At 47.9% G+C, this 126341-nt stretch overlaps 10 protein-coding genes, 1 long non-coding RNA gene and 1 pseudogene across 14 annotated transcripts; 6 read left to right on the forward strand and 6 right to left on the reverse strand.

Annotated features, from left to right (window-relative positions):
* Window positions 1-5461: 5461 nt before the first annotated feature.
* LOC139248205 (zinc finger protein 23-like) lies at window positions 5462-120349 on the reverse strand. Of its 4 annotated transcripts, XM_070871954.1 has the most exons (4): window positions 30394-30450; window positions 28671-28757; window positions 12228-12316; window positions 5462-6911 (listed from the first exon to the last, which is right to left on the reverse strand). In XM_070871954.1, exon 4 carries the CDS (start codon window positions 6802-6804, stop codon window positions 5623-5625), a length of 1182 nt encoding a protein of 393 aa, XP_070728055.1. In that variant the 5' UTR covers window positions 6805-6911; window positions 12228-12316; window positions 28671-28757; window positions 30394-30450; the 3' UTR covers window positions 5462-5622. The 4 variants fall into 4 exon arrangements, with proteins under 4 accessions (XP_070728055.1, XP_070728057.1, XP_070728056.1 ...); XM_070871956.1 differs by lacking the exons at window positions 28671-28757; window positions 30394-30450 and adding an exon at window positions 119861-120349; XM_070871955.1 differs by lacking the exon at window positions 28671-28757 and having other exon boundaries at window positions 30394-30438.
* On the forward strand, window positions 17683-23153 carry LOC139248125 (uncharacterized). Its single transcript, XM_070871874.1, has 2 exons — window positions 17683-17942; window positions 22961-23153. Exons 1-2 carry the CDS (start codon window positions 17683-17685, stop codon window positions 23151-23153), a joined length of 453 nt encoding a protein of 150 aa, XP_070727975.1.
* Window positions 59982-60689, forward strand: LOC139248126 (histone H1-like). The gene has a single exon (XM_070871875.1). The coding sequence runs from the start codon at window positions 59982-59984 to the stop codon at window positions 60687-60689; it is 708 nt and encodes a 235-aa protein (XP_070727976.1).
* On the forward strand, window positions 61710-62021 carry LOC139248194 (histone H4). Its single transcript, XM_070871933.1, has one exon. The coding sequence runs from the start codon at window positions 61710-61712 to the stop codon at window positions 62019-62021; it is 312 nt and encodes a 103-aa protein (XP_070728034.1).
* On the reverse strand, window positions 63456-63842 carry LOC139248307 (histone H2A type 2-A-like). The gene has a single exon (XM_070872088.1). It carries the CDS (start codon window positions 63840-63842, stop codon window positions 63456-63458), a length of 387 nt encoding a protein of 128 aa, XP_070728189.1.
* LOC139248127 (histone H2A type 2-A-like) lies at window positions 71083-71469 on the forward strand. The gene has a single exon (XM_070871877.1). It carries the CDS (start codon window positions 71083-71085, stop codon window positions 71467-71469), a length of 387 nt encoding a protein of 128 aa, XP_070727978.1.
* LOC139248189 (histone H3) lies at window positions 72236-72646 on the reverse strand. Its single transcript, XM_070871927.1, has one exon. It carries the CDS (start codon window positions 72644-72646, stop codon window positions 72236-72238), a length of 411 nt encoding a protein of 136 aa, XP_070728028.1.
* LOC139248350 (U2 spliceosomal RNA) lies at window positions 73054-73291 on the reverse strand (annotated as a pseudogene).
* On the reverse strand, window positions 73869-74180 carry LOC139248195 (histone H4). The gene has a single exon (XM_070871934.1). It carries the CDS (start codon window positions 74178-74180, stop codon window positions 73869-73871), a length of 312 nt encoding a protein of 103 aa, XP_070728035.1.
* Window positions 75140-75682, reverse strand: LOC139248128 (histone H1-like). The gene has a single exon (XM_070871878.1). The coding sequence runs from the start codon at window positions 75680-75682 to the stop codon at window positions 75140-75142; it is 543 nt and encodes a 180-aa protein (XP_070727979.1).
* On the forward strand, window positions 86687-93460 carry LOC139248203 (zinc finger protein 84-like). The gene is made up of 3 exons (XM_070871950.1): window positions 86687-86788; window positions 87545-87633; window positions 91909-93460. The coding sequence occupies exon 3, from the start codon at window positions 92016-92018 to the stop codon at window positions 93282-93284; it is 1269 nt and encodes a 422-aa protein (XP_070728051.1). The 5' UTR covers window positions 86687-86788; window positions 87545-87633; window positions 91909-92015; the 3' UTR covers window positions 93285-93460.
* Window positions 99794-118063, forward strand: LOC139248217 (uncharacterized). Its single transcript, XR_011591009.1, has 3 exons — window positions 99794-100009; window positions 105038-105204; window positions 117591-118063. It is a non-coding gene; the product is annotated as an uncharacterized lncRNA (long non-coding RNA).
* Window positions 120350-126341: the final 5992 nt, after the last annotated feature.

The following is a 126341-nucleotide window of genomic DNA, read 5'->3' on the forward strand; positions in this document are numbered from 1 at the left end:
ACGTTTCTGTAATGGCCATCAAATCATACCCATTTGTAACTCATTTATTTTATTTCGAATGCTGCGTGCGTTTAGGTAGAGTGTTTTAATACTAGTTTTTAAACCATGATTTTTAGTTTTGACCCCTCCTGCAGCCCCTTTATATTCATACATATTGTCCCTTCCTATCACTTTGTGGTTTACACTTACCCCAGTGCTACTCTGCTCTGTTGCCTCCTACCTCTTGCATTCTTTCTTGGGGTCCTGTTCATCTGAGCTCTCACCCACTCTAACTAGCTCAGAGCCCTCTCCTGGGTTCCTATCCCCCTGCCAAGCTAGTTTAAAGCCCTCCCAACCGTACTATCAAAACCACCCGCGAGAACATTGGTCCCGTCTCTGTTGAGGTGTAACCTGTCCGAATGGTTCGGAATGGTTCCTTCAGACCGGAAGGAGGCTGATGAAGTCCCCATTTAAAAAAATTGTGGCAAGGCAGACCCGGGTAACTATAGGCCCATCAATTTAATATCAGCAATAGGTAAGATGCTTGAAAGAATCATTAAGGGATGCAATATATGAATACTTAGATAGGGAGGGACATATTAGGGGCACCCAACATGGCTTCATAAAAAAAAAAGAGTTCATGTCTCACAAGTCTAATTGTATTTTTTGAAAAAGTTATAAAGTTGGTGGATGAGGGAAGCCCAGTAGACATTGTCTACTTAGATTTCCAAAAAGTTTTTGAGAGGATACCACACAAGAAGCTTCTCTATAAGATGGGAGCCTCTGGTATTAGTGGAAATATATTGAGCTGGATTCAGATCTGGCTGGCAAGATGCAGGTAAAGAGCAGTTATAGATGGATTTGGATCTGTTTGGAGATCGGTCACCAGTGGTGTCCCGCAGGGAACAGTGCTGGGACCGTTGCTTTTCACTAATTATATTAAGGATCTGGATTTTGGGGTTGGGGGCACAGTTTGCAAATTTGGAAATGATACCAAGATCTGTGCAAGTGCTAGAACTGTAGAAGTGGCTCGTCTGATTCAGGTTCATCTTAAAGTTTTGGGAGTCTGGCCTCATGACTGGAAAATGATATATAACTTAGATAAGTGCAGTGGTATGTATGTGGGCAGGCAAATGCTCAACATTCGTACACGCTCCAGGGAAAGGCATTAAAGATGGTGGAGATAGAAAGAGATTTGGGCATTCTAGTGCATACATCCTTAAAGGTACATGAGCAATGCTGTGCAGCGATAGCTAGAGCAAATAGGGTGTTGGGGTGTATCCATAGGACAATGGAGTATAAGACGAGGCGTACTGTTTTGTCCTGATACAACATCTTAGTCAGGCTGCACTTGGAATACTGTGTCCAGTTTTGGTCTCCTCACATGGTGGATGATATTGAGGCTCTGGAAAAGGTGCAGAAGAGGGCCACTAGACTAATTCCAAGTCGAAAGTATCTTAGTTTTCAAGATAGGTTAAAAGAGTTGGGACTCTTTTCCTTAGAGCAGCGTAGACTTAGGGGGATATGATTGAGGTTTATAAGATAATGAACATGAAAGTGTTCCAGCTGACCGTTTATTTCAATGAAGTAGGTTAGGCAGGACCAGGGGCACAAATTTAAGTTGTATAAGGCTACATCTAGGTTAGATGTCAGGAGGTGGTTCTTTTCCCAGAGAATAGTAGACCTCTGGAACAAGCTGCCCTCTCATGTGGTGGATACAGACTCACTAAATTCCTTCAAGCAAAAGCTGGATTTGTTTGTGGCTGCGGCGGAGATTAACACTTACAGAAGGTAGGTACTGCAGAGAATTTAATGGCCAGAGTGATCTCCTGGACTAGTTTCAATCGCTTAGATGGGTCGGAGAAGAATTTACCATATTTTACTTTTCCAAATTGGCCTGGGTTTTTTTAATGTTTTTTTGCCTCTCCCAGGAGATCACATGGATTCGGGTGGAGTGGAGTGTATATGCTGTGATATATCGCAATTGTGTGGGACAGGCTTGATGGACCAGATGGTCTTTACCTGTCCGTCATTTTTCATATGTATTGAAACACTTCCTCGACAGCTTCCTGTCGAAGACTACCAGAGCAGGTACAGCACTGATTAGATTCAGAGTAAAGCTCTCTCTACACTATCTCATCAAACAATCCCAGGGCAGGTACAGCACAGTTTAGATGCAGATAAATCTCAGAACCCAAATTAGAGCCCTCATGCCCCATGGTGACAGGCTCGGGTGAGCAGGGTCACTGGCCGCCATCTTGCACAGGGCGGGATCAGGGCGCATGCATGGCCACCTTGGTTCAGGAACAGAGAATGGACGGGGCTTCAGGGTCTCTGTTCCCAACTGGGTCCCAGTGCCCGGGAGATGGAGCATCCTGGGTAACAGGTTTTTCTTCATCTTAGAATCAGAGACTGGTTACAACATGGAAGGAGGCCGTTTGGCCCATCGAGCCCATGCCGGCTATCTGCAAGAGCGTCAGCTAATCCCACTCCATCTACTCTGTCCAGACCCTTCATGATTTTGAATACCTCTGTCAAATCTCATCTCAATCTTCTCTGCCCTGAGGAGAACAACCCCAGCTTCTCCAGACTATCCACGTAACTGAAGTCCCTCATCCCTGAATCATTCTCATAACTCTTTTCTGCACCCTCTCCAAAGCCTTTGCATACTTGCTAAAATGCGGTACCCAAAATTGCTCCATCTCAGTCAACAAGCTCCTCGCTGGAGTGGAACTAAACTACAGAACCAGTCGGAACCTGTTCAACTTTCGTCGTCTCCAGGCCAGGTCCAAGACCACCTCAACCTCGGTCGTCGAGCTACCATACGCGGACGATGCCTGTGTCTGCGCACATAGAGGCTGAACTTCCAAATCATAGTCAACGTATTTACTGAGGCGTACGAAAGCATGGGCCTTACGCTAAACATCCGTAAGACAAAGGTCCTCCACAAACCTCCCGCCCCGCCCCCCAGTCATCAAGGATCCACGGCGCGGTCCTGGACAACGTGGACCATACGGGATCCTCTTATCAACAAGAGCAGACATTGACAACGAGATTCAATACTGCCTCCAGTGCACCAGTGCAGCCTTCGGCCGCCTGAGGAAAAGTGTGTTTGAAGACCAGGCCCTCAAATTTGTGACCTAGCTCATGGTCTACAGGGCTGTAGTAATACCTGCCCTCCTGTATGTCACAGAGACATGGCCCATGTACAGTAGACACCTCAAGTTGCTGGAGAAATACTACCAACGATGTCTCCGCAAGATCCTACAAAGCCCCAGGGAGGACATATGCACCAACATTAGCGTCGTCGACCAGGCCAACATTCCGAACACTGAAGCATTGACCACACTTGATCAACTCCGCTGGGCAAGCCACATTGTTCGCATGCCAGGCATGAGACTCCCAAAGCGCGTGCTCTACTCGGAACTCCTTCACGGCAAACGAGCCAAAGGTGGGCAGAGGAAATGTTACATGGACATCCTCAAAGCCTCCCGGAAAAAGTGCAACATCCCCACTGACACCTGGGAATCCCTGGCCAAGGACCACACTAAGTGGAGGAAGTGCATCCGGGAGGGCACTGAGCACCTTGAGTCTCATCGCCGAGAGCACACAGAAATCAAACGCAGGCATGGGAAAGAGCGTGCGGCAAACCTGTCACACCCACCCTTTCCCTCAACGACTATCTGTCCCACCTGTGACAGGGACTGTGGTTCTCATATTGGACTGTTCAGCCACCTAAGGATTCATTTTTAGAGTGGAAGCATGTCTGCCTCGATTCAGAGGGCTGCCTATGATAATGACCCAGAATTGGTCACAATATTCCAGTTGAGGCCGAACCAGTATTTTATGCAGGTTCAACATAATATCCACACTTCTGTACTCTATACTTCTATTCATGAAGCCTAGGATCCCATAAGCCTTTCTAACTGCTTTCTCAACCTGCGCTGCCACCTTCAGCGATTGGTGCACATATACTCCTGGGTCTCTCTGTTCTTGCACCCCTTTAAAATTGTATTCTTTAGTTTATATTTCCACTCCTCTTTCTTCTGACCAAAATGTATCACTTTTGAACTTTTCTATGTTAAATTTCATCTGCCACATGTCCATCCATTCCACCAGCCTGTATATGTCTTTCAAGATCTATCACTATCCTCCTCACTGTTCACTGTACTTCTAAGTTTTGTGTCATCTGCAAATTTGGAAATTGTGCCCTGTACACCCAAGTCTAAGTCATTAATATAGATCAAAAAAAGCAGTGGCCCCAGTACTGACCCCTGGGGAACACCACTTCCTCCAGTCTGAAAAACAACCGTTCACCACTACTCTGTTTGTGTCACTTAGCCACTTTCATATCCATGCTGCACTGTCCCGATTTTGCTGGTATTGGTAACACGCCCAGGCTCACTAAACACAAAACCTAGTCTGTTAATCACTTTCAGCTACTGAAAGTACCTCACAGCATCTCTTCTACCTCCAATATGTGAATAGAGCATCATGCCTGCAAACCTTGTATAAGTTTATATCCACTCAGCAAATCTATTTAAGAAAAGCCTGCCGACCGATGAGACACTGTTAAGGTGCCAGTGTGCTGCTGGTTTGCTCGGCAATTTGCCTGTAATGGACTCTGTATTTTGGTCTCTGTATTTAAGGAAGGATATACTTGCATTAGAGGCTGTTCAGTGAAGGTTCACTAGGTTGATTCCAGAGATGAGGGGGTTGACTCATCAAGAAAGGTTGAGTAGGTTGGGCCTATACAAATTGGAGTTCAGAAGAATGAGAGGTGATCTTATCAAAACATATAAGATGATGAGGGGGCTCAATAAGGTGGATGCAGAGAGGATATTTCCACTCATACGGGAAACTAAAACTAGGGGACATAGTCTTAGAATAAGGGGCCGCCCAATTAAAATTAAGGTGATGAATTTCTTCTCTGATGGGTGTAAATCTATGGAATTCTCTGCCCAAGAGAGCTGTGGAGGCTGGGTCTTTGAATATATTTAAGGCAGAGATAGACAGATTTTTGAGTGATAAGGGAGTAAAAGGTTATGGGGAGCGGGCAGGGAAGTGGAGCTGAGTCCATGATCAGATCAGCCATGGTCTTATTGAATGGCGGAGCAGGCCTGAGGGGCCAAATGGCCTACTCCTGCTCCTATTTCTTATGTTCTAACTGAACATTTCTCCCAGTGTAACCTTGTCTGTAATGAAATGTGTCTTTTAATAAGCCTCAGATCCTTGTTCATGTCTGCTGTAGATTCCGGAGATGAGGGGGGTCGACTTATGACGATAGGTTGGGCCTATACACATTTGAGTTCAGAGGAATGAAGTGATCTTAGTGTGGCCCTGAAGGAGTGTGTCCAGGCTGAAATTCTGTTCCCCCTGTATGATCCTCCCCCCAGATTGTCCTTTCTCAGCTCCAGCCAGGTGATGCTAAACATTCAGGTGGGAAAGACAAAAATCCACAGCAATGTGTTGAAAGCAACATTAATTTATGTGTCTATATATCAAATATTAAATTCCAGTCCAGCTACAGGAGTTATTAATATCAGCGTTACAAGAGATATAAACCCCAACTGTCAGAATGAACACAATTCAGTCCAGGATGTGATTAACAGCAGCAATAACAGCAGAATCCAACCACTGCAGTCACTTGTGAACTCGCTGGTGGCTCAGCAGGTTGGATGATCGAATGAATCCCTTCCCACATTCAGAGCAGCTGAACGGCCTCTCCCCAGTGTGAATTCGCTGGTGTCTCAGCAGGTGGGCTGACCGAGTGAATCCCATCCCACATTCAGAGCAGCTGAACGGCCTCTCCCCTGTGTGAATTCGCTGGTGTCTCAGCAGGTGGTATGACAGAATGAATCCCTTCCCACACTCGGAGCAGGTAAACGGCCTCTCCCCAGCGTGAAGTCGCTGGTGTATCAGCAGGTGCTGTTTGCTTTTAAAACTCTTCTCACAGTCAGAACATTTAAAAGGCCTCTCCCCAGTGTGAACTCGCTGGTGTGTCAGCAGGGCGAATAACTGAGTGAATCCCTTCCCACACTCGGAGCAGGTGAACGGCCTCTCCCCAGTGTGAACTCGCTGGTGTGTCAGGAGTTGCTGTTTGCTTTTAAAACTCTTCTTACAGTTAGAACATTTAAAAGTTCTCTCCTCAGTGTGAACTCGCTGGTGTCTCAGCAGGGCGAATAACTGAGTGAATCCCTTCCCACAGTCGGAGCAGGAGAACGGTCTTTCCCCAGTGTGAACTTGCTGGTGTATCAGCAGGCTGGATGACTGAGTGAATCTCTTCCCACACTCGGAGCAGGTGAACGGCCTCTCCCCAGTGTGAACTCGCTGGTGTGTCAGGAGTTGCTGTTTGCTTTTAAAACTCTTCTCACAGTCAGAACATTTAAAAGGTCTCTCCCCAGTGTGAACTCGCTGCTGTCTCAGCAGGCTGGATGACTGAGTGAATCCCTTCCCACAGTCGGAGCAGATGAATGGCCTCCCCCCAGTGGGAACTTGCTGGTGTGTCAGCAGGTGGGATGATGCAGTGAATCCCTTCCCACAGTCGGAGCAGATGAACAGCCTCTCCCCAGTGGGAACTTGGTGTGTCAGCAGGTGGGATGATGCAGTGAGTCCCTTCCCACAGTCGGAGCAGGTAAACGGCTGGTGCATTTTCAGCTGGGACGGGTAGTTGAATCGTTTCCCACAGTCCTCACATTTACATGGTTTCTCCCCAATGTGACTGCGCTTGTGTCTCTCCAGGTTGGATGATTGGCTGAAGCCTTGTCCACACACAGAGCACGTGTACCGTTTCTCCCCACTGTGAACGGTGCCTTCTGCTTCCATGGTCAAAAGCTGATGATATTCCGGTCCCGATGTATCGAGTGACTGTCAGATCTTGAAGTGATGTTTGGTTTGAGCTTCCAGTCTACAAATCCTCCCCTTTTAATACCCTATAAAGTGAATTTCAAACAGGAAAAAGGGAGTGTGAGAGAGAACCCACAAAAACACAAAGGCAGTTTGTGAAATTGAGCTTGATGAATCTGGTCATTTGTGGGGCCAGCACTAGAAAAACGTGACAATGAAAGCTGCCGGATTGTCATAAAAACACATCTGGGTCACGACTGTCCTTCAGGGAAGGGAACCCACCTCCCATGACAGTCCCACATGGGAAATTGTTGGTCCCACTGGGCCCAGAAGTACTGGGGGTGAAACCCAGCAGCTTCTCCCTCCTCCCCACTCCAGCTCAAACTGATGCAACGAACAGACCCACACAGGAGGTCAGGGAGAGACTTCCACATCCAGCGCCCTCCCTGATAGAGCGACTGGGAATTTCTGGGCCTGCTGCATAAATGCAAGTGGTGTGCGGGTGGCACTGCTCCCGGGGTTTGCTGGTGCCAAGCTTGGCGGCTCTGACTCGGGGCCTGAGAGCTGCACTGGGTGTTACCCGGGGCCTGAGAGCTGCACTGGGTGTTACCTGGGGCCTGAGAGCCGCACTCGGTGAAAAAACAGGCAGACAAAAAGCAGGAAACTGTCGACCAATTAGCCTTACATCTGTTGTTGGGAGTCCATTATTAAAGAAGCAGTAGCAGGACATTTGGAAAAGCAAAATTCGGTCAGGCAGAGTCAGCAAGGATTAATGAAGGGGAAATTAAGTTTGACAAATTTGCTGGAATTCTTTGAGCATGTAATGAACAGGGTGGATAAAGTGGATGTGGTGTAATTGGACATCCAGAAGGTATTTGACAAGGTGCCACATAAAAGGTTACTGCACAAGATAAAAGTTCACGGGGTTGGGGGTACTATATTAGCATGGATTGAGGATTGGCTAACTAACAGAAAACAGAGAGTCGGGATAAATGGTTCATTCTGGGGTTGGCAATCAGTAACTAGTGGGGTGCCACAGGGATCAGTGCTGGGACCCCAACTATTTACAATCTATATTAACGACTTGGAAGAAGGGACTGAGTGTAACGTAGCCAAGTTTGCTGATGATATAAAGATGGGAGGAAAAGCAATGTGTGAGGAGGACACAAAGAATATGCAAAAGGACACAGTTAGGCTCAGTGAGTGGGCAAAAATTTGGCAGATGGAGTATAATGTTGGAAAGTGTGAGGTCATGCACTTTGGCAGAAAAAAAATCAAAGAGCAAGTTATTATTGAAATGGAGAAAGATTGTAAAGTGCTGCAGTACAGCGGGACCTGGGGGTACTTGTGCATGAAACACAAAAGGTTAGTATGCAGGTGAAGCAAGTGATCAGGAAGGCCAATGGAATCTTGAACTTTATTGCAAAGGGGCTGGAGTATAAAAGCAGGGAAGTCTTGCTACAGTTATACAGGTTACAGGTTATTGGTGAGGCCACACCTGGAATACTGCGTGCAGTTTTGGTTTCCATATTTATGAAAGGATATAGTTGCTTTGGAGGCAGTTCAGAGAAGGTTCATTAGGTTGATTCCGGAGATGAAGGGATTGACTTATGAGAAGAGGTTGGGCCTCTACTCATTGGAATTCAGAAGAATGAATGAGAGGTGATTTATCGAAATGTATAAGATTATGAGGGGGCTTGACAAGGTGGATGCAGAGAGAATGTTTTCACTGATAGGGGGGACTAGAACTAGGAGGCATAATCTTAGAATAAGGGGCTACCCATTTAAAACTGAGATGAGGAGGAATTTCTTCTCTCAGAGGGTTGTAAATCTGTGGAATTCGCTGCCTCAGAGAGCTGTGGAAGCCGGGACATTGAATATATTTAAGATCGAGATAGACAGTTTATTAACCGATAAGGGAATAAGAGGTTATGGGGAGCAGGCATGGAATTGGACCTGAGTCCATGATCGGATCAGTCATGATCGTATTAAATGGCGGAGCAGGCTCAAGGGGCCGTATGGCCTACTCCTGCTCCTATTTTTTATGTTCTTATTTTTTTATATTGTGGGTATCTGGTATATGAATGTGGGTTGACTCTGTATCTGCCCATCTCTGGTATGTGGATGAGGGTTTTACTGTGTGTGTCAGTTTCTAATACGAGAGTGTGGGTTTTATCCTGTACCTATCAATTTCTGGTAATTGCCTGTGGGTTTCATTCTGTATCTTTCCATTCCTGGTGTGTGAGTGTGTGTGTTTTGTGCTCTCTGTCCATCTCTGTTATGTGAATGTGAGCTCTCCTTCATACCCGTCATTCTCCAGTATGTTAGTATTGTTTTACTATGTACCACCAATTACTGATAGAGTATTCGTTTTACTTTCTGTCAATTTTTGTTATGGAGGTGAGTGTTTATGCTGAATCTGTCAGTCTCTGGTAAATGAGTCTGAGTTTCACTCTGCATCTATCTGTCTCTGGTATGTGAGTGTGGGCCTTTCTCTGTATCTCTCCATTTCTGTTATGGGAGTCTGGGTTTTACATAGAAACATAGAAAATAGGTGCAGGAGTAGGCCATTCGGCCCTTCTAGCCTGCACCGCCATTCAATGAGTTCATGGCTGAACATGCAACTTCAGTACCCCATTCCTGCTTTCTCACCATACCCCTTGATCCCCCTAGTCGTAAGGACTTCATCTAACTCCTTTTTGAATATATTGAATGAATTGGCCTCAACAACTTTCTGTGGTAGAGAATTCCACAGGTTCACCACTCTCTGGGTGAAGAAATTCCTCCTCATCTCGGTCCTAAATGGCTCAGCCCTTATCCTTAAGACTGTGTCCCCTGGTTGTGGACTTCCCCAACATTGGAAACATTCTTCCTGCATCTAACCTGTCTAACCCCGTCAGAATTTTTAACGTTTCTATGAGGTCCCCTCTCATTCTTCTTAACTCCTGTGAATACAAGCCCAGTTGATCCAGTCTTTCTTGATAGGTCAGTCCCGCCATCCCGGGAATCAGTCTGGTGAACCTTTGCTGCACTCCCGCAATAGCAAGAATGTCCTTCCTCAGGTTAGGAGACCAAAACTGTACACAATACTCCAGGTGTGGCCTCACCAAGGCCCTGTACAAATGTAGCAACACCTCCCTGCCCCTGTACTCAAATCCCCTCGCTATGAAGGCCAACATGCCATTTGCTTTCTTAACCGCCTGCTGTACCTGCATGCCAACCTTCAATGACTGATGTACCATGACACCCAGGTCTCGTTGCACCTCCCCTTTTCCTAATCTGTCACCATTCAGATAATAGTCTGTCTCTCTGTTTTTACCACCAAAGTGGATAACCTCACATTTATCCACATTATACTTCACCTGCCATGCATTTGCCCACTCACCTAACCTATCCAAGTCGCTCTGCAGCCTCATAGCATCCTCCTCGCAGCTCACACTGCCACCCAACTTAGTATCATCCGCAAATTTGGAGATACTACATTTAATCCCCTCGTCTAAATCATTAATGTACAGTGTAAACAGCTGGGGCCCCAGCACAGAACCATGCGGTACCCCACTAGTCACTGCCTGCCATTCTGAAAAGTCCCCATTTACTCCTACTCTTTGCTTCCTGTCTGACAACCAGTTCTCAATCCATGTCAGCACACTACCCCCAATCCCATGTGCTTTAACTTTGCACATTAATTTCTTGTGTGGGACTTTGTCGAACGCCTTCTGAAAGTCCAAATATACAACATCAACTGGTTCTCCCTTGTCCACTCTACTGGAAACATCCTCAAAAAATTCCAGAAGATTTGTCAAGCATGATTTCCCTTTCACAAATCCATGTTGACTTGGACCTATCATGTCACCTCTTTCCAAATGCACTGCTATGACATCCTTAATAATTGATTCCATCATTTTACCCACTACCGATGTCAGGCTGATCGGTCTATAATTCCCTGTTATCTCTCTCCCTCCTTTTTTTAAAAGTGGGGTTACATTGGCTACCCTCCACTCCATAGGAACTGATCCAGAGTCAATGGAATGTTGGAAAATGACTGTCAATGCATCCACTATTTCCAAGGCCACCTCCTTAAGTACTCTGGGATGCAGTCCATCAGGCCCTGGGGATTTATCGGCTTTCAATCCCATCAATTTCCCCAACACAATTTCCCCACTAATAAGGATTTCCCTCGGTTCCTCCTCCTTACTAGACCCTCCGACCCCTTTTATATCCGGAAGGTATTCTGTACCTGTCAAGTTCTGATATGTGATTGTGGGCCTTACTGTATACCTGCCAGTTTCTGCTTAATTGAGAGTGGGCTTTTCTTTGTACCTGTCAGTTTCTGGTATGGAAGAGATGTCTTTACTCTGTACCTGTCAAGTACTGACAAGTGAGTATGGCATTTCACTGTGTCTGTCAATTTATGTTATGGGAATGTGGATTTTAATATGTCAGCCTCTGATATGTGAGTGTGGGTTTTATACTGTATCCTCAGTCTCTGATGTGCGAGTGTGTGTATTATTCTGTACCCGTCAGGTTTTGGTATGTGTGTTGAGGTTTAATCTGTGCCTCTAAGTTTCTGCTATGTTGGTCTGGGTTTAATCTGTACCTATTTGTTTCTGCTACTTGATTGTGTGTTTTAGTCTGTACCTGTCAGTTTCTGCTGTGAGAGTGTGGAATTTACTCTGTATTTGGTATGTGAACGTGAGGATCAATTTTACTTTTTAACCTGTATTTCTGATATGGGAGTGAAGATTTTGCCTTCTACCTGTCATTTTTCTGGTGTGTGCATGTGGGTTTTACTCTGCCCCTATCGGTTTCTGCGATGCAAGTACCAATTTTACTTACTGCCTTTCAGTTTTTGGATATGTGCACATGGGATTTACACTTTACCTGTCACTCTCTGGTGTGCAAGTGCGGATTTTATTCTGTTACTGTCACTTTCATGTATGTGTGTGTGTGTGTGTGTGTGTGTGTGTTGTATACTGTATCTGTCAGTCTATGGTACAGGAATGTGGGTTTTATTCTGCACCTGTCATCTTCTGGTATGTTCTGGGGGTTAAATACTGAATCCGTCAGATTCTGAAACTTGAATATGGCTTTTGCTCTGTACCCATCAGCTTGTGATATGAGAGTACGATTTATACTATCTATTTGTTATTTGTTCCGATAGGGGTTTTATTCTCTACCTACCAGTTTCTGGCAAGTGAGTGTGGGTGTTTAATGTACCTGCCAGTGTGATCGGTTTCAATGGTGAAACAGCATCTGATTCTACTGCTCCATGTGGCTGTAAGATTCACAATGTAACTCTGCCACTTCGGATCACTGTGGGACTGACTGATTCCGCTGCCTGTGATAATAGGATTAGAGGCCAGTTCTGTGTCCCTACGCTCTGTGAGTGATAATGTACTTACTGTGTGGGAGAAGGAGCTGCCTGAACTGTTCCTCGTGTTCCGGGTGGAGGAAAGCTCTCATTTGTTCTGGCTGGTTGAAGAATATTGCTCTGAGAATAATCATACAAGAACAATATTAGTCACAAGATGCAGGTGAAGATTATGATGGATCTGAGAGAGCAACAATGTATCTCTCGATCACCAGCAGTCAATGGAGAAGTCAATGCACCAGACAATATAAACAGTTTTAAAATATTTTCTCCCACACTCCTCTCCTGCAATAGATGCACTTTGTGAAACTCCTCACATCCTCACTGCCAGGTTATGTTTCCACTGTTCACTGTCCAAGAACAACAGACACGGTGAGATTGGAACTGAATCAGGAACATTCACTACTGATTTGGGGAAAGAAAGCAGCAACGATTTGAAAGAGCGAGGTGATTTACGTTCTCTGTTATCTTACACTGTCCACACACAGCCCGAGAATGGCCTCTCCCTTCCCCCACTCACACCACGCACTGACACTGGTTCTTGCTTCACTCCGCCCCTTACACACAGCCCCCGGACTCAGTGCCGGTCTCTGAGCCCATCTGCGGACACGCTCCCAAAGCGCTGCGCTGCGCTGCTGTAAGGAGGCTGCTGCTCGCTGCCTTACCCCGGGGCCGCGGGCTTTCCATTTCCGGCTGTTTGAAACCATCTTCTTCCGCTCACTGAGTGAATGGTGATCACAGGCAGGACTTGGGGAGGGGAGGGCGCATGCGCTCTTCTGCTCACTGGGACTCGACACAGGGGGTGGGGCTGAGCCGCGCATGCGCAGCTCTCTGCAATAATTCAGCCTGTAAAAATCAAAGTGCACTTTTCCCAATTTACTTTTATCAGAATCTGAACAAAGGAACTGGGCCTGGGGGGAAAGGACAGAGAATGATTAAAGCTGGGAGCCTTGTCCCTTGGAAATGCTCAATTTGGGATCATTCCGTGCAGGGTGTTTACATAACAAGAATTAGGAACATGAGTGGGCCATCTAGCCCCTCGAGCCTGTTCCGCCATTCAAAAAGATCATGGCTGATCTGGCCGTGGACTCAGCTCCACTTACCCGCCCGCTCCCCATAACCCTTAATTCCCTTATTGGTTAAAAATCTATCTATCTGTGATTTGAATACATTCAATGAGCTAGTCTCAACTGCTTCCTTCAGAGAATTCCACAGATTCACAACCCTCTGGGAGAAGAAATTCCTTCTCAACTCAGCTTTAAATTGTCTCCCCCATATTTTGATGCTGTGCCCCCTAGATCTAGTCTCCCTGACCAGTGGAAACAACCTCGATCTTGTCTATCCCTTTCATTATTTTAAATGTTTCTATAAGATCACCCCTCATCCTTCTGAACTCCAACGAGTAAAGACCCAGTCTACTCAATCTATCATCATAAGGTAACCCCCTCATCTCCAGAATCAGCCTAGTGAATCATCTCTGTACCCTCTCCAAGGCTAGTATATCCTTCCTTAAGTAAGGTGACCATAACTGCACGCAGTACTCCAGGTGCGGCCTCACCAATACCCTATACAGTTGCAGCAGGACCTCCCTGCTTTTGTATTCCATCCCTCTCGCAATGAAGGCCAACATTCCATTCGCCTTCCTGATTACCTGCTGCACCTCCAAACTAATTTTTGGGATTCATGCACAAGGACCCCCAGGTCCCTCTGCACCGCAGCATGTTGTAATTTCTCCCCATTCAGCCGTCTTCACAAAGCAATCCTGCAAAAACATCGGAGGGATGAGGGAGTGGGAGTTTTTGCTGGGACCGCGCAGGAGTTAATATCTGACAGAAATAGTTCGAGATTAGTTTAGTTAGAGAAACTTCTTCACCCAGAGAGTAGTGAACCTGTGGAATTCTCCACCACAGAAAGTTGTTGAGGCCAATTCACTAAATATATTCAAAAAGGAGTTAGATGAAGTCCTTACTACTAGGGGGATCAAGGGGTATGGCGAGAAAGCAGGAATGGGGTACTGAAGTTGCATGTTCAGCCATGAACTCATTGAATGGCGGTGCAGGCTGGAGGGGCTGAATGGCCTGCTCCTGCACCTATTTTCTATGTTTCTATGTTTCTATTAGAGTCAAACACTCGGTCACTGAGAGTAATATCGAAGTGGATAATTAAGAGGTTATATGTAGGGAGGAACTTATTACAATCACTATCACGAATGAAGTAGTACTCGGTGAAATAATGGGATGAAAGACGGACAAGTCACCTGGAATTGATGGCTTACATCCTGTGGTCTTATGAAATGTGGCTGTAGAGATAGTGGATGCATTGTTTGTAATCTACCAAAATTCCCTGGATTCTGGGGTGGTCCCAGCAGATTGGAAAACTGCAAATGTAACACCCTTATTTAAAAAAGGAGGCAGACAAAAAGCAGGAAACTATCACCCAGTTAACCTAACATCTATCATTGGGAAAATGCTGGAGTCCATTATTAAGGAAGCAGTAGCAGGACATTTGGAAAAGCATGATTCAATCAAGCAGAGTCAGCATGGTTTTATGAAAGGGAAATCATGTTTGACAAATTTGCTGGAGTTCTTTGAGGATGTAACGAGCAGGGTGGATAAGGGGGAACCAGTGGATGTGGTGTATTTGGATTTTCAGAAGGCATTCGATAAAGTGCCACATAAGAGGTTACTGCACAAGATAAAAGCTCACGGGATTGGGAATAATATATGCTTGGATAGAGGATTGACTAACGAACAGAAAACAGAGAGTCGAGATAAATGGGTCATTTTCCGGTTGGCAAACAGTAACTAGTGGGGCGTCGCAGGGATTGGTGCTGGGTACTCAACTATTTACAATCAATATTAATGACCTGGATGACGGGATCGAGTTTAATTTAGCCAAGTTCGCCGATGATACAAAGATGGGTGGGAAAGCAAATTGTGAGGAAGACACAAAAAATCTGCAAAGGAATATAGACAGGCTAAGTGAGTGAACATAAATGTGGCCCATAAGAACATAAGAAATAGGAGCAGGAGTAGGCCATATAGTCCCTCGAGCCTGGTCCGCCATTTAGTGTGATCATGGCTAATCCGATCATGGACTCAGGTCCACTTCCAGATGGAGTATAATGTGGGAAAATGTGAGGTTATCCACTTTGGCAGAAATAATAGAAAAGCAAATTATAATTTAAATAAAGAAAAATTACAAAGTGCAGCAGTACAAAGCGATCTGGGGATCCTTGTGCATGAAACACAAAAAGTTTGCATGCAGGTACAGCAAGTAATCAGGAAGGCAAATGGAATGTTGGCCTTTATTGCAAGGGGGATAGAGTATAAAAACAGAGAAGTCCTGCTACAACTGTACAGGGTATTGGTGAGGCCACATCTGGAGTACTGTGTACAGTTTTGGTCTCCGTATTTAAGGAAGGATACACTTGCATTGGAAGCTGTTCAGAGAAGGTTCACTCAGTTGATTCCGAAGATGAGGCAATTGACTTATGAGGATAGGTTTGAGTAGATTGGGCCTAAAAACATTGGAGTTCAGAAGAATGAGAGGTGATCTTATTGAAACTTATAAGATAATGAGGGGACTTGACAAGGTGGATACAGAGAGGATATTTCCACTCATGGGGGCAACTAAAACTTGAGGACATAATCTTAGAATTAGGGGCTGCCCATTTAAAACTGGGAAGAGGAGGAATTTCTTCTCTCAGAGGGTTGTAAATCTATGGAATTTTCTGTGCCAGAGAGCTGTGGCGCCTGGGTCATTGAATATATTTAAGGCGGAGATAGTCAGATTTTTGAGCGATAATGGAGTAAAGGTGTGTGTGTGGAGAGAGTCAGACTGAACACTGTGAGCTCAAAGTAAAGTGTGACCTTTGTCTTTGATTGCAGGTCTCCAGAGTGCCTCTCCAACCTGGGAAGCCTCCTTAAATACCTGTGCTCCCAAAGAATTATGGGATCCTTGGGACTCCAGGGGATGAGCCCTCTGGTAGCTGTACAGAGTAAATACAAGTATACAGATATCACAAAAGGGTTATGCGGAGCGGGCAGGGAAGTGGAGCTGAGTCCATGATCAGATCAGCCATGATTTTATTGAATGGCAGAGCATGCTTGAGGGATCAAATGGCCTACTCCTGCTCTGATCACAGCCAAGCAAGTGATAAATGTGGGACACTGTTTCTCTCACTCTCTGACACTGTCCCGCAGTGTGGGATTCACAATGTGTCTGTCTCTGGTACAATATAGTGAGAGAGGAGACTTCATCTTCTGCCTCTCCAGAATAAAACGGGACCTCACAGGTCATTCTGGAACTGATACTGTGCATGTCTTTCTGTGTCTCACTGCCCTACCTCGCACTCTCCTGTCTCTCGCTCAGACCTCTCCTCTCTCTCTGCTGATATCCGCTCTCTCTTGTACTGGTTGTGAAGGCGGGATACTGTTATTTAGCGTGATGTGGAAACACTCTTGGAAGTGCAAGACGGATAATGTCTCTGTTTCTCTCTCTGGTGCAATACGTGAAGGTGTGGCACTGTTACTGAGCGTATTATGGAGACACTGATACAAAGTGTAAAACTGATACTGCATCTGTCTGTGTCTGGGCGACCAACATCCTCAAGGTTGTGGCCGATGGCAAGGATTGCAGGGGAATGTCCCTGGCCACGATAAAGAAGGCTCTGGCGGCCAAAAGCGTGGATGTGGAGAAGCGCGGGTCCCAGATCAGATTCAGTATTAAGAAGAATGTGATGAATGGCTCCCTGAAGCAGATCAAGGGCACGGGCGTGTCGAAATCTCGACCTCCGAAAAGAATGACTCCGACACTTACAGCTCCGGTAGAAGTTTCCTTTTTAATTTACTTGCTCGCAAGGGGTAGGTTTCACTCAGTCAAGGGCTAAATGAACACCTCCGAAATGGTTCAGTTTAACAAGATATTTATACAGTAAAACCAAAGTTCTGGCCTCTCCCTGTGTATTGCTCTGTCTCACAGTCAGTGAATACAGATAAAGAGTTAATTACTATATCCTGGTCCTGACATGGTGTCCCGATATTTCCTTTTGTCAGGGTTATCAGAAAGCCAAACGGCCATTACTCCATGAGTCATAGGTAATGGGCTATCACCTGTCTTGTATTGTGTCAGGATTGTTTCAATTTCCTGGTCAGTTTATCTGTTTGCATCAAATGGATGAGGTCTCGGAAAGAGATAATGGCTAGAAGATAAGGGTGGGGTGACATGGAACTCCTGTAGTGTAGACAATAGGAGAGCACCATGGGGGGTTACTTGTCTCAGCATGACTTGTCTCCTAGCTGTCTGATGGCCATCAGCCATCTAACAGCAGGTTTAGCTGTTTATGCAAGCTGACTGCTAAAATGCAGAAAGTTCTGGAAGGGCCAGGACTCCATTTTAATCAAAAGGCACACAAATACCGTATGGTATCAGCTTAGATAAAAATACTTTCCACAGGCGCCTCGGGCTTTTTCAAAATCGCTAAGATGGATCCCCAGGAGAAAGTGGGAAAGAAGGTGAAGAAGCCAGCAGCCAAGAAAGCAGCAGCCAAGAAAGCAGCAGCCAAGAAAACGAGCACCAAGAAGGTGCCAACGGCAAAAAAGACAGCGAAAGGGCCGGCTGGGAAGAAGGTGGCGGTGAAGAAGCCCAAAAGTCCCAAGAAAGTGAAGGCGGCCAAAAAGGTGGAGAACCCGAGGGTCAAGGCCACGCCCAAATCAGCAAAGGCCAAGAAAGCAGCACCCAAAAAGTAAATAAAAAGGCAACTTCTAAACATTTAAACCCAAAGGCTCTTCTCAGAGCCACCCACGCCTCTCAGAAAAGAGCTGATCCCGGAATCAAATAATCCCTGTACCGAGCTCAGATTCCAGATAGAAATCATTGAAAATGACCCGGGGATCCCTCGTGACTCGTTGGCATTGGCTGCACCCAACCCCGCCCCACTCAGTGTCTGTACCCGCCCCTCCCCCAGAAAAAGGTTAGTAAAGACAAACGTAGGTCCGCTGCAGTCAGAATCAGGGGAAGTCATAACGGGGAACAAAGAAATGGCAGACCAATTGAACAAGTACTTTGGTTCGGTATTCACTAAGGAGGACACAAACAACCTTCCGGATATGAAAGGGGTCAGAGGGTCCAGTAAGGAGGATGAACTGAGGGAAATCTTTATTAGTCGGGAAATTGTGTTGGGGAAATTGATGGGATTGAAGGCCGATAAATCCCCAGGGCCTGATGGACTGCATCCCAGAGTACTTAAGGAGGTGGCCTTGGAAATAGCGGATGCATTGACAGTCATTTTCCAACATTCCATTAATTCTGGATCAGTTCCTATCGAGTGGAGGGTAGCCAATGTAACCCCACTTTTTAAAAAAAGGAGGGAGAGAGAAAGCAGGGAATTATAGACCGGTCAGCCTGACCTCAGTAGTGGGTAAAATAATGGAATCAATTATTAAGGATGTCATAGCAGCGCATTTGGAAAATGGTGACATGATTGGTCCAAGTCAGCATGGATTTGTGAAAGGGAAATCATGCTTGACAAATCTTCTGGAATTTTTTGAGGATTTTTCCAGTAAAGTGGACAAAGGAGAACCAGTTGATGTGGTATATTTGGACTTTCCAGAAGGCTTTCGACAAGGTCCCACACAAGAGATTAATGTGCAAAGTTAAAGCACATGGGATTGGGGGTAGTGTGCTGACGTGGATTGAGAACTGGTTGTCAGACAGGAAGCAAAGAGTAGGAGTAAATGAGTACTTTTCAGAATGGCAGGCAGTGACTAGTGGGGTACCGCAAAGTTCTGTGCTGGGGCCCCAACTGTTTACATTGTACATTAATGATTTAGACAAGGGGATTAAATGTAGTATCTCCAAATTTGCGGATGACACTAAGTTAGGTGGCAGTGTGAGCTGGGAGGAGGATGCTATGAGGCTGCAGAGTAACTTGGATAGGTTCGTGAGTGGGCAAATGAATGGCAGATGAAGTATAATGTGAGGTTATCCACTTTGGTGGTAAAAACAGAGAGACAGACTATTATCTGAATGGTGACAGATTAGGAAAAGGGAAGGTGCAACGAGACCTGGGTGTCATGGTACATCAGTCATTGAAGGTTGGCATGCAGGTGCAGCAGGCGGTTAAGAAAGAAAATGGCATGTTGGCCTTCATAGCGAGAGGATTTGAGTACAGGGGCAGGGAGGTATTGCTACAGTTGTACAGGGCCTTGGTGAGGCCACACCTGGAGTATTGTGTACAGTTTTGGTCTCCTAACTTGAGGAAGGACATTCTTGCTATTGAGGGAGTGCAGCGAAGGTTCACCAGACTGATTCCCGGGATGGCGGGACTGACATATCAAGAAAGACTGGATCAACTGGGCTTGTATTCACTGGAGTTCAGAAGAATGAGAGGGGATCTCATAGAAACGTTTAAAATTCTGACGGGTTTAGACAGGTTAGATGCAGGAAGAATGTTCCCAATGTTGGGGAAGTCCAGAACCAGGGGTCACAGTCCAAGGATAAGGGGTAATCCATTTAGGACTGAGATGAGGAGAAACTTCTTCACCCAGAGAGTGGTGAACCTGTGGAATTCTCTACCACAGAAAGTTGTTGAGGCCAATTCACTAAATAGATTCAAAAAGGAGTTAGAGATAGTCCTTACTACTCGGGGGATCAAGGGGTATGGCGAGAAAGCAGGAATGGGGTACTGAGATTGCATGTTCAGCCATGAACTCATTGAATGGCGGTGCAGACTCTAAGGGCTGAATGGCCTACTCCTGCACCTATTTTCTGTGTTTCTGTATATCTGTCTCTGGTGTGTGAGGGTGGGATCTTCCTTGAATATAATTGGTCTCTGGTGTGAGAGGGTGGGATTTTCCCTGTGTTTTTCGGTCTTTGGTGTGTGAGGGTGGGATTTTCATAGAAACATAGAAAATAGGTGCAGGAGTAGGCCATTCGGCCCTTCTAGCCTGCAACGCCATTCAATGAGTTCATGGCTGAACAATCAACTTCAGTACCCCATTCCTGCTTTCTCGCCATACCCCTTGATCCCCCTAGTAGTAAGGACCTCATCTAACTCCTTTTTGAATATATTTAGTGAATTGGCCTCAACAACTTTCTGTGGTAGAGAATTCCACAGGTTCACCACTCTCTGGGTGAAGAAGTTCCTCCGCATCTCGGTCCTAAATGGCTTACCCCTTATCCTTAGACTGTGACCTCTGGTTCTGGACTTCCCCAACATTGGGAACATTCTTCCTGCATCTAACCTGTCTAACCCCGTCAGAATTTTAAATGTTTCTATGAGGTCCCCTCTCATTCTTCTGAACTCCAGTGAATACAAGCCCAGTTGATCCAGTCTTTCTTGATAGGTCAGTCCCGCCATCCCGGGAATCAGTCTGGTGAACCTTCGCTGCACTCCCTCAATACCAAGAATGTCCTTCCTCAGGTTAGGAGACCAAAACTGTACACAATACTCCAGGTGTGGCCTCACCAATGCCCTGTACAACTGTAGCAACACCTCCCTGCCCCTGTACTCAAATCCCCTTGCTATGAAGGCCAACATGCCATTTGCTTTCTTAACCGCCTGCTGCACCTGCATGCCAACCTTCAATGACTGATGTACCATGACACCCAGGTCTCTTTGCACCTCCCCTTTTCCTAATCTGTCACCATTCAGATAATAGTCTGTCTCTCTGTTTTTACCACCAAAGTGGATAACCTCACATTTATCCACATTATACTTAATCTGCCATGCATTTGCCCACTCACCTAACCTATCCAAGTCGCTCTGCAGCCTCACAGCATCCTCCTCGCAGCTCACACTGCCACCCAACTTAGTGTCATCCGCAAATTTGGAGATACTACATTTAATCCCCTCATCTAAATCATTAATGTACAGTGTAAACAGCTGGGGCCCCAGCACAGAACCTTGCGGTACCCCACTAGTCACTGCCTGCCTTTCTGAAAAGTACCCATTTACTCCTACTCTTCGCTTCCTGTCTGACAACCAGTTCTCAATCCATGTCAGTACACTACCCCCAATCCCATGTGCTCTAACTTTGCACATCAATCTCTTGTGTGGGACCTTGTCGAACGCCTTCTGAAAGTCCAAATATACCACATCAACTGGTTCTCCCTTATCCACTCTACTGGAAACATCCTCAAAAAATTCCAGAAGATTTGTCAAGCATGATTTCCCTTTCACAAATCCATGCTGACTTGGACCTATCATGTCACCTCTTTCCAAATGCACTGCTATCACATCCTTAATAATTGATTCCATCATTTTACCCACTACCGATGTCAGGCTGACCGGTCTATAATTCCCTGTTTTCTCTCTCCCTCCTTTTTTAAAAAGTGGGGTTACATTGGCTACCCTCCACTCCATAGGAACTGATCCAGAGTCAATGGAATGTTGGAAAATGACTGTCAACGCATCCACTATTTCCAAGACCACCTCCTTAAGTGTGTGAGGGTGGGATTTTCCCTGTATATATCTGTCTCTGGTGTGTGAGGGTGGGATTTTCTCTGTATATATCTGTCTCCTGTATGTTAGGGTGGGATTTTCCCTGTATATAATCGGTCTCTGCTATGTGAGGGTGGGATTTTCCCTGTCTATATCTGTCTCAGGTATGTGAGGGTGGGAATTTCCCTGTCTATATATGTCTCTGGTGTGTGAGGGTGGGATTTTCTCTGTGTATACCTGTCTCTGGTATGTGAGGGTGGGTCTTCCTCTGTACCTGACAGTTTCTGCTTAATTGAGAATTGATGCCGCCTATCTCATACCGTTAAATTCAACACCTTTCTTGTCTGTCACTGCTGCTGTAACTACATTCGTTGTTTTACTATTACCTTCACTTGGAGTATCCTTGGCACTGTTTGGGACCCGAACTCTGCTCTTCACCCATTTTTTGGACATTTAACTACCATTTTTACTGTAGTTTTTCACTGAGTACTCATTTATTAGTTTGAAGTCCCTTTTAGTTTAATTTTGTTAATTTTAATTTACAAATGGGATTGACAATTGTCTTGTTGTAAAATCCTGCTGCAAGATCCCATAATTCAGTTCTGACCTGCGACGGATATTAAAAGTACCTCGGTTGAGATGGCCAAGAATCGAACCTGGGTCAACTGCTTGAAAGGCAGCTATGCTCAGCACTATACCACCATCGCCCACATATCAGTCATTTTGTATTTGCAGACAAACTGCTTCTTACAGGTCTTCAGCGGGACAAATAAATTGCTGTGCAATCATTTTAATCAGAATGTAAGCACGGTGCTGGGACACCTTCCCTCCAATTACAAATGGTCACTGTCAATAGTAATCTTGCTTGGACCGAGCCCTCACCCCATTTATTAGTTTAAAGTCTGGACTGAGTCCTCACCCCAGTTACTTTTTCTTCAGTCCCCTCTAGATTAAACAATAGTTATCACCAAAAATAAATGAAACCTCAATTTTATGTGATAAATAAATGGATGATGAATGTGCTTTGTAAATGTTAGAGAAATGGCATTTGCTGGAAGGCACTCGTGTTCGGTTCTAAACTGCGACATGGTGACATAAACTGTATTAAATGGAACCTGTTTGTGCTGGCCGAGAATGAAACCTGAGTCAACCCCTGGGAAGGCAGCTATGCTCAGCACTATAGCACCATCACACTAAGTTTAACATGTAAACCTCTGTATTGACAGACACTCACCATGGGTCTTTGGAGCTTTAGTCAGGACTAACTGCAATCATTGTAATCTGAATGTAAACAAGGTGTTCAGGTTATTTGTCTCCAGCTTAAAACAGTTACTGATGGATGGTCATCTTGTTGCACTACTGGCTGGCAGCCAGGAGATGGCACCAGCCTCCAATAGTTTGGCTGTTGTGGATTGTGTCCACACCCAGACCGCTGTGAGTCTGGTGCTGCCCGGGGAGCTGGCCAAGCACGCCGTGTCGGAATGGGACAAAGGCGGTGACCATTGCAAATAAATTCACAACACAGGAAAAAGCATTAAAAAAGGGAACGGCTCTTTTAAGAGGAAACCACAGTGTTAATTTTGTTGATTTATTCATTCTGCTATCGCCTTTTATAAAATAATGGTACAACACAGAGTATGTGAGTTTCACTCTGTATCTATCTGTCTCTGGTATGTGAGTGAGTTTCACTCTGCACCAGTTCTGGTGTGTGAGTGCGCATTTTATTATGTACCAGCTGATTTCAGCTAAGTGGGTGTGTGGCTTACACTGTATGTATCAGTTTCTGTTTGAGAATGTGGGACTTAATCTACCTGTCAGTTTCTGATATGCGAATCTGTGTTTTACTCTAACTGTCAGGTTGTGAAAAGTGAGAGTGGGTTTTACGCTGTAACTGTCAGTTTCTAGTTTGTGAATGTGGGTTCCACTCTGTACCTGTCAGTTTCTGATGTGTGAGTGAGTTTTACTCTGTACCATTCATTTACCACTACATGAGTGTGGGTTTTCCTTTCTACCTGTCAATTTCTGCTGTGGAAGAGAGGGGTTTACGTGAATGTGGGTTTTAGTCTTTATCCATCAGTCCCTGCTTTGTGTGTGTGATTTTTTTTTTCAGTATCTTCTCTTTCTGGTCTGTGAATGTGGGTTTTATTATGTACCTGTCAGTGTCTGAAATGAGAACGTGGGTTTTGCTCTGTCCCTGTCTGTCTCTGGAATTACATTTGTGGGTTTTATTCTGTAACTCTCATTTTCTGGTACGCGAGTGTGGGTATTCCTCTGTATCTGCCAGTTTCTGGTATGAGTGGAGGTTTTACTTTATATGAATAGAAAACCAGAATATTGTTTAAAACCTGAGAGATTAGTAAATGTTGCAATTCAGGGGGACTTGAGTGCCATTGTACGCGAAACATTGAAAGTTAACATGTAGGTACAGCAAGCACTTCGGAAGGTGAAAGGTGTAGTTCTATACACTTGGAGATGAGAAGAATGAGAGGTGATCTTATTGAAACATATAAGACCCTGAGGGGGATTGACAGGGTAAATGCTGAGAGGCTGCTTCCACTGGATGGACAGTCCAGAACTAGGAGTGTTAGACTCACAATAAGGGCTCAGCCATTTAGATCTGAGATGAGGAGAAATGTCTTCACTGAGAGGGTTGTGAATCTTTGGAATGCTCTATCCCAGAGGGATGTGGATGCTCAGGTGATGAGTGTATTCAAGACTGAGATTGACATTTTGTTTGATACTAAGGGAACCAAGGGATATGGGGATAGTGCGGGCAACGGGAGTTGAGGTAGAAGATCAGCCATGATCTAATTCAATGGCGGAGCAGGCTCGAGGGGCAAATCATAGAATCATAGAAATTTACAGCATGGAAGGAGGCCATTTTGGCCCATTGCGTCCGCGCCGGCTGACCAAGAGCTATCCTGCATAATCCCATTTTCCAGCTCTTGGTCCCTAGTCCTGAAGGTTACGGCACTTTAAGTGCATATCCAAGTATTAAATGTCGTGAGGGTTTCTGCCTCTACCACCCTTTCGGGCAGTGTGTTCCAGACCCCCACTACTCGCTGGGTGAAGTCATTTCCCCTCGTATCTCCTCTAAACCTCCCCCCAATTACATTAAATCTATATCCCCTGGCTGTTGACCCATCTGCCAAGGGAAACAAGTCCTTCCTTTCCACTCTATCCAGAACCCTCATAATTTTATACACCTCAATCAGGTCTCTCCTCAGCCTCCTCTCTCCAATCTTTCCTCATTGCCAATATTCTCCAGTCCAGGCAACATTCTTGTAAATCTCCTCTGCACCCTTTCCAGTGCCATCACACCTTAATGTAATGTGGTGACCAGAACTACACACAGTACTCCAGCTGCGGCCTAACCAGTGTTTTATACAGTTCAAGCACAACCTCCTTGGCTCTTGTATTCTATGCCTAGACTAATAAAGGCAAGTATTCCATATGCCTTCTTAACCAACTTATCTACCTGGCCTGCTACCTTCAGGGATCCGTGGACATGTATTCCAAGGTCCCTTTGTTCCTCTACACTTTTCAGTGGCGTACCATTTAATGTGTATTCCCTTTCCTTGTTAGCCCTCCCCAAATGCATGACCTCACACCCCTCTGGATTGAATCCATTTGGCACTGTTCCACCCACCTGACCAGTACATTGATATCTTCCTGCAATCCACAGCTTTCTTCTTCATTATCAACCACACAGCCTATTTTACTGTCAGCTGTAAACTTCTTAATCATACCCACAACATTCCAGTCCAAGTCATTGATATATACCACAAAAAGCAAGGAACCCAGCACTGAGCCCCTCGGAACCCCACTGGATACATCCTTCCAGTCACAAAAACACCTATCAACCATTACCCTTCGCTTTCTGCCTCTGAGCCAATTTGGGATCCAACTTGCCACTTTGTCCTGGATCCCATCGGCTTTTACTTTTGTGACCAGTTGGCCATGTTGGACCTTATCAAATGCTTTGCTAAAATCCATATACACTACATCACATGCACTGCCCTCATCGATCCTCCTGGTTACCTTTTCGAAAAATTCAATCAAGTTAGTCAGACATGACCTTCCCTTAACAAATCCATGCTGACTGTCCTTGATTAATCCCTGTCTTTCCAAATGAAGCTTTATCCTGACCCTCAAATGGCCAACTCCTGCTCCAATTGCTTATGTTCTTATATGAGTGTGAGTTCATTCTGTACCTATCTATCTCTGGTATGTGAGTGGGTGTTCACACTGTATCTATCTGTCTCTGGTATGTGAGTGTGAGTTTCACTCTGTATCTATCTGTCTCTGGTATGTGAGTGTGAGTTCATTCTCTACCTATCTGTCTCTGGTATGTGAGTGTGAGTTCACACTGTATCTATCTGTCTCTGGTATGTGAGTGTGAGTTCATTCTGTACCTATCTGTCTCTGGTATGTGAGTGTGAGTTCATTCTGTATCTATCTGTCTCTGGTACGTGAGTGTGAGTTCATTCTGTACCTATCTGTCCCTGGTATGTGAGTGTGAGTTCACTCTGTACCTATCTGTCTCTGGTATTGAGTGTGAGTTCATTCTGCACCTATCTGTCTCTGGTATGTGAGTGGGAGTTCACACTGTATCTATCTGTCTCTGGTATGTGAGTGTGAGTTCACTCTGTATCTATCTGTCTCTGGTTTGTGAGTGTGAGTTCACTCTGTATCTATCTGTCTCTGATATGTGAGTGTGAGTTCATTCTGTACCTATCTGTCTCTGGTATGTGAGTGTGAGTTCACTCTGTATCTATCTGTCTCTGGTATGTGAGTGTGAGTTCATTCTGTACCTATCTGTCTCTGGTGTGAGTGGGAGTTTCATTATGTATCTATCTGTCTCTGATATGTGAGTGTGAGTTCATTCTGTATCTATCTGTCTCCGGTATGTGAGTGTGAGTTTCACTCTATCTATCTGTCTCTGGTATGTAAGTGTGAGTTCACTCTGTATCGATCTGTCTCTGGTCTGTGAGTGTGAGTTCATTCTGTATCTATCTGTCTCTGGTATGAGAGTGTGAGTTCACACTGTATCTGTCTGTCTCTGGTATGTGCGTATATGCTTTTCTCTGTATCTGTTATGGGAGTCTGGGTTTTATTCTTTCCTTGTTATGTTCTGATATGTTAGTGAGTGTCCTACCCTATAACTGCCAGTTTCTGCTTAATTGGAAGTTGCTTTTCCTTTGTATCTGTCAGTTTCAGGTATGGGCGAGACGTTATAACCCTGTTCCAGTCAATAACTGGAAAGTGAGGATGGTCTTTACTCTATCTGTCAGTATCTGTTATGTGAGTGTGGGTTTTACTTTGTACATGTCACTTTCTGGTATGTGATTGGGTACTTTATTCTGCACCTGTTGATTTCAAGTTAGTGGGTTAGTAATTTACACTGTATGTATCTTTCGCTAGAACACGAATGTGGCATTTACTCTGTATCTGTCAGTATCTAAGTGTAGGTTTTATTTTACCTGTCAGTTTCTGATATGTAAGATTCAATAGATGAGTGTGGTGCTTAATCTCTGCCAGTCAGTTTCTGATATATGAGGATGTGTTTTATTCTGTACTTATCGGTCTATTGTATGTGAATGTGCGTTATGATCTGTACTTGTCAGTTTCTGGTATGTGAGAGTGGGGTTTATTCTGTACCTGTCAGTTTCTTATATCTGAGTGTGTGTTTTAATCTGTTCCTGTCAGTTTCTGGTATTTGAGTATTGTTTTAATCTGTACTGGTCAGTTTCTGGCTTATGAGTGGTAGTTTAACTTGTAACTGTCAGCTTTTATGTATGATACATGAATATGGGCTTTATACTGTATGTGTCTTTCATATGCGAGTCTGTGTATATTTCTGTAACTGTCAGATTTAGGTATGTGTGTGGGGGTTTAATCAGCACCTATTAGCTCCTGCAATTTGGATGTATGTTTTAGACTGTACCTGTCAGTTCCTGCTATATGAGCGGGGATTGACTCTGTATCTGCCCGTCTCTGGTATGTGAACGTGAATATCTGTTTTATGTTCTACCTGAATTTGTCTGATATGTGAGTAAAGGTTTTACCTTTCTGATAGGTGTGTGTGGGTTTCACTCTGCATCTGCCAGTTTATGAGATGGCAATATGTCTTGCATTGCAGAATCTGACAGTTTCTGAGCTAAAGTATCAGTTTTACTTTTTACCTCTGTTTTCTGACATGTGACTCTGGGATTTACACTCTACCTGTCACTCTCTGGTGTGGAGTTTACTCTGTGCATGTCACTTTCATCTATGTGGGTGTGGGTTGTAGATTGTATCTGTCAGTCTATGGTACAGCAGTGTGGGTTTTATTCTGCACCTGTCATTTTCTGGTATATTCGAGATGGCTTAATACTGAATCTCTCCTTTCCTGATACGTGATTATTGCTTTTGCTCTGTACCCGTCAGCTTCTGATATGAGAGTATGGTTTTTACTTTCTAACTTATATATTAAGGTATGTGATTGTGTGTTTTATTCTCTACCTGCCAGTTTCTGGCAAGTGAGTGCGGGTGTTTAATCTACAGGTCAGTTTGATCTGTTTCAATGGTGAAACAGCGTCTGATTCTACTGCTCCTTGTAAGATTCACAATGTAACTCTTGTACTGTGGATTACTGTGGGACTGACTGCTTCTGCTGCCTGTGATAATAGGATTGAGGCCAGTTCTGTGTCTCTGCGCTCTGTGAGTGATAATGTACTTACTGTGTGTGGGAAGGAGCTGCCTGCACTGGTTGACAGTCCGTGTATGCCAGCAGTGTGGATTGACACTGTGTCAGTGTCTATCTGTTCCTGTGTTTGTGAGTAAGTGAGTGAAAATGGATCTGTCTCTCAGTGCGATATGTTTGGACTTTAAAACAACATCTTATTCTACTGCTCCAAGTGACTGTGGGATTCATAATGTAACTCTGGAAATTCAGATCACTGTGGGACTGACAGCTTCTGCTGCCTATGACAATAGGATTGAGACCAGTTTTATGTCTCTGCGCTCTGTAAGTGATAATATACTTACTGTGAGTGAGAAGGTGCTGACAGCACTGTTCCTTGTGTTCCGGGTGGAGGAAAGATCACATTTATTCAGGCTCAGTGAAGTACTTCTCTGAGAATAATAATACGAGAACAATATTAGTTATGATATGGACAGGTGAGTGGGAGAATATAAAAAGTAAAGTTATAATTAACATGTTTGTTTATAATAAAGTAAAGTATCTGGAGAGGGGAAACCACGATACAAACAGCACTGGTCCATGAATAGGACCACCCGATTGGAACAGTTCAGGTTTATATCTCCCACTCCCATGGGACTACTTGTAAAATTCTGAATCTCTTCCTGGAATATAACTATAGTACCTGGGCTGTACAACAATTGTTTTCAGTCTTTTGAAACTGAGTTGAGGGTCTGTGTAGTTAACAGAATGTCACAGGGCCCAGATCCTGATGTATCTGAGGGAGCGACAGGCTCTCGATCACCAGCAACACGGTTCTGGACAACTCAATGCACCAAAACAAAATAACCGATGCTTGAAATGTCTTCTCCCACACTCCTCACCTGGTGTCTGCAATAAATACACTTTGTGAAATTCCTCACATACTCACCTTCAGGGTGTGTTTCCACTGTTCACTGTCCAAGAACAACAAACACGGTGAGATTGGGACTGAATCAGGAACAATCACTACTGATTTGGGGAAAGAAAGCAGCAATGATTTGAAAGAGCGAGGTGATTTACTTTCACTGTTACCCCACACTGTATACACAACTATTTTAGTAAAAGAATAAATCAAGTGCCCCCTTATTAAAGGGGCATTAAAACAGACAAATTTAACTTTGGCATTGAATGGATCAAATTAAAATTTGGTTCCTGGGGGTGATGATGCACTCCAGTCCCTCTGGCGCCCATCTCTCACAGAAGGCCGCGAGCGTACCGGTGAACACCGCATGCTCCATCTCCAGGGAAACCCTGGCTCGAACATAACCGCGGAAGAGAGGCAGGCAGTCGGGCTAAACACCCCCTCGACCGCCCGTGACCTGGACCGGTTAATGGCCACCTTGGCCATGCCCAGGAGCAGTCCGATGAGGAGAACTTTCGATCTGCCCGCTCCCCTCCACACAGGGGGCCCAAAGATCAGGAGCGGGGGACTGAAGTGCAAACGATTAACGAGTGTCATACTTATGCAGGAGCCATCAAGCAAACTCTACCAAGTAACGTTCATTGGTTCATGTGCAACAGCCTGCGGAGAACCATGAGATGCTACTGTAAGTACTACTTACAACCAGAGTCATCAGAGGACCATTTTATCCTCAAGTAGAAAGTAAGAGACTGTCCACACACAGCCCGAGAATGGCCTCTCCCTTCCCCCACTCACTCCATGTTCCGGAACTAGTTCCTGCTCCACTCTGCCTCTGACAAACAAACAGCCCCCGACGGAACTAAACCAGGAACGTTCACTCCTGGTTAGGAGAGAGAAAGCAGCAATGATTGTAAACAGCAGATTCTGCCCATTCTGTCTCCCTTCCCCCTGGACACACACTGTCCACACACAGCCTGAGAATGGCCTCTCCCTCCCCCCACTCACACCACGCACTGACACTGGTTCTTGCTTCACTCCGCCCCTTACACACAGCCCCTGACTCCCCCTGAACTCTCCCCGGACTCAGTGCCGGTCTCTGAGCCCATCTGCGGACACGCTCCCAAAGCGCTGCGCTGCTGTAAGGAGGCTGCTGCTCGCTGCCTTACCCAGGGGCCGCGGTCTCTCCACTCTTGGCTGTTTGAAACCATCTTCTTCCGCTCACTGAGTGAATGGTGATCACAGGCAGGACTGGGGGAGGGGAGGGAGCATGCGCTCTTCTGCTCACTGGGAATCGACACAGGGGGCGGGGCTGAGCCGCGCACGCGCAGCTCTCTGCAATAATTCAGCCTGTAAAAATCAAAGTGCACTTTTCCCAATTCACTTTCATTAGAATCTGACAAAGGAACTGGGCCTGGGGGGAAAGGACAGAGAATGATTAAAGCTGGGAGCCTTGTCCCTTGGAGATGCTCAATTTGGGATCATTCCGTGCAGGGTGTTTCTCTCTCCATGAGCCCGTCTTCACAAAGTAATCCTGCAGAAACATCGGAGGGACAAGGGAGTGGGAGTGTTTGCTGGGACCGTGCAGGAGTTAATATCTGACAGAAAGAGTCCGAGATTAGTTTAAACACTCTCACTGTGAGTAATACCGAAGTGCACAATCAAGAGGTTATAGGTAGGGAGGAACTTATTACAATCACTGTCACTAATGAAGTAGTACTCGGTAAAATAATGGGACTAAAGGCGGACAAGTCCCCTGGACCTGATGACTTACATCCTTTGGTCTTAAGAAATGTGACTAGAGATAGTGGATGCATTGTTTGTAATCTACCAAAATTCCCTGGATTCTGGGGAGGTCCGAGCAGATTGGAAAATTGCAAATGTTTAAAAAAGGAGGCAAACAAAAACCAGGAAACTATGGACCAGTTAGCCGAACATCTGTTGTTGTGAAAATGCTGGAGTCCATTATTAAGGAAGCAGTAGCAGGACATTTGGAAAAGCATGATTCAATCAAACAGAGTCAGCATGGTTTTATGAAAGGGAAATCACGTTTGATAAATTTGCTGGAGGTCATTGAGGATGTAACAAGCACGGTAGATAAGAGGCAGCCTGTGGACGTGGTGTATTTGGATTTCCAGAAGGCATTCGATAAGGTGTCACATAAGAGGTTACTGCATAAGATAAAAGCTCATGGGATTGGGAGCAATATATCAGCATGGATGGAGAATTGGCTAACTAACAGCAAACAGAGAGTCAGGATAAATGGGTCATTTTCTGGTTGGCAAACAGTGATGAGTTGGGTGCCACAGGGATCTGTGCTGCGTCGTCAACTATTTACAATCTATATTAATGACTTGGATGAACGGGCCGAGTTTAATTTAGCCAAGTTTGCTGATGATACAAAGATGGGTGGGAAAGCAAATTGTGATGAGGACACAGTAGATATGCAAAGGGATCTCGACAGGCTAAGTGAGTGTGCAAACATTTGGCACATAAGAACATAAGAAATAGGAGCAGGAGTAGGCCATATGGCCCCTCGAGCCTGCTCCACCATTTAATACAATCATGGCTGATCCGCTCATAGACTCAGGTCCACTTCCAGATGGAGTATAATGTGGGAAAATGAGAGGTTATCCATTTTGGCAGAAATAATAGAAAAGAAAATTATAATTTAAATGGAGAAAAATTGCAATGTGCAGCAGTACAGAGAGCCTTGGGGGTCCTTGTACATGAAACACAAAAAGTTAGTGTGCAGGTATAGCAAGTAATCAGTAACACAAATGGAACATTGGCTTTTATTGCAAGGGAGATATAGTACAAAAGCAGATAAGTCCTGCTACAACTGTACAGGGTATTGGTAAGGCCACACCTGGAGTACTGTGTACAGTTTTGGTCTTCGTATTTAAGGAAGGATATACTTACATTGGAGGCTGTTCAGAGAAGGTTCACTCGGTTGATTCCGGAGATGAGGGGGTTGATTTATGAGGAAAGGTTTGAGTAGGTTGGGTCTGTACACATTGGAGATCAGAAGAATGAGAGGTGATCTTATTGAAACTTATAAGATAATGAGGGGGCTTGACAAGGTGGATGCAGAGAGGATATTTCCACATAGGGGCAACTAAAACTAGGTTACATAGTTTTAGAATAAGGGACCGCCCATTTAAAATTGGGATGAGGAGGAATTTCTTCTCTCAGAGGGTTGTAAATCTATGGAATTATCTGCCCCAGACAACTGTGAAGGTTTTGTCATTGAATATATTTAAGGCGGAGATAGACAGATTTTTGAGTGATAAGGGAGTAAATGGTTATGGGGAGGGGGCAGGGAAGTGGAGCTGAGTCCATGATCAGATCAGCCATGATCTTATTGAATGGCAGAGCAGGCTCGAGGAGCCAAATGGCCTACTCCTGTTCCGATTTGTTATGTTCTTATGGCGCTGAGCTGCAAGATTGCAGAGAGTGCAACAGGCAAGAGAGTGATAAATGTGTGACATTGTTTCTCACTCTCTGACACTGGCCCGCAGTGTGGGATTAATAATGTGTCTGTCTCTGGTACAATATCAGTGAGAGATGAGACTGCATCTTCTGTCTCTCCAATGGGATCTTTCAGAATAAAACGGGACTTCACCGGTCAGTCTGGAACTGATACTGTGCATCTCTTTCTGTGTCTCATCGCCCTACCTCGCACTCTCCTGTCTCTCGCTCAGCCGTCTCCCCTATCTCTTGCTCTCAGTTTCTATCCGCTCTCTCTTACTGTTTGTGAAGGCGGGATACTGTTATTTAGCGTGATGTTGAAACACTGTTGGAAGTGCAAGACTGATCATGTCTCTGTTTCTCTCTGGTGCAATACGTGAAGGTGTGACACTGTTACTGAGCGTATTATGGAGACACTGATACAAAGTGTAAAACTGATACTGTGTCTGTCCCGCTGGTGCTGTGCATGAATGTGCGATAATATGGAGACACAGTTCGGGAGTTTAAGACTGATACTGTGTCTGTCTCTCTGTCGCTCTCTCTGATAGCCATCTCTGGGTGTGGACTATGGGATGGATAAATTCCAGAGAGGGGACGAGCTGCCTGCAATCTGTATCTCACCTTTAACCCAGCTCTTAATGCGGGAACAGGTGGGATACTATTTGGGATATTTTGAATTAACCAAAGCTGGAATTCTGGTTCCCTCCAGAAAATTAAAAGGTTAAAGGTCTGCATGGATCAATGTGTTCAGGATGTATATACTTCTCCCTTTTGAATTATTGCCCGAATAGGAGACGGTGGGCCCATCAACCGCTCATTCTCTTTACACTTAGCTCTTAACATCCGGTTCATATTCGGCTCTCCCAACATGTTCAATGACCAACGGTCTAGTTCAGCTTCCGTCTGTTTTGCATTTCTCGGAAGCCTGACCCCCTCTATATTAAATCGCTGATCAGAATATCGGCTAACAACAAACATGCGACACTGTTTGATGATCCGGACTTCGAGATGGTTATGCTTATAACTGAGAATGTCTGAGGCTCATTTCTGATCAGCAAACTCCCACCTTAATGACAGTATAGTATGTTAAATTAAATCTTGGACAATTATGTTCCACAGAACAGAAAGCAGCCCTTTCACAGATAATGTGGGTTGCTCGGAAAAAAGCCTTTGGGTTATTATATTAAATCCTGTCCGCTTTACTTGGTCTTTTCAGGTCACAGTCTGTTTAGCCCACCAATGGAAGTAGGGCGAAAATTACTGTCTCCATCAGTCAGAATATCGATTTTTAATTCAAAAACCCCGCCAAGAAATTTTAAAATAGCGGATTATGTTAATATAAATTCACCATTAGTCAAAGATTTCCCAACACGTTTTAATTAATTTTGTCTTTTACATATTCCCCTTGCAAGTTCCAGGCTGTTACAATCAGGATTAAATTCGGGTACTATTTCAAACTGTCTAATGGGCGGGAATCAAACCCCACCGATTCTGTAACGGGACACATTCCAACTCAATCTTTGTAAAAGTTGTGTTTCACAGATTATCGATCGATCCCCTGCAAAGGCGGGAGTGAGCCCAGAACAGGGAGTCCTTCTGTGAAAAGAGAAGAGGAACAGAGTATTCAAACTGCCCCGGTTCTGGTCTCTGTAAGAACTCCCATTCTGGGTTGTTACACTGCGGGGAGTGTCGGCTTAATAAACGGACTGACCCGCAACAGGAATTGAAAAATAAACTTGAAAAGGGCTTGCGAGAGAGAATGTGTGACTGAAATCTGAGTCTCAGCCCCAAAACAAACTCTTAATTTGGCAGGCGGTGTAAATGAACGGGTCTGAGAGCAAAAGAAACAGCGACCAGGGACCGTGTTTGTCGTTGGCGGAAAATTCCAGCGACGCTAAGGTGGAACCGGACAGTGAAACTGATATGAGAATTCAAAACTAAATCTACAACTGGAAGTGTAAAGGTTCTCAAATATACTCGTTCAGGAAATAATTACAGTAAACAGAGTGTAAAGGGAGATGCGTTTGTGCAGCTCTTTCAGAGATGTTGTGGGTGGCTCTTAAAAGAGCCGTTGTGTTTGGGGTTTGATCTGTCAGGACAGCGGGCAGTCTCACTTGGAGCTGGTGTACTTGGTCACCGCCTTTGTCCCTTCCGACACGGCGTGCTTGGCCAGCTCCCCAGGCAGCAGCAGGCGTACGGAGGTCTGGATCTCCCGGGAACTGATGGTGCGGCGCTTGTTGTAATGGGCCAGGCGGGAAGCCTCACCAGCGATGCGCTCGAAAATATCCTTCACAAACGAGTTCATGATGCCCATGGCCTTGGAGGAGATGCCGGTGTCGGGGTGAACCTGCTTCATCACTTTGTAGATGTAGATGGCGTAACTCTCCTTCCTCGACCTTCTGCGCCTCTTGCCGCTCTTCGCTGGGGTTTTTTTAACTATTTTCTTGGCGCCTTTCTTGGCGGGACCTGTTTTCTTTTCGTCAGCCATCGTCTCGTTCAGTCAGGCGCAGATTTGGGGAAATTCTGCTCCGAGCTCGCATTATATCGGCAGCCACACACTCCGCCCACAGCCCTATGCTAATGAGGGATGGGCGAAGACAATGGTTGTGATTGGCTTGTCAATATCCAGTGTTCTGTATCTCTCTGATTGGATGTTTAAAGAGACCAATCAAATTTGTTGCTCGCTACAATCTCAAATTCTTGAATGAGGTCATCAGTTACAACACCTCCTGATTTATACTCTGTTCTTTATGTGTTTCTGTTCTGCTATCAGGCAAAAATCTTATGAGCAAGGTTCATAAATCTTTTAGTATATATTCAATAATCTGAACAGCAAACTCGCTGCTCTGCTTGTCGATCTAGATTTTTACATGTTCCACAGACATTGACCGGTTTATAACCGAGATTGACTGAGGGTGACTTCTGGTCAGGAAACTCCCAGTTTATCAACCGTAGGGATTTAATATCAAGTAGAGAAATAGTGACCTGGATTTATATTGCGCCTTTCACGACCATCGGACTTCTGAACGTGCTTCGCAGCCAATGAAGTGCTTTTTGAAGTGTAGACACTGTAGTAATGTAGGAACGGCGGCAGAAATTTCACACACAGCAAGCTCCCATAAACAGCAATGTGATAATGACCGGATAATCTGTTGAGTTGTATTGATCGAGGGATAAGTATTGGCCAGGACACCGGGGATAACTGACCTGCTATTCTTCAAAATAGTGGCCGTGGTATCTATTACAACCACCTGAGAGAACGACGGGCCTCCGTTTAACGTCTCTTCCGACAGATGGCACCTCCGACAGTGCAGCACTCCCTCATCACTGCACTGGCATATCAGCCTAGATTTTTGTGCTCAAGTCCCTGGAGTGGGACTTGAACCCACAACCTTCTGACTCAGAAGTGAGGGTGCTACCAACTGAAGCACAGCTGATAAGATTGTGATCAATAGATCAGTTTCTTCAGACAGTAACCAGCCCTTTCACAGATAGAGTGCGTGGCTCTGAAAAGAACCGACGTGATATTAGATTAAATCTTGTCCACTTTACTTGCTCTTGCTGGGGCCAGCATTGGATTTGGTTGTCAGGAGCACCATGTTGATTTTTGGCTGTTCAGCCATGGTCCTATTGAATTGTGGAGCAGGCTCGAGGGGCCTTATGGCTTTCTCCTATTTCTTACAGCTGTCAGTCTGTGGTATGTGAGTGTTGTTTTTTCTTCAGTTTCTGCTAGGCGAATTTGGGTTTCATTATACACCTGTCAGCTTCGAGTATGTGAGTGTGATTTTCACAGTATCTCACTGTCCCTGGGATGTGTGTGTGGGTTTTATTCTGTACCTGTCAGTTTCTGTTATGCAAATGCGTGTTTTACTCTCTACCTGTAAGTTTCTGTTATGTGAGTGTGGGTTTTATTGTGTATTGTTCAGACTCTGAGGTGTGTGTGTGTGGATTTTATTTTATATGAATGCAACTAATCTTTTTTACAAAGAGAAAGACGAGTAAATGTTATTGAGTGGAATCTGAGTGTCCTTGTACATGAATCACAGAAAGTTAACATGCAGTTACAGCAAACAATTCTGAAGATAAATGGTATGTTAGCCCTTAATGCAAATGGGTTGGAGTAAGGTAGCGTTGGTACAATGATATAGAACTGAGATTGGGAGAAATTTGTTCACTCAGAGGGTTCTGAATCACTGGAGTTGGGATTTTAACCTGCATCTGTCAGTTTCTTGTTTGTGAATTGTGATGTTTTCTGTTTTTTTGTCAGTAATTTGTGGAGATTTACTTCGAGCTGGTGTGCTTGGCCAGCTCCCCGGGTAGTACCAGACTAATGCCCGTCTCGATGTGTGGACACAACCTGCACACTCCAAACTGTTAGAGGTTGCTGCCATCTCCTGGCTGCAACAAGTGACAATCATTCAGCAGAACCCATTTTAAATTCCAGAGATTGCTCAGAACCATGTTTATGTTCAGCTTAAATTATTGCAAAGTATTTTATTGGTCCATCTGAAAACTCCAAACAACCATTAAAAGCAGGTGGAGGCGCTCATCCGATTCTAGTGTGAACAGTGGGGTTAATCACTGAGTGTGGGATAGACATTACTGGGCAATCCATTTCAACCAAACGTGCCTTTGCAGAGCCGTCGACTGTGCTGGGGTTAATCATCGAGTGTGGGACAGGCACTGCCTCTGTCACTCAGGTGCTGTGTGCTATTGTGGGATTCACTGGTCAGTGTAGGATAGATACTGTATCTGTCACTGTCTGGTACAGTGTTTCAGTGTGGGATTGGCTGGGAGTATAGTAAAGAAACTGTATCTCTCACTCTCTGGTACAGTGTGTCAGTGTGGGATTGACTGGGAGTATAGTAAAGGCACTGTATCTGTCACTGTCTGGTACAGTGTGTCAGTATGTGTTTGGCTGGGAGTATAGTAAAGACACTATCTGTTACTGTCTGGTACAGTGTGTCAGTGTGGGATTGACTGGGAGTAAAGACACTATCTGTCACTGTCTGGTACAGTGTGTCGGTGTGTGATTGACTGGGAGTATAGTAAAGACACTGTATCTGTCACTGTCTGGTACAGTGTGTCAGTATGTGTTTGGCTGGGAGTATAGTAAAGACACTATCTGTCACTGTCTGGTACAGTGTGTCAGTGTGGGATTGACTGGGAGTATAGTAAAGACACTGTATCTGTCACTGTCTGGTACAGTGTGTCAGTGTGGGATTGACTGGGAGTATAGTAAAGACACTATCTGTCACTGTCTGGTACAGTGTGTCAGTGTGGGATTGACAGGCACGTGTAAAAACAGAAAGCGATGTTTTCCCGCTTGATGCGTGTGATGGTGGTAGAGTGGTGAGCACAGCTGCCTTCCAAGCTAGTTGATCTGGGTTCAATTCACGGCCGTAGGATCCAGTCAAATTTGAATCCACTTTCTGTTTGGGATATATAAGTGAATGTTTTAATCAATACCTGTGAATTTCTGGTTTGTGAGTGTTGATTTTAATCTTTATACACATTCTCTGATTATTGTGGGGGGTTTCTAGGTACTGTATTGAAACCGGGTTTGTGGTTATGGACTTTATTCTGTATCAGCCCACCTCTGGTATGTGATGATGACTTTTACTCTGTATCTGTCAGTGTTTGATATGACGGTGTGTTTTATTCCGTACCAGTCCTGCTCCTATTTCTTATGTTATGTTTATTATGATAGTCGAGTATAAAAGCAAAATACTGTGAATGCTGGAATCGGAAATAAAAACAGAAAATGCTGGAAATTTCAGCGGGTCAGGCAGCATTTGTGGAGAGAGAGAAAGTTAACGTTTCATTTCGATGACAAAGGCTCATCCACCTGAAACATTAACTCTGTTCCTCTCTCCACTGATGCTGCCTGACCCGCTGAGATTTACCCGCTGATATACCAGTATTCATTTTCCTTTCTACCAGTCAATTATTGATACAGAGTAGAGGAGAGTACTCTGTATCTATCATTTTCAGCTTTGCGATTGTGGGTTTTAGTCTCTTTCTCTCAGTCTCTGGTACGTGGGCGTGAGTTTCGCTCTGTATCTACCTGTGCGTGTGGACTTTACTCTATATCTGGCAGTGTCTGTTATGGGAGTCTGGATTTTATTCTGTACTTGTCATCTTCTGATTTATTAGTCTGGGTCTTATCCATAACTGCCAGTTTCTACCTAATTCAGAGATGGTTTTCCTTTCAATCTGTCAGTCTCTGGTACGGGAGTATGTATCTATCTGTGTGCCTGTCCGGTATGGGAGTATGTATCTATCTGTGTGCTGTCAGTCTCTGGTATGGGAGTTTGTCTCTATCTCTGTGCCTGTCGGTCGTTGGTGTGGGAGTATGTATCCAACTCTGTGTCCGTCAGTCTCTTGTATAGGAGTAGGTATCTATCTCTGTGCCTGTCAGTTTCTGGCATGGGAGTATGTACGATCTGTGCCATTAGTTTCTGGATGGGAGTATGTATATATCTCTGTGCCTATCATTCTCTAGTATGGAAGTATATATCTATATGTGTGCCTATCAATCTCTGTATGGGAGTATGTATCTATTTCTGTCCCCGTCAGTCTCTGGTATAGGAGTATGTATCAATCAGTGCTGTCCGTGTCTGGTCTGGGTGTATGTAGCTATCTGTGTGCTTTCAGTACCTGGTATGAAAGTATGTATCTAATTCTGTGCAAGTCAGTCTCTGGTATTGGATCGTGTATCTATCTCTGTGCCTGCCAGTCTCTGGTATTTGATTGTGTATCTATCTGTGTGCTGTCAGTCTCTGGTATGGGATTATGTATCTATCTCTGTGCCTGTCAGTCTCTGATGTGGGAGTATGCATCTATCTGTGTGCGTGTCAGTCTCTGGTATGGGAGTATGTATCTATCTGTGTGCCTGTCAGTATCTGGTCTGGGTGTATGTATCTATCTCTGTGCCTGTCAGTCTCTGGTATGGGAGTATGTATCTATCTGTGTGCGTGTCAATCTCTGGTATGGGAGTATGTATCTATCTGTGTGCGTGTCAGTGTCTGGTATGGGAGTATGTATCTATCTGTGTGCCTGTCAGTGTCTGGTATGGGAGTATGATTGAGTGTGATTGAGTCTGCCTCCACCACCCTTTCTGGCAATGCATTCCAGATGTTGACCACTCGCAGTTTAAACATGTTTTTTATCATGGTGCCTTTGATTCATTTGTCTATCAGCTTAAATCTGTGTCCTCTGGTTCTCGACCCTTATGCCACTGGGAACAGTTTCCCTCTATCTACTCTGTCCAGATCCCTCATGATTTTGAAGACCTCTATCACATCTTCTCCCAATCTACTCTGCTCCATGGAGAACAACGCCAACTTCTCTAGTCTATCCACGTGACTGAAGTCCCTGATCCCTGGAATCATTCTCGTTAATCTTTGCTGCACCCTCTCCAAGGCCTTCACATCCTTCCTAAATTGTGGTTCCCAGTTGAGGCCGAACCAGTGTTTTATACAGGTTCATCATATGTTCCACGCTTTTGTACTGTATACCTCTATTCATGAAGCTCTGGGTCCCGGAAGCTTTTTTAACCACTTCCTCAACCTGCCCTGCCATGTCCAACAATCTGTGCACATATACCCCCAGGTCTCTGTTCATGCACCCACTTTAGAATTGTACCCTTTCGTTTATATTGCTTCTCCTCATTCTTTCTACCAAAATGTATCATTCACGTGTTTCTGCGTTAAATTTCATCTGCCACGTGTCCGCCCATTCTACCAACCTGCCTATGTCATCCTGAAGTCTATCACTGTGCTCCTCACTGTTCCCTATATTTCCAAGTTTTGTGTCATCTGCAAGTTTTGAAATTGTGCCCTGTACACACACATCCAAGTCATTAATATGTATCAAGCAAAGCACTGGTCCAATACTGACCCTTGGGGAACATCACTGTGTACCTTCCTCCAGTCCAAAATAAAACCCTTCTCACTCCTGTCACTTACCTCATTTCTTATCCATGCTGCCACTGTCCTTTTTATTCCATAGGCTTCAACTTTGCTTGTAAACCTAATATGTGGCACTTTGTCGAACGCCTTTTGGAAATCCATGTACACCACTTCAACTGCATAGTTGTCTCTGGTATGTGGGTGTGAATTTTACTCTGCATCAGTCAGTGTCTGTATTGTGAACGTGGATCCTTCTCTCTACCCGTCGGTCTCTGGTATGCTAATATTGGTTTTACTCTGTATTAGTCAGTTTCTGATACAGGAGTGTGGGGTTTCCTTTCTACCTGTCAATTTCTGCTGAGAAGGGTTTACTCTGAATCTTGAAGTGCATTAGTGTGGGTTTCAATCTTCATCTGTATGTCTCTGATATGTGAATGTTTTTCCCCCACTATCTTCAGTTTGTGGTGTGTTAGTTAGGGTTTTACTCTGTTAGTTCAGGTTTTACTCTGTATTGTGCATCTCTGGTATGAGAGTGTGAGTTTCACTCTGAACCTGTCAGTTTCTGGTATATGTGTTGGGTTTTATTTGCACCTTCCAATCTCTGGGATGTGAGCATGTGTTTTACTCCCTGTTTCTGGTATACGAATGTAGGTTACGCACTGTATCTCTCAGTTTCTGGTATTTGAGTGGCGTTTCATTCTGCACCTCTCAGTTTCTGCTATGTGAATCTTACACTGTATTAGCAGTTTCTGGGATGTGATTGTGCTTTTTTTCACTGTGTACCTGTCAGGTTGTGATACCTTAGTCTGAGTTTTGTGCTGTATCTGTACATTTCTGTTATATGAATGAGTAAGGGTTTTAATCAGTACCTGCCAGTGTCTTGTCAGGGAATGTGGATTTTATCTGTACCTGTCAATCTGTTACATAAATATGGGTTTTCTGCTCAACCTGTCTGTTTCGACTATGCGAGTGTGGGTTTTAATCAGTACTTGCCAGTTTCCGGACCTGGAGTTGGGATTTTAACCTGCATCTGTCAGTTTCTTGTATGTGAATCGTGGAGTTTTCTGTTTTTTTGTCAGTAATTTGTGGAGATTTACTTGGAGCTGGTGTGCTTGGCCAGCTCCCCGGGCAGTACCACACTCATGGACGTCGAGATGTGTGGACACAATCTGCACACTAACTGTTAGAGGTTGCTGCCATCTCCTGGCTGAAAGTGAGTGCTGCAACAAGTGACAATCATTCAGCAGAACCCATTTTAAATTCCAGAGATTGCTCAGAACCATGTTTATGTTCAGCTTAAACTATTGCAAACTATTGGTCCGGCTGAAAACTCCAAACAAGCATTAAAAGCAGGTGGATGCGCTCACCCGATTCTAGTGTGAACAGTGGGGTTAATCACGGAGTGTGGGATAGACATTACTGGGCAATCCATTTCAACCAAACGTGCCTTTGCAGAGCCGTCTACTGTGCTGGGGTTAATGATTGAGTGTGGGACAGACATTGTGTCATGTATTTCACCATCTTGCAATGGCTATAAGTATGTAACTGTAACTCATGCATACTGTATCTGTACCCTTGTAATGCACACAGGGAGTTAGCTCCTCACCTGGGCTTCCAGGTACAAAAGGGGAGGTCCCACCCAGGATCAACAATCTTAAGTCCTGGGAATAAAGTGAAGGTCACAGAGTGACCGTGTCTGATATATCCATGCCTCATGCGAGTTTGTAACAAGGTGCAGAGACACTACACACTGCCTCTGTCACTCAGGTACTGTGTGCTAATGTGGGATTCACTGGTCAGTGCAGGATAGATACTGTATCTATCACTGTCTGGTACAGTGTGTCAGTGTGGGATTGACTGGGAGTATAGTAAAGACACTGTATCTGTCACTGTCTGGTACATTGCATCAGTGTGGGAGTGACTGGGAGTATAGTAAAGACACTATCTGTCACTGTCTGGTACAGTGTGTGATTGACGGATTATAGTAAAGACACTATCTGTCACTGTCTGGTACAGTGTGTCAGTGTGGGATTGACAGGCACGTGTAAAAACAGAAAGCGATGCTTTCCCGCTTGATGCGTGCGATGCGATGGTGGTAGAGTGGTGAGCACAATTGCCTTCCAAGCTAGTTGATCTGGGTTCAATTCACGGCCGTACGATCCAGTCAAAATTTTAATCCACTTTCTGTGGAGTGAGTGAGTGAGTGAGTGAGTGAGCGAGCGAGCGAACGAACGAACGTTTCAGTTCGATGATGAAGGCCCATCCACCTGAAACAGAAACTCCGTTCCTCTCTCCACTGATGCTGCCTGACCCACTGAGATTTCCAGCAATATCTTTATGATATACCAGTACTCATTTTCCTTTCTAACTGTCAATCATTGATATGGAATTGAGGGGACTACTTTGTATCTACCATTTTCAGCTTTGTGATTGTGGGTTTTTAGTCTGTTTCTCTCAGTCTCTGGTACAGAGCGAGAGTGTCGCTCTGTATCTATCGGTCCCTGGTATGTGCGTGTGGGCTTTACTCATATCTCGCAGTGTCTGTTATGGGAGTCTGGATTTTATTCTGTACTTATCAGCTGCTGATTTATTATTGTGGGTCTTATGCTATCACTGCCACTTTTGACCTAATTCCGAGATGGTTTTCCTTTGAATCTGTCAGTCTCCGGTATGGGAGTATGTATCTATCGGTGTGCTGGTCAGTGTCTGGTATGGAAGAGAGGTTATTACCCTGTGCATGTCAATTACTGGTAAGTGAGGTTGGTAGTTACTCTGTATCTGTCAGTATCTTATGAGATTGTGGGATTTACTCTGTACCTGTCAGTTTTTGGTAGGAGTGTGGGTTTTATTCTGCATCTATTGATTTCAAGTAAGGGAGTTAGTAATTTACACTGTCATTCGCTGGTTTTATTTTACCAGGCAGTTTCTGGTATGCGAGAGTTGTTTTTATTTTGAATCTGTCAGTGTCTAGTATGGGAGTATGTATCTATCTCTGTGCCGACAATCTCTGGTATGGGAGTATGTATCCAACTCTGCGCCCGTCAGTGCTTGGTATGGGAGTATTAGTCTAACTCTGTCCCTGTCAGTCTCTGGTATGGGAGTATGTATCTATCTGTGCCAGTTTATCTGGTAAGGATGTTTCCAACTGTGTGCCTGTCAATCTCTGGTATGGGACTACATATCTATCTCTGCGCAGTCAGTTTCTGGTATGAGAATATGTATCTATCTGTGTGCCTGTCCGTCTCTGGTATGGGAGTATGTATCTATCTGTGGTGTCACTTTCTGGCATGGGAGTATGTATCTATCTGTGTGCCTGTCAATATGTACATAAAAACAAAGAAAATAGGTGAAGGAGTAGGCCATTTGGCACTAAGAGCCTGCACTGCCATTCAATAAGATCATGGCTGATCATTCCCTCAGTACCCCTTTCCTGCTTTCTCTCCATACCCCTTGATCCCTTTAGCTGTAAGGGCCATATCTAACTCCCTCTTGAATATATTCAATGAACTGGCATCAACAACTCTCTGCGGCAGGGAATTCCACAGGTTAACAACTCAGTGAAGAAGTTTCTCCTCATCTCAGTCCTAAATGGCCTAACCCTTATCATAAGATTGTGTCCCCTGGTTCTGGACTTCCCCAACATCGAGAACATTCTTCCCGCACCTAACCTGTCCAGTCCCGTCAGAATCTTATACGTTTCTATGAGATCCCCTCTCATCCTTCTAAACTGCAGTGAATAAAGGACCAGTTAATGCAGTCCCTCCTCATAGGTCAGTCCAGCCATCCCTGGAATCAGTCTGGTGAACATTCGCTGCACTCCCTCAATAGCAAGAATGTCCTTCCTCAGATTAGGAGACCAAAACTAAACACAATATTCCAGGTGAGGCCTCACCAAGGCCCTGTACAACTGCAGTAAGACCTCCCTGCTCCTATACGCAAATCCCCTAGCTATGAAGGCCAACATGCCATTTGCCTTCTTCACCGACTTCTGTAACTGCATGCCAACTTTCAATGACTGATGAACCATGACACCCAGGTCTCGTTGCACCTCCTCTTTTCCTAATCTGCCGCCATTCAGATAATATTCTGCCTTTGTGCTTTTGCCCCCAAAATGGATAACCTCACATTTATCCACATTATACTGCATCTGCCATGCATTTGCCCATTCACCTAACCTGTCCAAGTCACAGCTCACACCACCACCCAGTTTAGTGTAATCTGCAAACTTGGAGATATTACACTCAATTCCTTCATCTAAATTGTTAATGTATATTGTAAAGAGCTGGGGTCCCAGCACTGAGCCCTGCGGCACTCCATTAGTCACCGCCTGCCATTCTGAAAAGGACCAGTTTATCCCGACTCTCTGCTTCCTATCTACCAACCAGTTCTCTATCCACGTCAATACATTACCCTCAATACCATGTGCTTTGATTTTGCACATTAATCTCTTGTGCGGCACCTTGTCAAAAGCCTTTTGAAAGTCCAAATACACCACATCCACTGGTTCTCCCTTGTCCACTATACTCGTTACATCCTCAAAAAAGTCTTGAAGATTCGTCAAGCATGATTTCCCTTTCATAAATCCATGATGACTTGGCCTGATCCTGTCACTGCTTTCCAAATGCGCTGCTATTTCATCCTTAATGATTGATTCCAACATTTTCCCCACCACCGACGTCAGGATAACCAGTCTATAATTCCCTGTTTTCTCTTTCCCTCCTTTTTTAAAAAGTGGTGTTACATTAGCTACCCTCCAGTCTATAGGAACTGATCCAGAGTCAATAGAATGTTGGAAAATGATCACCATGCATCCACTATTTCTAGGGCCACTTCCTTAAGTACTCTGGGATGCAGATGATCAGGCCCCGGGGATTTATTGCCCTTCAATCCCATCAATTTCCCTAACACAATTTCCCGCCCAATAAGGATATCCTTCAGTTCCTCCTTCTCGCTAGCCGCACTATCCCCTAGTACATTCGGAAGGTTATTTGTGTCTTCCTTCGTGAAGACAGAACCGAAGTATTTGTTCAATTGATCTGCCATTTCTTTGTTCCTCATTATAAATTCACCTGAATCCGACTGCAAGTAACTTTCTCTGTGCCTGTCAGTTGCTGGTATGGGAGTATGTAGCAATCTGTGTGCCTGACAGTGTCGGGTATGGGAGTTTGTATCTAACTCTGTGCCCGTCAGTCTCAGGTATGGGAGTATGCGTCTATCACTGTATCTGTCAGTCTCTGATATGGGAGTGCGTAACTATCTCTGCGCTGTCAGTCTCTGGTATGGGAGTATGTATCTGTCTCTGTGCCTACAATCTCTGGTATGGGAGTACGTATCTGTCTCTGTGCCTACATGATCTGGTACGGGAGTACGTATCTGTCTCTGTGCCTGTCAGTGTCAAATGTGGGAGTATGTATCTATCTCTATGCTTGTCAGTGTCTGGTATGGGAGTATGTATCTATCGGTGTGCTGTCAGTCTCTGGTTTGGGAGTGTCGCCCCAGAAGAGGCGAGGGCCCAGAGGCAGCACGGGCCAGCCCACACTGCGATATGTGTGCGCACGATGTCCTTGCAGCAGAGGCAGTTTCCAGTCGCCTTGGTTAATCCTTGCCACTAGACCAAGACCTAGCTCTGTCAAGTCCGTGTGGTGGCTGGTGTGTAACGACCACCACACGATAAAAAAATCCACGCACAGGCATCTTCCACCCTTCAAGATTTAGTTCAGGACCTGGAATATTCGGTCCTTCATTCAAACACCTGTGAACTTTATGGTGTGGAAGCAAGTCATCCTCGACTTGAGGGACTGCCTATGATGATGATGGGAGTATGTATCTATCTCTGTGCCTGTCAGTCTCTGGTATCGGAGTATGTATCTATCTCTGTGCCTGGCAGTCTCTGATATGGGACTATAGAAACATAGAAAATAGGTGCAGGAGTCGGCCTTTCGGCCCGTCGAGCCTACACCACCATTCAATAAGATCATGGCTGATCCTTCACCTCAGTACCCCTTTCCTGCTTTCTCTCCATACCCCTTGATTCCTTTAGTCGTAAGGGCCATATCTAACTCTCTCTTGAATATATCCAATGAACTGGCATCAACAACTCTTTGCGGTAGGGAATTCCACAGGTCAACAACTCTCTGAGTGAAGAAGTTTCTCCTCATCTCAGTCCTAAATGGCCTACCCCTTACCCTAAGACTATGTCCTCTGGTTCTGGACTTCCCCAGTCTCTGGTCTGGGAGTATGTATCTATCTGTGTGCCTGTCAGTCTCTGGTATGGGAGTAAGTATCTATCTATGCCTGTCAGTGTCTGGTATGGGAGTATGCATCTATCTCTGTGCCTGTCAATCTCTGGTATGGGACATCCCCAACATCGGAAACATTCCTTCTGCATTTAACCTGTCCAGTCCCGTCCCGTCCCGTCAGAATTTTATATGTTTCCATGAGATCCCCTCTCATCCTTCGAAACTCCAGTGAATACAGGCCCAGTCGATCCAGTCTCTCATAAGAACATAAGAATTAGGAACAGGAGTAGGCCATCTAGCCCCTGAAGCCTGCTCCGCCATTCAACAAGATTATGGCTCCTCATGTCAGTCCAGCCATCCTGGGAATCAGTCTGGTGAACCTTCGCTGCACTCCCTCAATAGCAAGAACGTCCTTCTTCAGATTAGACCACCAAAACTGCACACAATATTCCAGGTGAGGCCTCACCAAGGCCCTGTACAACTGCAGTAAGACCTCCCTGTTCCTATACTCAAAACCTCTAGCTACGAAGGCCAACACACCATTTGCCTTCTTCACCACCTGCTGTACCTGCATGCCAACTTTCAATGGCTGATGTACCATGACACCCAGCTCTCGTTGCACCTCTCCTTTTCCTAATCTGCCGCCATTCAGATAATATTCTGCCTTCGTGTTTTTGCCCCCAAAGTGGATTACGTCACATTTATCCACATTGTACTGCATCGGTCATGCATTTGCCCACTCACCTAACCTGTCCAAGTCACCCTGCAGCCTCTTAGCGTTATCCTCACAGCTCAAACCACCACCCAATTTAGTGTCATCTGCAAACTTGAAAATATTACACTCAATTCCGTCATCTCAATCATTAATGTTAATAGCTGGGGTCCCAGCACTGAGCCCTCCGGCACCCCACTAGTCACTGCCTGTCATCTGAAAAGGACCCGTTTATCCCGACTCTCTGCTTCCTGTCTGCCAACCAGTTCTCTATCCATGTCAGTACATTACCCCCAATACCACGTGCTTTAATTTTGTACACCAATCTCTTGTGTTGGACCTTGTCAAAAGCCTTTTGAAAGTCCAAATACACCACATCCACTGGTTCTCCCATCTCCACTCTACTCGTTACATCCTCAAAAAATTATAGACGATTTGTCAAGCATGATTTCCCTTTCATAAATCCTTGCTGACTTGGACCGATTCTGTCACTGCTTTCCAAATGTGCTGCTATTTCATCTTTATCTATGTATCTATCTGTGTGCTGTCAGTGTCCGGTATGGGTGTATGTATCTATCTCTATGCCTGTCAATCTCTGGTATGGGAGTATGTATCTTTCACTGTGCCTACAATCTCTGGTCTGGGAGTATGCACCTATCTCTGCGCCTGTCAGTATGTATCTCTCTGTCCCTGCCAGTGCCTGGTAAGGGATTAAGTATCTATCTGTGTGCCCATCAGTGTCTGGTATAGGAGTATGTATCTATCTGTGTCTTTCATTCTCTGGTCTGGGCGTATGTATCTTTCTGTTTGCCAGTCAGTGTCGCGTATGGCAGTATGTATCTATCTCTATGCCTGTCAATCTCTGGTATGGGAGTACGTATCTATCTTTGTGTCTTCCATTCACTGGTACGCGAGTGTGTATCTATCACTGTGCCTGTCAGTTTCTGGTACGAGAGCACGTATCTATCTCTGTGCCTGTCATTCCCTGGTCTGGGAGTATGTATCTAACTCTGTACATATCAGTCTCTGGTATGGGAGTATGTATCTTTCACTGTGCCTGTCAGTGTCTGGTGTGGGAGTATTTATCTATCTCTATGCCGGTCAGTCTCTGGTACGGGAGTGCGTATCTATCTCTGTGCCTGCTATTCTCTGGTATGGGAATATGTATTTATCTGTGTGCCTGTCATTTTCTGGTAAGGGAGTATGTATCTATCTCTGCGCCTACAATCTCTGGTATGGGATTATGTATCTATCTGTGTGCAAGTCAGTCTCTGGTCTGGGAGTATGCATCTATCTCTGCGCCTGTCAGTATGTATCTCTCTGTCCCTGCCAGTGCCTGGTATGGGATTAAGTATCTATCTGTGTGCACATCAGTCTCCGGTATGGGAGTATGTATCTATCTCTGTCAGTGTCTGGTATGGGGGTATGTATCTATCTCTGTGCATGTCAGTCTCTGGTATGGGGGAATGTATCTATCTGTGTCTTTCATTCTCTGGTCTGGGCATATGTACCTTTCTGTTTGCCAGTCAGTGTCGCGTATGGCAGTATGTATCTATCTCTATGCCTGTCAATCTCTGGTATGGGAGTACGTATCTATCTTTGTGTCTTCCATTCACTGGTACGCGAGTGTGTATCTATCACTGTGCCTGTCAGTTTCTGGCACGCGAGTATGTATCTATCTGTGTGCAAGACAGTCTCTGGTATGGGAGTATCGCCCCAGAAGACGCGAGGGCCCGGGGCAGCATGGGCCAGCCCACACTGCAATATGTGTGCGCAATATGTCTTTGCAGCAGAGCTGGTCTCCAGTCATCTTGCCACTGGACCAAGACCTAGCTCTGTCATGTCCGTGTGGTGGCTGGTGTGCAACGGTCACCAAACATTAAAAAAATCCACGCACAGCAATCTTTCACCTTTTAAGATTTAGTTCGGGACCTAGAATATTATGTCCTTCATTGAAACACCTTTGAACTTTCTGGTGTGGAAGCAAATCATCCTCGACTCGAGGGACTACCTATGATGATGATGGTAGTATGTATCTATCTCCATGCCTGTCAGTCTCTAGTATGGGAGTATATATCTATCTCTGAGCCTGTCATTCTCTGGTATGGGAATATGTATCTATCATTGCGCCTCTCACTCTCTGGTATGGGAGTAAGTATCTATTTCAAAAGGCTTTTGACAAGGTCCCGCACAAGAGATTGGTGTACAAAATCAAAGCGTATGGTATTGGGGGTAATGTACTGACGTGGATAGAGAACTGGTTGGCAAACAGGAAGCAGAGAGTCGGGATAAACAGGTCCTTTTCAGAATGGCAGGCAGTTACTAGTGGGGTGCCGCAGGGCTCAGTGCTGGGACCCCAGCTCTTTACAATAAACATTAACGATTTGGATGAAGGAATTGAGTGTAATATCTCCAAGTTTGCGGATGACACTAAACTGGGTGGCGGTGTGAGCTGTGAGGAGGACGCTAAGAGGCTGAATGGTGACTTGGACAGATTAGGTGAGTGGGCAAATACAGGCCGATGCAGTATAATGTGGATAAATGTGAGGTTATCCATTTTGGGGGCAAAAACACAAAGGCAGAATATTATCTGAACGGCGGCAGACAAGAAAAATGGGCGGTGCAACGAGACCTGGATGTCATGGTACATCAATCACTGAAAGTGGGCATGCAGATACAGCAGGCGGTAAAGAAGGCAAATGGTATGTTGGCCTTCATAGCTAGGGAATTTGAATATAGGAGCAGGGAGGTCTTACTGCAATTGTACAGGGCCTTAGTGAGGCCTCACCAGGAATATTGTGTTCACTTTTGGTCTCCTAGTCTGAGGAAGGACGTTCTTGCTGCTGAGGGAGTGCAGCAAAGGTTCACCAGACTGATTCCAGGGATGGCTGGGCTGTCATATGAGGAGAGACTGGATCAACTGGGCCTTTATTCACTGGCGTTTAGAAGGATGAGAGGGGATCTCATGTAGAAAAACATAAGGTTCGGACGGGACTGGACAGGTTAGATGCGGGAAGAATGTTCTCGATGTTGGGGAAGTCCAGAACCAGGGGCCATATTCTTAGGATAAGGGGTAAGCCATTTAGGACTGATATGAGGAGAAACTTCTTCACTCAGAGAGTTGTTGACCTGTGGAATTCCCTGCCGCAGAGAGTTGTTGGTGCCAGTTCATTGGATATATTCAAAAGGGAGTTAGATATGGCTCTTAGGGTTAAGGGGATCCAGGGGTATGGAGAGAAAGCAGGAAAGGGGTACTGAAGGAATGATCAGCCATGATCTTATTGAATGGCGGTGTAGGCTCGAAGGGCCGAATGGCCTACTCCTCCACCTATTTTCTATGTTTCTATCTCTGTGCCTGTCATTCTCTGGTCTGGGAGTATGTATCTATCTCTGTGCCAGTCAGTGTCGGGTGTGGGAGTATGTATCCATCTGTGTGCTGTCAGTCTCTGGCGTGGGAGTATGTATCTATATCTGTGCCTGTCATTGTCTGGTATGAGTGAGTGTATCTATCTCTGTGCAGTCAGTCACTGGTATGGGAGTATGTATGTATCTGTGTGCCTGTCAGTATCTTGTACGGGAGTATGTAACTATCTCTCTGCCTGTCAATCTCTGGTATGGGAGTATGTATTTATCTCTGTGCCGGTTAGTGTCTTGTATAGGAGTATGTATCTATCTGTACTGTCCGTTTCCGGTATGGGAGTATGTATCTTTCTCTGTACGAGTCAGAGTTGGGTATGGGAGTATGTATCTATCTCTGTGCCTGCTATTCTCTAGTATGGGAATATGTATTTATCTGTGTGCCGGTCAGTCTATGGTCTGGGAGTATGTATCTATCACTGTGCCATTTAGTCTCTGATATGGGCCTGGTATCTAGCTCTGTGCTTGTCAGTGTCTGGTATGCAGGCATGTTATCTATCTCTGTGCCTATCATAGAAATATAGAAAATAGGTGCAGGAGCAGGCCATTTAGCCCTTCTAGCCTGCAACGCCATTCAATGAGTTCATGGCTGAACATGAAACTTCAGTACCCCCTTCCTGCTTTCTCGCCATACCCCTTGATCCCCCGAGTAGTAAGGACTTCATCTAACTCCCTTTTGAATATATTTAGTGTATTGGCCTCAACTACTTTCTGAGGTAGAGAATTCCACAGGTTCACCACTCTCTGGGTGAAGAAGTTTCTCCTCATCTCGGTCCTAAATGGCTTACCCCTTATCCTTAGACTGTGACCCCTGGTTCTGGACTTCCCCAACATTGGGAACATTCCTCCTGCATCCAACCTGTCCAAACCCATCAATTTTAAAAGTTTCTATGAGGTCCCCTCTCACTCTTCTGAACTCCAGTGAATACAAGCCCAGTTGATCCAGTCTTTCTTGATAGCTCAGTCCCACCATCCCGGGAATCAGTCTGGTGAATCTTCGCTGCACTCCCTCAATAGCAAGAATGTCCTTCCTCAAGTTAGGAGACCAAAACTGTACACAATACTCCAGGTGTGGCCTCACCAAGGCCCTGTACAACTGTAGCAACACCTCCCTGCCCCTGTACTCAAATCCCCTCGCCATGAAGGCCAGCATGCCATTTGCTTTCTTAACCGCCTGCTGTACCTGCATGCCAACCTTCAGTGACTGATGTACCATGACAAACAGGTCTCGTTGCACCTCCCCTTTTCCTAATCTGTCACCATTCAGATAATAGTCTGTCTCTCTGTTTTTACAACCAAAGTGGATAACCTCACATTTATCCACATTATACTTCATCTGCCACGCATTTGCCCACTCACCTAACCTATCCAAGTCACTCTGCAACCTCATAGCATCCTCCTCGCAGCTCACACTGCCACCCAACTTAGTGTCATCCGCAAATTTGGAGATACTACATTTAATCCCCTCGTCTAAATCATTAATGTACAATGTAAACAGCTGAGGCCCCAGCACAGAAGCCTGCGGTACCCCACTAGTCACTGCCTACCATTCTGAAAAGTACCCATTTACTCCTACTCTTATCTTCCTGTCTGACAACCAGTTCACAATCCACGTCATCACACTACCCCCAATCCCATGTGCTCTAACTTTGCACATTAATCTCCTGTGTGGGACCTTGTCGAAAGCCTTCTGAAAGTCCAAATATACCACATCAACTGGTTCTCCTTTGTCCACTTTACTGGAAACATCCTCAAAAAATTCCAGAAGATTTGTCAAGCATGATTTCCCTTTCACAAATCCATGCTGACTTGGAACTATCATGTCACCATTTTCCAAATGCGCTGCTATGACATCCTTAATAATTGATTCCATCATTTTACCCACTACTGAGGTCAGGCTGACTGGTCTATAATTCCCTGCTTTCTCTCTCCCTCCTTTTTTAAAAAGTGGGGTTACATTGGCTACCCTCCACTCGATAGGAACTGATCCAGAGTCAATGGAATGTTGGAAAATGACTGTCAATGCATCCGCTATTTCCAAGGCCACCTCCTTAAGTACTCTGGGATGCAGTCCATCAGGCCCTGGGGATTTATCGGCCTTCAATCCCATCAATTTCCCCAACACAATTTCCTGACTAATAAAGATTTCCCTCAGTTCCTCCTCCTTACTAGACCCTCTGACCCCTTTTATATCCGGAAGGTTGTTTGTGTCCTCCTTAGTGAATACTGAACCAAAGTACTTGTTCAATTGGTCTGCCATTTCTTTGTTCCCCGTTATGACTTCCCCTGATTCTGACTGCAGGGGACCTACGTTTGTCTTTACTAACCTTTTTCTCTTTACATACCTATAGAAACTTTTGCAATCCGTCTTAATGTTCTCTGCAAGCTTCTTCTCATACTCCATTTTCCCTGCTCTAATCAAACCCTTTGTCCTCCTCTGCTGAGTTCTAAATTTCTCCCAGTCCCCAGGTTCGCTGCTATTTCTGGCCAATTTGTATGCCACTTCCTTGGCTTTAATACTATCCCTGATTTCCCTAGATAACCACGGTTGAGCCACCTTCCCTTTTTTATTTTTACGCCAGGCAGGAATGTACAATTGTTGTAATTCATCCATGTGGTCTCTAAATGTCTGCCATTGCCCATCCACAGTCAACCCCTTAAGTATCATTCGCCAATCTATCTTAGCCAATTCACGCCTCATACCTTCAAAGTTACCCTTCTTTAAGTTCTGGACCATGGTCTCTGAATTAACTGTTTCATTCTCCATCGTAATGCAGAATTCCACCATATTATGGTCACTCTTCCCCAAGGGGCCTCGCACAATGAGATTGCTAATTAGTCCTCTCTCATTACACAACACCCAGTCTAAGATGGCCTCCCCCCAGTTGGTTCCTCGACATATTGGTCTAGAAAACCATCCCTTATGCACTCCAGGAAATCCTCCTCCACCGTATTGCTTCCAGTTTGGCTAGCCCAATCTATGTGCATATTAAAGTCACCCATTATAACTGCTGTACCTTTATTGCATGCACTCCTAATTTCCAAACTCTGTTATGGGAGTATGTATCTATCTCTGTGCCAGTCAGTGTCGGGTATGGGAGTATGTATCTATCTCTGTGCCAGTCAGTGTTGGGTATGGGAGTATGTATCTATCTCTGCACCTACAATCTCTGGTATGGAAGTACGTATTTATCTCTGCGCCTGCCATTCTCTGGTATGGGAGTAAGTATCTATCTGTGTGCCTGTCAGTCTCTGGTATCGGAGTATGTATCTAACTCTGTGCCAGTCAGTGTCGGGTGTGGGAGTATGTATCCATCTGTGTGCTGTCAGTCTCTGGTATGGGACTATGTATCTGTGCCAGTCAGTGTCTGGTATGAGAATATGTATCTATCTCTGTGCCTGGTATGCAGGCATGTATCTATCACTGTGCCTGTCAGTCTTTGGTATGGGAGTATGTATCTATCTGTGTGCCTGTCAATCTCGGGTATGGGAGTTTGTATCTATCTCTGTGCCCGTTATTCTCTGGTATAGGAGTACGTGTATATCTCTGTGCTGTCAGTCTCTGGTGTGGGAGAATGTAACTATCTGTGTGTCCGGTGGTGTCCAGTATGGGACTATGTATCTATTCATGTGCCGATCAGTTTCTGGTAGGGAGTATGTATCTATCTCTGTGCCGGTCAGTCTCTGGTATGCGAGTCTGTATCAATCAGTGCTGTCATGTCTGCTATGGGGGGAATAATCTATTCTCTGTGCCAGTCAGAGTCGTGAATGGGAGTATGTATCTGTCACTGTGCTGTCAATCTCTGGTATGGGAGTATGTATCTATCTGTGTGCTGGTCAGTATGTAACTATCTCAGTGCCTGTCAGTCTCTGGTATGGGAGTATGTATCTATCTCTGTGCCTATCAGTCTGTGGTATGGAAGTATGTATCTATCTCTATGCTTGTCATGGTATGGGAGTATGTATCTATCTCTTTGCCTGTCAGTCTCTGGTATGGGAATAGGTATCTATTTCTGTGCCCATCAGTGTCTACTACTGGAGTGTATATCTATCTCTGTGCAAGTCTGTCTCTGGTATGGGAGTGTGTATCTGTCTACATAAGAAATAGGAGAAAGAGTAGACCATACGGCCCCTCGAGCCTGCTCCGCCATTTAATACGATCATGCCTGATCCGTTCATGGACTCAGCTTCACTTCCCTCCCCGCGTCCCATAATCCCTTATCGGTTAAGAAATTGTCTTAAATTTATTCAATGACCCAGCTTCCACAGCTCTCTGAAGCAATGAATTTACAACCCTCTGATATGAGGAAATTACTCCTCATCTCAGTTTTAAATGGGCTGCCACTAATTCTACGATTATGCCTATAATATCTCCAAGTTTACAGATGACACTAAACGGTTGCGGTGTGAGCTGTGAAGGGGACGCTAAGAGGCTGCAGGGTGACTTAGACAGGTTAGGTGAGTGGGCAAATGCATGGCAGATGCAGTATAATGTGGATAAATGTGAGCTTATCCACTTTTGGGGGCTAAAACGCAAATACAGATTATCTGAATGGTGGCAGATTAGGAAAAGGGGAGATGCAACGAGACCTGGGTGTCATGGTTCATCAGTCATTGAAAGTTGGCATGCAGGTACAGCAGGTGGTAAAGAAGGCAAATGGTATGTTGGCCTTCATAGCTAGGGGATTTGAGTATAGGAGCAGGGAGGTCTTACTGCAGTTGTACAAGGCCTTGGGGAATTCTCACCTGGAATATTGTGTTCAATTTTGGTCTCCTAATCTGAGGAAAGACATTCTTGCTATTGAGGGAGTGCAGCAATGATTCACCAGACTGATTCCTGGACTGACATATGAGGAGAGACTGGATCAACTGGGCCTTTATACATTGGAGTTTAGAAGGATGAGAGGGGATCTCAGAAACATAAAAGATTCTGACAGGATGGGACGAGACAGGTTAGATGCGGGTAGATTGTTCCCGATGTTGGGGAAGTCCAGAACCAGGGGACACAGTCTTAGGATAAGGGGTAGGCCATTTAGGACTGAGATGAGGAGAAACTTCTTCACTCAGAGAATTGTTAACCTGTGGAATTCCCTGCCACAGAGAGTTGTTGATGCCAGTTCATTGGATATGTTCAAGAGGGAGTTAGATATGGCCCTTACAGCTAAAGGGATCAAGGATCAAGGATCGCTGCCTTACCCCGGGCCGCGGGCTCTCCATTCCCGGCTGTTTGACACCATCTTCTTTCGCTCACTGAGTGAATGGCGATCACAGGCAGGACTGGGGGAGGGGAGGGAGCATGCGCTCTTCTGCTCACTGGGAATCGACACAGGGGGCGGGGCTGAGCCGCGCATGCGCAGCTCTCTGCAATAATTCAGCCTGTAAAAATCAAAGTGCACCTTTCCCAATTTACTTTTATCAGAATCTGACAAAGGAACTGGGCCTGGGGGGAAAGGACAGAGAATGATTAAAGCTGGGAGCCTTGTCCCTTGGAAATGCTCAATTTGGGATCATTCCGTGCAGGGTGTTTCTCTCTCCATGAGCCCGTCTTCACAAAGCAATCCTGCAGAAAGATCGGAGGGACGAGGGAGTGGGAGTGTTTGCTGGGACCGTGCAGGAGTTAATATCTGACAGAAAGAGTCCGAGATTAGTTTAAACACTCTCAATGTAATCAAGAGGTTATAGGTAGGGAGGAACTTATTACAATCACTGTCACTAATGAAGTAATACTCGGTAAAATAATGGGACTAAAGGTGGACAGGTCCCCTGGGCCTGATGGCTGACATCCTGTGGTCTTAAGAAATGTGGCTGTAGAGATAGTGGATGCATTGTTTGTAATCTACCAAAATTCACTGGATTCTGGGGAGGTCCTAGCAGATTGGAAAATTGCAAATGTTTAAAAAAGAAGGCAAACAAAAAGCAGGAAACTATCAACCAGTTAGCCGAACATCTGTTGTTGTGAAAATGCTGGAGTCCATTATTAAGGAAGCAGTAGCATGACATTTGGAAAAGCATGATTCAATCAAACAGAGTCAGCATGGTTTTATGAAAGGGAAATCACGTTTGATAAATTTGCTGGAGGTCATTGAGGATGTAACAAGCACGGTAGATAAGGGGCAGCCTGTGGATGTGGTGTATTTGGATTTCCAGCAGGCATTCGATAAGGTGCCACATAAGTGGTTACTGCACAAGATAAAAGCTCATGGGATTGGGAGCAATATATTAGCATGGATAGAGAATTGGCTAACTAACAGAAAACAGAGAGTCAGGATAAATGGGTCATTTTATGATTGGCAAACAGTGATGAGTGGAGTGCCACAGGGATCGGTGCTGGGTCCTCAACTATTTACAATCAATATTAATGACTTGGATGAAGGGGCCGAGTTTAATTTAGCCAAGTTTGCTGGTGATACAAAGATGGGTGGGAAAGCAAATTGTGATGAGGACACAGTAGATATGCAAAGGGATCTCGACAGGCTAAGTGAGTGTGCACACATTTGGCAGATAAGAACATAAGACCATAAGAAATAGGAGCAGGAGTAGGCCATATGGCTCCTCGAGCCTGCTCCGCCATTTAATATAATCATGGCTGATCCGCTCATAGACTCAGGTCCACTTCCAGATGGAGTATAATGTGGGAAAATGAGAGGTTATCCATTTTGGCAGAAATAATAGAAAAGAAAATTATAATTTAAATGGAGAAAAACTGCAACATGCAGTAGTACAGAGAGCCCTGGGGGTCCTTGTACATGAAACACAAAAAGTTTGCATGCAGGTACAGCAAGTAATCAGGAAGTCAAATGGAATGTTGGCCTTTATTGCAAGAAGGATAGAGTCTAAAAGCAGAGAAGTCCTGCTGTACAGGGTATTGGTAATGCCACACCTGGAGTACCGTGTACAGTTTTGGTCTACGTATTTAAGGAAGGATATACTTACATTGGAGGCTGTTCAGAGAAGGTTCACTCGGTTGATTCCGGAGATGAGGGGGTTGAGTTATGAGGATAGGTTTGAGTAGGTTGGATCTGTACACATTGGAGATCAGAAGAATGAGAGGTGATCTTATTGAAACTTATAAAATAATAAGGGGGCTTGACAAGGTGGATGCAGAGAGGATATTTCCACATGGGGCAACTAAAACTAGGTTACATAGTTTTAGAATAAGGGACCGCCCATTTAAAATTGGGATGAGGAGGAATTTCTTCTCTCAGAGGGTTGTAGATCTATGGAATTATCTGCCCCAGACAACTGTGAAGGCTTTGTCATTGAATATATTTAAGGCGGAGATAGACAGATTTTTGATCGATAAGGGAGTAAATGGTTATGGGGAGGGAGCAGGGAAGTGGAGCTGAGTCCATGATCAGATCAGCCGTGATCTTATTGAATGGCAGAGCAGGCTCGAGGAGCTAAATGGTCTAATCCTGTTCCGATTTGTTATGTTCTTATGGCCCTGGGCTGCACGATTGCAGAGAGTTCAACAGGCAAGCGAGCGATAAATGTGGGACATTGTTTCTCTCACTCTCTGACACTGATTCTCTCACTCTCTGACATTAATAATGTGTCTGTCTCTGGTACAATATCAGTGAGAGAGGAGACTGCATCTTCTGTCTCTCCAATGGGAACTTTCAGAATAAAACGGGACTTCACAGGTCAGTCTGGAACTGATACTGTGCATGTCTTCTGTGTCTCACCGCCCGACCTCGCAATCTCCTGTCTCTCGCTCAGCCCTCTCCCCTTTCTCTGCATCTCTGTTGCTATCCCTCTCTCTTGTACTTTTTGTGAAGGTGGGATACTGTTATTTAGCGTGATGTGGAAACACTGTTGGAAGTGCAAGACTGATAATGTCTCTGTTTCTCTCTGGTGCAATACGTGAAGGTGTGGCACTGTTACTGAGCGTATTATGAAGACACTGATACAAAGTGTAAAACTGATACTGTATCTGTCTCTGTGTCTTTTTCCGCTGATGCTGTACATTAATGTGTGATACTATTATTGAGAGTAATATGGAGACACAGTTCGGTAGTTTAAGATTGATACTGTGTGTGTCTCTCTGTCGCTCTCTCTGATAGCCATCTCTGGGCGTTGAGTATGGATGGATAGGGCACCAGTTACTGTTATATGTCCCTCATTTTCTGAGGAGAGAGAGACAAAGAGAGGCTGCAGGGGCGGTGAGCTCATAATTTGTATTTTCATGTTAGTCAAACATATTTCTGCATTAGAACAATAACAACTTAAAAGCAGATATGGGTTAAGCCAGCCACAGCTGTGATTGGCTCCTGCCCCTGAATCTGGGAACAGACACTGTGAGGAGCGCCGGCCTCAGAGTGTTTAACACTTACTGAGCTGGGAAACTACAACTGACCCGAGAATCGGCAGCACAGCCGAGCGGAGAGGAAAACCTGTGCTGGGAACTGTAAATCTGGGAACAGTTTGTGCTGTGAATGTGCAGATTTCAACATTGTGTGAGCGAGAGTGTGTTAAAGGGACGGGCGGGTTAGACTAATGTCACTGTGTTTGTGTGTCCGCTCTCATCGCCGGATTTCAGAGTCCCTCTTGTGTAAAATTCAAAGATTTCCCCGTCACAGGATCGCCCTGCTGCCCTGCTCAGGCCTGAAGTGGGAATGAATCAGAAAGTTTGATTTGATTTCAAATTTCAGTCAAAAAACAGAGAAAATATCCGCGATCGGCTGAGAGAGCGCGACCAGTGCAGCAATGAAACGGGTTTAAATCGAAATTACTGCCTTCAATTCGGATGGAACTTTCTCGGCAGCAAACATCCCGGTCTTCGGGATAGAAAGAGGCCAGTCTGGGAATGTGGAGGGCCCGAGTTGAATTGGAATCGGAGAGTTAGTGAGGAGAGAGAAACACAGAGAGGCTGGAGGGGCCGGGAGCTGACAGCAGGATGTCTCCTCCCCGTCCGCTCGCTGCCTTTAAGTTGCTCTGTGTCGCCGCCTCTCGTTTCATTTCTGACCCAGCTCTGACTGTCAGAGACATTTTCGAGAGTCGCGGACATGACTGATACTGCAGCCGCCGAAACGGCTCCTCCTGCCGCCGTCGCTCAAACCAAGGCTCCCAGCAAGAAGAAGAAGGCGACTCCCCGCTCCGGGCCAGCCGGTCCCAGGTTGGGCGACCAGATCCTCAAGGTTGTGGCTGATGGCAAGGATCGCAGGGGAATGTCCCTGGCCGCGATAAAGAAGACTCTGGCGGCCAAAGGCGTCGATGTGGAGAAGCGCGGCTTCCAGATCAGGTCCAGTATCAAGAAGAATGTGATGAATGGTTCCCTGAAGCAGATCAAGGGCACGGGCGCCTCGGGCTCATTCAAAATCGCTAATACAGATCCCCAGGGGAAAGTGGGAAAGAAGGTGAAGAAGCCAGCAGCCAAGAAATCTCCAGCAAAGAAAGCAGCAGCCAAGAAATCTCCAGCAAAGAAAGCAGCAGCCAAGAAATCTCCAGCAAAGAAAGCAGCAACCAAGAAATCTCCAGCAAAGAAAGCAACAGCCAAGAAATCTCCATCAAAGAAAGCAGCAGCCAAGAAAACGAGCACCAAGAAGGCGCTAACAGCAAAAAAGACAGCGAAAGGGCCGGCTGGGAAGAAGGCGGCGGCAAAGAAGCCCAAGAGCCTCAAGAAAGTGAAGGCGGCCAAAAAGGTGGAGAACCCGAGGGTCAAGGCCACGTCCAAATCAGCAAAGGCCAAGAAAGCAGCGCCCAAAAAAAAATAAAAAGGCAACTTCTAAACATTTCAACCCAAAGGCTCTTTTCAGAGCCACCCACGCCTCTCAAAAAAGAGCTGATCCCGGAATCAAATAATCCCTGTCCCGGGCTCAGATTCCAGATAGAAATCATTGAAAATGACCCCGGGATCCCTAGTGACTCGTTGGCATTGGCTGCACCCCACCGTGCCTCCAGTGTCTGCACCCACCCCTCCCCCATTGTCTGCACCCGCCCCTCCCCCAGTGTCTGCACCCACCCCTCCCCCAGTGCCTGCACCCACCCCTCCCTCACTGTCTGCACCCACCCCCTCCCCCAGTGTCTGCACCCGCCCCTCCCACAGTGTCTGCATCCACCCCTCCCCCAGTGCCTACAATAAAACAGAGAATGGGATGTCCGCCCCGGGCCTCACTGTAACTGGGGTTTGAGTCCGGCTCCAGTCTCAGTTCCTGGTCATTGTCATTTCACAGATTCAGGGGGAAGAGTCTCTGTGAGACGATGGGACTGGCGGCGATATCTCGCCTCACAACTCAAACCCCAAACTCCAGATTCTCCAAATCAGCTGGAATAAGGTGTTTGTAAACTGCTGAACCGGTCTGTGAGAGGAGATGGAATAAGGTCTGAGATTGATAGGGAACGGACTATATAGGCGGGAATATTCCTGATAATTGTACCAGGACCTTATTTAAAAGCTTCTGGTCCCGAGAAGCCTTGAATATGAATTCCGAGTCTGTAAGGGTTTGTGCGGAGCGCTGTGTATCGGTTGTATTGTGGAGAAAACAATTTGAAATTGGCGGTTGCAGAAAGCTGGAGGTGGAGCTGGAAGATCAGAGGCCGCGCTCTGCTCTGTCTCTCAATCTTGATTCTGTCTCCTCCCCTGCCGCGCTCTCTGTTTAACCTCTCACTCTGTCTCCTCCCCTTCCCGCCTCTCTCACTCTGGGCTTTCTCAGTCAGGTCGGGGCCGGCTCTATAAAAAAGGAGCCAGGAGCAGTTGGCTCCTCATTCAGCGACAGTTTGAGTGAAGAATCATCATGTCTGGACGAGGTAAAGGAGGCAAAGGACTGGGCAAAGGCGGAGCCAAGCGGCACCGTAAAGTGCTCCGTGATAACATCCAGGGCATCACCAAACCCGCTATCCGCCGCCTGGCTCGCCGTGGCGGTGTCAAGCGGATCTCGGGCCTCATCTACGAGGAGACCCGTGGGGTGCTGAAGGTTTTCCTGGAGAATGTCATCAGGGACGCCGTCACCTACACCGAGCACGCCAAGCGCAAGACGGTCACTGCCATGGATGTGGTGTACGCTCTCAAACGCCAGGGCCGCACTCTCTATGGATTCGGCGGCTGAACAACTCCACCCTTTCCACCCAGCACAACACAAAGGCTCTTTTAAGAGCCACCCACCGCCTCACAAAGACAGCAATGACTTGGGGATGGTTTTGTGGACAATTTGGGTGGGAAATTATTTGAGTTATTTATTTAATGGAAAGTAACACGCCGAGTTATGTAGCGCCTTACACGGCCATCGGACTTCTCAAAGCCAATAAAGTACTTTTGCAGTGTAGTCGTTTTAGGAATATGGGAAAAATTAAATATTTTAGAACAATAGTAACATGAGATCAGAAACTCCGGGTGTCCCGGTCACAATCAGCGGGCGGCGATACACAGTTTCCCCTCACAGATAATCCTGTTATGTTGTGAGCTTTGTGTGAGAATCGGTGAAACGGGACGGCACTGGCGGGATGGATGCGGGACTTTGTGTTTACAGGATGCAGTGACCGGGGAATTATTCCCGCCCGCTACAGACCCATCAGGGAATGGGACAGAATTCAAACCGGAATGTTAAAGAGAATGGGATTGGTGATTTATAATGGGGCACAATCGAGGTTATAAAGAGCCGAATTCTTAAATTGCTGGCGGGAAATTAGAGTTTCTTTAATCTGTTCGTTGAGACACGCCAAGCGAGTCACCATCATGCCCAAAGATATTCAGCTGGCCCGCCGCATCCGCGGGGAGCGCGCCTAGACTCCCCCTGCCCGGGCTCTAAGCTTTAGCATCAAGTGCAACAACGGTTCTTTTCAGAGCCACCAAATCAGCAAAGGAAAGAGCTGCGACCGGCTTCACGCAAACTGTCCTGTGTACACTCCGTGCACGTCTTGTGTTACTATAACTGGGGCTTTATGTAGTGCAGGCGGTGATTATCTGGCTTTGATCCAGGTATCAATGCGAGTCAGATGCCCAGTATACCGACTGCACCCGCCCAATCTGGGTCGCTAACTATAAGTGGGAGATCTGATAGTGAATTGATCCCACTGCACAGACCGGAATAGATTCCAGAGAGGGGACGAGCTGCCTGTAATCTGTATCTCACCTTTAACCCAGCTCTTAATGCGGGGACAGGTCGGATATAATTTGTAATATTTTAAATTAGCCATGAGCTGGAATTCCATCCTTCTGTACGCAAATTTAAAAAAAGGGTTAAAGTCCGCATGGATCAATGTGTTCAGAATGTATACATTTCTCCCGATGGAATTATTGCCCCTATAAAAGTCAGTAAGCTCATCAACCGTTCATTCCTTTATACTGTTTTTTATCATCCGGTTCATATTCGGCTGTCCCAACATGTTCAATGACTAGCGGTCTGACGTTCAGCTTCCGTCTGTTTTGTATTAAATTAGACCAGGGACAATTGTGATCCACAGAACAGAAAGCAGCCCTTTCATAGATAGTGTGGGTGGCTCTGAAAAGAGCCTTTGGGTTATTAGATTAAATCCTGTCCGCTTTACTTGCCCTTGGACGCACTGGCGGTTTTCTTGGGCAGCAGCACTGCCTGGATATTAGGCAGCACCCCGCCCTGAGCGATGGTCACCTTTCCCAGCAGCTTGTTGAGTTCCTCGTCGTTGCGGATGGCCAGCTGCAAGTGTCTGGGGATGATGCGGGTCTTCTTGTTGTCGCGGGCCGCGTTGCCGGCCAGCTCCAGGATTTCAGCGGTCAGATACTCGAGCACAGCAGCCATGTAGACCGGGGCTCCGGCACCCACACGCTCAGCGTAGTTCCCCTTTCGCAGATGCCTGTGAACACGGCCCACAGGGAACTGCAGTCCGGCCCGGGAGGAGCGAGACTTGGCCTTGGCCCGAACTTTACCGCCAGTTTTTCCTCTCCCAGACATTTCCACAATCCACACGTTCAGAGTAAGAATGAGAAACTCCTCCCACATCTGCCTTTCTTGTACCTTCTCTAGGAATGCAGGGAGCGAATTTGTGATTGGCCGCTCGGTGGTGAATTTCATTGGTCTTTTCAGGTGACCAATCACAGTCTGTTTAGTCCACCAATGAAAGTAGGGCGGAAATTACTGTCTCCAACAGTCAGAATATCGATTTTTAATTCAAAAACCCCGCCAAGAAATTTTAAAATAGCGGATTATGTTAATATAAATTCAACATTAGTCAAAGATTTCCCAACACGTTTTAATTAATTTTGTCTTTTACATATTCCCCTTGCAAGTTCCAGGCTGTTACAATCAGGATTAAATTCGGGTACTATTTCAAACTGTCTAATGGGCGGGAATCAAACCCCACCGATTCTGTAACGGGACACATTCCAACTCAATCTTTGTAAAAGTTGTGTTTCACAGATTATCGATCGAGCCCCTGCAAAGGCGGGAGTGAGCCCAGAACTGGGAGTCCTTCTGTGAAAAGAGAAGAGGAACAGAGTATTCAAACTGCCCCGGTTCTGGTCTCTAAGAACTCCCATTCTGGGTTGTTACACTGCGGGGAGTCTCGGGTTAATCAACGGACTGACCCGCAACAGGAATTGAAAAATAAACTTGAAAAGGGCTTGCGAGAGAGAATGTGTGACTGAAATCTGAGTCTCAGCCCCTAAACAAGCTCTTAATTCGGCAGGCGGTGTAAATGAACATGTCTGAGCAAAGGGAAACAGCGACCAGGGACCGTATTTGTAGTTGGCGGAAAATTCCAGCGACGCTAAGGTGGAACCGGACAGTGAAACTGATATCTGAAAATTCAAAACTAAATCTACAGCTGGAAGTGTAAACATTCTCAAATATACTTGTTCAGGAAATAATTACAGTCAACAGAGTGTAAAGGGAGATGCGTTTGTGCAGCACTTTCAGAGAGGCTGTGGGTGGCTCTTAAAAGAGCCGTTGTGTTTGGGGTTTGATCTGTCAGGACAGCGGACAGTCTCACTTGGAGCTGGTGTACTTGGTCACCGCCTTTGTCCCTTCCGACACGGCGTGCTTGGCCAGCTCCCCGGGCAGCAGCAGGCGCACGGAGGTCTGGATCTCCCGGGAACTGATGGTGCGGCGCTTGTTGTAATGGGCCAGGCGGGAAGCCTCACCCGCGATGCGCTCGAAAATATCGCTCACAAACGAGTTCATGATGCCCATGGCCTTGGAGGAGATGCCGGTGTCGGGGTGAACCTGCTTCATCACTTTGTAGATGTAGATGGCGTAACTTTCCTTCCTCGACTTTCTGCGCCTCTTGCCGCTCTTCGCTGGGGTTTTCTTGATTACTTTCTTGGCGCCTTTCTTGGCGGGACCTGTTTTCTTTTCGTCAGCCATCGTCTTGTTCAGTCAGGCGCAGATTTGGGGAAATTTTGCTCCGAGCCCGTATTATATCTGCAGCCCCACACTCCGCCCACAGCCCTATGCTAATGAGGGATGGGCGAAGGTAATGGTTGTGATTGGCTTGTCAATATCCAGTGTTCTGTATCTCTCTGATTGGATGTTTAAAGAGACCAATCAAATTTGTGCTCGCCACAATCTAACATGGAAACACAGAAAATAGGTGCAGGAGCAGGCCATTCAGCCCTTCTAGCCTGCACCGCCATTCAATGAGTTAATGGCTGAACATGAAACTTCAGTACCCACTTCCTGCTTTCACGCCATACCCCTTGATCCCCCGAGTAGTAAGGACTTCATCTAACTCCCTTTTGAATATATTTAGTGAATTGGCCTCAACTACTTTCTGTGGTAGAGAATTCCACAGGTTCACCACTCTCTGGGTGAAGAAGTTTCTCCTTATCTCGGTCCTAAATGGCTTACCCCTTATCCTTAGACTGTGACCCCTGGTTCTGGACTTCCCCAACATTGGGAACATTCTTCCTGCATCCAACCTGTCCAAACCCGTCAGAATTTTGAACGTTTCTATGAGGTCCCCTCTCACTCTTCTGAACTCCAGTGAATACAAGCCCAGTTGATCCAGTCTTTCTTGATAGATCAGTCCCACCATCCCGGGAATCAGTCTGGTGAATCTTCGCTGCACTCCCTCAATAGCAAGAATGTCCTTCCTCAAGTTAGGAGACCAAAACTGTACACAATACTCCAGGTGTGGCCTCACCAAGGCCCTGTACAACTGTAGCAACACCTCCCTGCCCCTGTACTCAAATCCCCTCGCTATGAAGGCCAACATGCCATTTGCTTTCTTAACCGCCTGCTGTACCTGCATGCCAACCTTCAATGACTGATGTACCATGACACCCAGGTCTCGTTGCACCTTCCCTTTTCCTAATCTGTCACCATTCAGATAATAGTCTGTCTCTCTGTTTTTACCACCAAAGTGGATAACCTCACATTTATCCACATTATACTTCATCTGCCACGCATTTGCCCACTCACCTAACCTATCCAAGTCACTCTGTAGCCTCATAGCATCCTCCTCGCAGCTCACACTGCCACCCAACTTAGTGTCATCCGCAAATTTGGAGATACTACATTTAATCCCCTCGTCTAAATCATTAATGTACAATGTAAACAGCTGGGGCCCAAGCACAGAACCCTGCGGTACCCCACTAGTCACTGCCTGCCATTCCGAAAAGTACCCATTTACTCCTACTCTTTGCTTCCTGTCTGACAACCAGTTCTCAATCCACGTCAGCACACTACCCCCAATCCCATGTGCTTTAACTTTGCACATTAATCTCCTGTGTGGGACCTTGTTGAAAGCCTTCTGAAAGTCCAAATATACCACATCAACTGGTACTCCTTTGTCCACTTTATTGGAAACATCCTCAAAAAATTTCAGAAGATTTGTCAAGCATGATCTCCCTTTCACAAATCCATGCTGACTTGGACCTATCATGTCACCATTTTCCAAATGCACTGCTATGACATCCTTAATAATTGATTCCATCATTTTACCCACTACTGAGGTCAGGCTGACCGGTCTATAATTCCCTGCTTTCTCTCTCCCTCCTTTTTTAAAAAGTGGGGTTACATTGGCTACCCTCCACTCGATAGGAACTGATCCAGAGTGAATGGAATGTTGGAAAATGACTGTCAATGCATCCGCTATTTCCAAGGCCACCTCCTTAAGTACTCTGGGATGCAGTCCATCAGGCCCTGGGGATTTATCGGGATTCAATCCCATCAATTTCCCCAACACAATTTCCCGACTAATAAAGATTTCCCTCAGTACTGCCCCTCTGACAGTGCAGCACTCCCTCAGTACTGCCCCTCTGACAGTCCAGCGCTCCCTCAGTACAGACCCTCTGACAGTGCTGCACTCCCTCAGTACTGCCCCTCTGACAGTGCAGCGCACCCTCAGTACTGCCCCTCTGACAGTCCAGCTCTCCCTCAGTACTGCCCCTCTGACAGTGCAGTGCTCCCTCAGTTCTGACTCTCCAACAATGCGGCGCTCCCTCAGTACTGCCCCTCCGACAGTGCGGCGCTCCCTCAGTACAGACCCACTGACAGTGCAGCACTCCCTCAGTACTGCCCCTCTGACAGTGCAGCGATCCCTCAGTACTGCCCTTCTGACAGTGCAGCACTCCCTCAGTACTGCCCCTCTGACAGTCCAGCGCTCCATCAGTACTGCCTCTCCGACAGTGCGGCACTCCCTCAGTACTGCCTCTCCGACAGTGCGGCGCACCCTCAGTACTGCCCCTCCGGCAGTGTGGTACTCGCTCAGTATTGCCCCTCTGACAGTGCAGCGCACCTCAGTACTGCCCCTCCGACAGTCCAGCTCTCCCTCAGTACTGCCCCTCTGACAGTGCAGTGCTCCCTCAGTTCTGACTTTCTGACAGTGCAGTGCTCCCTCAGTTCTGAACCTCCAACAATGAGGCGCTCCCTCAGTACTGCCCCTCCGGCAGTGCGGCGCTCCCTCAGTACTGCCCCTCTGACAGTGCGGCACTCCCTCAGTACTGCCCCTCTGACAGTGCAGCACTCCCTCAGTACTGCCCCTCTGACAGTGCAGCGCTCCCTCAATACTGCCCTTCTGACAGTGCAGCACTCCCTCAGTACTGCCCCTCCGACAGTGAAGTGCTCCCTCAGTACTGCCCCTCCATCAGTGCAGCGTTCCCTCAGTATTGCCCCTCAATCAGTGCAGCACTCCCTCAGTAATGCCCCTCTGACAGTGCAGCACTCCCTCAGTACTGCCCCTCCATCAGTGCAGCGCTCCCTCAGTACTGCCCCTCCATCAGTGCAGCACTCCCTCAGTACTGCCCCTCTGACAGTGCAGCGCTTCCTCAGTAATGCCCCTCCATCAGTGCAGCGCTCCCTCAGTACTGCCCCTCTAACAGTGCAGCACTTCCTCAGTACTGCCCCTCCATCAGTGCAGCACTCCCTCAGTACTGCCCCTCTGACAGTGCAGCGCTCCCTCAGTACTGCCCCTCCATTAGTGCAGCAGTTCCTCAGTACTGCCCCTCCGACAGTGCAGCACTCCCTCAGTACTGCCCCTCTGATAGACCGGCGCTCCCTCAGTACTGACCCACTGACAGTGCAGCGCTCCCTCAGTACTGCCCCTCTGACAGTGCAGCGATCCCTCAGTACTGCCCTTCTGACAGTGCAGCAGTCCCTCAGTACTGCCCCTCTGACAGTCCAGCGCTCCATCAGTACTGCCTCTCCGACAGTGCGGCACTCCCTCAGTACTGCCCCTCCGACAGTGCGGCGCACCCTCAGTACTGCCCCTCCAGCAGTGCAGCACTCCCTCAGTACTGCCCCTCTGACAGTGCAGCACTCCTTTAGTACTGCCCCTCTGACAGTGAAGTGCTCCCTCAGTACTGCCCCTCCGTCAGTGCAGCGTTCCCTCAGTACTGCCCCTCCATCAGTGCAGCACTCCCTCAGTACTTCCCCTCCATCAGTGCAGCGCTCCCTCAGTACTGCCCCTCTGATAGTCCAGCGCTCCCTCAGTACAGACCCACTGACAGTGCAGCGCTCCCTCAGTACTGCCCCTCTGACAGTGCAGCGATCCCTCAGTACTGCCCTTCTGACAGTGCAGCACTCCCTCAGTACTGCCCCTCTGACAGTCCAGCGCTCCATCAGTACTGCCTCTCCGATAGTGCGGCACTCCCTCAGTACTGCCTCTCCGACAGTGCGGCGCACCCTCAGTACTGCCCCTCCGGCAGTGTGGTACTCGCTCAGTACTGCCCCTCTGACAGTGCAGCGCACCTCAGTACTGCCCCTCCGACAGTCCAGCTCTCCCTCAGTACTGCCCCTCTGACAGTGCAGTGCTCCCTCAGTTCTGACTTTCTGACAGTGCAGTGCTCCCTCAGTTCTGACCCTCCAACAATGAGGCGCACCCTCAGTACTGCCCCTCCGACAGTGCGGCGCTCCCTCAGTACTGCCCCTCTGACAGTGCGGCACTCCCTCAGTACTGCCCCTCTGACAGTGCAGCACTCCCTCAGTACTGCCCCTCTGACAGTGCAGCGCTCCCTCAATACTGCCCTTCTGACAGTGCAGCACTCCCTCAGTACTGCCCCTCCGACAGTGAAGTGCTCCCTCAGTACTGCCCCTCCATCAGTGCAGCGCTCCCTCAGTACTGCCCCTCCATCAGTGCAGCACTCCCTCAGTACTGCCCCTCTGACAGTGCAGCGCTTCCTCAGTAATGCCCCTCCATCAGTGCAGCGCTCCCTCAGTACTGCCCCTCTAACAGTGCAGCACTTCCTCAGTACTGCCCCTCCATCAGTGCAGCACTCCCTCAGTACTGCCCCTCTGACAGTGCAGCGCTCCCTCAGTACTGCCCCTCCATTAGTGCAGCAGTTCCTCAGTACTGCCCCTCCGACAGTGCAGCACTCCCTCAGTACTGCCCCTCTGATAGACCGGCGCTCCCTCAGTACTGACCCACTGACAGTGCAGCGCTCCCTCAGTACTGCCCCTCTGACAGTGCAGCGATCCCTCAGTACTGCCCTTCTGACAGTGCAGCACTCCCTCAGTACTGCCCCTCTGACAGTCCAGCGCTCCATCAGTACTGCCTCTCCGACAGTGCGGCACTCCCTCAGTACTGCCCCTCCGACAGTGCGGCGCACCCTCAGTACTGCCCCTCCAGCAGTGCAGCACTCCCTCAGTACTGCCCCTCCGACAGTGCGGCACTCCCTCAGTACTGCTCTTCTGACAGTGCAGTGCACCCTCAGTACTGACCCTCTGACAGTACTCCTCACTTTCTGCCCGAACTCTCACCAGTAGTGAGAACGTCCCAGGCAGTGCCGAGCGATACAGTGCCGTGCTAAGGGAAGGAAGCTGTACTGTGCTGACTCACCTCTTTCACTTTCACTTTCACATGGTCAGAATTCACTCCCTGACCCAGTTTCGGGGAAAACAAGAAACGCTGCCCTGCATTCTCAGTGCCGTTACATCACCTTATAAGTCTGCTGGCCTTCGTTCATGGGCTCTTTACCCATTCCTTTTGGGTCCCATGCCCCCTGTATGGTCCTGTGCCCCTATAGCCACCTCTATACGGTCTTGTGCCCCTATACTCACCCCCGTAGGGTCCCATGCCCATATACACATCCTACAGGGTCCCGTGCCCATATACCCACATTATAGGGTCCTGTGCCCCCTATAGCCACCACTATAGGATCCCGTGCCCAAATACCCACTCCGATAAGTTGCCATTCCACCATACACCCAATAGGATCCCGTGCCCCTTCACCCACGACTATAGGGTCCCATGCCCAATATAGCCACCCTATAGGGTTCCGTGCTCCCTATACTCAATCTTATAATGTCCTGTGCCCCTTTACCCACCTTTAGGGTCCTGTGCCCCCTATTATCCACCTTATAGTGTCCCGTGCCCCTATACCTACATTTTAGGGGTGCCCCTATACCCACCATATAGTGTTCTGTCCCCCAATACCCACCACTATAGGATCTCGTGCCCCTATACCCACCACAAATCTTTGACTAATGGTGACTTTATTCACATAATCAGCTATTTTAAAATTTCTTGGCGGGGTTTTTGAATTAAAATCGTTATTCTGACTGTTGGAGACAGTAATTTCCGCCCTACTTTCATTGGTGGGCTAAACAGACTGTAATTGGTCTTTTCAGATGACCAATGAAATGCACCACTGAGCGACCAATCACAAGTTCGCTCCCTGCATTCCTCCAGAAGGTACAAGAAAGGCAGATGTGGGAGGAGTTTCTCATTCTTTCTCTGAACGTGTGGATTGTGGAAATGTCTGGGAGAGGAAAAACCGGCGGTAAAGTTCGGGCCAAGGCCAAGTCTCGCTCCTCCCGGGCCGGACTGCAGTTCCCTGTGGGCCGTGTTCACAGGCTCCTGCGAAAGGGGAACTACGCTGAGCGTGTGGGTGCCGGAGCCCCGGTCTACATGGCTGCTGTGCTCGAGTATCTGACCGCTGAAATCCTGGAGCTGGCCGGCAACGCGGCCCGCGACAACAAGAAGACCCGCATCATCCCCAGACACCTGCAGCTGGCCATCCGCAACGACGAGGAGCTCAACAAGCTGCTGGGAAAGGTGACCATCGCTCAGGGCGGAGTGCTGCCTAATATCCAGGCTGTGCTGCTGCCCAAGAAAACCGCCAGTGCGCCCAAGGGCAAGTAAAGCGGACAGCATTTAATGTAATAACCCAAAGGCTCTTTTCAGAGCCACCCACAGTATCTGTGAAAGGGCTGCTTTCTGTTCTATGGATCACAATTGTCCCTGATCTAATTTAATACAAAACAGACGGAAGCTGAACGTGAGACCGCTAGTCATTGAACATGTTGGGACAGCCGTATCTGAACCGGATGATAAGAGCCGAGTATAAAGGAATGAGCGGTTGATGGGCTCACTGACTTTTATAGGGGCAATAATTCCATAGGGAGAAATATATACATTCTGAACACATTGATACATACGTACTTTTTACCCATTTTTAAATTTGCGTAGAGGATGGAATTTCAGCTCATGGTTAATGTAAAATATTACAAATAGTATCCGACCTAACCCCGCATTAAGAGCTGGGTTAAAGGGGAGATAGATTGCAGGCAGCTCGACTTTTCTCTGGAATCTATCCTGGTATGTGCAGTGGGATTAATTCACTAGCAGATCTCCCACTTATAGTTCGCGACCCACACTGGGCGGGTGCAGTCGGTACACTGGGAATCTGACTCGCATTGAAACCTGGATCAAAGCCACACCGTCAGATATTCACCGCCTGCACTGCATAAAGCCGCAGTTACAGTAACACTACAAGGCGTGCACGATGTGTACACAGGACAGTTTGCCTGGAGCCGGTCGCAGCTCTTTCCTTTGCTGATTTGGTGGCTCTGAAAAGAGCCGTTGTTGCACTTGGTGCGAAACCTTGGAGCCCGGGCAAGGAGGAAGTCTAGGCGCGCTCCCCGCGGATGCGGCGGGCCAGCTGGATGTCTTTGGGCATGATGGTGACTCGCTTGGCGTGGATGGCGCACAGGTTGGTGTCCTCAAACAGCCCCACCAGGTAAGCCTCGCTGGCCTCCTGCAGGGCCATGACGGCCGAGCTCTGGAAGCGCAGGTCGGTCTTGAAGTCCTGAGCGATCTCCCTCACCAGGCGCTGGAAGGGCAGCTTGCGGATGAGCAGCTCGGTGGATTTCTGGTAGCGGCGGATCTCCCTCAGAGCCACGGTGCCGGGTCTGTAGCGATGAGGCTTCTTCACTCCGCCCGTGGCCGGAGCGCTCTTCCGGGCCGCTTTGGTCGCCAGCTGTTTGCGAGGAGCTTTTCCTCCGGTCGATTTGCGCGCTGTCTGCTTGGTTCTGGCCATCTTCTGAAAGGATCTCAGCACAATCTGGGACACACGGACTGGGAATGGTCCTTTTAAAGTTTCTATCAGGGTCCGTCCCTGGACTGTGATTGGTCATAACCCGACCGCCAATCATGTTACAACCAATCACCGAGAGCGAAAGGGAAGGGCGGGGATTACTGGGCCATGATTGACTTAAATGAAACTGACAAGTTCGTCAATTTCAAACAGCCCGCCAATTTCAGAGTCTCAACGAACAGAGATTAAAGAAACTCTAATTTCCCGCCAGCAATTGAAGAATCCGGCTTTTTATTTTTTTTTAATTCGTAGCCAATCTTTCCAATTCTTTGTCAAATCACAAACGCCAGAGGTCACCTTGCACACATCAAGGATCACTCTGCGCCAATGCTCTTAGCCAAAAGTCCGAGAGCCACTGCACCGTTCCTGGAAGTACTGCAATACCAGGTTCGTGCCATGGAGGTGGATGGGTCAGGTCCCCCACACACCTCCGTGGAGGTGGATGGGTCAAGCCACCCCACCCACCTCCTATTTCCAAAAAGCATAGGAGAACCAGCTTCCTGATCCAGGGAGAACCACTTTGGGGTCATGGTTACTCCCCTGTCAGGTCAGTTACGCATGATCTTAGCCAAAAGGCCGAGAAGCGATCTCCGGCTCTTTATAACCTCGATGGTGTCCCATTATAAATCACCAATCCCATTCTCTTTAACATTCCGGTTTGAATTCTGTCCCATTCCCTGATGGGTCTGCAGCGGGCGGGAATAATTCCCCGGTCACTGCATCCTGTAAACACAAAGTCCCGCATCCATCCCACCAGTGCCGTCCCGTTTCACCGATTCTCACACAAAGCTCACAACATGACAGGATTATGTGAGGGGAGACTGTAATGTCGGGTAAAGGAGACTGTGTATCCCCGCCCGCTCATTGTGACCGGGACACCCGGAGTTTCTGATCTCATATTAAGCTATTGTTCTAAAATATTTAATAGTTCCCATATTCCTACAGCGACTACACTGCAAAAGTACTTCATTGGCTTTGAGAAGTCCGATGGCCATGTAAGGCACTATATATATCCAAATGTTTCTTTCCTTTAATTAAATAGCTGAAATAATTTCCCAACCAAACCGTCCACACTGCCATCCCCAGGTCACTGCTCCCTCTGTGAGGCGGTGGGTGGCTCTTAAAAGAGCCTTTGTGTTGTGCTGGGTGGAAAGGGTGGAGTTGTTCAGCCGCCGAATCCATAGAGAGTGCGGCCCTGGCGTTTGAGAGCGTACACCACATCCATGGCAGTGACCGTCTTGCGCTTGGCGTGCTCGGTGTAGGTGACGGCGTCCCTGATGACATTCTCCAGGAAAACCTTCAGCACCCCGCGGGTCTCCTCGTAGATCAGGCCCGAGATCCGCTTGACACCGCCACGGCGAGCCAGGCGGCGGATGGCGGGTTTGGTGATGCCCTGGATGTTATCACGGAGCACTTTACGGTGCCGTTTGGCTCCGCCTTTGCCCAGTCCTTTGCCTCCTTTTCCTCGTCCAGACATGATGATTCTTCACTCAAACTGTCGCTGAATGAGGAACTAACTCCTCCTGGCTCCTTTTTTATAGAGCCGGCCCCGACCTGACTGAGAAAGCGCAGAGTGAGAGAGGCGGGAAGGGGAGGAGACAGAGTGAGAGGTTAAACAGAGAGCGCGGCAGGGACGGAGATAGAATCAAGATTGAGAGACAGAGCAGAGCGCCGCCTCTGATCTTCCAGCTCCACCTCCAGCTTTCTGCAACCGCCAATTTCAAATTGTTTTCTCCACAATACAACCGATACACAGCGCTCCGCACAAACCCTTACAGACTCGGAATTCATATTCAAGGCTTCCAGGGACCAGAAGCTGTTAAATAAGGTCCCGGTACAATTCACAATCAGGAATATTCCCGCCTATATAGTCCGTTCCCTGTCAATCTCAGACCTTATTCCATCTCCTCTCACAGACCGGTTCAGCACTTTGCAAACACCTTATTCCAGCTGATTTGGAGAATCTGGTGTTTGGAGGTTGAGTTGTGAGGCGGGGTATCGCCGCCAGTCCCACTGTCTCACAGAGACTCTTCCCCCTGAATCTGTGAAATGACTGACCAGGAACTGAGACTGGAGCCGGACTCAAACCCCAGTTACAGTGAGGCCCGGGCCGGACATCCCATTCTCTGTGTTTTATTGTAGGCACTGGGGGAGGGGCGTGTGCAGACACTGGGGGAGGGGCGGGTACAGACACTGGGGGAGGGGTGGGTGCAGACACTGAGGGAGGGGTGGGTGCAGGCACTGGGGGGGGGCGGGGTTGGGTGCAGCCAATGGCAACGAGTCACGAGGGATCCCGGGGTCATTTTCAATGATTTCTATCTGGAATCTGAGCCCGGGACAGGGATTATTTGATTCCGGGATCAGCTCTTTTCTGAGAGGCGTGGGTGGCTCTGAGAAGAGCCTTTGGGTTTAAATGTTTAGAAGTTGCCTTTTTATTTACTTTTTGGGTGCTGCTTTCTTGCCCTTTGCTGATTTGGGCGTGGCCTTGACCCTCGGGTTCTCCACCTTTTTGGCCGCCTTCACTTTCTTGGGGCTCTTGGGCTTCTTCACCGCCGCCTTCTTCCCAGCCGGCCCTTTCGCTGTCTTTTTTGCTGTTGGTGCCTTCTTGGTGCTCGTTTTCTTAGCTGCTGCTTTCTTTGCTGGAGATTTCTTGGCTGCTGCTTTCTTGGCTGCTGGCTTCTTCACCTTCTTTCCCACTTTCTCCTGGGAATCCGTCTTAGCGATTTTGAAGGAGCCCGAGGCGCCCGTGCCCTTGTTCTGCTTCAGGGAGCCATTCATCACATTCTTCTTAATACTGAATCTGATCTGGGACCCGCGCTTCTCCACATCCACGCTTTTGGCCGCCAGAGCCTTCTTTATCGTGGCCAGGGACATTCCTCTGCGATCCTTGCCATCGGCCACAACCTTGAGGATATTGGTCGCCCAGACACAGACAGATACAGTATCAGTTAGTTTTACACTTTGTATCAGTGTCTCCATAATACGCTCAGTAACAGTGTTACACCTTCACGTATTGCACCAGAGAAACAGAGACATTATCCGTCTTGCACTTCCAACAGCGTTTCCACATCATGCTAAATAACAGTATCCCGCCTTCACAACCAGTACAAGAGAGAGCGGATAGCAACAGAGAGGCAGAGAGAGGGGAGAGGTGTGAGCGAGAGTCAGGAGAGTGCGAGGTCGGGCGGTGAGACACAGAAAGACATGCACAGTATCAGTTCCAGACTGACCTGTGAAGTCCCGTTTTATTCTGGAGAGACAGAAGATGAAGTCTCCTCTCTCACTATATTGTACCAGAGACAGACACATTATGAATCCCACACTGCGGGACAGTGTCAGAGAGTTAGAGAAACAGTGTCCCACATTTATCACTTGCTTGGCTGTGATCAGAGCAGGAGTAGGCCATTTGATCCCTCAAGCATGCTCTGCCATTCAATAAAATCATAGCTGATCTGATCATGGACTCAGCTCCACTTCCCTGCCCGCTCCGCATAACCGTTTTGTTATATCTGTATACTTATATTTACTCTGTACAGCCACCAGAGGGCTCATCCCCTGGAGTCCCAAGGATCCCATAATTCTTTGGGAGCACAGGTATTTAGGAGGCTTCCCAGGTTGGAGAGGCACTCTGGAGACCTGCAATCAAAGACAAAGGTCACACTTTACTTTGAGCTCACAGTGTTCAGTCTGACTCTTTCTCCAGACACAACACCTTTACTCCATTATCGCTCAAAAATCTGACGATCTCCGCCTTAAATATATTCTATGACCCAGGCACCACAGCTCTCTGGCGCAGATAATTCCATAGATTTACAACCCTCTGAGAGAAGAAATTCCTCCTCTTCCCAGTTTTAAATGGGCAGCCCCTAATTCTAAGATTATGTCCCCAAGTTTTAGTTGCCCCTATGAGTGGAAATATCCTCTCTGTATCCACCTTGTCAAGTCCCCTCATTATCTTATAAGTTTCAATAAGATCACCTCTCATTCTTCTGAACTCCAATGTTTTTAGGCCCAATCTACTCAAACCTATCCTCATAAGTCAATCGCCTCATCTTCAGAATCAACTGAGTGAACCTTCTCTGAACAGACTCCAATGCAAGTATATCCTTCCTTAAATACGGAGACCAAAACTGTACACAGTACTCCAGATGTGGCCTCACCAATACCCTGTACAGTTGTAGCAGGACTTCTCTGTTTTTATACTCTATCCCCCTTGCAATAAAGGCCAACATTCCATTTGCCTTCCTGATTACTTGCTGTACCTGCATGCAAACTTTTTGTGTTTCATGCACAAGGATCCCCAGATCGCTTTGTACTGCTGCACTTTGCAATTTTTCTTTATTTAAATTATAATTTGCTTTTCTATTATTTCTGCCAAAGTGGATAACCTCACATTTTCCCACATTATACTCCATCTGAAAGTGGACCTGAGTCCATGATCGGATTAGCCATGATCACACTAAATGGCGGACCAGGCTCGAGGGACTATATGGCCTACTCCTGCTCCTATTTCTTATGTTCTTATGGGCCACATTTATGCTCACTCACTTAGCCTGTCTATATTCCTTTGCAGATTTTTTGTGTCTTCCTCACAATTTGCTTTCCCACCCATCTTTGTATCATCGGCAAACTTGGCTAAATTAAACTCGATCCCGTCATCCAGGTCATTAATATTGATTGTAAATAGTTGAGTACCCAGCACCAATCCCTGCGACACCCCACTAGTTACTGTTTGCCAACCGGAAAATGACCCATTTATCTCGACTCTCTGTTTTCTGTTCGTTAGTCAATCCTCTATCCAAGCATATATTATTCCCAATCCCGTGAGCTTTTATCTTGTGCAGTAACCTCTTATGTGGCACTTTATCGAATGCCTTCTGAAAATCCAAATACACCACATCCACTGGTTCCCCTTTATCCACCCTGCTCGTTACATCCTCAAAGAACTCCAGCAAATTTGTCAAACATGATTTCCCTTTCATAAAACCATGCTGACTCTGCTTGATTGAATCATGCTTTTCCAAATGTCCTGCTACTGCTTCCTTAATAATGGACTCCAGCATTTTCCCAATGATAGATGTTAGGTTAACTGGGTGATAGTTTCCTGCTTTTTGTCTGCCTCCTTTTTTAAATAAGGGTGTTACATTTGCGGTTTTCCAATCTGCTGGGACCACCCCAGAATCCAGGGAATTTTGGTAGATTACAAACAATGCATCCACTATCACTACAGCCACATTTCATAAGACCACAGGATGTAAGCCATCAATTCCAGGTGACTTGTCCGTCTTTCGTCCCATTATTTCACCGAGTACTACTTCATTCGTGATAGTGATTGTAATAAGTTCCTCTCAACATACAACCTCTTGATTATCCACTTCGATATTACTCTCAGTGACCGAGTGTTTGACTCTAATAGAAACATAGAAACATAGAAAATAGATGCAGGAGTAGGCCATTCGGCCCCTCCAGCCTGCACCGGCATTCACTGAGTTCATGGCTGAACATGAAACTTCAGTACCCCATTCCTGCTTTCTCGCCATACCCCTTGATCCCCCTAGTAGTAAGGACTTCATCTAACTCCTTTTTGAATATATTTAGTGAATTGGCCTCAACAACTTTCTGTGGTAGAGAATTCCACAGGTTCACCACTCTCTGGGTGAAGAAGTTTCTCTAACTAAACTAATCTCGAACTATTTCTGTCAGATATTAACTCCTGCGCGGTCCCAGCAAAAACTCCCACTCCCTCGTCCCTCCGATGTTTTTGCAGGATTGCTTTGTGAAGACGGCTGAATGGGGAGAAATTACAACATGCTGCGGTGCAGAGGGACGTGGGGGTCCTTGTGCATGGAACTCTTTTTGGGAGCAAACAAAAAACATTAAACCATGCCCCCCCGATCTGGGGGAAACACCAACCATTTACAAGGCTTTTTTTTTTTCCTTTTTTTTCTCCAAGTGCCCCCTATAAAAGGAGAGGGGGACACTAAAAGCACCGGCAATTAAAACAAATTAACTTAAAAACATAAAATCAAATTAAAATTTGGTTGCCGGGCGTGATGATGCACTCCAGTCCCTCCGGTGCCCACCTCTCGCGGAAGGCCGCGAGCGTACCGGTGCACACCGCATGCTCCATCTCCAAGGACACCCTGGACCGGATGTATGCGCGGAAGAGAGGCAGGCAGTCTGGCTGAATGACCCCCTCGACCGCCCGCTGCCTGGACCGGCTGATGGCACCCTTGGCCGTGCCCAGGAGCAGTCCTACGAGGAGGCCCTTGGACCTACCCGCTCCCCTCCGCACAGGGTGCCCGAAGATCAGGAGTGTGGGACTGAAGTGCAGCCAGAATTTCAGGAGCAGCCCCTTTAAATAACAAAACAGGGGCTGCAACCTCGTGCACTTAATAAAAACATGGAACACGGACTCTTCCAGACCGCACAAATTGCAGGCGGCCTGGGAGCCCGTGAACCGGCTTAAAAATTTATTGCACGGCACTGCTCCGTGCGCCACCCTCCAGGCCAAGTCCCCGATAAATAGTGGGAGGACCCCTGCGTAGAGTGCCCTCCATCGGACCCCCGCCTCCTTCGGACGGCAGGATGGTACGCCATGGCGTGTCTGGACGGCAGGCGAGGATGGCAAAGTTGAGAGTGTGCAGGAGCAGCCCGTACAGGAAACCCCTCCGCGCGGAACTGAAAGGCACGGAGGCTCAAGTTTTGAGGCGCCGGCCCCCGAGGGAGGTTCCGGGGTTTGGCGCCGATGAGGAATTCCGTCCGGACGGGGGTCAGTTCGGACGGGATCTCCCCACGTGCTTGAGCCTCCTTGATGCACCTAACAGAGTCGGGGCCCAGAGCTCTTTTTAGCGACTCGATGGCATCGGCCGCGTGGCGGACGTTGGCAGAATTTAGGTGCCGCGCCAGCGTGTCTGGCGCCATCCAGCCCGCTCCTCCGCCATCGAGCAGGTCCCTGACCCTGGTCACCTCACCAGCCACAGCCCTCTCGTCCGACCGCCACAAAAAACCTCGGTCATGGAGGTACGGATTCATGAGCAGCGGCTCCTGCAGGGCGGCCGCCACTCCAGCCGGTGGAGAGCTGCGCTTGGTGGAGACTTTGTTCCAGACCCTGATGAGTTCCTTGTAAAAGACAGGCAGCTCCCGGGGGGCGGTCCTGATGCCCCCCACACTCACAAACAGGAGCTGCGTGTCGTAGTTGAGGCCGTGCTGCTGGCGGAAGAAATACATCGCCAGAGCATGCCACCTAGGAGGGGGCTCAATGTAAAGGTATCTCTGCAGGGTCTGAAGATGGAAAGTCTCGAGCTGGGTGCTGACGCACACCAACGACTGACCGCCCTCCCCAAGCGGGAGACTCAAGACCGCGGCAGAGACCCAGTGCTTCCTGTTGTTCCAGAAGAAGTCCACCAGCTTCTTCTGTATCTTGGCGACAATCGCAGGGGGAGGGGTCAAAGTGACCAGCCGGTACCACAACATGGCGGCCACCAGCTGGTTTATGACTAGCGCTCGACCCCTGTAGGACAGCACTCGGAGCAGTCCTGTCCAGCGCCCTAGGCGAGCGGCGACCTTGGCCTCCAGCTCCTGCTAGTTCGCCGGCCAGGCTTCCTCGTCGGGGCTAAGGTAGACTCCCAGATAGAGGAGATGGGTCGTGCTCCAGGTAAAAGGCCTGAGCTCCTCCGGCAGGGAGTCCACCCGCCACTCACCCACCAGGAGTCCGGAATATTTCTCCCAGTTGATTCTGGCGGAGGATGCGGCCGAGTAAATCTCCTGGCACTCACGCATCCTCCGCAGGTCAGCGGGATCCTCTACCGTGAGGAGCACGTCATCGACGTAAGCCGAGAGGACGAACTCCACGCCCGGCCCTTGCAGAGCCAGTCCCGTCAACCTCGTCTGCAGGAGGCGCAGGAAAGGCTCCACGCAGACGGCATATAACTGGCCGGACATGGGGCATCCCTGGCGCACCCCTCTCCCAAAGCGAAGGGGCGCCGTCAAGGACCCGTTAACCTTAATCAGACACTCCGCGGCAGCGTACAAAAGTCGGATCCGGGCGACGAAATGCGTCCCGAACCCGAAAGTGCGCAGAGCTCCGAGCAGATAGTCGTGATCCACCCTGTCAAACGCCTTCTCTTGGTCGAGGGATAGGAAGGCGACCGACAGACCAGCCTCCTGGGAGTAATGGATGAGGTCCCGGACCAGATGGATGTTATCGTGGATTGTCCGGCCCGGGACCGTGTAGGACCGGTCGGGGTGGATCATGTGGTCCAGCACGGCACCAAGGCGAGCAGACATCACCCTGGCGCAGATTTTGTAGTCCGTGCTGAGGAGGGAGACCGGGCGCCAGTTCTTAAGGAGGGGGAGATTGCCCTTCTTAGGCAGCAGGACGATGACTGCCCTGCGCCAAGAGAGGGGCATCTCCCGGTCGCCAGACTTTCCCCCAGGACACGCGCGTAGTCGCCCCCCAGGACGTCCCAGAACGCCCTGTGGAACTCCACGGTCAGCCCGTCCAGCCCCAGGGCTTTTCCCCCCGAGAGCCGGTCGAGGGCGCCGGTCAGCTCCGCCAGGCTTAGCGGAGCTTCCAGATTTTCGGCACCCTCCGGGCTGATCTTCGGCAGGTCCTCCCACAAAACTCAACGCACTTCCTCGCTGGACGGCTCCGGAGAGAACAGGGCCCCGTAATATTCACGGGCCCTGTTGTTGACGCCCTCCGGATCCGAGACGAGAGAGCCGTCGTCGGCCAGCAGCGTCAAGAGCTGCTTACGGACACCCTGTCTTTTTTCCAGCGAGTAGAAGAAGGGGGAGCCGCGGTCCAGATCCCGCAGGAACTGGATCCGCAACCTCACGAATGCACCTCGGGACCCGATGAGCTGCAGGTCCTTCAGCGTGGCCTTCTTCGCTTCGTACACCGTCCGCAGGGCCGGGTCCCCGACGACTTGACCGAGACAGGACTCCAGGTCTCTAGGCGCCCGATCCTGGCCGCCCGCCTCTTGGTCAACCCCCTCGCGTACTCTTGACAGAAGACGCGGACGTGAGCCTTGCCCACGTCCCACCATAGCCTCAAGGAGGGGAAGCCCCCCTGCTTCCTTCTCCAGTCGGCCCAGAAACGACGGAACGAGTCCTGGAACTGCACGTCCTCCAGCAGCTGGTTGTTAAAATGCCAGTACGCGGACCCCGTCCTCGCGCGGAGCGAAGCGAGCTCCGCCCACACCAGGTGCACGGAGGCCGCCGGGACGCAGGAAACGTACGCCCGAGACACGTAAAGGCGGTCGACTCTGGACCATCCTACTCCAGGCCTCACCCAAGTAAAGGCGCTGGAGTCGGGATGGAGATTTCGCCAGACGTCCACCAAGTCGAAGGACCCGACGAGGTCCCTCAACTTCTCCATCACCGTCATGCTCTGCGGGGCACCGGAGCGGTCCCTTGCCTCGAGGGTGCAGTTAAAATCCCCCTCGAGGACAATGCAGTCGCCGACGTTGACGGAGCCAAGAAGAGCGGACACCTCTTCGAAGAAGCGCGTTTGCTGCGGGCCGGGCTGAGGGGCGTACACGTTCACGAGATGGAGCGGCACATCACCCAGGCGAACCATTATGTGCAGCAAGCGGCCTGGCATGGGCTCCTCGACCCCCAAGATCTCCGGCTGAAAATGCGGGGCCAGCAAGATGGCCACCCCACTAGAAGTGGCGGTGAGGTGGCTCAGGCGGACCTCTCTTTGCCATTCCAGGAGCCACGTGGCTTCGTCTCCCGGAACGGTGTGGGTTTCTTGCAGGAAACACGCCACATATTTCCCCTCCCGCAGGAGCGAAAAATTGTTAAATCTACGGCGTGCCTCTCTGCTGCCGTTGATGTTGAGGCTGGCAATGGTTATCTTCATGACAAGAGCATAGTGCAACCTCTACTTAACCTGTTGTGGGGAGGGAGTGGAGTCGTTTGTTGACCTCCACTCCTTCAGCAGCCCAGCGAGGAACTTTTTGAGCCGGCGCAGCTCAAGGCCATGCGCCTTTGATAAGGGCCCGCCCGCGGCCATGGTTTTAGCGGCGACGCGGACGGAAGCGATGAGCAGCCCCGGCTCGGACCATCTTTCCCGGGCCAGATGGGTTCGGTTGCGGCGACCCTGGCTCTGGACCAAAAAGTCCCGGAGTTCATCTCCGGGAATGAGGGGGGACTCAGCGGCGGGCACGAGGAGATCCACCGCCTCACTGGCGATGGACTCGAGATCTTCACCCGCGTCCTCCACCGAGTCCCCGTCCCCCTCCGGGAGGTCGCCGCTAGCAGCCGGCCCGTCGACCGCACGAGATACGGCAAACGGCCCGGCCGCTCCATCCGGCCCTGGCTCTGCCCCGATCCCACCCCCAGGATCAGCGACAGAGAAGTCCCCACTGGGCTCTTTTAAAATTGGTGCTGGGTCAGGAAGCGACAGCGGAAGGGGTTCCTCCTCCGCCCCAGGAGTCGGGGAAGGCGGAGAGACCTGGTCAAAGTAATGTTCCAGGTCCACCAAGTCCCTCAGCTCTAAAGTAGGGGGCGAGGGTTGTTGTTCTTCCCCCTCCCCGCCGCCACCCCCCGGCCCAGTGTGTACAGAATCTTTAAAATTATTCATAATTTCAGTTTCTGCCGGGTCGAGCGACTCCCGGGGGAAGTTGGTTAATAGCTGGGCGGGCTCAAGTTCGGCCTTTTCGGCCCCGCCCGCCTCAGTCCCCGGGACGCTCGGCCCGGCGGCAATGCATTCCTCCGCTGGCCCCACGCCCCCGACGGGCAGATCTTCCACGCCATCCCCGGGAGGCAGAGGCTGGGCAGCCTCGACTGTCTCACCCTCCCCGGGGACAGATTCCTCCTGCCTACGGCGCAGTTTGGGGGCGCTGGTGGGGGACGCAGGACACGCGGTGGGCACCGACTCCTCCACGGAGGGATGTTGTTCCCCCCCCGCCTCATTGGAGCGGCGCCTCCTTTTGTTCCTGGGGGGGCGCGGAGGCAGGGAGACCTCCATGTCTGCCGAGGCCTCCCGCTCCACCCCCCCCTTTTTCTTTTCTTGCCCGCGCCCGAGCCCCTCTGTGATACTGGTCAAGGGCTCGGGCACGGGCTCAGGGCACCCCGCACTCGCCGGTGACGGGGTTGGGCCGAGTGCGGTAAACAGATTGTCTTGCGCACCGAGGGGACCCGCCTCTAGATGTTTCGTCTTCTTCCGCGCCTTCTTTCCGGTCGGACGCTCTCCCTCCCCCCCGCTGGAGGCCATGAAAACAAAGGCCCCCGACGATGCCCGCGCACCTACGGCTCCCGGCACGCGGACGCAACTAGGGGGAGGGGTGGCGGCGGCGCCAGCCTTGGCCGCCTTCGATGGTTTGGCGGCTTTGGAGGCGGGGCAGTTCTTGCGAACGTGCCCCACTTCCCTGCAGGCATGGCACCGCACGCCGTCCGATGTCCAGAAGACGCGGTAGGCAGTCCCCTCGTGCACCACATTAAAATTGCCCTCTGTTGTCTCCTCCCGCGCTAGCCGGACAAAGAGCTGGCGGCGGAAGGAGAACACATGGCGCAGGCTGTTCTCCCTGAGGCCGAGCGGTATGGGGTTGATCCCCGACCTTACCTCCCCCAGTTGGTGTAGGTGAGGGAGGAGGAGCTCAGCGGGAACAAAGGGCGGGATGTTCGATAGAATGACCCTCTGCGCGGTGGCCTCGAGAGGATCCACCGGCAGGAACGCCCCGCCCACCGTGAGCCCCTTTTCAATGGCCAGGGACACCGCTCGCTCCGACCCCAGGAAGAACATGGCCTTCCCAGACATCTTGGAGGCTGAGGGGCCGACTACCACAGCCATCGCCTGCACGCACTCCTCAATGCTCATTGTGGGGTGAGTGTAGCTCTTGACCCCGTGTTTCTTGGTTATGTCTGAATGGTGGCAGGGCAGCAGGAGGCGCCGTGGATGTGGACGCCGCCTGCGCATAAGTCTTAGCTGGCCCTGCCACTGGCGTGGATGGGGTCGCCATCACGGGGTCCCTTTAAGGGCTACACCCACCCCAAAGTCACAGGCCTTAATGGTCTTAAATTGGCCTCGTTTGAATGTATGAGCAGAGGAGCTCTGAAAGAGGCACACCTCTCCCCTAGTTGGCAATTGGGGAGGGGCCTTGCTCCCTCTGCTCAGTTGTCTTAATTGGGTTTTTTTAAAGAAATTAGGAGGAAAGGGCTCTCAGAGAGAGAGGGGAGAGACAGAGAGAGAGAGATAGAGGGAGGGGTTGGGAAGGAGGGAAGCTGCGAGGGCAGGTCTCCCCTCACAGCGATGGGTGGGTGCACTCCCCAGATGTCAAACAAAACAGTCTTTGGGGTGGTCTTCGGGTGGGGGGAGAAGATGTCTTCGCCTGGGGCAGCTGGAGCCACACAGGTACACACTCCCAACGATGTTAATTAGGGTGATTGAGTTTCTTCAGCCTGGTAGCTCCAGCTATCCCAGGCTAGGCAATGGGGGAGGGGTGCTTCAGTGGTGTGTGGGCCTAGCTGTAGGCAAGACCCCCACACATACTTCCACACACACACACACACCCCCCGCAATGTTCCGGCCCTCGATTGGTCTTCTTTCCTCCCCCCACCGATACAACAAAGTCTTTTTGGGGAATGCACCAAAACACACCCACCTTTGGCTGAAGAAGTCTTTCCCTCCTTCCACACTGGTAAGTTGTTCTTTTTTCCCCCTCTCTCCAACTCTTTGTAGAATTAATCAAGTTGTTGCAGTCTTCTGCTCTCCTCCTCTCACTCTGGATGAATGGTAATGAAGCCCCTTCCTTCCTGGTCTGGTCTCAGGGCTCTCAAAGGCCTCCCAGACAGGAGCAAAAGCAGCAGCTCCTTCTCTCACTGCTCACGGCTCCAACTCATTAGGCCATGCCTCCAAAGCTCCACCATTGGTCCTTGTGCATGAAACTCTTTTTGGGTAAAATATTAATTCTGAAAGAACAGTGACCCCCAGGTGGTTTGAACACGCAACCTTCTGATCTGTAGTGAGACGCGTTACCGTTGCGCCATGAGGCTTACACTCAGAATGATTAGTTGTGCAACATGAACAACTCTGAGGGGGCATCTGGAAAGGTTAGTTTGCAGGTGCAGCAGGTAATCAGGAAGGCGAATGGAATGCTGGCCTTCATTGTGAGAGGGATGGAGTACAAAAGCAGGGAGGTCCTGCTGCAACTGTATAGGGTATTGGTGAGGCCCCATCTGGAGTACTGCGTGCAGTTTTGGTCACCTTACTTAAGGAAAGATATACTAGCCTTGGAGAGAGTACAGAGACGATTCACGAGGCTGATTCTGGAGACGAGGGGGTTACCTTATGATGACAGATTGAGCAGACTGGTTCTTTACTCGTTGGAGTTCAGAAGGATGAGGGGTGATCTTATAGAAACATTTAAAATAATGAAAGGGATAGACAAGATAGAGGCGGAGAGGTTGTTTCCACTGGTCGGGGAGACTAGAACTAGGGGGCACAGCCTCAAAATACGGGGGAGCCAATTTAAAACCGAGTTGAGAAGGAATTTCTTCTCCCAGAGGGTTGTGAATCTGTGGAAATCTCTGCCCAAGGAAGCAGTTGAGACTAGCTCATTGAATGTATTCAAATCACAGATAGATAGATTTTTAACCAATAAGGGAATAGAAGGGTTACGGGGAGCGGGCGGGTAAGTGGACTGAGTCCACAGCCAGATCAGCCATGATCTTTTTGAATGGCGGAGCAGGCTCGAGGGGCCAGATGGCCCACTCATGTTCCTAATTCTTATGTTCTTATGTTATGTAAACACCCTGCACGGAATGATCCCAAATTGAGCATCTCCAGGGGACAAGGCTCCCAGCTTTAATCATTCTCTGTCCTTTCCCCCCAGGCCCAGTTCCTTTGTTCAGATTCTGATAAAAGTAAATTGGGAAAAGTACACTTTGATTTTTACAGGCTGAATTATTGCAGAGCTGCGCATGCGCGGCTCAGCCCCACCCCCTGTGTCGATTCCCAGTGTGCAGAAGAGCGCATGCGCCCTCCCCTCCTCCAGTCCTGCCTGTGATCACCATTCACTCAGTGAGCGGAAGAAGATGGTTTCAAACAACCGGAAATGGAGAGCACGCGGCCCCGGGGTAAGGCAACAAGCAGCAGCCTCCTTACAGCAGCGCAGCGCTTTGGGAGCGTGTCCGCAGATGGGCTCAGAGACCGGCACTGAGTCCGGGGAGAGTTCAGGGGCTGTGTGTAAGGGGCGGTGTGGAGCAAGAACCAGTGTCAGTGCGTGGGGGAAGGGAGAGGCCATTCTCGGGCTGTGTGTGGACAGTGTGTGTCCAGGGGGAAGGGAGACAGAATGGGCAGAATCTGCTGTTTACAATCATTGCTGCTTTCTCTCTCCTAACCAGGACTGAACGTTCCTGGTTTAGTTCCGTCGGGGGCTGTTTGTTTGTCAGAGGCAGAGTGGAGCAGGAACTAGTTCCGGAGCATGGAGTGAGTGGGGGAAGGGAGAGGCCATTCTCGGGCTGTGTGTGGACAGTGTAAGATAACAGAGAAAGTAAATCACCTCGCTCTTTCAAATCGTTGCTGCTTTCTTTCCCCAAATCAGTAGTGAATGTTCCTGATTCAGTTCCAATCTCACCGTGTCTGTTGTTCGTGGACAGTGAACAGTGGAAACATAACCTGGCTGTGAGGATGTGAGGAGTTTCACAAAGTGCATCTATTGCAGGAGAGGAGTGTGGGAGAAAATATTTTAAAACTGGTTATATTGTCTGGTGCATTGAGTTCTCCAGAACCGTGTTGCTGGTGATCGAGAGATACATTGTTCTTCTCTAAGATCCATCATAATCTTCACCTGCATCTTGTGACTAATATTGTTCTTGTATGATTATTCTCAGAGCAATATTCTTCAACCAGCCAGAACAAATGAGAGCTTTCCTCCACCCGGAACACGAGGAACAGTTCAGGCAACTCCTTCTCCCACACAGTAAGTACATTATCACTCACAGAGCGTAGGGAAACAGAACTGGCCTCAATCCTATTATCACAGGCAGCAGAATCAGTCAGTCCCACAGTGATCCGAAATGGCAGAGTGACATTGTGAATTTTGCAGCCACATGGAGCAGTAGAATCAGATGCTGTTTCACCATTGAAACCGATCACACTGGCAGGTACATTAAACACCCACACTCACTTGCCAGAAACTGTCAGGTAGAGAATAAAACCCCTATCGGAACAAATAACAAATAGATAGTATAAATCGTACTCTCATATCAGAAGCTGATGGGTACAGAGCAAAAGCCATATTCAAGTTTCAGAATCTGACGGATTCAGTATTTAACCCCCAGAACATACCAGAAGATGACAGGTGCAGAATAAAACCCACATTCCTGTACCATAGACTGACACATACAGTATACAACACACACACACATACATGAAAGTGACAGTAACAGAATAAAATCCGCACTTGCACACCAGAGAGTGACAGGTAAAGTGTAAATCCCATGTGCACATATCCAAAAACTGAAAGGCAGTAAGTAAAATTGGTACTTGCATCGCAGAAACTGATAGGGGCAGAGTAAAACCCACATGCACACACCAGAAAAATGAAGGTAGAAGGCAAAATCTTCACTCCCATATCAGAGAAATATAGGTAAAAAGTAAAATTGATCCTCACATTCACATACCAGATACAGAGTAAATTCCACACTCTCACAGCAGGAACTGACAGGTACAGACTAAGACACACAATCAAGTAGCAGGAACAAATAGGTACAGATTAAACCCAGACCAACATAGCAGAAACTTAGAGGCACAGATTAAACCTCAACACACATACCAAAACCTGACAGGTACAGAATAATACACACACTCGCACATCAGAGACTGAGGATACAGTATAAAACCCACACTCACATATCAGAGGCTGACATTAAAATCTACATTCCCATAACATAAATTGACAGACACAGTGAAATGCCATACTCACTTATCAGTACTTGACAGGTACAGAGTAAAGACATCTCTTCCATAGCAGAAACTGACAGGTACAAAGAAAAGCCCACTCAATTAAGCAGAAACTGGCAGGTGTAGAGTAAGGCCCACAATCACATATCAGAACTTGACAGGTACAGAATAAAACCCAGACTCCCATAACAGAAATGGAGAGATACAGAGAAAGGCCCACACTCACATACCAGAGACAGATAGATACAGAGTGAAACTCAGACTCATTTACCAGAGACTGACAGATTCAGCATAAACACTCACCTCCATAACAAAAATTGACAGAAAGTAAAACGAATACCCTATCAGGAATTGGTGGTACACAGTAAAACAATACTAACATACTGGAGAATGACGGGTATGAAGTAGAGCTCACATTCACGTAACAGAGATGGACAGATAGAGCACAAAACACACACACTCACACACCAGGAATGGAAAGATGCAGAATGAAACCCACAGGCAATTACCAGAAATTGACAGGTACAGGATAAAACCCACACTCTCGTATTAGAAACTGACACACACAGTAAAATGCTCATCCACATACCAGAGATGGGCAGATACAGAGTCAATCCACATTCATATACCAGACACCCACAATATAAGAAAATAAGAACATAAAAAATAGGAGCAGGAGTCGGCCATACGGCCCCTCGAGCCTGCTCCGCCATTTAATACGATCATGACTGATCCAAATCATGGACTCAGGCCCAATTCAATGCCTGCTCCCCATAACCTCTTATTCCCTTATCGGTGAATAAACTGTCTATCTCGATCTTAAATATATTCAATATCCCAGCTTCCACAGCTCGCTGAGGCAGTGAATTCCACAGATTTACCACCCTCTGAGAGAAGAAATTTCTTCTCATCTCAGTTTTAAATGGGTAGCCCCTTATTCTAAGATTATGCCTCCTAGTTCTAGTCCCCCCTATCAGTGAAAACATTCTCTCTGCATCCACCTTGTCAAGCCCCCTCATAATCTTATACATTTCGATAAATCACCTCTCATTCATTCTTCTGAATTCCAATGAGTGGAGGCCCAACCTCTTCTCATAAGTCAATCCCTTCATCTCTGGAATCAACCTAATGAACCTTCTCTGAACTGCCTCCAAAGCAACTATATCCTTTCATAAATATGGAAACCAAAACTGCACGCAGTATTCCAGGTGTGGCCTCACCAATAACCTGTAACCTGTATAACTGTAGCAAGACTTCCCTGCTTTTATACTCCAGCCCCTTTGCAATAAAGGTCAAGATTCCATTGGCCTTCCTGATCACTTGCTTCACCTGCATACTAACCTTTTGTGTTTCATGCACAAGTACCCCCAGGTCCCGCTGTACTGCAGCACTTTGCAATCTTTCTCCATTTAAATAATAACTTGCTCTTTGATTTTTTTTCTGCCAAAGTGCATGACCTCACATTTTCCAACATTATACTCCATCTGCCAAATTTTTGCCCACTCACTGAGCCTAACTGTGTCCTTTTGCATATTCTTTGTGTCCTCCTCACACATTGCTTTTCCTCCCATCTTTGTATCATCAGCAAACTTGGCTACGTTGCACTCAGTCCCTTCTTCCAAGTCGTTAATATAGATTGTAAATAGTTGGGGTCCCAGCACTGATCCCTGTGGCACCCCACTAGTTACTGATTGCCAACCTGAGAATGAACCATTTATCCCGACTCTCTGTTTTCTGTTAGTTAGCCAATCCTCAATCCATGCTAATATATTACCCCCAACCCCGTGAACTTTTATCTTGTGCAGTAACCTTTTATGTGGCACCTTGTCAAATACCTTCTGGATGTCCAATTACACCACATCCACTTTATCCTCCCTGTTCATTACATGCTCAAAGAATTCCAGCAAATTTGTCAAACTTAATTTCCCCATCATTAATCCTTGCTGACTCTGCCTGACCGAATTTTGCTTTTCCAAATGTCCTGCTACTGCTTCTTTAATAATGGACTCCCAACATTTTCCCAACAACAGATGGAAGGCTAATTGGTCGACAATTTCCTGCTTTTTGTCTGCCTGTTTTTTCACCGAGTGCGGCTCTCGGGCCCCGGGCAACACCCAGTGCAGCTCTCGGGCCCCGGGCAACACCCAGTGCAGCTCTCGGGCCCCGGGCAACACCCAGTGCAGCTCTCGGGCCCCGGGCAACACCCAGTGCAGCTCTCGGGCCCCGGGCAACACCCAGTGCAGCTCTCGGGCCCCGGGCAACACCCAGTGCAGCTCTCGGGGCCCCGGGCAACACCCAGTGCAGCTCTCGGGCCCCGGGCAACACGCAGTGCAGCTCTCGGGCCCCGAGCAACACGCAGTGCAGCTCTCGGGCCCCGGGCAACACCCAGTGCAGCTCTCGGGCCCCGGGCAACACCCAGTGCAGCTCTCGGGCCCCGGGCAACACCCAGTGCAGCTCTCGGGCCCCGGGCAACACCCAGTGCAGCTCTCGGGCCCCGGGCAACACCCAGTGCAGCTCTCGGGCCCCGGGCAACACCCAGTGCAGCTCTCGGGCCCCGGGCAACACCCAGTGCAGCTCTCGGGCCCCGGGCAACACCCAGTGCAGCTCTCGGGCCCCGGGCAACACCCAGTGCAGCTCTCGGGCCCCGGGCAACACCCAGTGCAGCTCTCGGGCCCCGGGCAACACCCAGTGCAGCTCTCGGGCCCCGGGCAACACCCAGTGCAGCTCTCGGGCCCCGGGCAACACCCAGTGCAGCTCTCGGGCCCCGGGAAACACCCAGTGCAGCTCTCGGGCCCCGGGCAACACCCAGTGCAGCTCTCAGGCCCCGAGTCAGAGCCGCCAAGCCTGGCACCAGCAAACTCCGGGGGCAGTGCCACCCGCACACCACTTGCATTTATGCAGCAGGCCCAGCAATTCCTAGTTGCTCTATCAGGGAGGGCGCTGGATGTGGAAGTCTCTCCCTGACCTCCTGTGTGGGTCTGTTCGTTGCATCAGTTTGAGCTGGAGTGGGGAGGAGGGAGAAGCTGCTGGGTTTCACCCCCAGTACTTCTGGGCACAGTGGGACCAACAATTTCCCATGTGGGACTGTCACGGGAGGTGGGTTCCCTTCCCTGAAGGACAGTCGTGACCCAGATGTGTTTTTATGACAATCCGGCAGCTTTCATTGTCACTTTTTTCTAGTGCTGGCCCCACAAATGACCAGATTCATCAAGCTCAATTTCACAAACTGCCTTTGTGTTTTTGTGGGTTCTCTCTCACACTCCCTTTTTCCTGTTTGAAATTCACTTTATAGGGTATTAAAAGGGGAGGATTTGTAGACTGGAAGCTCAAACCAAACATCACTTCAAGATCTGACAGTCACTCGATACATCGGGACCGGAATATCATCAGCTTTTGACCATGGAAGCAGAAGGCACCGTTCACAGTGGGGAGAAACGGTACACGTGCTCTGTGTGTGGACAAGGCTTCAGCCAATCATCCAACCTGGAGAGACACAAGCGCAGTCACATTGGGGAGAAACCATGTAAATGTGAGGACTGTGGGAAACTATTCAACTACCCGTCCCAGCTGAAAATGCACCAGCCATTTACCTGCTCCGACTGTGGGAAGGGATTCACTGCATCATCCCACCTGCTGACACACCAGCAAGTTCCCACTGGGGAGAGGCTGTTCATCTGCACGGAGTGTGGGAAGGGATTCACTGTATCATCCAGCCTGCTGACACACCAGCGAGTTAACACTCGGGAGAGTCCGTTCACCTGCTCCGACTGTGGGAAGGGATTCACTGCATCATCCCACCTGCTGACACACCAGCAAGTTCCCACTGGGGAGAGGCCGTTCACCTGCTCCGACTGTGGGAAGGGATTCATTCAGTTATCCGCCCTACTGAGAGACCAGCGAGTTCACACTGGGGAGAGACCTTTTAAATGTTCTGACTGTGAGAAGAGTTTTAAAAGCAAACAGCAACTCCTGACACACCAGCGAGTTCACACTGGGGAGAGGCCGTTCACCTGCTCCGAGTGTGGGAAGAGATTCACTCAGTCATCCAGCCTGCTGACACACCAGCAAGTTCACACTGGGGAGAGGCCGTTCACCTGCGTGGAGTGTGGGAAGGGTTTCACTGTATCATCCAGCCTGCTGATACACCAGCAAGTTCACACTGGGGAAAGACCGTTCTCCTGCTCCGACTGTGGGAAGGGATTCACTCAGTTATTCGCCCTGCTGAGACACCAGCGAGTTCACACTGAGGAGAGACCTTTTAAATGTTCTAACTGTGAGAAGAGTTTTAAAAGCAAACAGCAACTCCTGACACACCAGCGAGTTCACACTGGGGAGAGGCCTTTTAAATGTTCTGACTGTGAGAAGAGTTTTAAAAGCAAACAGCACCTGCTGATACACCAGCGACTTCACACTGGGGAGAGGCCGTTCACCTGCTCAGAGTGTGGGAAGGGATTCACTCTGTCATACCACCTGCTGAGACACCAGCGAATTCACACAGGGGAGAGGCCGTTCAGCTGCTCTGAATGTGGGATGGGATTCACTCGGTCAGCCCACCTGCTGAGACACCAGCGAATTCACACTGGGGAGAGGCCGTTCACCTGCTCAGAGTGTGGGAAGGGATTCATTCGATCATCCAACCTGCTGAGCCACCAGCGAGTTCACAAGTGACTGCAGGGGTTGGATTCTGCTGTTATTGCTGCTGTTAATCACATCCTGGACTGAATTGTGTTCATTCTGACAGTTGGGGTTTATATCTCTTGTAACGCTAATGTTAATAACTCCTGTAGCTCGACTGGAATTTAATATTTGATATATCGACACATAAATTAGTGTTGCTTTCAACACATTGCTGTGGATTTTTGTCTTTCCCACCTGAATGTTTAGCATCACCTGGCTGGAGCTGAGAAAGGACAATCTGGAGGGAGGATCATACAGGGGGAACAGAATTTCAGCCTGGACACACTCCTTCAGGGCCACACTAAGATCACTTCATTCCTCTGAACTCAAATGTGTATAGGCCCAACCTATCGTCATAAGTCGACCCCCCTCATCTCCGGAATCTACAGCAGACATGAGCAAGGACCTGAGGCTTATTAAAAGACACATTTCATTACAGACAAGGTTACACTGGGAGAAATGTTCAGTTAGAACATAAGAAATAGGAGCAGGAGTAGGCCATTTGGCCCCTCAGGCCTGCTCCGCCATTCAATAAGACCATGGCTGATCTGATCATGGACTCAGCTCCACTTCCCTGCCCGCTCCCCATAACCTTTTACTCCCTTATCACTCAAAAATCTGTCTATCTCTGCCTTAAATATATTCAAAGACCCAGCCTCCACAGCTCTCTTGGGCAGAGAATTCCATAGATTTACACCCATCAGAGAAGAAATTCATCACCTCAATTTTAATTGGGTGGCCCCTTATTCTAAGACTATGTCCCCTAGTTTTAGTTTCCCGTATGAGTGGAAATATCCTCTCTGCATCCACCTTATTGAGCCCCCTCGTCATCTTATATGTTTTGATAAGATCACCTCTCATTCTTCTGAACTCCAATTTGTATAGGCTCAACCTTTCTTGATGAGTCAACCCCCTCATCTCTGGAATCAACCTAGTGAACCTTCACTGAACAGCCTCCAATGCAAGTATATCCTTCCTTAAATACAGAGACCAAAATACAGAGTCCATTACAGGCAAAATGCCGAGCAAACCAGCAGCACACTGGCACCTTAACAGTGTGTCATCGGTCTGCAGGCTTTTCTTAAATAGATTTGCTGAGTGGATATAAACTTATACAAGGTTTGCAGGCGTGATGCTCTATTCACATATTGGAGGTAGAAGAGATGCTGTGAGGTACTTTCAGTAGCTGAAAGTGATTAACAGACTAGGTTTTGTGTTTAGTGAGTCTGGGCGTGTTACCAATACCAGCAAAATCGGGACAGTGCAGCATGGATATGAAAGTGGCTAAGTGACACAAACAGAGTAGTGGTGAACGGTTGTTTTTCAGACTGGAGGAAGTGGTGTTCCCCAGGGGTCAGTACTGGGGCCACTGATTTTTTTGATCTATATTAATGACTTAGACTTGGGTGTACAGGGCACAATTTCCAAATTTGCAGATGACACAAAACTTAGAAGTACAGTGAACAGTGAGGAGGATAGTGATAGATCTTGAAAGACATATACAGGCTGGTGGAATGGATGGACATGTGGCAGATGAAATTTAACATAGAAAAGTTCAAAAGTGATACATTTTGGTAGGAAGAAAGAGGAGTGGAAATATAAACTAAAGAATACAATTTTAAAGGGGTGCATGAACAGAGAGACCCAGGAGTATATGTGCACCAATCGCTGAAGGTGGCAACGCAGGTTGAGAAAGCAGTTAGAAAGGCTTATGGGATACTAGGCTTCATGAATAGAAGTATAGAGTACAGAAGTGTGGATATTATGTTGAACTTGCATAAAATACTGGTTCGGCCTCAACTGGAATATTGTGTCCAATTCTGGGTCATTATCATAGGCAGCCCCTCTGAATCGAGGCAGACATGCTTCCACTCTAAAAATGAATCCTAAGGTGGCTGAACAGTCCAATATGAGAACCACAGTCCCTGTCACAGGTGGGACAGATAGTCGTTGAGGGAAAGGGTGGGTGTGACAGGTTTGCCGCACGCCCGTTCCCATGCCTGCGTTTGATTTCTGTGTGCTCTCGGCGATGAGACTCGAGGTGCTCAGTGCCCTCCCGGATGCACTTCCTCCACTTAGTGCAGTCTTTGACCAGGGACTCCCAGGTGTCGGTGGGGATGTTGCACTTTTTCCAGGAGGCTTTGAGGATGTCCATGCAACATTTCCTCTGCCCACCTTTGGCTCGTTTGCCGTGAAGGAGTTCCGAGTAGAGCGTTTGTTTTGGGAGTCTCATGTCTGGCATGCGAACAATATGGCTTGCACAGCGGAGTTGATCAAGTGTGGTCAATGCTTCAGTGTTAGGAATGTTGGCCTGGTCGACGACGCTAATGTTGGTGCATCTGTCCTCCCAGGGGCTTTGTAGGACCTTGCGGAGACATCGTTGGTGGTATTTCTCCAGCAACTTGAGGTGTCTACTGTACATGGTCCATGTCTCTGTGACATACAGGAGGGCAGGTATTACTACAGCCTTGTAGACCATGAGTTATGTCACAAATTTGAGGGCCTGGTCTTCAAACACACTTTTCCTCAGGCGGCCGAAGGCTGCACTGGTGCACTGGAGGCAGTGTTGAATCTCGTTGTCAATGTCTGCTCTTGTTGATAAGAGGTTCCCGTATGGTCCACGTTGTCCAGGACCGCGCCGTGGATCCTTGATGACTGGGTGGCGGAGGGGGAGGTTTGTGGAGGACCTTTGTCCGTAAGGCCCATGCTTTCGTATGCCTCAGTAAATACGTTGACTATGATTTGGAAGTTCAGCCTCTGTGTGTGCGCAGACACAGGCATCATCTGCGTATGGTAGCTCGACAACCGAGGTTGGGGTGGTCTTGGACCTGGCCTGGAGACGACGAAAGTTGAACAGGTTCCCACTGGTTCTGTAGTTCACTCCAGCGAGGAGCTTGTTGACTGAGATGGAGCAATTCTGGGTACCGCATTTTAGCAAGTATGCAAAGGCTTTGGAGAGGGTGCAGAAAAGATTTATGAGAATGATTCAGGGATGAGGGACTTCAGTTATGTGGATAGTCTGGAGAAGCTGGGGTTGTTCTCCTCAGGGCAGAGAAGATTGAGAGGAGATTTGACAGAGGTATTCAAAATCATTAAGGGTCTGGACAGAGTAGATGGAGTGGGATTAGCTGACGCTCTTGCAGATAGCCGGCATGGGCTCGATGGGCAAAACGGCCTCCTTCCGTGTTGTAACCAGTCTCTGATTCTAAGTTGAAGAAAAACCTGTGACCCAGGATGCTCCATCTCCCGGGCACTGGGACCTAGTTGGGAACAGAGACCCTGAAGCCCCGTCCATTCTCTGTTCCTGAACCAAGATGGCCATGCATGTGCCCTGATCCCGCCCTGTGCAAGATGGCGGCCAGTGACCCTGCTCACCCGGGCCTGTCACCATGGGGCATGAGGGCTCTAATTTGGGGTCTGAGATTTATCTGTATCTAAACTGTGCTGTACCTGCCCTGGGATTGTCTGATGAGATAGTGTAGAGGGAGCTTTACTCTGAATTTAACCAGTGCTGTACTTGCTCTGGTAGTCTTCGACAGGAAGGTGTCGAGGAAGTGTTTCAATACATATGAAAAATGACGGACAAGGAAAGACCATCTGGTCCATCAAGCCTGTCCCACACAATTGCGATATATCACAGCATATACACTCCACTCCACCCGAATCCATGTGATCTCCTGGGAGAGGCAAAAAAACATGAAAAAAAACCAGGCCAATTTGGGAAAATAAAATATGGGAAATTCCTCTCCGACCCATCTAAGCGATCGAAACTAGTTCAGCAGATCACTCTGGCCATTAAATTCTCTGCAGTACCTACCTTCTGTAAGTGTTAATCTCCGCCGCAGCCACAAACAAATCCAGCTTTTGCTTGAAGGAATTCAGTGAGTCTATCCACCACATGAGAGGGCAGAGGTCTACTATTCTCTGGGAAAAGAACCACCTCCTGACATCTAACCTAGATGTAGCCTTATACAACTTAAATTTGTGCCCCTGGTCCTGCCTAACCTACTTCATTGAAATAAACAGTCAGCTGGAACACTTTCATGTTCATTATCTTATAAACCTCAATCATATCCCCCTAAGTCTACGCTGCTCTAAGGAAAAGAGTCCCAACTCTTTTAACCTATCTTGATAACTAAGATACTTTAGACTTGGAATTAGTCTAGTGGCCCTCTTCTGCACCTTTTCCAGAGCCTCAATATCACCCACCATGTGAGGAGACCAAAACTGGACACAGTATTCCAAGTGCAGCCTGACTAAGGTATTGTATCAGGACAAAACAGTGCGCCTCGTCTTATACTCCATTGTCCTATGGATACACCCAACACCCTATTTGCTCTAGCTATCGCTGCACAGCATTGCTCATGTACCTTTAAGGATGTATGCACTAGAATGCCCAAATCTCTTTCTATCTCCACCATTTTTAATGCCTTTCCCGAGAGGGTTTACGAATGTTGAGCATTTGCCCTGCCCACATGCATGCCACTGAACTTATCTAAGTTATACATCATTTTCCAGTCATGAGGCCAGACTCCCAACACTTTAAGATCTGACTGAATCAGACGAGCCTATTCTACAGTTCCAGCACTTGCACAGATCTTCGTATTTCCAAATTTGCAAACTGTGCCCCCAACCCCAAAATCCAGATCCTTAATATAATTAGTGAAAAGCAATGGTCCAAGCACTGATCCCTGCGGGACACCACTGGTGACCGGTCTCCAAACAGATCCAAATCCATCTTTCACTGCTCTTTTCTGGCATCCTGCCAGCCAGATCTGAATCCAGCTCACTATATTTCCACTAATACCAGAGGCTCCCATCTCACAGAGAAGCTTCTTGTGTGGTATCCTCTCAAAAGCTTTTTGAAAATCTAAGTAGACAATGTCTACTGGGCTTCCCTCATCCACCAACTTTGTAACTTTTTCAAAAAATACAATTAAAATTGTGAGACATGAACTCTTTTTTTATGAAGCCATATTGGGTGTCCCCAATCTGTCCCTCCCTATCCAAGTATTCATATCTTGCATCCCTTATGATTCAAGCATCTCACCTATTGCTGATATTAAACTGATGGGCCTATAGTTACCCGGGTCTGCCTTGTCACAATTTTTTTTAAATGGGGACTACCTTAGCCTCCTTCCAGTCTGTAGGAACCATTCCAGATTGCAGTGAGCTATTTAAAATACAGGCCAGGGGCTCGCACAGCACATGTCCCATCTCCCGGAGGACCCTCGGGGGGGTATTATCCGGCCCTGCTGCTCTATCTATTTTCAAGTTCTTAATTTTTTCTAAAGCAATCTGGTTATATAAGTTAATGTTACTGATAAAACTAGTATTATTAAATTCTAATATTTGAGCATGATCTTCAAGGGTGAATACTGATGCAAATTACTCATTTAATATTTCCGCCATACTCAGTGAGTCCTTTGTAACCTGTCCTTGAACACCCTTCAGTGGCCCAAAACAGTCTTTGATAGTTCTCTGACTCTTCACATAACTCAAAAAGCTCTTCCCATGACTGCCACAGTTGTCCACAATCCTTTTTCCCATTAGCCTTTTTGCTGATCGAATAGCAGCCTTCGTTTTCTTTAATTGTTCCTTGTATTCACCCTATTTATTTGAGTGTTAAATGATTTAATTTATAGAGACATTTCTGTTTATATCTGATTTGTCTTTGTACAGAGCCAGTCGGCCACCTTGGCTTTTTCTCACCACATGTCTATCTTTTGATTTTGTCGACATGTTGGTTTTCAACATTTTTAATCGTATTCTGAAAAACTTTCCATTTATATTCAACATCGGTCGCATCAGCACCGAGGGGGGTTGGCCAATTTACCTGTTGCAAGTCCTCTGCCATTTTGGAGAAGTTTGCCCGTCTGAAATGTGGTGCGAGTCGCAGGTTCTCAGTCCCTTTGGTTCTCCCGGCCAATTGGGAGCGTATAATGTGATCAGTGTTGCCCAGATGTTCCCCCACACCAGGTCAGGCTCACTACTAAACACCAGATCCAATATATAACTTTCCCCAGTTACTTCATTAACATGTTGAGTCAGGAAACAGTCCTGTATATTGTCAATAAATCTTTCAGCTGCACTTCCCCCAACAGCAGGTAAAGCAGCGTGCCCCTGAATGTCAGGGCAATAACAATGAGCTTCCCTCAGGTTAATTCTCTCTCTGTCCCCCACACAAGCTGCCTGAGCGGCTGAGTGTTTCCAGCACCTTCTGTCTTTATTCTCTCAGATTGCAGCATTCCCGCTGCTGAGCTCAGGGGCTGTGTGGGCGGGGCCCTGACGTAATACACGGCGGGCGGGGCCATGTCCCGCGCGCTGCCGGGCTCGCGGAGTGACAGTTCAACTGCCCCGGGTTCAAATCAGGAGCCACGTGACCCCGCGCGGTTCCTTCGGCAGTCCTCTGGGCGGGGCTCTGTGGTGGAGCGGAACTGGGATTGGTGCAAGGGGCTGTCAATCTCCTGTGTGCAGCCAGGGTTACCGGGGCCGCGCTCTGTCACTGGGGGAACTGGGCTCACGGACTGAGAGCGGGCGGCTCAGCCCGAGAGCTGAACAAACACCGGGAGGGACTTTAAAGTGTAACAGTGCCGCTTTGTAACTGTGCACAGAAAATGGCGCATTGCCATCTACATGAGGGAAAATGCGGAAGTGTCAGATCTGATGTTTGCTGTCACACAGGGCGGGACTTTAAAGTTTAAATTAAAGTGTTTGTAAGTGAGCACAGAAACCGAGGTTAGATTACTGTCATCGTCAGGTCCCGGGGAATGTGCTGACCCAGACAGTGTGTAACCCGGGGGTGGGCCCAGTGAGATCAGACAGTGTGTAACCTGGGGGCCCAGTGAGATCAGACAGTGTGTAACCCAGGGGCCCAGTGAGATCAGACTGTGTAACCCGGGGGCCCAGTGAGATCAGACAGTGTGTAACCCGGGGGTGGGCCCAGTGAAATCAGACAGTGTGTAACCCGGGGGTGGGCCCAGTGAGATCAGACAGTGTGTAACCCGGGGGTGGGCCCAGTGAGATCAGACAGTGTGTAACCCGGGGGCCCAGTGAGATCAGACAGTGTGTAACCCGGGGGGCCCAGTGAGATCAGACAGTGTGTAACCCGGGGGCCCAGTGAGATCAGACAGTGTGTAACCCGGGGGCCCAGTGAGATCAGACAGTGTGTAACCCTGGGGCCCAGTGAGATCATACAGTGTGTGCCACGTGCTAGTCAGAGTAGGAATCGCAGGATAGCGCAGATGAATACGTGGCTTGAGCAGTGGTGCAGCAGGGAGGGATTCAAATTACTGGGGCATTGCAACCGGTTCTGGGGGAGGTGGGACCAGTACAAACCGGACGGTCTGCACCTGGGCAGGTCCGGAACCAATGTCCGAGGGGGAATGTTTGCTCGTGCTGTTGGGGAGGAGTTAAACTAATCTGGCAGGGGGGTGGGAACCAATGCAGGGAGACAGAGGGAAATAAAAATGAGACAAAAGCAAAAGACAGAAAGGAGATGAGGAAAAGTAGAGGGCAGAGAAACCCAAGGCAAAGAACAAAAAGGGCCACTGTACAGCAAAATTCTAAAAGGACAAAGGGTGTTAAAAAAACAAGCCTGAAGGCTTTGTGTCTTAATGCAAGGAGTATCCGTAATAAGGTGGATGAATTAACTGTGCAAATAGATGTTAATAAATATGATGTGATTGGGATTACAGAGACGTGGCTCCAGGATGATCAGGGCTGGGAACTCAACATCCAGGGGTATTCAACATTCAGGAAGGATAGAATAAAAGGAAAAAGAGGTGGGGTAGCATTGCTGGTTAAAGAGGAGATTAATGCAATAGTTAGGAAGGACATTAGCTTAGATGATGTGGAATCAATATGGGTCGAGCTGCAGAACACCAAAGGGCAAAAAACGTTAGAGGGAGTTGTGTACAGACCTCCAAACAGTAGTAGTGATGTTAGGGAGGGCATCAAACATGAAATTAGGGGTGCATGCAATAAAGGTGCAGCAGTTATAATGGGTGACTTTAATATGCACATACATTGGGCTAACCAAACTGGAAGCAATACGGTGGAGGAGGATTTCCTGGAGTGCATAAGGGATGGTTTTCTAGACCAATATGTCGAGGAACCAACTAGGGGGGAGGCCATCTTAGACTGGATGTTGTGTAATGAGAGAGGATTAATTAGCAATCTCGTTGTGCGAGGCCCCTTGGGGAAGAGTGACCACAATATGGTGGAATTCTGCATTAGGATGGAGAATGAAACAGTTAATTCAGAGACCATGGTCCAGAACTTAAAGAAGGGTAACTTTGAAGGTATGAGGCGTGAATTGGCTAGGATAGATTGGCGAATGATACTTAAGGGGTTGACTGTGGATGGGCAATGGCAGACATTTATAGACCGCATGGATGAACTACAATAATTGTACATTCCTGTCTGGCGTAAAAATAAAAAAGGGAAGGTGGCTCAGTTGTGGCTATCAAGGGAAATCAGGGATAGTATTAAAGCCAAGGAAGTGGCATACAAATTGGCCAGAAATAGCAGCGAATCCGGGGACTGGGAGAAATTTAGAACTCAGCAGAGGAGGACAAAGGGTTTGATTAGGGCAGGGAAAATGGAGTATGAGAAGAAGCTTGCAGGGAACATTAAGACGGATTGCAAAAGTTTCTATAGATATGAAAAGAGATAAAGGTTAGTAAAGACAAACATAGATCCCCTGCAGTCAGAATCAGGGGAAGTCATAACGGGGAACAAAGATATGGCAGACCAATTGAACAAGTAGTTTGGTTCGGTATTCACTAAGGAGGACACAAACAACCTTCCGGATATAAAAGGGGTCAGAGGGTCTAGTAAGGAGGAGGAACTGAGGGAAATCCTTATTAGTCGGGAAATTGTGTTGGGGAAATTGATGGGATTGAAGGCCGATAAATCCCCAGGGCCTGATGGACTGCATCCCAGAGTACTTAAGGAGATGGCCTTGGAAATAGCACATGCATTGAAAGTCATTTTGCAACATTCCATTGACTCTGGATCAGTTCCTATGGAGTGGAGGGGAGCCAATGTAACCCCACTTTTTAAAAAAGGAGGGAGAGAAAACAGGGAATTATAGACCGGTTAGCCTGACATCGGTAGTGGGTAAAATGATGGAATCAATTATTAAGGATGTCATAGCAGTGCATTTGGAAAGAGGTGACATGATAGGTCCAAGTCAGCATGGATTTGTGAAAGGGAAATCATGCTTGACAAATCTTCTGGAATTTTTTGAGGATGTTTCCAGTAGAGTGGACAAGGGAGAACCAGTTGATGTGGTATATTTGGACTTTCAGAAGGCTTTCGACAAGGTCCCACACAAGAGATTAATGTGCAAAGTTAAAGCACATGAGATTGGGGGTAGTGTGCTGACATGGATTGAGAACTGGTTGTCAGACAGGAAGCAAAGAGTAGGAGTAAATGGGTACTTTTCAGAATGGCAGGCAGTGACTAGTAAGGTACCGCAAGGTTCTGTGCTGGGGCCCCAGCTGTTTACACTGTACATTAATGATTTAGACGAGGGGATTAAATGTAGTATCTCCAAATTTGTGGATGACACTAAGTTGGGTGGCAGTGTGAGCTGCGAGGAGGATGCTATGAGGCTGCAGAGCGACTTGGATAGGTTAGGTGAGTGGGCAAATGCATGGCAGATGAAGTATAATGTGGATAAATGTGAGGTTATCCACTTTGGTGGTAAAAATAGAGAGACAAACTATTATCTGAATGGTGACAGATTAGGAAAAGGGGAGGTGCAACGAGACCTGGGTGTCATGGTACATCAGTCATTGAAGGTTGGCATGCAGGTGCAGCAGGCAGTTAAGAAAGCAAATGGCATGTTGGCCTTCATAGCGAGGGGATTTGACTACAGGGCAGGGAGATGTTGCTACAGTTGTACAGGGCCTTGGTGAGGCCACACCTGGAGTATTGTGTACAGTTTTGGTCACCTAACTTGAGGAAGGACATTCTTGCTATTGAGGGAGTGCAGCGAAGGTTCACCAGACTGATTCCCGGGATGGCGGGACTGACCTATCAAGAAAGACTGGATCAACTGTGCTTGTATTCACTGGAGTTCAGAAGAATGAGAGGGGACCTCATAGAAACGTTTAAAATTCTGATGGGTTTAGACAGGTTAGATGCAGGAAGAATGTTCCCAATGTTGGGGAAGTCCAGAACCAGGGGACACAGTCTAAGGATAAGGGGTAAGGCATTTAGGACTGAGATGAGGAGAAACTTCACCCAGAGAGTGGTGAACCTGTGGAATTCTCTACCACAGAACTTTGTTGAGGCCAATTCACTAAATATATTCAAAAAGGAGTTAGATGAAGTCCTTACTACTAGGGGGATCAAGGGGTATGGCGAGAAAGCAGGAATGGGGTACTGAAGTTGCATGTTTAGCCATGAACTCATTGAATGGCGGTGCAGGCTAGAAGGGCCGAATGGCCTACTCCTGCACCTATTTTCTATGTTTTGTTTCTATGTAACCCGGAAGCCCAGTGAGATCAGACTGGTGTAACCAGGGGAGGATGGGCCCAGTAAGTTCAGACAGTGTGTAACCTGGGGAGGATGGGCCCAGTGAGATCAGACAGTGTGTAACCCGGGGGCCCAGTGAGATCAGACAGTGCGTAACCCAAGGAGGTTGGGCCCAGTGAGATCAGACAGTGTGTAACCCGGGGGTGGGCCCAGTGAGATCAGACAGTGTGTAACCCGGGGGCCCAGTGAGATCAGACAGTGTGTAACCCAGGGACCCAGTCAGATCAGACAGTGTATAACCCCAGGGCCCAGTCAGATCAGACAGTGTGTAACCCGGGGAGGTTGGACCCAGTGAGATCAGACAGTGTGTAACCCGGGGGCCCAGTGAGATCAGACTGGTGTCACCCGGGGAGGATGGGCTCAGTGAGTTCAGACAGTGTGTAACCCGGAGAGGATGGGCCCAGTGAGATCAGACAGTGTGTAACCCGGGGGCCCAGTGAGATCAGACAGTGTGTAACCCGGGGGGCCCAGTGAGATCAGACAGTGTGTAACCCGGGGGCCCAGTGAGATCAGACAGTGTGTAACCCGGGGGCCCAGTGAGATCAGACAGTGTGTAACCCGGGGGCCCAGTGAGATCAGACTGGTGTCACCCGGGGAGGATGGGCCCAGTGAGATCAGACAGTGTGTCACCCGGGGGCCCAGTGAGATCAGACAGTGTGTAACCCAGGGGCCCAGTGAGATCAGACTGGTGTCACCCGGGGAGGATGGGCCCAGTGAGATCAGACAGTGTGTAACCCGGGGGCCCAGTGAGATCAGACAGTGTGTAACCCAGGGGCCCAGTGAGATCAGACAGTGTGTAACCCGGCGAGGATGGGCCCAGTGAGATCAGACAGTGTGTAACCCGGGGGCCCAGTGAGATCAGACAGTGTGTAACCCGGGGAGGATGGGCCCAGTGAGATCAGACAGTGTGTAACCCGGGGACCCAGTGACATCAGACAGTGTGTAACCCGGGGAGGATGGACTCAGTGAGATCACACAGTCCTGGTTTGTCTAAGCAATAGACAGTAAATTCCGCAGTTTTGTCAAGAACTCTGGCAATTTGTGTGATGCTCCCGTGGGCTTGCCGGGGAAATGACAAACTCCAACAAGAATACTCAACCCTGAACTTTCAGTTTTATTAAGCGTCAGAAAAGTATACATTACATTCCACTGCACACCATCAATATTTGTCTCATTTTCTGCCCTGCCATTATTAGATCTTCCGGTGAATGATGGAGTGATTGAGAAAGTTCCACAGGTGGAAGGAAACAGGGACTGTAGACTGAGGAACAATGGCCGGTGAACCAGCACAGGATTGTGAGAGCACCAACCAGAGATAACCCTTCTGATTCAAAGAGCTTCCATAGATCGACAGGGGCGAAAGGTAAGAGAGAGTCCCATTGACCCAGATACATGCTGGTCCGGGGGACTGCGGAGAAAGGTAAGAGAGAGTCCCATTGACTCAGATACACACTGGAGATGGACTGGGGAGAAAGGTCAGAGAGAGTCCCATTGACCCAGATAAACATTGGTTCTGGGGCTGGACTGAGGAGAAAGGTCAGAGAGAATCCCATTGACTCAGATACACACTGGTCCTGGGGATGGACTGCAGAGAAAGGTCAGAGAGAGTCCCATTGCCTCAGATACACACTGGTCCTGGGGATGGACCACTGAGAAAGGTCAGAGAGAGTCACATTGATTCAGATACACACTGGAGATGGACTGGGGAGAAAGGTCAGAGAGAGCCCCATTGACTCAAATACACACTGGTCCTGTAGACAGTACACAAAGATTACAAGGTAAGGCAGGAAATGATGGGAATGAGATTGGGAGAGTCTGACCACCGAGCACAATTATCCAGCAGGAGGTCGTGCAGTGGGACATGAAATAAGATCAGTTTCTGTCTCTGAACACACAGTCGCATTAAATCATGTGTGTTTTTAGAGTAAATTAAGTCACATTGTTGAAATAAGTGCAGTTGAGGTTATATACATGGACTTTCAAAAGCCATTTGATAAAGTATCACATAATGGACTTGTTTGTAAAATTGAAGCATATGGTGTTAAAGGGACAGTGGTAAATTGGATCTGTCATTAGCTGAGGGACAGGGGGCAGAGAGCAGTGGTGGACCGATGTTTCTCCAACTGCGGAGAAGTTTACATTGGGTCAACCAGGTGTCGCAATTGATGCCTTTGCTTTTCTGGTTATATTTTAAATGACCTGGTCTTCGCTATCGGGAGTGGACCTTCGAGGTTTGCTGAGGGCAAGAAAGTTGATTGTAGTAAATGGTGAGCAGGATCGCAGCAGACTTTAGAAAGGCACAGACAGACTGGTGAACTGGACTGAAACATGGCAGATGCAATTTATTATAGCTCAGTGTGAAATGATACATTTTGGGAAGTTCAACAAGAGGCAGTATAATGCAGACGGTACTATTTTGAGGGGATGTAAGAGCAGAGAGACCTGGGGGTAAATATCCACAAATGTTTGAAGATGGAAGAGTAAGCTGATAAGACATTTAAGAGAGTGTATGGGATCTTTCACTTAGTAAATGGAACACTAAACATAAAAACAAGTTCAATGCTAACCCATTACAAATCAGTGGTGAGGCTGGAGTATTGTGTACAATTCTGAGCAACACACATTAGGAAGAATGCCAAGGTGTTGGAGAGGGTATAGAGGAGGTTTACCAGGATGATACCCGAGACTTCAATTATGTGGAGAGATTAGTCATGCTTGACCAACCTTCCAGAATTTTTTGAGGATGTAACTAATAGAGTGGATAAGGGAGAACCAGTGGATAAGGGAGAACCAGTGGATGTGGTGTATTTCGAATTTCAAAAGGCTTTTGACAAGGTCCCACACAAGAGATGTGCAAAATTAAAGCACATGGTATTGGGGGTAATGTATTGACATGGATAGAGAACTGGTTGGCAGACAGGAAGCAAAGAGTAGGAACAAACGGGTTCTTTTCAGAACGGCAGGCAGTGACTGGTGGGGTGCTGGAAGGTTCCATGCGGCTGGGGGGGGTCGGGGGTTGGGGAAGGGGCGTGGAGGGGAGGTGCTGGGGTGGCTGATCCTCCATGATCTTGTTGAATGGTGGTGCAGGCTTGAAGGGCCGAATGGCCTACTCCTGCACCTATTTTCTATGTTTCTATGCTGGGAACCCAGCTATTTACAATATACATTCATGATTTAGACAAAGGAATTGAATGTAATATCCCTACATTTGCAGATGACACTAAGCTGGGTGGCAGTGTGAGCTGTGAGGAGGAAGCTAAGAGGCTGCAGGGTGACTTGGACAGGTTAGGTGAGTGGGCAAATGCATGCCAGATGCAATATAATGTGGATAAATGTGATGTTATCCACTTTGGTGGCAAAAACAGGAAGGCAGAATATTACCTGAATGGTGACAGATTAGGAAAAGGGGAGGTGCAACGAGAAGTGGGTGTCATGGTACATCAGTAATTGAAAGTTGGCATGCAGGTACAGATGGTGGTGAAGAAGGCAAATGGCATGTTGGCCTTCATAGCGAGAGGATTTGAGTATAGGAGCAGGGAGGTCTTACTGCAGTTATACTGGGCCTTGGTGAGGCCACACCTGGAGTATTATGTACAGTTTTGGTCTGCTAACTTGAGGAAGGACATTCTTGCTATTGAGGGAGTGCAGCGAAGGTTCACCAGACTGATTCCCAGGATGGCGGGACTGACATATGAAGAAAGATTGGATCGACTAGGCTTATATTCACTGGAATTTAGAAGAATGAGAGGGGATCTCATAAAAACATATACAATTCTGATAGGATTGGACAGGTTAGATACAGAAAGAATGTTCCCGATGTTGGGAAAGTCCAGACTCAGGGGTCACAGTCTAAGGATAAGGGGGTAAGCCATTTAGGACCGAGATGAGGAGAAACTTCTTCACTCAGAGAATTCTGAACCTGTGGGATTGTCTACCACAGAAAGTTGTTGAGGCCCGTTCGTTAGATATATTCAAAAGGAGTTAGTGGTGGCCTTTACGGCTAAAGGGATCAAGGGGTATGGAGAGAAAGCAGAAATGGAGGACTGAAGTTGCAAACATGCTCAGCCATGATCATATTGAATGGTGGTGTAGGCTCGAAGAGCCAAATGGCCTACTCCTGCACCTCTTTTCTATGTTTCTATAAGTTGGGATTGTTGCCTTTAGAACAGAAACGGTTAAGGGGAGATCCAACAGAGTTATTCAAAATTGCGAGAGATTTTTATAGAGCAAGTCGGAAGAAATATTTCCTCTGACCAGTCGGGCTGTAAACAAAGGTCACAGTTTTAAAATAATCGGCTAAGGAACTAGAGTGGAATTAGGAGAATGTGTTTTATGCAGATGTTTCAGATCTGGAATGTACCTGAGAGACTGGTGGAAGCAAACTCCATAGGAACATTCAAAAAGCAATTGGACCTGTTCTTGAAGAAGACCCATTTTCAGGGTTTTGGGGACACTGCTGGGGTGTGGGCTTAGTTGGGACAGCTTTTCACCAACCAGTACAGACTGGATGGACTAAATGGCCTCCTATGTTGTAAGATTAGAAGGGGTTTGATCAAAGAGGTGACTCCAGTCTGAGGCAGAGCCCAGCAGGTATACACCATCTCATTTTCTGTTTTATTTCAGATTTCCTGCCTCTGCAGTATTTTGCTTTTGTATTAGTGGAAATCTGGAACTTTCTCCACCCAAAATGCTGTTGAGTTTGGGGTTCATTTGAAAATGTCAAAACTGAGATTATTAGATGTTTGTTGGGCATTAAGATTCTGGAACCAAGGAAGGCCCATGGAGTCAAGGTACAGATCAGCCGTGACCCAGTTCAATGGTGGAACATGTTGGAGGGGTTCAAGGGCCACCTCCTGTTGCTATGTAGTCCTCCCACCACTGGCGGCGCTGCAGTGAAGTGTTCTTGCTCCCCCACACAGGCGCAATGTCGCTCCTGCAATGAATCCGGGGATTCCCAATGGGCGGGGTTTGCCTCTTGCGCCGGCCGGGCGGATGGCGCGGGCCAGTGTGCGAGTGACGGTAAGGAACAGAAGGGTTGCCCGGGTTACCGAGGCGGGGCCGGTGTGTGAGTGACGGTGAGGAACAAGAGAGTTGTCCGGGTTACCGGGCGGGGCCGGTGTGTGAGTGACGGTGAGGAACAGAAGGGTTGTCCGGGTTACCGGGGCGGGGCCGGTGTGTGAGTGACGGTGAGGAACAAGAGGGTTGCCCGGGTTACCGGGGCGGGGCCGTTGTGTGAGTGACGGTGAGGAACAGGAGGGTTGCCCGTGTGACCGCGGCCATGCTCTGTCACTGGGGTAACGGGGCTGTGTTGAGCTCACAGATTGAGAGCGGGCGGTTCAGTCCCAGACTTTGTATCACACACGGAGGGCCCGGGAATGGAACAGTGACGGGACGAACAATAGACGAGCTGATTGAGCACTTGTTACAGACTGCATGGAATCCATTTCAGGACTGAGTTCCCACAACTTTTTAAAAGATGGATTTACAAGATGGCCAAATCTGACAGGACATAAATTTCTATTATATCACAGGGTCCAGTCCAACCATCCAGGGCAGTGAGTCCCTGTAATATTGGATTTTAACCTATGGGAATTATTCTGATAATCTGTTATTGTCACAAGGCAAATGGCATTGTTCGTTTAACATCAATTTAGTCAAACTCAATGAGCGATCCGATCTCCAAAGCGAAACATCTCCTTAAAGCTGACGGTATCGGCAGTTCTGAAGCTCATTTCTTACTGTGAGGGTGTCAGAATGAGAAGCTTTAACAACAGCCAATGTTTCACAAAGGGAGACCTCACCAGACCAAAGGACATTGGTGGCGTTTAATGGGCTGTTTGTGTCACTGGGCTACAGGAGGCTAATTTTAAACAGAAGAAAAGCTGGTCACAGCAAACAGACAGTTTAACAGCCTGTCCATGGTCCACTCTAACCCCCACCTTCTCTTTCTCTCACTATTTATGGACACTGCTGCAGTAATTGTCCCTCCGACACCACTAATACACGGCCCAACACAATCTTCCTCCCCGCTACATCCTCACTGTGCTGGAATCCACACCAGTCTCCCCATCTGCTCCTTGTTCTCTCCCTGGATCCTAAAACTACCGAACTCAGTCTGTCCCTCCTGAAGTCTACAGGCTCCAAAATTGATGCTTGGTGGCCCTCAGTTCCATCTCCTTGATTTAGCTCCACTTCTCCACTCTTTCCCCCTTGGTTGTGTTCCACACTCTGGGCCCTGGGCCTTCCCTGGGGTTTCTCAGTATGAACAGGGGGATGTTTTGAGACAGGGTGTCCTAGCTCTCCTCCCCTTTCCCCCTGTGGTTGTGTCCCACGCTCTGGGTCCTTGGGCCTTCCCCGGGGATTCTCAGTATGAACAGGCGGGGTGTGTGTTGAGACAGGATGTCCCAGCTCTCCACCTTTAAAGGGACAAGGAGAGGACCTGCTGGCTGAATGGCCCTGCTTTATGACATCACTGCAGTGCCCAGCAACCAACCTCCCTGAGCCCTGCTCATTATGGGCTGGGTTTAGCTCAGTGCTGTTACAGGAAGAGAAACAGGAGCAGGATTCGACCCGTGTGGAGCCCAGGATTAATGGGGAGAGGTACAGGATCAATGTATACCTTATTGAGTGAGAAATGTTATTGTCCAGGACACTCCCTGTCCCTCAGTATCTGTGGTCCCGGGAGTGACTGATGGGTTTGTGTTAACTTCTGTAGGTGAATCTTTGTGCTCATTGAGGTGATGGATGTCAGTGCCGAGGAACAGGACATTTTATAAGAACATAAGAATTAGGAGCAGGAGTCGGCCATATGGCCCCTCGAGCCTGCTCCGTCATTCGATAAGATAATAGCTGATGCTCAACCTCTGTCAGTCAGAGCACCTCTTGTCAGCTTCTGAATTTCCCGGGGCAGGAACAGTACAGTTTACATACAGAATAAACTCCCTCAACACTTCCCTGGGTGTGTTTGATGGGACTCTGTATCTAACCGTGCTGTACCAGCCCTGGGAGTGTTTGATGGTACAGTGGAGAGGGAGCTTTACTCTGTATCTAACCCCGTGCTGTACCTGCCCTGGGAGTGTATGATGGTACAGTGTAGAGGGAGCTTTATTCTGTATCTAATGCATGCTGTACTTGTCCTGGGAGTGTTTGATGGTACAGTGTAGAGGGAGCTTTACTCTGTATCTAACCCGTGCTGTACCTTCTTTTTTTATTAATTCACGGAATGTGGGCGTTTATTGCCCATTTCTAATTGCCCTGGAACCACCTTCTTGAACCGTTGCAGTCCATAAGAACAGAAGCAGCACGAGTAGACCATATGGCCCCTCGAGCCTGCTCCATCATTTAATACGATCATGGCTGATCCAATCATGGACTCAGGTCTACTTCCCTGCCCGCTCCCCATAACCCCTTATCCTCTTATTAGTTAAGAAACTGTCTATCTCTGTCTTAAATTTATTCAATGTCCCAGCTTCCATAGCGCTCTGAGGCAGTGAATTCCACAGATTTACAACCCTCTGAGAGAAGAAATTCCTCCTCATCTCAGTTTTAAATGGGCGGCCCCTTGCTCTACTCTCCCCTATCAGTGGAAACATCCTCTCTGCATCCACCTTGTCAGGCCCCCTCATAATCTTGTATGTTACGATTAAGATCACCTCTCATTCTTCTGAATTCCATGTGGTGATGGTACTCCCACCGTGCTGTTATAGAGGATTTTGACTCAGCGACGATGAACGAACGGAAATATGCTTCCAAATCAGGATGGTGTGTGACTACGAGGGAAATGTGGAGGTGGTGGTGTTCCCATGTGCTTGCTGCCCTTGTCCTTCTCGGTGGTAGAGTTTGGGGGTTTGGGAATGCTGCTGAAGATGCCGTGGCGAGTTGCTGGAAAAGGTAGCGTAGTGGTAACATCACCGGACTACCAATCCAGATGCCTAGACAAATGATCCAGAGACACGAGTTCAAATCCAACCACGGCAGCTGGGGAATTTAAATTCAGTTTATTAAATAATTCTGGAATAAAATGCTAGTGTCGGTATGTTGACCATGAAACTAATGGATTGTTGTAAAAACCCACCTGGTTCACTAATGTCCTTTAGGGAAGGAAATCTGCCAACCTTTCCCGGTCTGACCTATATGTGACTCCAGACCCACATATCATCATCACAGGCAGTCCCTCGGAATTGAGGAAGACTTCCTTCCACTCTTAACATGAGTTCTTAGGTGGCTGTACAGTCCAAAACGAGAACCACAGTCTCTGTCACAGGTGGGGCAGTTGTTGAGGGAAGGGGTGGGTGGGACTGGTTTGCTGCACGCTCTTTCCGTTGCCTGTGCTTGTATTCTGCATGCCCTCCCGGATGCGCTTCCTCCACTTAGGGCAGTCTTTGGCCAGGGTCTCCCAGGTGTCAGTGGGGATGTTGCACTTTATCAGGGAGGCTTTCAGGGCGTGCTTGTAACGTTTCCGCTGCCCACCTTTGGCTCGTTTGCCGTGAAGGAGTTCCGAGTAGAGCGCTTGCTTTGGGAATCTCGTGTCTGGCATGCGAACTATGTGGCCTGCCTAGCGGAGCTGATCAAGTGTGGTCAGTGTTTCGATGTTGGCCTGGTCGAGGATGCTAATGTTGGTGCATCTGTCCTCCCAGGGGATTTGTAGGATGTTGCGGAGACATCGCTGATGGTATTTCTCCCGAGACTTGAGGTGTCTACTGTACATGGTGCCTCTGAGCCATACAGGAGGGCGAGTATTACTACAGCCCTGTAGACTATGAGCTTGGTGGTAGACTTGAGGCCCTGGTCTTCGAACACTCTTTTCCTCAGGTGGCTGAAGGCTGCGCTGGCGCATTGGAGGCGGTGTTCAATCTCCTCATCAATATCTGCTTTTGTTGATAAGAGGTTCCCGAGGAAATGGTGCACGTTGTCCAGGGCCACACCGTGGATCTTGATGACTGGGGGGCAGTGCTGAGTGGCGAGGACAGGATGTTTAGCGTAAGGCCTATGCTTTCATATGCCTCGGTAAATACGTCGACTATATCCTGGAGTTCAGCCTCAATGTGCGCAGACGCAGCCACTCAGTTGTACACAACCGCTACAAAAAACAATAATATGAATAAAACTGGACAGATCACCCGGCATTGACCTCGGCACCGGCTACGGACAAGACAATGGCACACCAAGCGCAGTCGACCCTGAAAAGTCCTCCTCACCAACATCTGGGGACTTGTGTCAAAATTAGGAGAGCTGCCCCACAGACTAGTCAAGCAACAGCCTGACAGTCATACTCAGAGAATCATACCTTTCAGCCAATGTCCCAGACTCCTCCATCACCATCCCTGGGTATGTCTTGTCCCACTGGCAGCACAGTGGTATACAGTCGGGAGGGACTGGCCTTGGGAGTCCACAGCATTGACGCCAGACACCATGAAGTCCCATGGCTTCAGGTCAAACATGGGCAAGGAAAATGCCATGTATTCAACTGTCATTGTAATCCATGTATAAACTGACCTAAGTTGTACACTGTGCGAACATTGACCACTAGGTGGTGAACTTGTGGGAGACACTCCTAACCTGGACTTTCAGGTATAAAAGGGGAAGCTCCACCCACCTTCATCACTTCAGTGTTGGAATAAAGGTTACTGGTCACAGAGTGACCTTCTCTCAAGTATGGGCCTCGTGTGCATTTGTACTGTATAGTAAGGACATATCATTGGCAACGAGAAACTGGGATTTAAACCACTCGAGCATGGCCACTAGCAGCACAGACAAGAGGTACTGTGTTGGTGATGATTGGGACGATTCTATTGAGAGACTAAAGCAAAGTTGCGTCACTAAGGAATGGCTGGGACAGGATTCGGCCGTCAAACGCATGGCTCATCTCCTGACGGTTTGTGGATCCAGAACGTACTCCCTGATGAAACATAGAAAATAGGTGCAGGAGCAGGCCATTCAGCCCTTCTAGCCTGCACCGCCATTCAATGAGTTCATGGCTGAACATGAAACTTCAGTACCCCCTTCCTGCTTTCTCTCCATACCCCTTGATCCCCCGAGTAGTAAGGACTTCATCTAACTCCCTTTTGAATATATTTAGTGAATTGGCCTCAACTACTTTCTGTGGTAGAGAATTCCACAGGTTCACCACTCTCTGGGTGAAGAAGTTTCTCCTCATCTCGGTGCCTTCCAGTGCCAGAGAAGCCGGCAGACAAGACTTTTGAAGAGCTCAGTAAGTTGATCGGGGAACACTTTAAACCGGCAAGCAGCAGCACATGGCGAGGCACCGGTTTTACATGCACCTGCGGCAAGAAGGGCAAAGCGTTCCAGACTTCGTGGCAGACCTCCGGCGACTGGCGAACCTATATAAGTTCCCAGTCCCAGAGACTTTTTTATTGAGGGCACCAGGCACGCTGGGGTTTTCAGGAAACTGATTGAGACCTAAGACTTGACCCTGGAAACAGCGGCTTTGATGGCCCAGACATTCATCTCGGGAGGAAGAGACCAGAATGATATTTGACAAAAATCTTGGTTTAAATGCAGCAAATGGACAGGGAGTCAACATTGTTAACGCGGCACACAGCTCTCCAGGCAGACAAGGGCAATCGGACATGCCCGAGCATGTAGTCGAACCCAAAGGGGGAATTCAACAGAGACAATGGCTAGCTGAACGGTGATTCATGACATCGCAAGGGACAATGCGGCCAGTAATGGGGCCATCAACACCTGCCAATGGTGTGTTTAAGGACAGTTACAGAGACAGTCAGAGACGATCGACTGGTAATGGACCTTTTGTTTCCAACAACGGCTCATGTTGGAGGTGTGGAGGCAAACACACAGCCAGAGCTTGCAGGTATCAGCAATATACCTGCAGAAACTGCAACGTCAGCGGTCACTTGGCGCGTATGTGCAGGAAACCTGCAGCCAGGTTGATGTACGAGGACGACGGGCCCGATGTAAGCCCTACGAGGCCAAACGGACACTGGGGGAAATCGCTGAAAGCTGACGTTCAGCGAGTTCATGTGGAGCACATATACAGTTCATACACCAGGATGCCACCGATAATGATGAAAGTGCTCCTCAATGGCATCCCAGTATCAATGGAGCTAGACACAGGGGCCAGTCAGTCCCTGATGAGTATCAAACAGTTTGACAAGTTGTGGGCGTCCAAGGCCAGGAGGCCAAAATTATTGCCGATTGACGCACAGCTACGGACATATACAAAGGAGATCATTCCGGTGCTAGGCAGCGCCACGGTAGTCGTGACCCACAAAGATTCGGAGAACAGGTTGCCACTCTGGATTGTCCCGGGGGACGGTCCCGCACTGCTGGGGAGGAGTTGGCTTGCTGTCATGAACTGGAAATGGGGCGATGTCAATACAATTTTTATGTGGAGTGAATATCATGCTCACAGGTCCTGGACAAATTTGACTCACTATTTCAACCCGGCATTGGCAATTTCATGGGGACCAAGGTAGTGATTCACATAAACCCAGACGCCAGGCCAGTACACCACAAGGCCAGAGCAGTGCCGTACATGATGTGGGAAAAGATAGGTGGTGAATTGGACCGCCTGCTGAGGGAAGGCATCATCTCGCCAGTCAAATTCAGTGACTGGCGAGCCCGATTGTGCTCAATCAGGATATGTGGTGATTATAAGGCCACCATCAATCGGGTATCACTCCAAGACCAGTACCCACTACCGAGAGCGGAGGACCTCTTTGCGACACTATCCAGTGGCAAACTTTTTTCAAAATTGGACCTGATCTCAGCTTACATGACCCAGGAGCTGGCGAGTGAGTCGAAGAAGCTGACCACCACCACGACACACAAGGGTTGTTTGAGTACAATAGATGTCCATTCGAGATTTGCTCGGCCGCCGCAATCTTTCAACGAAACATGGAAAGTCTCATGTCGATTCCAAGGACGGTGGTTTTTCAAGACGACATCCTCATCACAGGTTGCGATACTGAAGAACACCTCCACAACCTGGAGGAGGTGCTACGCAGACTGGACTGGGTAGGTCTGCGACTGAAAAAGGCGAAGTGCGTCTTCCTAGCTCCAGAGGTAGAATTCCTGGGGATGAGGGTAGCAGCAGACGGGATCAGACCTACTGCGTCCAAAACAGAAGCGATCCAGAGAGCACCCAGACCCCGTAACATGATGGAGTTGCATTCGTTCCTGGGACTCCTGAACTATTTTGGTAACTTTCTTCCCAAATTGAACACGCTGTTAGAGCCGCTACATGTGCTCCTACGCAAAGGTCGCGAATGGGTCTGGGGGGACAGCCAGGAAAGGGCTTTTGATAACAAACTGCGTGCTCTATGCTCCAACAATCTGTTAATGCTAATATGACCCATTTAAAAAACTTGTTTTAACGTGCAATGCGTCGTCCCATGGGGTCGGGTGTGTGTTGCAGCATGTTAATGCCAAGGGTCAGTTACAGCCAGTAGCTTATGCCTCCAGAAGTCTATCCCAGGCAGAAAGGGGCTACGGGTTGGTAGAAATGTGTATATGCAGTAAAAAAAATGCACCAGTACCTGTTTGGCAGGAAATTTGAGCTGGAGACAGATCACAAACCCCTTGCGTCCCTTTTGGCTGACAACAAGGCCATAAATGCAAATGCGTCGGCCCGCATACAGAGCTGGGCCCTCATGTTAGCCTCCTATGACTATACAATTCGGCACAGACCGGGCACTGAAAACTGCGGCAATGCACTCAGCAGGCTCCCACTAGCCACTACTGAGGGGACAACTGAGCATGATGCTGAGATGGTCATGGCTGTTGAAACTTTCGAAAGCGAAGGCTCACCTGTGACAGCCCGTCAGATTAAAGTCTGGACAAATAAAGACCTGTTACTGTCTTTAGTTAAGAAATGTATCCTGAATGGGGACTGGGCAGCCACATATGGGGCGTGCCCTGAGGAGTTTAAACCATTTCATAGGCGCAAGGATGAACTCTCGATTCAGGCCGATTGCCTACTGTGGGGAAACTGAGTAGTCATGCCCCAGATGGGCAGAGAGGTGTTTATCAGAGAACTTCACAATGAGCATCCGGGCATTGTCATGATGAAGGCAATTGCCAGTCACACGTTTGGTGGCCTGGAACTTTGTGTTCGCAGGTGCAACACGTGTGCCCAGCTTGGCAATGCGCCCCTTAGCCCCTGGTCCTGGCCCACCAAACCATGGTCACGCATCCATGTGGACTACGCAGGTCACTTCATGGGAAAAATGTTTTTGGTTGTAGTAGACGCCTACTCCAAATGGATCGAGTGTGACATTCTCAATTCCAGCACATCCTCTGCCACGGTAGAAAGTCTAGGGGCAATGTTCGCTGCCCATGGTCTACCGGATGTCTTGGTCAGCGACAATGGCCTATGCTTTACAAGCATTGAGTTCCAGGACTTCATGGCAGGAAATGGTATCAACCATGTCAGAACGGCACAGTTCAAGCCGGCCTCAAACGGCCAGGCGGAACGAGCAGTGCAGATAATCAAACAGGGGATGCTCAGAATCCAAGGGGGTTCCCTACAAAGCCATTTATCACGCCTCCTGTTGGCCAATAGATCCCGACCACACTCGCTCACAGGGGTTCCACCCGCAGAGCTACTAATGAAAAGGACGCTCAAAACCAGATTATCCCTCATACACCCCACCATCAAAGAAATTGTTGAGAGCATGCGCCGGTCACAATGTGACTACCATGACAGGAATGCGAGGGCGCGATGTATTGATGTCAATGACCCTGTCTTTGTCCTCAACTACGCTGCAGGGCCCAAATCGCTCGCAGGCACTGTGATTGCCAAAGAGGGGAATAGGATTCTGGTAGTTAAACTTACCAATGGACAAATCTGCCGCAAAAACGTGGATCAAACAAAAAGGAGGTTTAGCAACCCCATAGAAGAAGCAGAGGGAGAACACGATGTAGAATTCACTCCACCACAGGTGACCGAACACCGGAAGCAAGTGGAGGAGAGCCCAGTCACTGTGGGCAGTATGGACAGGCCTGAGGCACCGCAAACAGCAGACACTCAGGCCAGCGCCCAACAACCGGAGCCTCAACTCAGGCGCTCTACAAGGGAGCATAAACCACCAGAGAGACTTAACCTGTGATCCCAATAAGACTTTTAGGGGGGAGGTGATGTCATGTATTCAACTGTCATTGTAATTCATGTATAAACTGACCTAAGCTGTACACCGTGAGAACACTGACCACTAGGTGGTGAACTTGTGGGAGACACTCCTAACCTGGACTTTCAGGTATAAAAGGGGAAGCTCCACCCACCTTCGTCACTAGTGCTGGAATAAAGGTTACTGGTCAGAGTGACCTTCTCTCAAGTATGGGCCTCGTGTGCATTTGTACTGTATAGTAAGGGCATATGAGAAACCTCCTGCTGATTACCACCTACCTCTCTCCATCAGCTGATGAATAAGTACTCCTCCATGTTGAACACCACTTGGAAGAAGCAGTGAGTAGCAAGGGCACAGAATGTACTCTGGGTGGGGGACTTCAATGTCCATCATCAAGAGTGGCACCACTACTGACCGAGCCCTGAAGGACATAGCTGTCAGACTGGGCCTGCAGCAGGTAGTGAGAGAACCAACATGTGGGAAACACCTACTTGACCTCATCCTCACCAATCTACCTGTCATAGATGCATCTGGCCATGACAGCATTGGTAGCAGCAACCACCACACAGTCACTGTGGAGATGAAGTTCCGTCTTCACATGGAGGACACCATTCATTGTGTTGTGTGGCACTACCACCGTGCTAAATGGGATAGATTCAGAACTGATCTAGCAGCTCAAAACTGGGCATTCAGCCATCAGCAGCAGCAGAATTGTATTCCACCACAACCTGTAATCTCATGGCCCAGCGTATCCCTCACTCTACCATTACTACCAAGCCTGGGAACCAACCCTGGTTCAATGAAGAACGTAGAAGATCAAGTCAGGAGCAGCACCAGGCATACCTGAAAATGAGGTGCCAACCTGGGGAAGCTGCAACACAGGACTACATGCATGCTAAACAGCGGAAACAGCATGCTATAGACAATGCTGCGGTGAGAGTGACTGCCCTCAAAATCAAGGCAGCGTTTGACCAAGTGTGGCATGAAGGAGCCCTAGTAAAACTGAAGCCAATGGGAATCAGGGGGAAAACTTTCCACTGGCTGGAGTCATACCTAGCACAAAGGAAGATGGTTGTGATGGTTGGAGGTCAATCATCACAGCCCCAGAACATCGCTGCAAGACTTCCTCAGAGCAGTGTCCTAGGCCCAACCATGTTCAGTTGCTTCATCAATGACCTTCCTTCCATCATAAGTGGGGATGTTCGCTGATGACTGCACAGTGTTCAGTTCCATTTGTAACTCCTCAGATAATGGAGCAGTCCATGCCCACATACAGCAAGGCCTGGACAACATTCAGGCTTGGACTGATAAGTAGCAAGTAACATTCGCGCCACACAAGTGTCAGACAATGACAATCTCCAACAAGCGAGAGTCTACCCACCACCCCTTAACATTCAATGGCATTACCATCACCAAATCCCCCACCGTAAACATCCTGGGGGTCACCATTGACCAGAAACTTAACTGGACCAGCCACATAAATACTGTGGCAACAAGAGCAGGTCAGAGGCTGGGTATTCTGCGGCGAGTGTCTCACCTCCTGACTTCCCAAAGCCATTCCATGATCTACAAGGCACAAGTCAGGAGTGTGATGGAATACTCTCCACTTGCCTGGATGAGTGCCGCTCTAACACTCAAGAAACTCAACACCATCCAGGGCAAAGCAGCTCGCATGATTGGCCCCCCATCCACCACCTTAAACATCCACTCCCTCCACTATTGCCCCCCTCCCATGTTATAAAATTCCCCGGACCCCCTGTAACACAACACAAGTATTCAGTGGCTGTAAAACGTTTTGGGATTTCCTTAAGCCACAGAAGCAGCGATAAAAAACGCAATTCTTTCCATTTCAAATCACATTTGTTGTGAAATAAATAGTTATTTGACGATTAAGTGCAGTAATAGTATTACCTGGATTTCCCTCTCTAACTGCACTCGGAACAGGTGAACGGCCTCTCCTCGGTGTGACTGTGTGGATGAATTTCCAGCTCAGACGGGTAATAGAATCCCTTCCCACAGTCCCCACATTCCCACGGTTTCTCCATGGTGTGGGTGTCCTTGTGTCTCTCTAGGTTGGATGATCAGTTGAAGCCTCGTCCACACACAGAACACGTGTGCGGTTTCTCCCCGCTGTGAATGCTGCGATGTTGTGTCAGGCTGTGTAACTGATTAAAGCGTTTTCCACAGGCAGTGCACTGGAACACTTTCACGTGCTTTTCCAGTCACACTGATGATTGGAATCTTTTCTCACAGACAGAACAGACAAACATTTCTTTGGAAGACTTAAGATATTTAGGTCCTGATGAATCAAGTGATTCTGTCAGATCTTGACGTGATGTTTGGTTTGAGTTTCCCATCTGCAAATCCTCACCTTCTAATATCCTGTAAAAGGAGTTTGGAAAACTTATCACGAAGTACAGGATAGGAATTGAGAACAGACAATTCTAGTTTCTATGGAACATTCTTTCTTCTCTTGTTGTCCCAAACATGTGGTCCAATCAAACTAAAAGAAGCCAAAATAAGCAACAACTTCCCAACAAATGCAAAGAGAACCTTCCCAACTAAACCAGAAAGTTGTTCCCAGTGTCCATTCTGCAGCCTGAGGTGCCAACGATCACAGAAGGTATCTAGTGTCCCGGTGGATACCGCATGCTCTCCAATCTTCCCTCTTTTGTTTTTGGTGCGAGGTACCTTTCGGAGGCTGTGCGGCCCATTCCGTTCCGCGCAGGTGCAATAGCTTCCGTTAAAGAAGCTGGTCCCGATCTACGCAAGACCGGCAGAGAGCTGTGCAGTCACATGGCCGGCAGAGCGCTGTGCAGTCACATGGCCGGCAGAGAGCTGTGCAGTCACATGGCCGGCAGAGCACTGTGCAGCCACATGACCGGCAGAGCACTGCGCAGTCACATGGCCGGCAGAGAGCTGTGCAGTCACATGGCCGGCAGAGCACTGTGCAGTCACATGGCCGGCAGAGCACTGTGCAGTCACATGGCCGGCAGAGTGCTGCGCAGTCACATGACCGGCAGGGCGCTGCGCAGTCACATGACCAGCAGGGCGCTGCGTAGTCACATGACCACACAGTTTATAGCAAATGTTAATGCTCCCTCTCCAGAGCCATCTGGGCACAGATTAGATTGCAAAACAACTTATAATAATATCGTGTCTTTAAGATAGTAAAATGTCCCAAGGCGCATCACAGGAGCGTTATCACACAAAATCTGATATTTGGGCCAATGACCAAAAGGTTTACCAAGGAGGGAGGGCGATTTTGGGAGGGAATTCCAGAGCTTAGGGTCTCGGCAGCTGAAGACACAGCAGCTAATGAAGGATTAAAATCAGTGGTACTTAAGAGGCCAGAGAGGGGCGAGGCCAAGGAGGGATTTGAAAACCAGGATGAGAATTTTAAAATTGAGACATTGCTTAACCGGGAGCCAATGTAGGTCAGTGAGCACAGGGGTGATGGGTGAGTGGGACTTGGTGCGAGTTAGGATACAGCCATTTGGATGAGCTTAAGTTTATGGCAAGTGGAAGATGGGAGGCTGGCCAGGAATGCATTGGAATAGACAAGTCTCGAAGCAACAAAGACATGGATGAGGGCTTCAGCAGCAAATGAGCTGAGGCGGGGGAGGAGTGGGCGATGTTACGGAGGTGGAAATAGGTGGTTTTAATGATGGTTTTTGTATATGGTCAGAAGCTCATCGTGGAATCACATATCATGCCTTGGTTGCAATCAGTCTGGTTCAGCCTCAGATAGTTTGCAGGGAGACGGATGGATTTGGTGGCCAGGAACAGAATTTGTGGCGGGGACCAAAGACAATGGCTTCGGTCTTTCCAATATTCAGTTGGAGGAAATGTCTGCTCAACCAGTACTGGAAGTCAGATAAAGATTCTGACAATTTAGAGACTGTGGACGGGTGGAGAGAGGTGGTGGTGAGGCAGAGCTGAGTGTTGTGAGCGTACATGTGGAAACTGATGCTGTGTTTTCAGATATCGCCGAGGGGCAGCATATAGATGAGAAATGGATAGATCCTTGGGGAACACCAGAGCTAACAATGCGGGAGGGGGAAGAGAAGCCATTGCAGGAAATTCTCTGGCAACAATTAGATAAGAATGGAACTAGGCGAGTGCAGTCCCACCCAGCTGGACGACAGGGGAGAGGTGTTGGAGGAAGATGGTTTGATCAACCGTGTCTGTTTCGGTACTGTGGCAGGGGTGGAAAGCTGATAGAGGGAGTCAAACATGAGCACGGATTTGGGAGGCGACAACACGTTCAAGGACTGTGGAAAGAAAAGGTATTACATTCATATCCTCACCAAAAGACTCAGACCAAGGGATGAAATAAGAAGCACACTATAAAAATGTTCAGGTTGCTCACTGTCCTTCTGGATCTGTATCCAGGGAGAACTGATGCATTTCTCGTAACTTGGGGTTAAATGTTCTCATCGAGGTGATGGATGTCAGTGCAGGGGAATGGGTAATTCTGAGCATCTAGTGCCTGACTGAAGCACTCTCCAGTCAGGTACAGCATGGGTTAGATACAGAGTAAAGCTCTCTCTATACTGTCCCATCAAACACTCCCAGGGCAGGTACAGCATGTGTTAGATACAGAGTAAAGCTCTCTCTACACTGTCCCATCAAACACTCCCAGGGCAGGTACAGCATGTGTTAGATACAGAGTAAAGCTCTCTCTACACTGTCCCATCAAACACTCCCAGGGCAGGTACAGCTCAGGGTTAGATGGAGAGTAAAGCTCCCTCTACACTGTCCCATTATACACTCCCAGGGCAGGTACAGCATGGGGTTAGATACAACAACTTGTACGTATATAGCACCTTTAACTTGGTAAAAGTTCCCAAGGCGTTTCACAGGAGTGTTATGAGAAAAAAATTGACACCGTCACATAAGGAGAAATTAGAGCAGGTGCCCAAAAGCTTGGTCAAAGAGGTAGGTTTTAAGGAGCGCCTTATATCAGGAAAAAGAGGTAGCGAGGCAGAGAGGTTTAGGGAGGCAATTCCAGAGCATAGGGCCGAGACAACAGAAGGCACGGCCACCCAATGAATTGAGATGAAGTCAGTGGCTACGGAACGGACTTTGTGGCAGGGACTGGAAACAATGGCTTTGGTCGTCCCAATAGTTAAGTGGAGAAATTTTCTGCTCATCCAGAACTGGATGTCGGACAAGCAGTCTGACAAATTAGAGACCGTGGAGGGGTCGAGAGAAGTGGTGCTGAGGTAGAGCTGGATGTCAGCGGTGAACATGTGGAAACTGACTCCGTGTTTTCGGATGATGTCGCCAAGGGGCAACATGCAGATGAGAAATAGGAGGGGGCCAAGGATAGATTCTTGGGGGACACCAGACGTAATGATGTGGGAGTGGGAAGAGAAGCCATTGCAGGAGATTTGCTGGCTACTATTAGATGGATAAGAATGGAACCAGGCGACTACAGTCCCACGCAGCTGGACAATGGTGGAGAGGCGTTGGTGTAGGATTCAGTGGCCATTTGTGTCAAAGGCTGCAGACAAGTCAAGAAGGACGAGGAGGAATAGTTTGCCTTTGTCACAGTCACAAGGGATGTCATTTGTGACTTTGATGAGAACCGTTTCGGTACTATGGCAAGGGCAGAAACCTGATCGGAGGGATTCAAACAAGGAGTTGCTGGAAAGATGGGTACAGATTTGGGAGGAGACAATACATTCAAGGACTTGAGAGGAAAGGGAGGTTGGAGATGTGGCGGCAGTTTGCAAGCAAAGTGGGGTCGAGTTGTATTTTTGAGCATAGGGGTGATGACGGCAGATTTGAGGGAGAAGGGGACAGTACCTGAGGAGAGGTCAGCTAACAGGGGAGCCAGAAAAGGAAATTGGGTGGTCAGCAGTTTAGTGGAAATAGGGCCAAGGGAGCAGGAAGTGGGTCTCATGGACAAGGTGAGCACAGAGAGGTCATGAGGAGAGAGCGGAGAGAAACTGGAGAAAGATGCGAGTTCAGGACTAGGGAGCCTCAGAGGAAGTTTGGCCCAGTGGGCTAGGGGAAGGAAGGGAAGAGACAGAGTCGGCTGAATGGATGGTCTCAATATTTGAGACAAACAAGTCCATGAGCTCCTCATATTTGTTGTCGGAGGCGAGGGTGGAGGAGACAGGGGAGAGGGATTTCAGAAAATTATTAGCAGTGGAGAATAAAAGTCGGGGTTTATCTTTGCATTCCAGAATAACTCTGGTATAGTGTACAATTTTGACAGAGGAGAGCAGGACCCGATAATGCTTTATGTGGTCCAGCAAGATCTGGCGGTGAATGGCTAAAGCAGATTTGCCCCATATCCGTTCAAGTCTGTGTCCCTTGGACTTGAGGGAGCAAAGATGGGCCCGTACCAGGGGAAAGGTCAATATGAGAGAGAGTAAGTGTTTTACTAGAGACTAGGGCATCAAAGGTGGTAAAGTGAGGGTGTGGTTGAGCAGGTCGGTGGCTGCAGAAATGTCATGGGGAATGAAGGCCAAAGGTTGGACAGTTGGGACTTCATAAGTGCAGTTGTAAGAAAGTTGGGAGAGTTCTTTTCCAGAGGCGGACAGAAATGGAAGTAGAGTTGCGGGGGAGGGAGGGGGATGTGGGTGGAGAGCAATGAGGAAGTGGTCAGAGGTGGCCTTATCTGCAACTGACACGGTGGGAGTAGCAAGGCCACGAGAGATGGCAAGGTCAAGGGGGTGGCCGTGAATATGGGTTGGGGAGTTTACATGGAGGGAGAGATTAAGGGAGGACAGGAGGCTAACCAGATTATGTCAGGAAGGGACAGAGCATACAAACAAAAAAGTGCACTGACAAATTGGGTCCAGGTAAGGAAAAATAGTGATAATACAATAGGGCTATAGTACAAAATAATGTTAAGATGTCAAATAATATTAAAAAGACAAATTTAAAAGCATTGAATCTGAATGCACGAAGCATCTGTAATAAGGTAGATGAATTATCAGCACAAATAGATGTAAACGGATACGATATAGTTGCAATTATGGAGACATGGTTGCAGGGTGACCAGGGTTGGGAACAGAATATCCAAGGTTATTCGATATTTAGGAAGGACAGGCAAAAAGGAAGAGGGGGTGGTGTGGTGTTGTTAGTAAAGGATGAAATCAGAGCAAAAGTGAGAAAGGAGATTGGCTCAGAAAATCAAGATGTAGAATCAGTCTGGTTGGAGCTAAGGAGCACCAAGGGGCAGAAAACATTGGTGGGAGTTATCTATAGGCTTCCAAACAGTAGTGATAGTGTAGGGGACGGTATCAAACAGGAAATTAGAGCTGCATGTAGCAAGGGTACTGTAGTAATTGTAGGTGACTTTAACCTACATATAGACTGGCCAAACCAAATTAGTAATAATACTGTGAAAGATGAATTCCTGGAGTGTGTATGAGATGTTTTTTTTTTAGTATGTTGAGGAGCCTACTAGGCAACAGGCTATCCTAGATTGGGTGTTGTGTAATGAGAAGGGGTTAATTAACAGTCTTGTTGTGCGGGGTCTTTTAGGGAAAAGTGACCATAACATGATTGAATTCTTTCTTATGATGGAAAGTGAAATAGTCCAATCCGAAACTAGGGTCCTAAATCTAAGCAAAGCAAACTACGAAGGTATGAGGAATGAATTGGCTGCGATAGATTGGGAAGATTCATTAAAAGGCATGACGGTGGATAGGCAATGGCTAATATTTAAGAAACGAAAAATGTATGAATTGCAAAAGTTATACATTCCTTTCTGGCATAAAAACACAAAAGGAAAAGTGGACCAACCATGGCTAACAAAAGGAATTAAGGATAGTATCAGATCTAAAGAGGAGTTATACAAAGTTGCCAGAAAAAGTAGCAAGCCTGAGGATTGGGAGTAGTTTAGAGTTCAGCAAAAAAGGACCAAGAGATTGATTAAGAAGGGAAAAATAGAGTATGAGAGTAAACTTGCAAGGAACATAAAAACAACTGCAAAAGTTTCAAGTACGTAAAAAGAAAAAGATTAGTGAAGATAAATGTAGGTCTTTTACAGACAGAAACGGGAGAATTTGTAATGGGGAACAAGAAAATGGCAAAACAATTACATATATACTTCGGTTCTGTCTTCATGGAAGAGGACACAAATAACATCCAGAAATGCTAGGGAATCAAGGGTCTAGTGAGCAAGAGGAATTAAAGGAAATGATTATTAAGAAGATAGTGCTGGAGAAATTAATGGGACTGAAGGCCGATAAATCCCCAGGGCCTGATGATCTGCATCCCAGAGTACTAAAAGAGGTAGCCATGCAAATAGTGGATGCATTGGTTGTCATCTTTCAAAATTCTACAGATTATGGAACAGTTCCTGCAGATTGGAGGGTGGCAAATGTAACCCTACTATTTAAAAAAGGAGGGAGAGAGAAAACGGTTA

Source organism: Pristiophorus japonicus, unplaced genomic scaffold (genome assembly GCF_044704955.1).
Source record: "Pristiophorus japonicus isolate sPriJap1 unplaced genomic scaffold, sPriJap1.hap1 HAP1_SCAFFOLD_29, whole genome shotgun sequence".
NCBI classification, from domain to species: Eukaryota; Metazoa; Chordata; class Chondrichthyes; family Pristiophoridae; genus Pristiophorus; species Pristiophorus japonicus.

Excerpts from the sequence above, each read along its gene's own strand:
- LOC139248205 (XM_070871956.1), bottom strand. The coding sequence starts at position 6,804 with ATGGAAGCAGAAGGCACCGTTCACAGTGGGGAGAAACGGTACACGTGC.
- LOC139248125 (XM_070871874.1), top strand. The coding sequence starts at position 17,683 with ATGGATCCCCAGGAGAAAGTGGGAAAGAAGGTGAAGAAGCCAGCAGCC. Across the intron at positions 17,943-22,960 it reads AAGAAAGCAGCACCCAAAAA|CTTAAAACAGTTACTGATGG; the intron begins GTAAATAAAAAG and ends ATTTGTCTCCAG.
- LOC139248126 (XM_070871875.1), top strand. The coding sequence starts at position 59,982 with ATGACTGATACTGCAGCCGCCGAAACGGCTCCTCCTGCCGCCGTCGCT.
- LOC139248194 (XM_070871933.1), top strand. The coding sequence starts at position 61,710 with ATGTCTGGACGAGGTAAAGGAGGCAAAGGACTGGGCAAAGGCGGAGCC.
- LOC139248307 (XM_070872088.1), bottom strand. The coding sequence starts at position 63,842 with ATGTCTGGGAGAGGAAAAACTGGCGGTAAAGTTCGGGCCAAGGCCAAG.
- LOC139248127 (XM_070871877.1), top strand. The coding sequence starts at position 71,083 with ATGTCTGGGAGAGGAAAAACCGGCGGTAAAGTTCGGGCCAAGGCCAAG.
- LOC139248189 (XM_070871927.1), bottom strand. The coding sequence starts at position 72,646 with ATGGCCAGAACCAAGCAGACAGCGCGCAAATCGACCGGAGGAAAAGCT.
- LOC139248195 (XM_070871934.1), bottom strand. The coding sequence starts at position 74,180 with ATGTCTGGACGAGGAAAAGGAGGCAAAGGACTGGGCAAAGGCGGAGCC.
- LOC139248128 (XM_070871878.1), bottom strand. The coding sequence starts at position 75,682 with ATGGAGACACTGATACAAAGTGTAAAACTAACTGATACTGTATCTGTC.
- LOC139248203 (XM_070871950.1), top strand. The coding sequence starts at position 92,016 with ATGGAAGCAGAAGGCACCGTTCACAGTGGGGAGAAACGGTACACGTGC.